Source organism: Eptesicus fuscus, chromosome 5 (assembly GCF_027574615.1).
Source record: "Eptesicus fuscus isolate TK198812 chromosome 5, DD_ASM_mEF_20220401, whole genome shotgun sequence".
In the NCBI taxonomy this organism is placed as follows: Eukaryota; Metazoa; Chordata; class Mammalia; order Chiroptera; family Vespertilionidae; genus Eptesicus; species Eptesicus fuscus.
This window is the reverse complement of record NC_072477.1, coordinates 32,103,969-32,248,147: the sequence shown is the minus strand read 5'-3', so window position 1 is coordinate 32,248,147 and position 144,179 is coordinate 32,103,969. Positions and strand designations below refer to the sequence as shown.

General features: G+C 40.0%; 2 protein-coding genes across 3 annotated transcripts; both read left to right on the top strand.

Moving 5' to 3' along the window:
- Nucleotides 1-55,689: 55,689 nt before the first annotated feature.
- Nucleotides 55,690-104,804, top strand: HIF1A (hypoxia inducible factor 1 subunit alpha). Its single transcript, XM_054716008.1, has 15 exons — nucleotides 55,690-56,014; nucleotides 74,530-74,720; nucleotides 75,373-75,518; nucleotides 75,603-75,687; nucleotides 79,866-79,978; nucleotides 80,581-80,783; nucleotides 87,170-87,276; nucleotides 88,342-88,489; nucleotides 92,284-92,504; nucleotides 93,171-93,457; nucleotides 97,751-97,873; nucleotides 98,003-98,427; nucleotides 101,977-102,085; nucleotides 102,676-102,802; nucleotides 103,500-104,804. The coding sequence occupies exons 1-15, from the start codon at nucleotides 55,980-55,982 to the stop codon at nucleotides 103,649-103,651; spliced, it is 2,472 nt and encodes an 823-aa protein (XP_054571983.1). The 5' UTR covers nucleotides 55,690-55,979; the 3' UTR covers nucleotides 103,652-104,804.
- Nucleotides 104,805-112,686: 7,882 nt separating this feature from the next.
- Nucleotides 112,687-142,910, top strand: SNAPC1 (small nuclear RNA activating complex polypeptide 1). Of its 2 annotated transcripts, XM_008138971.3 has the most exons (10): nucleotides 112,687-112,872; nucleotides 114,999-115,158; nucleotides 115,323-115,463; nucleotides 116,129-116,233; nucleotides 119,173-119,331; nucleotides 121,244-121,312; nucleotides 121,959-122,021; nucleotides 130,493-130,643; nucleotides 139,540-139,638; nucleotides 142,164-142,910. In XM_008138971.3, the coding sequence occupies exons 1-10, from the start codon at nucleotides 112,745-112,747 to the stop codon at nucleotides 142,214-142,216; spliced, it is 1,128 nt and encodes a 375-aa protein (XP_008137193.2). In that variant the 5' UTR covers nucleotides 112,687-112,744; the 3' UTR covers nucleotides 142,217-142,910. The 2 variants fall into 2 exon arrangements, with proteins under 2 accessions (XP_008137193.2, XP_054571982.1); XM_054716007.1 differs by lacking the exon at nucleotides 119,173-119,331.
- The last annotated feature ends 1,269 nt before the right edge of the window (nucleotides 142,911-144,179 follow it).

The following is a 144,179-nucleotide window of genomic DNA, read 5'->3' as shown; positions in this document are numbered from 1 at the left end:
AGCTGATTGATATGAAGAGGCGGCTACCTACCATTCTATTTACTGATGGAGAGACCGAGGAAAAGATGCATTTTAAGGCTGAACAGGTACCCACAAACTATTCCTTAGTGCCAGAGGAAAAAAACACAGTTAGTAGAAAATCTATGCTCTTATTCAATTAGTTGTATCACTCCATCCTCTGCCTTCTTCCTATTTTTTAATGAAATATATAATCTCTCTATTAGAAATCTTGGAAGGAGTTCAAAATTGAATCTCCTCCTAACTAATTTAATTTCAGCGCTTTGTAGAAGCCTTTTAATCACATTCCCCCCTAACTCCCCAATTGTACACAGCTGTGGAATAGTAAGGCTCTATGCAGAGTTCCAAACAACCTCCCTTCCTTGTTGCTGACTCAGATTTGTAAAACTTAGTCTGTGGCTGAGCCTAGCCATGAGGAGAAATTCAAATTTGGAGAAAATCATCTTCCTTGCCAAAGAGAGGTCCTTCTTCAATGATAAATTGGGTAATGTTTATCTTCTATGTTCCAACTTCTTTCTTAGTTTCTTTTTCCCTGAACCAATAGATAACTCTTGTCATCTCTCCATTCATCAAGATATGTTTTCAGAAAAGGATTAGACATATTTAGTTGAAAAGTAACTCAGGGCCGACTTCAATACACACTTCAACACATTGTCATCCGGCTCCAGTGCTAATCCCTAATCTACCCTCATGAAAACAACTCTCACTAAAGCCACCAACACCCTCCTAATTGCCAAATCTGAGAGACACACCTCAGTCCTATTGTTACTACACTTTTGTAGGAGAATCACATTGAAAATTGCTTTTTTCCCATTCTTCTAACAGAATTTTTTTTTATTTTTTATTTTTTGCCTAGCCCTCTGGGATGAGTCATGATTTTTTGCCTAAGCCAGTCACGGCAACCGCATTCACTTTACCAATGATTAATCTAGGAGTGGGCATGAGCCTTGGTTAATGAGACATAAGGGGAAATCTGATGGATCTCCTGAGAAGGTTTTCCTCCTTGAAAGCAAATGAAGTACACAAAGAGAAAGCCTGATCGTCTCCACCCTCCCAACTTTCTGCTTGCAATGCTCTCAGTTGCTTAGCATGGCCAACCTGTGGTCCCAAGGGAAGCCTTTGACACACTGAAGGTGGCAGAGCAGAGGATGGAGAGTGCTTGGGTCTCCCATAACATTGCTGGGTCACAAAACCCATTGAGAGACTACCTACCTTAGACTTCTTGATAAGTCATTTGAAATGATGTAAGTCACTTTTATTCTGTTACTTGCAGCCAAAGGCATCCTAATTAATACACCCTCTCTCTGTAGCATTTGATATTATAGATCACGTTTCCCTTAAAAATCTCTTCTCTCCATGACCCCAGTTAGCTCTGGTTCTCGTCTATGCATTCCTCTTTCTTCACATTTCCCTCAGATTAAGTGCTTCCCATTGATTAATGTTTAAACCTCTTCTCTGCTTACCCTATGGAGGAGAGGTCCTATGGGCCCACTGCTATAATTACTGCCCATACTGTGACACCCTCAGACCCCTCTTCCAGGCTTTATCTCAAGATATTTAAAATCAAACTCAATCATTTTCCTTTGCAGACGTGCAAAGCCTCTGCTAGTAGTTGATGCTACAGGCTCTACCCAGTCACATAAGACAAAAACATGGGTGTCATTCTAATCTTTCTTCCTCAATCATTCACACTCTCTCTTATCTTCACCACAGTGAATTTGTTACAAAGTCATGCTCAGTTTAGCTCATCTACTAAATATTTTGAGAATGCCTCCATCATCTCTACTTTCACTGCCACCTCATTGGTTCACACTTTCTCATGTCTTGCCCAAACTATTACAAAGCCCTCTTAACTGATTCATTCTCTAGTCTTGCCTCCATCCAATCCTCTGCACTGTCTCAAGGATGATCTTTCTGTAGGTCATTACAGGAGCATGCCTCCACTTAACCCTTCATTGACTCCTTGCAATGGCATTCAAGGAGTAGTCTTCCAGTTTAATCCTCTGAATATGATCTGAAGGGCTCATTTTTTTCCTGCAAATTCTAATTTCTACACTCACCTCTATCCACCTGGTTCAGTCTCAGTCCATTTTAATTATTTTAGTTGTGAAGAGTCTTTTTCCATCCTCACCACTCTCCTTCCTTTCTTCTATCCTCTAAGAAAGAGTTAGACATTCCCCCATAGTATCTTGTGATACCTCTACCATAGCATGTACCAACCAATTCTGGAGTTTCTAACTACTTTGTCCAATCTCCATTAGATTCTGAGCACCTTGAGGACAAGGACTGTCTTGTTCATGTTTGTTATTGCAATGTTTAATAAGTACTAAGAGATAATAAACCAGCAAATGTTTAATGACAGAATTAAGTAAATGAATGATGTTCTAACTCTTGGGACATTTACATTCTATAAGGAAAAAAAAGAAGAAACAACAAAGCACTAAGCCATCTATACTAATAAAAGCCTAGGTGGCCCTCGCATGTGACGTCATCACAAGATAGCCGCTACAAGATGGCTGCCACAAGATAGCCGCATGCACACCGGAGGTGGGGCCCAGTGGCCGCTCCACACGGTGAGACCTGGGGGTCCTGCGGCTCTGCGGAGCATGGAGAAGGCATGTCCTGGCATCTCCGCCGCCTTGCGAGGAGGAGGCGAATCCCAGCAGAGGAGGTGGGTCGTGGCAAGGGAGGGCAGTTGTGGGCGATCAGGCTGGCAGGCAGAAATGGTTAGGGGCAATCAGGCAGGCAGGCAGGTGAGCTGTTAGGAGCCAGTGGTCCCGGATTGTGAGAGGGATGTCCAACTGCCAGATTGGAGAGGGTGCAGGCCGGGCTGAGGGACACCCCCCACCCCATGTATGAATGTTGTGCACCGGGCCACTAGTATAAAGAAATTTCTAATTATCTGATATACCATCTCAAGGTACAGTGAGGAGGCATTTTCCTGATGCTGGTCAATCACACTACAGGGACACCTATTAAGCAACAATAACATCCCTGTGTTGCCTGTTGGGTACATTTCCTTCCAGAAAATGTCAGAAAGTTTGGCTTTTCAACAAGGCATTTCAAAGTCTGTAAGTTGTCAAAAATTAATTAGAGCCTTTTGTGAACATGCAGTCCTTTCCCCATGTAGCTAGGACTTTATCCCCTTAAGGAATTGATATCACAATATGTCAACTGAATGAGATGTCAAATTATTAACCTGTCTGGGGTGCCCATATGGGTGCTTTCTTCCCTGATCCTGACACCTCTTCCTCTCCAGCATTGACTTGCCCTTTTTGACCCTAATTTTTGACCCCAGTTATGGTGATGTCTTACCAAGACGTGTTGGCCTCTACATGTGGAGGTGTGGCAAATGCTCTCCACCCTTGTGATATAAGTTCACAAAACAGACCTGTCTTGGGGTCCCAATTTTTAACAAGGGCTTTTGTAATGTAACTTGTCACTGTTCTTCTTCTTCTTAACTTGAATTCTTATTGCTACCCTCTTTCTAGGATTTAACCAAACATTTAAGACGCTGAATAGAGAACCAGTTTTATTAAATTGAAATCCATGTCTCCATCCCTTGTCCTTGGGACATGACCCATTGTCCTGGAACCAGGCATCTTGATTCCTTTACCTTAAGGTAAGGTAGCAAGTATCTTGATTCTCTTACTTTAAGGCTAATTTCTTTTCCATACATTTTAAATATAAGTATGTCCTATGCAATATTTTGGATATATTTGCAGTAAAAAAAGGGGTGGGGGTGGGTATTTGTTGTTTACCTGAAAGTCAGATTTAACAGGATGCCCATGAATTATTTGAGACATACATTGCTTGTCTGAAAGTCAAATTTAATTTCTACTCTACTTTAGCTGGTAACCTTAGCTACATGGTGCTTTAGTCAACAGTACATTTATTGCTGTTTATATTTAACTGTTTTAAAACCTGGAACGGTAAGCACATGCCAGACAATTACTCTAAGCAATATCCTGTTTGGCCCAGCTACAAGTGAATAGGTATAAAAGGTTTATTAAGGAAGTATCAGTTGCCATGTTTGTCGAACATTTCTTATGCATTCCTCATATCCTCTTGACCTCACCTCTCTCCAGGGCCTATGGACACTGGTTCTGCTCCAGCCACTTCTGTGGTACCAGCTCTGTGTGGGTTTTAGTCAGTTTTGCACAGGAACAACCTGAAAATGCCTTGCCTCATGTCCATAATACATGTGTCTGACCATCTACCCTGGAGCTTTCTCACTGCTGCTGAAATGTGATTCTCTGAGGTCCACTTGCTACTTATGGAGGAAATTTTTCACCAGTGGGTGACAGGAGCTGGTGATTACAGTTTGTTCCCTTCCTTCTCTGATACTGGCTAAGATGCAGTAGTTCATATGACCTTTCATGAAACAGTCCTTGGGGATTAAGGAATCAGTTGTATTTAATATAAAGTGGTTGCTCATATTTTACCTGCGGTTCTGCTTCCTGGGAAACCCAGGTTAAGATGTCATATCATCGACACCCTAGCAATAAAGCAGTCTGTGTGATAGAAAGAGTAAGGGACTTGGGTTCTGGTCTCTGCCATTTGCTGACTGAGTGCCATAAAGAGATTGCTTAACCTCTGTGGCTTTCAGAGTCTTCATCTGTGAAATGAGGATAGAATGTGTACTTCATAGAGTACTGAAGACTCAGAGAGATAATATATATAAGAAGCACATTAATATCTATCACTGCTAATTTTCTATGTGTGAGCACTGTAGTAAGTGATTTATATTCTTTTCAATAAACCCAGGGATGGGATCCCATTACCAACTCCATTTTACCAACTGAGGCATTAAAACAGGGATGGGGAACGTCGGGCCTGCAGGCTATATAAGGCCCACAAAATCATTTGATCTGGCTCTGCCAAGGCAACCGCAGGTGGGACTCGAAATTCAGTAAATCTAGGCGCTCCAGCAATGATTGGCTGACGAAAAGGGTTGATTGCAGTTGTCAAGGAAGAGCTGAATCGTCTCAGTCTTGATCCAAGTGATTTAATTATATGCCACTGCATCACACACCAAGGAAGTCTCTGTGCACAGTCGTTGCAGCTCAACAGTGTGATGTCAACAGTAGCGTCATGCATACATTTTGTCAAAAGCAGAGGGTTTAACAGCCGCCAGTTTAAGGAGTTACTGAATGATCTTGACTCTGAGTACAGTGAACCTGTTTATCGCTGTGAAGGGCGGTGGCTAAGTCTCGGGAACATGCTCATAAGGTTTTACGAACTGCAGCATAAAGTCAAGCAGTTCATGGAGATGAAGGGAAAGCCTGTCCGGGAACTCCGTGAGAGCAGGTGGCTGTGTGATCTAGCGTTCATGGTGGACATTGCCAAGTACCTCTCAGAGCTGAACATCAAGCTGGCCCCAACCAGCTTCTCAGCTCCCTGCTTTCAAACGTGAAATCATTTGACGCTAAATTAAGGCTGTGGAAAGTGCAACTCGAAAGGAGTAACACGGTGCGTTTCCCCACTCTGGAAGGACAAAAGCCTTCTAGGACACTTGAATAGGCTGATGAATGTGCAAAACTAATTGAGGCGTTTAACGAAAGATTCAAGGACGCGTAAAGTAAACAAGTGGAATTGAACATCTTTGCTACACCGTTCAATGAGGAACCAGCTGCTGTGCCTGATAACCTACAACACGAAATCATTCAGCTGCAAAGCGATGAGGAGCTGAAAGCTAGGTACAACAACCTCCCACTGCTTGAGTTCTATAAACTCGACATAAGCAATGATGAATTTCCCACGCTGAGGAGACATGCATTGAAATGCACATCCATGTTTGGAACAACTTACTGCTGCGAGCGGTTCTTTTCAAAACTTACTATCACAAAGACTTGACTGCACTCCAGACTGACTGTCACAAACCTGGAAAAGCAGTTGGGAATAGTAACATCATCGATACCAGCTAACATCACCCACCTCACCAAAGAGAAGCAGTTCCAGCCATCACATTAGGGGTGAGTTAATTAAATGTTTGAGCAAATATAGCAGGCTAACTTTTAAGTTGATCATTTTGTATGGCCTGCAAATGATGTTATAAATATCCAAATGGCCTTTGGCAGAAAAAGGTTTCCCCACCCCTGCATTAAAAGGTTATGTTACTTGATTAAGGATACAAAGCTAGTATGGGTGGAGCCAGAATCTGAAACTAGGCATCCTGACCCCAAGCCTATACCCTTAACCATTACATGATACTCTTCATCCAGTGAACAAAGCGGTGCCTGGCACAATATCCATTCCCTCTCTCCTCCTTAGTTACAGAATCCTGCGCTTATTGGGGCAGCAATGTACCCAGTTAAATGACTATAGCTCCCAGCCTTTCTTGCAGTGAGGTATGATCATGTGACTAAATTCTGACCAATGTGTATAAGTGGAACTGCTATGTAGTAATTTTGGGGGGTTTCCTTAGCATGGAGGGAAGCAGGTCCTACTCTTGCTTCTCCTTTCTTCTGACTAGAATTCAGACACAAAGGCTGGAGTGCAAGTAGCTAGTATGGACCATGAAGTGGTATAATAAGCTTGAGATAGCAGCAAGATTTTCTGGAACGAGTACATGCACCACAAACATCCTATTTCAGATCTTCTTTTAGGTTAAGAGAGAATTACCCTCCTACTTACTTTAACCAGTGTGTGTGTGTGTGTGTGTGTGTGTGTGTGTGTGTGTGTGTGTGTGTCTTCTTTTATTGTTATTGTCTGTGTAGCCAAATTTAATCCTAACTGATGTAAAAGTTGACAAAATTTTTGGCTGCCTGCCTATCCATTTATATTGTAAACCATAAAGTCATATACATTTTTTAGTTAGAGTTATTACATTTATTATTGAAGATGTGTGCTCCCTGTGGAACTATAGTCCCTGCCTAAGCATGAGTTTGGTTGGAAGACAGGAAGAAATATGAGTATACTTATTCCAAGAATCAAAATCAGTTAATATTGCTACACATATTGCAGAACAGCTGCTGTCACATAGAACGAATTCCATCTTTTCAGTCAAGACTCATCTCTCCCCAGGCAATATGCTACTTACTTCATGCAAATATATTCCTTTTTCCATAAAGACGTGGTAAAGGAAAGCACGCATTAATTTACCAAGGTGAACTTTAAAGTATTGAACAAAATCCCATACCCATAATTATTTTTAAGGCCAATAATGTCTGGAAGATCACAAAGACCTGAAAATAAACACTTTAACAAAGCAACTAATATTTATTCTTGACCATTAGCAGATTTGGCAAAGGATTGGAAGTTATTTTTATTATCACTTCTGATAATGCTGCCAGAAAAAAAAATATTTTTTTTCAACAAACTTTCTATGTATAATGATACCCGTTTACACTATCAGATAAGTTATATTTCAGCCTTATAAGTAGTGCCCATCTTGTCAAAAACAAAATAAAACATTATAACTCATGGATAATGAGAATTTTGTAAAGAGCAATTAAAAACAGAATTTATAATTGTCACTGCCTACTCTGATCTATTTTACATTTATACCTTTTTTTTATTTCAATGTGGCTAATATAAATCATCATATTTAAAAATATATGGTCAACTTTTAGAATAAGAGTCACCAGATACTTGAATTAAATGACTTGCTACAGATGAGCAATGAATTTAATTTGAAGATTTTTAGTAGCTTTGACAAAAATAGAAACATATTGGGCTATATTGTACCTTTGTCTAAGAAAATAACGTTTCAGGTAAATATAAAAATATTTAACCTGAATTTGAGGATTAATTATTATGTGGTCCTCAGACAATGGGACACAATATCTCCAACTACTATTTTATAAAATTAGAAAAATGTTTTAGAAAACTTTCATATAGTGATCCCATATAAAGCCTGAAGATATAAAATGAAATTGTAACTCAGTGATGGCATTTTATTGAAAAGATTATGTGAAATTATATAATGATTTAATTCTGTGATTCCATCAAAACAGAAGTACATATATGCTTATAAGTACAACACATTGCCATGAAACTTCCAGTTATGGATAATTAATGCCTTCTGCATTCCTGTCCTCTGTTTCTCTCCCATTCAAGAGAGCACATTTAGGTGCAACTTAGGGGGACAATATCGTGGGTATAATCTTAATACTTCTTTTTTTCATTTTTTCCATCACCATTTATCCCCTCTGTGCCCTCTTCCATTTCCATCTTAATCTGTTTGAATTTAGAAAATAAAGTAAATCATTGGCAAAAGTCAGCTCTAACTGTATTAATACCAAATTACTTGCAACATGAGCTCTTTTCCAAAATGGTCCTTCTCGCCCTGGCTGGGTGACTCTGTTGGTTAGAGCATTGTCCCGTACACCAAAATGGTCCTTCTCCCTTCTTCCATTCCCATGATCCCTCTCAACTTAACTATTGAATTGTTTAAAGAGTCTATGTTTAATTTTTAAGTGATGAACATGTACTAAATAGGATTATTTATTATCAATTCATGATGATCAAAATGTATTGACAATTTGATTTCTTAGTATAACCCTTATGTTTTCTCATAAAAGAGAATAGAAAGAATTACCTCCAAGAAACTCCATATCTTGATTGTGGTCTTGCCTTGAACTTACTAAACTTTACTCAATCCTCTACTTGTAGTAGAGTTAATAACAAATGACAACTTTGCAAAATACTCTACTTGGATTTTGTAGGATTTAAGACACAAAGAGTAGTCCAACAATAGCCCCTGCTTTCCCAAAACTAGGAGTGGAGAGAATGACTCAGGGAAAACTACAATTTACCTATGAAGTCTCACAAATTAAAAAATCCTAAATCTGGCTTCTCCATGATTTCCTCCTTTTGATATTTTCCCAGTGGTATCAAATATGAAACAGCCTGACTTCAACTTAGACTTGAAGGATTAGGAGGGAGTAATACCCTTTTCTTAAGTAGAAAAGTAAATGACAAAAAACTGATTCCTTTTATTTCATAGAGGATATACAATGATATATAACTATAATTTGGTATTTAAACATTAAATTTCTTTGTTATGCAGCATGTTTCATTAAATAAGGTCATTAATAATGAGGTCCTGGAATGCCTCCCAGCTGATGTAATGCTGAGAGTTCCCACAGGTCCCGTAGATGTGTAGACACTGGCTGAGAAGCTGCTCTAGCCCAACACAGAGAGAGAAAACTGGAAGGAGAACCACGTAATCTCCTTTGGATTGTCCCTTTTAAATATGAGATGCCACAAGGGAAACCTTGGAAAATGTCAAAGAGCATTTTCTGACAGTGGAAAGTGTGGAAACCCTATTTTTAAATGCAGGGAGATTTAGCCAGGCACCTGAGAAAGCAGGAATGAGGGAAGAAGAGTTGTCATTCAAAGCTGGCCAAAAAGTCATTCCTCTTCAATGCTGGCAACACTATGAGGGTGCCTAGCATCTAGGTTAATGTTTCTCCAAAAGAAAAACCTTAAAATCTAACCATGATTACATGGCAGGGACGTGGTTGACACTGCAGAGTTCTGGACCAACGTGGAAAATATGATTTTGACAGGAAAAAGTATTAAAAGTGGGGTTAACAATTGATTGCCTTGATGATGATGGGACTTCACTCAGTCTTCTGGAAAATATCTAATTTTTCACATTATTTTGTTTTGGTAGTTTAGGCAGATAGATTAAAAGAAAAATATACCAAAAATTAACATGATAAATTAATCTAGCACAGGGTCAGGCCAAAGGAACTCAAGGTTACTGATGGAAAGAAAGAACAAATGGCAGAATGAATTATCTATTTGATGGAGTGGTTTTCTATTTCAACTAATTGAGGAAGATTAACAATGGAGAGGTTTTAGTTTTGGTATTCTTCAGCCATATTGCTCTTTCTGGAAATTATTAGTCAGTAGCTTCTGTTTTGAAAAAATAAAACCAGCCCTCAACAGAAATTTGATTTCCTTTTTGCTCTATCTGGAAGACATAGATCCTATTCATTTGCATAATGGTAACAAGTTAATTTAAATATATATTAGAAAAAAAGAGACAAAGGACTTAGAACACAGCCCTATTTGCTATAATTTAGGGTTGGAGTTCAATGGGCGCAAGACTTGGACAATGATGCCATGACACAGACATAGAAGAAGCATTAATGGCCAGTAACCTGGAGACAAATTAAATAGTTTAGTCCCCTGTTTACGACAAAGTGTGATAAATGAGAAAATTGATCTGCACTATAAAAGGACTTCCATTATTTGTGGCTATTTTTTTTTCTGAAATAAAAGGGAACAGAGCAAAATCATTAGTGGAATTGATGCCATAGCCTCTTTGTTCCTCATACAAGGTACTAGACTGAAAAACTTAACCCCATAATTTGAGAAGACATGAGTGCTTCTGAGAGCCATCCAACAGTCGAGTGGTCTGTAATTTGAGAGAGAAATGGCTCCCCATTCCCATAAAAGAGAACAGTAAACCCCCAATTACATAAAGAATCTCAGCCCAAGGCTTTGTGTTTTAAATGAGTCCATCTTCTAGATTTCAGTAACCAGAGGCTCAGAACATTGGCAAACGTTGCTGACAAAGACCACGTCTCATAGGCGCCTATTCTTCTGGCCTCTCTGGGTTTATGCAGTAACATAAAGTTTCCTCTTCTCGGCTTCTCTGCCGTGACCTCTTATTTAGAGAGACATTCTCAGATTATGCCTGATGTTCTGGCCCTCTTATGAGCAGCTCTCATTTTCACTCTCAAAATGGTCCCAGTTGGGACAGTAAATTATATGGATGCTCCCATGCCTTATCAACCCCGTGTGGAAGTCACTCTTACAAGCGTGTTCCATAAACACTGAAATCTGCCTCTCTACTGACAATCCTAGATCTGAAAATGCCTCCAGTACTATAGGTAATCAATTGAAGAAGAGCAATTGGGACAGTATACATCAACTCTCTATATGACTACGACTATGAGTAGGTCATTTAAATTTCCTGGGCCTTGATTTCCTCATGGAAAATAAGGACATTAAAACAAAAGATTTTTTTTTAGCAATAAATGGCATCTTGGCTGAAAGCAACCCAGTTTTGGCCCTCTACTCATTTCTCTAATTCACCCCTAGGGCCTGGGCACACCAGAAGGAAGGGTCAGGTGTCCCATCATAGACTACTCAAAGTCTCTCTTGAAGTCTAATAAACTCAACCATTATGAAATGGCTGTGGATTCTTCATCACCGTTTTAAGGTTCAGACAAACATATCCTGAGTTCCCAGAGACATTCAGACCAGCTTGAGGGAGGCAGAGCCACCAGACTTCTATGTACAGAACACTCCATCCTCGCACTCCATGTTGTCCCTAAAGTGTCGTGACTGAGAGCAATGTTCTCTTCAACTGCCTGGAAGACTCGACTCTCATTTCTGAGAAACCCGGGACATAGTAGACAGGGGTCACCATTTATGACTCTAGAAATAGTTAGGTGGCAATTTTATCAACCCAACTTCCCATTATTTGCAAAACATTCATTGTACTACCTCTTCCAAAAAAAGATTTCAGTTTGCTTTCTTCTCATCATTGGGATAACTACAATCTTGTTAGTTTTCTTATTGATTTGCTTTATGATCCAATAATTTCTACTTAGTTTCTAAGGGCAACTGCCAGGTCAGATGTGAAAAATTAAGTCAGTCTCTTTACAAGCCAAAATCATGCACAGGATGAAGTTATGGGATAGGATGTGAAGGAAGAATCAAGACAAGGGAAGATGCTCTATAGAGAAAATGTAAGAGATGATAGAAACAAGAAACTGAGAAGCAAGATCTGAGATCAATAAAAGGAATCTTTCTAGTTCCCCTACGGGGTGACTTGCCCTTGTTGTACTAGTATTTCATTTGTTTTTCAATTCCCTGTATCCTTTCAATCAATCCTCTTTTCATTCGAAGTCTCAGTGAGTCTCTGTTCCTTGAAACCAAATAATCCCTTAAAACCAAAAAGATCCCTTTTAGTGTAACTCCAGTCTAGGTAAATATATCAGTAAGAGCTCCAACGGCACATTCAACTTGAAGGTTTACAAAGGTTGGGTGGGGGGGGGGGGGGGTAGGGAGCGGGGATTAGTAGAGCCACACAGGATGGTACTGAAACCCAAGGTTAGTAACTGCAGAGCACTTAGCACACCTACGCCCAAAAGAACAAAGGGAATGACCAGTTACTGGAATCAAGAGAGAAACACCTTGAGAGGAGCAGTGACTTAGGTCAAGAAACATACCTAGCCTGAGGTGACTTCACAGGGAGAGAGTCATGGGACATAAGCCCTGGCCTCACTTCCCTGCCCCGTGTACTTCTGTGGCTCCCATTGGCTGCACCCCACAGGAAGCCAGAGTGCAAGAAAACTTCTAGGCTCAGTGTCCCAGGGTGGAGGAGTCTACTTTGTTTGCATTTACCTGGATACATGTCTGGCTATAGCTTCCTAAGAAAGTGGTTAAATCTCCTGCATTCACAGCTGAAGGGGAGAATGCATTTTTTCCCCCTGAAATGTGAGGTGCAGAGCCTACCTAGTTAAAATCAAATACCCCAGACTGCCAATAGCATCTACCTGGCCCAGAAAGGCAGGTCGGCCTGCCGGGGAGGAGAAGCCTTACTGAGAGAGGAAGCAGTGGGCAATAATAAGAAGTGGCAGCCGAGTGTGAAATCCTGCCACTGGCCAGCGGCAACTGGCAATAAGGCCGAAAATAGCTCAGGCAGAACCCCCGCTTCAGGACAGGGATAGAAACAGTGCTTTTACCCAGAGGCTTCCTTTTGAGCCGTGGTAGAGAACTTGTGGAAATGGTATTGTTATGTTGTTTTTATTCCCAGCATCCATTCCCAAAGGAAGCCTGAGCCACAATGCCCTTCAGTGTCTCTGTGGGAAGCGGGGCTATTCTGGGAGGGCCGAGAAAGCTACGTGAAGGGACACAGGCAAGTGACAGTTTACAGAGGCTGGGATCCAGGACAAATCTGCATGTGAAACATGAGGAGAAAACGCTGTCTCACTCTCAAAACTACATTTGTGTGTGTGTGTGTGTGTGTGTGTGTGTGTGTGTGTGTGTGTGTGTGTGTGTTGTGTGTGTTTTTTTTTTTTGTGGGGGGATGGGGAATAAAAGTATCTATTTTTTCATTTTATTACCAGGTCTTTGTAGAATAGATGATCATGTTATCAGTTCTTATATTGATTCTAAGAAACCCAGGTCAGCTGCCTAATAAATAAGAGTACTAAAGAATAAATGTGTTTTCTTCTCCATCTCTACCAGCCTCTCACAGCTGCTGCCTGGAAATTATTAAAAATGTCATTAAATATTGATATTTGTGCTATTTTCTTCACAAAAGAAGTATTACAAGCCTCAAATATGATTACTGATTCCAGAGCATGAATTCTGAATCAATATAATTCAATAGACTAGTACTGAGTTTCTTCTATGTGCTGGACACTCAGAATACTAAGACGAGTTTTAAATGGCCTGGTCTTCAAGGAAAGGGACACATAAACAAAGAATTATAGTATAGCACAATAAGTAAAATGAGATTTATATTTTATAGAAAGTAAGCTCACTGCATATACGAGAAGGAATGATCAAAACTTTTGTGGGCATACCAAGGCTTTCTAGAGTAAACGGCTTTTGAACTTGGCTTTAAAAGATGAATAGGAGTTAGGAGGTGGTGGCTAAGTGTGGAAGGGCATTCCAAGCAAAGGGAAGAGTGTGTGCAAAGGCAAAGAGGCCTAGACGAGCAAGTTGTGTCCCAGGACGTGGAAGCAAGTTGGCACTCTGAAGCATAACACACTCTCGAAGGAGAATTCTGAAGAAGGAGGTGGACACCAGGCAATGCCAGGCAGTCAGCAAAGCGTGATCAGCAGGCGTGCATTCCAGGTAACCTACTGGCCTGCAGTCGTTTGAAAATCGTTTCTTTTCTGCTTTTGTTTTCATAATTAAATTAGAGCGTCTGTCCCCATAAAAGTTTCATCTCACTCAGTTCCATTCTGATAGGAATTCTTGAATGAGAGGGTAAGTGGCATTAACTCCATTGAGCATCACCTGTGTACCCCTAGGGAGTGTGTCACTCAAGTGAACACTGGAAAGGAAGTGCGGCTACAGGCTGCAAAGAGACATCAAAGGGTTGACGCAGGAGTGTGAGACAGTTACATTTGCATTTAACAAGATCCCCCTGACAGCTTTGTGAAGAGGTGTTTGTGTTGGATGGTGGGAGGCATAATGCATTCGTTTCCTAGGACTGCTGTTAACAAATACCACCAACTGGGTGGCTTAAAACAACAGAAATTTATTTTGTCCAAGTTCTGGAAGCCGGAAGTCCAAAATCAAAGTGTCAGGAGGAAGCATTCCTTACTCTTCCAGCCTCCTGTGGCTGTCAGCCGGCCCTGTCTCCCTTGGCTTGTGGCCATAGCACTTCAGAGTCTGCCTTGGGTTTCAGTCAACTTCTCTTCTGTATGTTTTCCTCTTTTGTCTCCTGTAAGGACACTTGTCATTACATTGAGAGCCCACCTGGGGAATCCAGGATGATCTGATCTCAAAATTCATAACTCAATTATGTCTGCAAGGTCTTTTTCCAAATAAGGTAGCATTCATATGTTCCAGGGATTTGGGTGTGGACATATCTTTTGGGGAGCCATCATTCAGCCCACTACACAAAAGAATCTTGTTTCTCAACCTGTGACAAGCAGACCAGCTGCATCAGGACTACCTGGAATGTATTTTATCATTAAAATAAAATTATATGTTCTGTAAATATAATTGCAAGGGAATATAATTGCACTGTCATTTGTACATTGCTGGACTAGAGATGTGAACCCATTTGGGGGTGTCAGCAGCCATGGGGATGACCTTGTGATATGGGTGTGGAAACTAGACTTAAAATGGTAAAGACCCAGTGGTGACTTAAAGTGGAGGTGAGGGGAATGAAGATGGGAATTCAGGGAGAAAATGTAGAACCCCAGGAATCCCTACCTTGGGTTTTTGTACTTACATGTGATACAGAATTTCCCTTTTTGCTATCCTTAACAAATGAACAGGCAGTTTCTGTTTAAGCAATTCACTTTGCAGTATGTGATTTCATTTTTGTCTGTTTCCTTCACTAGCTTATAAATTAAAGGAAGGAAGAGGTCATGTTTCTTGGGTTCACCCTTGTTTCCCCAGCATCTAATAGAGTGCCTGGTATATCGAAAGTGCTCAATATGTATTTTTGAATGAGTAGATGAATGAATGAGCAACTCCAGGGACAAGAAGATGGGGCAACTAATTAAGAATTAGGATGGTCGAGAGTTATCAATAGTTATTACAGTGGTTACTCTTCCAATTGGGGCAGCTGTAACTCTAAATTCTTCTTTATACAGTCACTTCTTTTGTTCCCTAGATTGAATCTAAAAGTCTTCTTCTACATGAAAATTTCTTTCAAATACTTTGAAGAGAACTACTATGTCCACTGAGTCTCCTCCTCCCTGGCTGAATATCTTCATTCCTTTAACCACATGACCCGTTTTAGAAACCAAAGTTCTAGGTGCTCTCCTCTCATTCACTCAAGTATTTCTGAGTGTCCACTGAGTGCTCTGCACCGGGTCTGTGATTCAGGGGGGAATCATGCTCTCACCCTAGCTTGTCAGCATCTCTCTTAAGTTATTAAAGACTAGAGGCCCAGTGCATGAATTCATGCATTGGGTGGGATCAGGCTGCCCGCCCCAATCAGAGCTGATAGGGACGGGTCAGCCAGGGGAAGGGGCCATGGGCAGTTGGCCGGCCAGCCCCGCCCCCTGGTCAAACTCCAGGGCAAGGGGACAATTTGCATATTAGCCTTTTATTATATTGGATAACAATCCCCAGAACTAAGAGGAGCAGATGCACCTTCCATTGTATTGGATATAATCTTTTCACAGTATCTAAGTAAGAGTTTATTATTGCCTTTCACTCACTTGTTGGTGCTTCTGGACACAATGTTTGTACAACCATGGGCCATAAATTAAGTGTGACTTTTCTTTTTGGTACAAGAATGTCTTAGTCTGCTTGGGTTACTATAACAAAATACCATAGACTGGGTGACTTAAACAGAAATTTATTTCTCATCCCTTTGGAGGAAGTTTGAGATCAGGGTGCCAGCATGGCTGGCTTCTGGTGAGGGCCTACTTCTTGCTATACAGATGGCCGCATTCTTGCTGTATCCTCACATGGCAGAGACAGAGATCTTCTCTCCCCTGTCTATTCTTATAATGGCACTAATCCCCTTCATGAGGGCTACACCCTCATGACCTAATTACCTCCCAAAGGCCCCACCTCCAAATATCATCATATGGGAGATTAGGACTTCGATATATGAATTTGAGGGAACCCAAACATTCAGTCCATAGCATTGAGCATACATTGAATTTGAAGTCTATTCAGCCCGATCACCAACAGCCTTCCATCTCTTACATAGAGAATATGTGTAATCACAATAGTGCAATGAGCAGAAATGGACCTCAGCCATCCAGAGAGGCTGGGCATCCTTTCAGACATCTGTGAGAAACAGATGCTCTGTCAAGCCAGGGAGAGAAATCACTTTCTTGGGGACTTGGGTTATATCTTGTGTTCAGTGAAGCACATCAGAATCCTTTACATAGTGGAGCCTGTTTAGCTATTTTTTCTTATTCTTCTATCATTTTATGTGTTTGTTCCTATTTTTATAATGATGAAATAATCCTGCAATAAACCAAAAAGAATTCAACCAAGCCAATGGGAATTTCCTTTCATTGCAAATGTATGTTTAACTGATTTGTTGACTAATAGAAGTTCCCAAGCTTCAGAAATGATATTCTCCTTTAAGGGGACACAGATGTTTAACTTAAAACTTCATATTTATGACATTTCAATATTGGTATTCTCATTTTTTTTTACTAATGAAATTGTAAGAAAACAAAATCTGCTTGTCCTACAGCAATTTGGCTGCAGTTCAAAAATGTTTTCATTAAAATAAAATGATATGTTCTGCAAATATAATTGCAAGAGAATGAAATACACTTACCAAATAGTTGTCTGTGATACAGAAGAAGAAATGCATTATAGGAAAACAGTGCCAAGAAATGGACAGTAGAAAGAGGTTCTAAGGAACGTTTAGCCACCTCTGTGAGAGTCATTTTGGGGTCCATTTTGTGTTTTTTAAGTGAAAATTTAAAACCTCATGCCCGATTTTATGGTATGAAATGGCACATTTGTGTGACTCTCGTTGCACTTAGAGAAGTTGATGTGAATAGATTAAAGGTTGTTTGCAGTTACAAGTCACTAAGTTTTTCAACTATAGCCAATAGACTTGTTAGAGTTACAGCCAATAGCCAATGGTTAGAAAGCAGGCAAGAGAGATTTAGTGGAAGATGGCTGTGGTCATATGGGGTGTACACGGGTAAAACTGGTCAAAACTTTTGGCCATTTAAATTCACCTAAGTCTTCAACTTCACATAAAAACATTTAGTCAATCAAATCACTTGGCTCTATAACTGTTTCAATTCCCCAAACACTATTGGATTATCTGTTCCCTAGTGTGAAGTCCAATGCCAGGTACATAGTAAGTGTTGAATATTTGTAGAATGATGAGGTAAGTGAATTAATGAACAAAAATTCCACACCTTCTGCTTTCCTGATAAAAATATATAGGTCAGTAAATACTTCTGAATTCTGATACCAATATTCAAGGTGCAAACATTTGATGCCCCCCAATGGAGAGTTATCCTTCACATTATCATTGTAAACAGAACACTGGATGATCTGATCAGAATTCTTCTCAGATAAAGAATTAGGATGTAATTAGCATTTAACGGAAAAAATAATATCTTTATAAATACATCTGCATAATTAAATTTTTCTGTTGTGTCTAGAATTTTTATCTATAAATGGTTTCCAAACTAGATTGTGTCTCTGATTAATTGGATAATTTAAGCATTTTTAACTGATATAAATTATTGCAAGTGATTTGGAAACCCAGTGATCCTTTTTGATAGTTCCAGTCACGTGCTACACATACATCTAGTCCAAGCCACACAGATTGCAACAAAGATATGCTTGTGCATGCATGTGTGTATACATGTATATGCATATATGTGTGCAAGTGTGTATATGTGTGAAAGCATTTGTGAATTTTTTGTTTGCTTATTTTGATTACATAATATTAATCTCTGCATTTCAGTCCTTGAGAATTTTTGCACATTCACCTTTTACATAAGCAACTAAATAATCATAGGAAGTCAACTTGACCATATAGGGGAAACGCTAGTGTATCTTGAAATAACATACTTATTAAATTTTTCTTAGTAACTGCCAGCATACTCAGTCACAACCTTTGTACTATGCACTTGAAAATACAGAAGCAGCCTTGGCCCAGTGGCTCAATTGGTTGGAGCATCATCCCATATACTATATGGTTTCAAGGTCAATTCCTGGTCAGGGCATATAAATTGGTTATGGATTCGATCCCCAGTCGGGGCGAGTACAGAAGGCAGTGGATCGATGTTTCTATGTCTCTCTCCCTCCCTCACTCTCTCTCTCTCTCTTTATCTTTCTTCCTCTCTCTAAAAATCATTAAAAACATACCCTTTGGTGAGATTTAAAAAATACAGGAGCAAAGAAATGACATCACAGGAACAAAAACTCTGCAGGTAAAAACTAGCATAAAACAGATAAGCATTCTCTGGTTGGAATACAGAGCTCTCAAACCTCTTAAAATAATTAAACCTTACTCTGAAAACACTACATACCAGATGTGAACTGTCCAAACTTGTTTCTAAACAGATCCATTTGTGTCCATAGAGTTTAATGCACAATTCATGTTCATACAGTTTAATTCATGGATCATTAAACTACTTCAGTGCTTAGCCCATTCATTGATCTGAGTGACTATATCTTAAAATGAAGTCTATTGTTCTTTCCCTTCCATTTAAAGATGAGAAAAGACTATTTCTACCAATGACTTTGATTCTACTATCTAACTAAAAACAGGCCCGTTGCCTACCATACCTATACACAAAAATTACCATAGGCTTTCCTAAATTGAATAGTTACATCAATTGCTTTGGTGTCATTGAAGTCTACATATTGGCAAGGTAGCAAGAAAATAACATTGTGCGTTATCACCCAGCCCATCTGGCTCAGTGTTTGAGAGTGGACCAATGAAACAAGAGGTCACCAGTTCCATTCCCTGTCAGGGCACATGCCCCGGTTGCAGGCTCAATCCCCAGTAGGGAGTGTGCAGGAGGCAGATGTTTCTCTCTCTACAATGTTTCCATCTCTCTATCCCACTCCCTTCCTCTATCTCTAAAGATCAATAAGAATAAATAAATAAAAAGTATGTAAAGTTGGGTGTTATCTCCTCTCTATAGTGGAAGAAGCACAGGAATAGGAGAGAACAGATTTGCATTCTAATCTCGGCTGAGCCTACAAACAGCAGTGTGGCTTTGTGAAAGAAGGGCACTGCTCTAAGCACATTAAATCCTCACAACACACTGAGCAAGGTTTAGATAGGTGCTATTAGTATCCTCCCCCCCCCCCCCGTTGTGTTTTTTTTTTGTGTGTTGTTGTTGTTGTTGTTATTAATCCTCACCTAGGGATATTTTTTCATTGATTTTTTTAGAGAGCGTCGAAGAGAGAGGGAGAGACAGAGAGAAACATCAATGTGAGAGGGACACATCAATTAGTTGCCTCCCTCACACGCCTCTACTGGGGCCAGCCAGGGACTGAGCCTGCAACTGACGGACATGCCCTTGACTGGAATCGAACTGAACCTGTGACTCTTTAGTCCATGGGCTGACAATCAATCCACTGAGCCAAACCGGCTAGACTAGGGCTGCAGCCCCTTTCACAGGTGAAAGGACTTAGATACTTCGCCAGGGTCAGGGCATAGTTTGAGGGCAGAGTCAGGGTTCTCCCTTGAACAGATCGACTACTAGACTGCTGCTGTGATCGTGTATGTTAAAGGACTTTAAGAAGTATAACGAATGGTTATTCTGACACAGGAAGGAAGCTCAGTAACAATATTCATGTGCTGAAAATTGGAATGGGGGTAGAAGAATGAGATAACTAAAGGTGATGGCTGTCGATGGTTATAGGGGTGATTTTGAGTAGTGGCAAAAGTTAGTTACATGGGTAGTTATTTAAACATAGTCTTAGCATGTAAATCAGTGATTGCACTCCTAGGTATTACCCAACTGATCTAAGAATTTATGTCCACACAAAAACCTGCACATGAATGTTCATAGCAGCTTTCTTTTAATAATCACCAAAAATTGGAAACAATCAAAATGTCCTTCAATAGGTGAATGAATAAACTTTGGCACATCCACACATCTCGTGGGATATTATTCAGAGGTAAAAATAAATAATCTATCAAGGCACAAGAAGGCATGGCTGGATCTTAAATGCATAGTGCTAAATGAAAGAAGCCAGTCTGAAAAAGCTATATACTGTTGGTTTCAATTATATGACATTTTGGAGAGACAGTAAAAAGATCAGTAATTTCCAGGGGTGGAAGAGTTAAATAGATTAAGCACAGGCAATTTCTCCAGGTGGTGAAACTATTGTGTATGATACTGTAATTATGGATACGTGACACTATGCATGTGTCAAAACCCACAGAACTTTACAGCACAAAGAGTGAACTTTAATGTATGCAAACTTGAGATTGAGGGATTCCAGAATAGAATGCAGGAAGTAACAGATACAATCTAACTTTTAAAAAAATATATAAACAACTTCACTGGAGGAGGTAGGCGGAAAAGGTGCTGATCTAAGTGATTTTGGAAATAGGTGGAATCTATATGGCTAAAGGCAAAAGAAAATGTCCATCAAACTGTATTATGGTTGAGTAAAGTTGTTTCCCATGGAACTGAGTGTTGAATGCAAACTATAATCAAAAAATAAAATAGTAATAAATAATTTTTTAAAATGTCAAAGAGAGAATGGAGGCATTGGAAGCAGTGAACAAATACCATATGATATCACTTATATGCAGAATCTAAAGAACAAAGGAAACGAACAAAGTCAAAACAGACTTATAGATACAGAGAACAAACTGACGAAGGCCAGAGTGAAGCGGGTATTGGGGAACAGGGTGAAATAAGGCGACGGGATTAAGAAGTACTAAATGGTAGGTATAAAATAGCCATGAGGATGTAAGGTAAAGCATAGAGAATATAGTTAACAATATTGTATTAATACTCTATGGTGCCAGGTGGGCACTTGAATTATCAGAGGGAATACTTTGTAACCTATATGAATGTCTACCTCTGTGCTGTACACCTGAAACTAATACAAACTAGTGTTAAATCCATTCTCTCTTGAATCCACTCCAGAAAGGCATTTGCCCTAAACTCCATATAGCTGCTGTTATGAAGATCAATGATAACTTGTATATGGCTAAATCTAATCATCAACTTATTTTAGTTAGCAGCAGCATTCTATACAGATAGATGGTCACTCTCATCATGGCTGGTGTTGCTCAGTGGTTAGAGTGTCAACCTAACTACCAAAGGGTCACAAGTTTGATTCCCAGTCAAAGGCATGTACCTAGGTTGCAGGTTTGATCCTGGGCCCCTGTACGGATGCGTGCAAGAGGCAACCAATCAATGTGTCTCTCACATCAATGTTTCTCTTTCTCTCTCTCCCTCACTCCCTGTTTTCCACTCTCTCTAAAAAATCAATGGAAAAATATCCTCAGGTGAGGATTAACAAAACCCAAAACAAAAAAGAAACATTCATTCTCTCCACACTCACTTATTCTCACTCTCTCTAGGTGAACTCATTAAGCCTTGTGGCTTTAAATACCGTGTATATCCCTATGACTTCCAAATGTTTTTCTTTAACCCAAATCTCTCCTTGGCACATCAGACTTGTACATCCCACTGCTCACTCAACATCTCTACTTGGATGTCTAATAGACATCTCAAACAATATCTCCCAAACTGAACTACTAATATCCTCCAAACCTATTCCTCCCTCCCACATTCTTCTCCTTTTCATTAAGCTTCTCAGATCTACTCCATCTTCCAGTCACACAGCCCAAAACATTGGCATGATCCTAGACTCCTCTCCTTATCTTACACCCTGCTGCACCTAATCCATTAACCAGAACTGCTGGCTCTACTTTCAAAATATAGCCAGGCTTTTCCCACTTCCCACCACCTCTACTGCTGCCTCAAACCACCGCTGTCTCTTACCTCATTCTCTCTCAATAACCTCCTACATGCCTCTTCTGTCCCTCACTTTCTCACCCTTTAGCTCTGTCCTTACTACCCTATAGTGTATTTCCTACATAGAGTGATCCTGTTAAATAATAATTCAGACCATATGTTTTGTCTGCTCAAACCATCCTCGTGGTTTCCATAACACTGAGACTAAAAGATAGATTCCAAACTATAATCTTTAAAACTCCATATGATCTGACCTCACATTATCTCTCAGATCTCATCTTGCTCGACACTCCCCTGGTGCACTGTGCTGCAACCACATTGGACTTTTTGTGGTTCCTCGGACACTCAGGGTCTCCCCTGACTCCAGGCATTTGCACTTGCCCTTCCCTCTCTCTAGAATGCTTTCCCCCATGCACAAGATTTGCACTCTCATTCCCTTCAGATCTTTACTCCAGTGTCATCTTTTTAAAAGAGGACTTCGGTGGCCACCCTATTTAAATTTCCTACAAACCTCTTCTTATGCCTTTTCTCTGGATTATTCTTTTCCTTGACATTTATCACTGTCGCGTGTTTGTTTGTTCATTTGTTGTTTGATTGCTTGTCTTTCTTCCCCACTAAATTGCAAGCTCTGTGAAGATGGGGATTTTTAGCCATTTTGCCCCTTTGTGCTTCAAGCCCAAGGCACAATTAGAACACAGTCAGTTCAATGTCCATTTGCCTGTGACATTTCAACTATTACCAAACCGAAATCTCTCTTCTGGTATAACGTTCCCTGAGAGACTTTGCTCCCACAGGAGAGATTCGTTTATTTTTACGATTCAACCAAATTTACCACTAGTTTGTCCAGGACTATTTGTACCTGTTTCACAAGCCTGAGGAATTTGCTCCTGGGTCGTGAACATGGGAAGCTGAGCCAGAGTGCATTTAATGTTATCCCACGCGTGTCTGCTTGCTCACGGGATCTGCCTGCTTGTTCACTGCACGGCTCCAGACCCGGCTCCTCAGTATGTCTTGTGACTGCAGCCTGACATGTCAAAGCCATGCGTATGCCATCTGTTCAGGTTACATAACTTGAGATCTGGAACAATTTTCAATGTAGGATTTGCTGCCCAAATAGAATCATTTTCAGAAAGGCGATTAAGGTTTCTTTCCTGGGAAAAGGAGAAACGACCAAAAAAGCTTTTATTTCACTGAGTATAAATAAACCTCGCTCCAATATACATAAATGAAGAAGACAAATTTGCTTCACTGGAATTTTCCTGCATTAAAAATAAACATGAGGCTATAGTTCAATTTCATAAGTGCAAAACAAATTCTTAATTGGGGAGAATGGAATTACTAATTTAACAGATCTTAACTTTGAAGCATTAGCCTGCCTTGTAATGTTCCACATAGAATTGGCCTGGGGTGGGTGAGTCTGAAGACTTGACAAGCTTATTGGCATCATAGGGCAGCCTTTCTTCCTGGGAGAGAAAGATAACTAATCACCACCAGTGCCACTGAAGCCCTGATTTGTTTTTCTAACATCACCTCATGTGACCCACGGTCACCTTTTATGACCAAAGAAACCCATTATGAAATGGCTGCCTGGAGTTAAGGATTTAAATTGCAGCTCTGTGGAATAGATTGTCACTCAATTTATTCACCTAAATGAAGCTTGATTTTGTGCTGGCTCCCTAGTTGAATGCTCTGTGGACTTAACGTTTAACATCCTTCCTTTTTCCACATGGAACTAGCACTATTGTTTTTTTCTGATTGCAAAACCAGAAATTGTGTCATCTCTGATTGATTTTTACTGGGAATCCAATCAGTCAATGAATAAAAGTATAACTAAGGAACCGAAAGTCGCTATAACTTGCATTATCTGGAGATTAAACGCCGAAGAGGTTTTGCACACTCTGGCACTCTTTGCATTTGCATATTTCTTATTTATAAAATTAATCCTACTGTACATGACATACAATATTATTTAGCTAACAAGAGGAGAATAAATTACTTTTTTTCCCCGGTTGGTGTGTATTAAAGAGAACCCAGCCATTCCGGGAGGAACAGAGTCAGATAGGAAAGGAAGCAGGATAGATGGACTGCAATGGAAGTTAACTCAGACTGAATGAATGAATGAATGAATGATTGAAAGAATGGCAGGATAGATAGCTGGGTAATAAATGTGTAGTCAGTCAGGGAAGACCTCTCTGGAAACAGAGTTGAGGCCAGTTAGAGAGGGAGCTGGTAAGGATGTAGGGAGAATCCATCCAGTGGGAGGAACAGCGTGTGAAGGGGCTGAGGCCAGCGCGAGCCCTTGGCCGAATAGCAGGGAGGCCGTGGGAACTGGTGTGGGTGCTCAGGAGAGAGAGTGGCAGGAAAGTACATTGCAAAGGCAGGCTTTCCCCTTTCTGATTTTCTTGCAGTTCTTCTGATTGTCTCAAGAGAAAGGTCTCAGTTTGAAGTTATAGCGACTTTCGGTTCCTTAGTTATACTTTTATTCATGAACAGTCTTCTGATGTTCGCTCCTCTACCTTTTAACAAAAGGATGGCAGATTTGGGGATCACAGCCTTTGGAGGAGACAGTAGTTAAAATATAACATCATTGTTTGGTTTTCATTTTATTTTCACAGTTATTATCCGTTATGACTAGTAATGCTGGTTTCCCATTTATAGGAGGGATAAAGTTTATTTTTAAATAAACATTTAACTTTTAAATTAAATAAACTTAAAGAAAATTATAATAGGCCCTGGCTGGGTAACTCAGTTGGTTAGAGTGTCATCCTGATATGCCAAGGTTTCAGGTTCAATCTCTAGTCAGGACACAGATAAAAATCAACCAGTGAATGCATCAATAAGTGGAACAACAAATTAATGTTTCTCTCTCTCTGATTATGTAAGTGGTAAAAAAAATCACAAGTGGCAAACATTATGAAGGTGATTGGCAAGTGACTAAAGGTTGGAGATCATGGTTTTCACCCATCCCACCTGCACCTGAACTCCCTAAAAATGGATCCAAATGCAGAAAAGTGCCATTTCTGCTTCTGAGATGATTACTATTTAGTGAACGTCGGTATAAATTAATCCACATGCATTAGTCAGTGATACTCCCAACCTAAATAAAGAGCCTTCATTAATTCTCTTTGGAAGAAATATCAGGCACCATGGCTAGTACAAAGGTTAGGCAGAAGGTTCTGTTCAGAACCAAATAGGTTAGGAAAGTGATTTTCCATTTACATTATCTAGATTTTGTTTATTGTTTCCCCTAGTTGTTTCTGGATTTGTATGCTAGTTTGGTGTTAGATGTGAGACTAGTTTACAAAAGGTCTTTCATAAATGGAGTACTTCTGCTCTGTGAGATGTTTTCATTGGGCCATCCATCAGCCCTGAGAAGTGGGCAGGGGGATTCTGGCCTGTGCCGCAGGTGAGGGAACCAAGTTCCCAGGAGGTTAGCAGGCTTCACCCAGAGAGTCCGGTGGCCAGGGAAGGGCAGGGCTGGAAGCGTGGCCCCTGGTCCTTTCTGGTACCCATGGGGTCCACCTGGATGAAGGGCTGAGAGCAGGAGTGGGGCTGGGGTGGGGATCCTGAGATCCCTTCGTTACATTCAGCCCTCAGCCTGTGAAGATGAGCGAGTGAAGCCGATTTCAATCCGTCCTTTATGATCCTGCATCCCTCCTGCATGCTGTCCAAATAGGATCGTGCAGCCAGGTGTACAGGAGGTTTGCATGGCCAAACCTCAAGGGGGCTCCAGGCACCCAACGCTAACTGTGTGACCTGGCACAGACCCACTGCCCAGGCCCACCCTGGAACCCCAACGGCTTTTGCAGCTGTTCCCTTATTTTGGTCTCATCCCTTTGCTTTCTGGTGCTGCTCTTCCCTGGTGCTTTCTAACTGGAATATCATCCCGGATGACCATGGTGCCACCTCCCCTGTCACGTTTTAAGATCTTTGCTACATGCATGATGTCACCTCCAAGAAAGGGGCTGGGCTTCGGGGCCTTGGGTGTGTGTTTTTATAGCACGGCCTTTTGAGAGGAAGCCGAGGGAGCCTGAGAATGTGATTGAGGATGTATTCCCACCACAGACCATGTCTCCCCATAGGGTTCCGGTTGGGGACAGCTCAGGAGCAGGGCCCCCAGGGTGATTTGGGGGTGATTTTAAAGGCCTGTGCAGGTAGATGGGAGTGGCTTTGTATTCTTGGCACTCTCTGGAAGGACAAAGTAAAATGTGAACAAAGCTATTCCAAGTATGGGTCCAGACGGATTACTTGCAAGTTGAATGGTGCAACACTATATACATCCAAGTGTAAATATTTTGCTTATTTTTCAGTAGCCCCCCAGAAGAGGGAGTCTGGAAAATGCTGTCCTTACTTTCAAGTGAGAGAAAGCCCCACTTGCCTAAATTTTAAATCATTTAAGAACTATTGATATAATCTTAATAATCAGAAAAAAATTAGCCATTCATTTAAACAATCAGTAGGATTTTTGAAATCCCTATGGTAAAATACATTAGGTGATAAACCCCACCACACTCACCCACAAAAAAAGAAGCTCTGGACTAGAAATCAAGAGGCTCTAGTACAGTGATGGGCAACCTTTTGAGCTTGGTGTGTCAAACTTCGCCAAAAAAACTGAGCATAGCTCGGGTAGTGTGTCACTTTGAGGAAAAAACATTATTTCGCAAATGTTTCATCCTCAGGAGCAGTAAATGTTTCATCCTCGGCATGCGGCCCCCTCAGCGGCCACGTGTCATCAGAAATGGCTATGCGTGTCAGTGCTGACACGCATGTCATAGGTTCGCCATCACTAGGTTCTAGTATCAACTCTGTCAACTACCCCCGAGTCTGTTAACTTTAGAGAGTTCACTTAGTTTCTTCGGGCTCAGTTTTTTCAACCCTGAAATGAGAGGAATCGATTAAATAGATTCCCTTTAGGATAAAAAAAAAAATCAATGCTTTTTATGACAACAAAAGCAAATATTGCCCTCGCCGGTTTGCCTCAGTGGGTAGAGCTTTGGCCTGTGGACTGATTCCAGTCAAGGGCATATGCCTGGGTTGGGGGCCCAATCCCCAGTAGAGGGCGTGCAGGAGGCAGCCAATCAGTGATTCTCATCATTGATGTTTCTCTCTCTTCTCTCCCTCTCCCTTTTTCTCTGAAATCAATAAAACTATATTAAAAAAAACAAACAAACATTGCCAAAGTGAATAAATTGGCCCGAAATAAATAGGATTCTGGGTTAAAAGTGAAAAGGATTTTCTTTGAATGACCAAGCAAACACATTATAGAAAACAACAAGCACAGAAAGTCTGATTGGCGGCATGCTAAATCTCATCTGGACATTGAAAGGTGGCGGAAGGCTTCAAGCATGCAGAAAGAAACTGCACGAGATAAGCACACAGCGTTGGGAGATAGCCATAGATAGGCCTGCCCAACTTGTTGGACCAGAGAAGGAACAAATTTGCTATATATTAAGTGACCTGTCTTTTCCATTCCTAAAACATGCCTAGCACCTGGGTCATTTTGACATGGATCAAATGTCAGGTCACTCCTCAACTGCAATCAACACCCAGCTGTTAGAAGGAAGTAGTGAAAGATCCCTTTCTGATCCAATGGGGACGGCACAGCCAGGCTATTAGAACCGTTCGGAAGTAGTTTTAGGGCCACACTTAGAGCATTTCACAATAATGTGCATGTCCTTGTCTGCTTGTTTCGTGTGCGGTCTGCGACCAATTTCCAAATTAAAATATGGTGTTTGCTCTCGTTAAGTTTGTCCTGGCAAATTTTTCTCTTTTCCACTCTTTTAGGTGGGACCTATCATTGGCCAAATACTCCGAACCAGATATATTCAACTGAGAGAGGAAAAACACAACCCACAAATAAAGCAAAATGGTAAAGGCCCTGAGGAGCTTTGGCAGTATTTGTGGAAGACTAACATAATGCTAGCTGGTCTGTCTGGGAATGGATTAAATTACTTTCTGAGGCTCGTTTTAGATCAACAGGCCATTGAAAAGTTTAGTAATTGACACATTTAAGGGGAGAAAAGGCTGAGTTTACTTATTTTTCAATACTATGTCTTTGTGCTAGGTGAGTACTTGTGAGTATCTTTTAAATTAGATTCTGTGTAACAATTTTCAGAGCTATCATTTACTTAGAAGACAACTGGGTAATATCATGAACTGCCGTGGGTGGAGGTGAACTGTCATAACTTACAGGAAGTAATTTATCTTCCTGGCGAGTTATCGGGATATGATGACTAAACTTGTTAGTCAAATTATTTCCTAGCAACAACCTCAAAGGAAATGATGTTGAATTTGAAACCAGCTAGCATTTGAAAGCCTGCATGGGTTTTAACTCAACTTCTCAAAGACCACATTTTCCAAGTGGTCAGAAAGCAACATATACATACATAGAATTTCAGATATTACCTACCACCAGGGCTAGACTCTGAGGTCTAAACATGTCACAGGACAAGCTGCTGGGCAGTTTGTTTAAGGAAAATCAAGTGGGAGAGGGTAGGAAGAAAAAAAAATCTCTCAGCTACAGAGGAGAATGAATTTGTGTAGAAGACTTTCCAAAACATACATCAAGTTTTTGGGGGGGGATGTGAGAGGGGAAGGCAGAAATATAAATGTAGAGTCCGGGGGATACCTAAAGCCCAAGGGAGCAGATATTCGAGATTTTTGAGCTGAATACAAAAATTCCAAGAAGCAAAAGGGGGCAAAATTTACCAAGTGGCAAAATCCTTCCCACATCCAAACCCACAAATGCAGATGAGTAATATCATGCACATTATAAATCTCCTACAGAAAACCAACAAACACCTCATACTCCAGAAATGCTGGAGCAGTTACAGATGTGTTTGTTTGTTTGCTTGTGTTTAACGAGTTTATAACATCTCTGAAACACCAAGTTGAGTCATAAAAAGTACAAATTGACCGCATATGTTCGTTTTCTTGAATACTCTATCAGAATCGGCCCATTTTCAGACTTTTGAAGTGAGTGAAGAGACTATGCATCATTCAGACACAAAATGTCCTTCCACCCTGTGCTGTAGCAATTAAATAATATAACATGTTTTCTTAAAAACATGCAAATATAAAAACAAAAAGTAAACAAGATGCAGTATCCACCGACACGGTGTTAAAGTATTTCATCAGCAGCCTCTGTGTTAGACTGGAACGAAGCAACAGCTTACGTGTGTGTGTGTGTGTGTGTGTGTGTGTGTGTGTGTGTGTGTGTGTGTTATTTCATTTTCCTTTTCCCCCAGAAGAACTCAGAAGTACGTTTTTCACAGTAATTAAATTGGCATTGCACCCACTAAACAAACAGGATGTGTGAACAGTGCATAAAAGATTTCAGAATGACAAGGCAAGCAAATCACACATATGGTGCTTACACTTTCAGAGGGAAAATGCTAGGTAAGTACTAAATTACGTAGTTACTATCCAAAATTGATGAGGTAGTAAGTGTAGTTGACGAAGGTGGGGTGTGGAGCTTTTTTTTCACTTAAAATACTTTGGACTCATTTGTCCTTCATGGAACAGAGAAAAGCCACAAATACGAACAGAATAAAAGTCCTTTCCAAATGGAAGATACAAATCAGAATTTTTGTCTGAGGAGGTGTGCCTCAGCCCCCCTGTGCAGCTGGTTGGCACACACTCGGTTAGACACAAGGTAACATAATACAGAGATATTGTGACGAGGGTCCACAGTGGTCTATGCCACCCTCAGCCTGCACTATTCCTCAGATTGTGGCTCAGGAACACGGCTGATTTGAAGAAGCGGTTCAGCTAACTCAGTCTGATTTGGTATCCCTGTTCTCTAAGGTCATGTGATTGGCCATGCTTTGTATACTCCTGGGGTGGGATGACATAAGTGACTAACCTTGCTGGGTCATGCTAAACTTGTTGGGCATGTAGCATTAGTGCTTTAATTAAAGTGTCCTTAGGAGCTTTTGGAAGCAACGACCCCACCCTCTTTCTTTTTGGCTCAGTGTATGTCAGTGACACAGGACAGAGTTCTACTCTGAATGTAGTTAATCTGAGCCAATCTTGAGTAGATTTACTTTTCTAATAGAAGAAGAGAAATCTGACCAAAAATTAGGCACTTTCCTAATTTTTCTATCCATGTAAAAGATCACATTGGGAGAGAGCAAAGGGCAAGGTTATTTGTGAACAGATTTCCCCATCCCAGCCCCTAGGTGTGAGAAAGTAGCAAAACTTTCTGGGTTTGATAAGATTTTGCCAATGCCAGGGTATAATGAGGTCCAATCATTAAAAAGACATCGCACTTGTACTGACTTTTAGAGTTTGCAAAAACACTTCCACCTAAATAATTTCATGAGTGCCTCACAGCTTCCTATGAGATGTCAGAATTGTTCTCTTTACATAAGTTAACTTTTTTAAAACTTTGAATGCCCTGGAACATGTGTATAAGCGATGTTCATTGTATAAGTGCTTGTCTTTGTTCCTTATGAGAGTATACAGTATAGGAAGTTTGGTAATAGAGGCCTTTTGCCAGCCCCCACATGTACACACCCAAAATATACAGAAGAATGGTTTTCAAGAGAAAGTGGCTGCTCACACCTAATTTTAATTTCTCTAAAACAGGAAGCACTATACCACAGTAGGGGGAAGGGGAAGCTAACTCCTTCTTCTTTTGTTTTCTCTGGTGCAATGATGCAAAAATATGTTCACCTCAATCAAACACCGTAAGAGAAAATATAATTAACAGTATCCGAGACAAGAGTTTAAAAAGCTATGTTTTTGAATGACAACACTCAACATATGGTATGCATATATGTGTACGTGTGTGAATTAAGTGAAGTAGAATGAGATTTCCTAATTATTATTTTTCTTTTGTTTCAGAGTTTTAAAATGTTTACTCTGTATCTACACTGATAACCAAAAAGTTCCCCTCAGATTTGATGTAATTTGTCCCCCATATTATTCATTCAATGATATATCAGCACTTGAATGTCCAAAACTGTTTTATTTGGCAATCATCACAAATCCTCTTTTTCTTTTTTTTAGCAGACTTAATAATAAGTTGATTCTTTTTGTGTTCAGGAGTTTCAGTTTTATATCCCACATGAGTGAAATCATATAGTTCTTAGCTTTTCTGACTGACTTATTTCACTTAGCATAATGTTCTCAAGGTCCATGCAAATGGCACTATTTCATCCTTTCTTATGGCTGAGTAGTATCCCATTGAGAATATGTACCACGTCCTCTTTATCCAGTCTTCTATCACAGGACACTTTGGTTGTTTCCATGTACCAGGCCCAATTTCAACATGGGGTGGGGAACAGGAGTGCTGTGGGTGGAGGTGGAGTATCCTTTTCCCCTCTGAGTGCTGGGAGTGGAGTCCTTATGATATCTTGAGAGAAAGAATTTTCTGAGACTCGCATGGGAGGATGAGTGATTTTTATTTGCATGGAATTACATCCCTGGGTTTCCCAAGTCCCATTTCCCTTAATCCAGTCTTGGATGAAGTATAGTTCAGGCTTCAGTAGGACTAGAAGCAAAGCCAGTGTCCAGAGTTTCTGTTCCATGTTTCAGCTGGGTCCAGTTCAGCATCAGGCTAAGCATTAATCCATTGTGTGTGGGATCCATATGGCCGTGGTGGGCCATGTGGATGAATGCAGGAGAGCCAAGAGAGTGCACGCCCTGTAACAAGAGTCCCAAGGGCCACCAAGAGGAACCAAGAGAGACCAAGAAAGGGAACTTCTTTTTTAGGGGAGTAAATATCTCAAATCTTCCCACACCTATTCTGAACAATGACCTCTATTCCCAGGTATGACTGACAGCAAGCACCTTTGCTGGTCCCCTGAACTCTACTGGGCATGCCTAATATTTGGCCTTCCCTTTGCTCCTTTCCTACTATTAATAACTTGGTTAACTACAACAGTATCAGGGGGATTCCCCCATACCAACAAACAATGCTCAGACACCTGCAGTGTATCTGAGAATTTAACTCAATTCTGACACTGTCTACGCAGAGATAGCATCCAAATCCACAGGTTAAGGGTTCAGTCCTACAAAACTGAACCCCCACCACTGCCACACACCAGATGCCAGGCACAAGCCCAGGCTACCTGTGCTTCTGACTGACTGGCCACATTTTTGGAGGTTGCAACCATTCCTTCCAACTCCAAATGCCAATTGCAAGTCCACGTTGTCACCTGCACTTCTGACCAAGCAAAGCCTCCCACAACCCCCTCATTGGTTTTGATTAATTTGCTGGAATGGCTCACAGAACTCAGAGTAACGTGTTACTTATTAGATCACTGGCTTATTGAAAAAGGATATAACTCAGGAACAGCCAGATGGAAGAACACACAGGGCAAGATATGGAGAAAGGCTGTAAAACTTTCATGCCACTTCCAGGAACATCCCTCTCTCCACATCTCCACGTGTTCACCAACCTGGAAGCTCTCCAAACCCTGTCCTTTTATGGAGATTGCATTACATAGGCATGATTGCTTAAATCACTTGCCATTGGCGATTTATTCAATCTCCAGCCCCTCTGCCCTTTCCAGAAATGAAAGAGCAGGCCTGAACATTCCAACCCTCTATTCCAAGGTTGGTTCCCTTGGCAAACAATTCCCACTCTTAGGTGCCTTCCAAGTCACTTCATTAACATAGCAAAAGACACTTAAAAAAAAAAAAAAAAACAACCCCTCAACACTTAGGAAATTCCAAGAGTTCTGGGAACTATGAGCTAGGAATTATGGACAAAGACCAAATATATATATAAAATCTGAGTGACCAAATATATATATCTTATCAATCATAATATCACAATGTAGGTAGCAAGAAAAAATATTTCTGATGGGTTCTCAACCACCAGGAGACAGAGGCCACACTGAAGCTGTCACTGGCCTCGTTCCTTCACCACCACGCCCCCTCAAACGACAAATCTAGAAGCATGCAAGTATGCACAGCCCCTAGAGCCTAGCATGGACCCTCCCACTGGGGACAGAAGCAAAGATCCATAGCTCTCTGGGACTGACCTGAATTTTTTGGGCCAAAGTCAACACCTACATTTTGTAATGCCCTGTTTGTAATATCCGGTTTACTCAGCTACAACTCAGAGTTGGTAATGTGGAACCTGGCTAAGGTTACTCCTGCAGATCATTTCCAGGGAAATTGATTATGTTCCGAAGATTAAAGGATTCAGGGGGATGTTTAACCCACTTAAACAACTTGCTATCTTCAGTGTACACATAACTGCAATGATTTCTAATTATTCTTATCTGTTCAGTAGATGATTTAACACCTGCTCATTTATTTGTATCATGGCAATCCTGAGGGCAGTCAAACTGCATATGCTAACAAATATTCAGTGATTCCTATTTCTTTTTTTTAAATATATTTTTTATTGATTTCAGAGGAAGGGAGAGGGAGAGATAGAAACATCAATGATAAGAGAGAACCATTGATTAGCTGCCTCCTGCACTCCCCACACAGGGGAGCCCGAAACCTAGGCACATGCCCTGTTCGGAAATCCAACCGAGACCTCCTGGTTCATAGGTCAATACTCAACCATTGAGCCATGCTGGCCAGGCCGATTCCAATTCCTTAATTCAGATTATTATAAAAATGTTATTATAAAAATGCATTATTATAAAAATGTATCCACCAATTAATATCACCTAAAAGTAATGCATAGGATTTGTGCCTTCTCTTCTTCATTCAATAAACAAACATTATTGAATCCCTATTCTGTGTCAGGTGTTGAGTTGGCCCTGGGAACATGGACAGAGATAAGATAGTCTTTCTGCAGTTAAGGATCTTTCAGGCTGGTGCCAGACAGTCAAGTAAGGAGACTCTTAGCCCCTAGGGAAGTAAGTGATATGATAGAAACTCATTATCTACGTGTTGATGACTCTTGGCCCATTCTCCTATCCACATGCTCATCTGCTTTCTGGGATATCTTCATTAGGATGTCCTTAGAAAAACAGAACTCACCCTGAGTATTTAAAACAGAGTTTAATGCTACACAGGTGAGAGAAAAGCTGAGAGGACCAACAGGAGGCTCTGAGGGAACCCTGAGTCTGGCAACAACAGGGAGCCACTACCACCCCTAGACTGGAGGGACAAAGGAAGGTGATTGGGTCACCCCAGAATTCTGGGCATGGGGCTACTAGAGGAGACTGGGACAAGCCTGTCAGCAGGGAACGGGGCCACAGAGCAGACACAGCTGCTACAGGAGACACTGCCGAGATAGAAAGGAAAGGGGAACCATAACCTGGCTTTTCCCTCCTCTTGTTTTCTAATCCCTTGCAAGTCAGCGCCTCCTTTTGCTCAAAACAAGCCAGAAGTCAGGTGACATGGGAGCCTGGGACTCATAGCCAGCAAGTCAGCTCCTGGTGACACACAACAAACAGGGACTGATCTAGGAAAATGATATGTGGGCAAACAGGCCCAGGACCAACCTATGTCCCAGACTCACTCAAAATGTCCAAAACTAAGCTCTTCCTCTTTCTCGAAGCTCAACATTATCCCTAGAAACCTCATCACCCTCCTCTGTTCCCTACCTTAATGATTGCTGCCAACAATTGCCCCAGCCAAAAACTTGAATATTATCCTTGATTGCTTTCTCATCCTCATTCTGACAATCACCATGTTGTTTGATCTCTGTCCCCTTAATCTCTCAAAACAGTTGTTTTCCATCCCAACTGCACATCCTTCATCAGGTCACCATTATCTCTCACATCAATGACCACACTAGCCTCCTCAATGATCTCCTACTGATAGATTTGCCTCTTGCTCTCCTTCCAATTTATTTAATAAAGTACAAATCTGATTATGGCAACCTCTTGCTTAAAATCTTTCTTCTAGAACCTATGGTGTGTCCTCAGAATAAAATCTAAATTCTTTCATATGTGGTCCTTCTAATCTGACCCCTTGTTCTTCAGCCTTATTCATTCACTCATTCATTCATTCATGCATTTATTCGTTTAGTGTGTGTTCGTTGAGTGCCTGCTGTGTCAAGCACTGGGGAATGCACTGGGGATACTCCCTTCCCTGAACGAGCCAGGCTCTCACTAACCAGCACCCTGAACCACGTTTCCTCTCTCCTTCCTCTTCCCCAGCCACACACCCCTCCCTCTTCCCTTTCCCAAGCTTATTCCCATTCTTCCTTCATACCTTAGTTAAATCTTCCTCCAAGAAGCTGTAACTCATTCTCTATGTCTGGACTTGTGTCCCTTCTAAGCATCCCTAGAGTGTCTTTCATTAACTTCTTAGATCTACTTCATCAAAAGATCTTTTACAGATCTAAACCTTCAGACAGTGTGTAAATCCCTTTAAAGTGGGAGCTCTATTTCATTCACTGCTTTATTCCCATTACCTACACAGTGTTCAGTATACTGTAGGACTTCAAATCTTTATTAAATTATTCAATTAATTAACTAATCAATACAAAATGCTGTAAGAAGGTCTTCTATCCGAAGCATCTCACTTAGACCTGGGGGTGGTAGAATGGTAGGAAGGGACAATTGAGGAAGTATTATCTTGGGGAAGGTAGTATAGAAACTGTATTTTGAAGGACAACTTGGAAAAGTTGCTAGAAGTCAGGAGGACAAAAATTAGGTAAAAACAAATAAGAAAAAGCATGTCATTGAGGAAAGTTAGCATGGTATGAATACAGAGGCTTATTCCAGAATTTAAGGTAGCTTTATAAAGCCTGATTCATAAGTTTGAAAGGAAAGATAGTGAACTATGAGGCTAACTAGGTATAATCACCATGCTAGAGGGTTAAGAGCTTAAACTGAAATTCCTGAAAGATGTTAAACAAGGAAATCATGTGATCACACTTACATTTACAAATGACACTCTGGCCACTGTGAGGTGAATAAATTAAAGATGAGCAAGGCTGGTTGCAAGAAGCACAGTTGAGACAAGAAATGATTAAGGCCTGAGCTTGGTAGGGTGAATAGATATAAAAGAATTGACCGAACTTGGTGACTGACTTATAAGGTAAAGGGAAAAATAAAGAGTGAATCTAGAATTATGAGTTCAATTTCACTATGTTGGGTTTGAGATACCTCTTGGCCACCAAGGGAGAAATCTCCATTTGGATTGGATATGTCTGATCTCAGAAATGGTTTGAACTGGATATATGGGATAGGAGTGTCTAATGGAGTAAGAAAGGGATGGGTATATGGATATTCACTGAACAATTCTTCCCACTTTTCTCTAACTCAAATTTTTTTGTAATAAATTGTCGAGGTGGAAAAGTGACAAGAGGATGAAGAAAATAATGAAAAATAGAACAGAATAAAAATAATAAAATAAAATAAAGAAGATGCCACTCAAGAGGAAGATGGGAAAACAACAAAAGGTAGTATTCTAGAAACCAAGGGAAGTGTTTCAAGAAGGAGGAAGCAATTAACAGTGTCAAATTCTGCAGACCAATAAAGTGAGATGAGAATGCTATATCATGTGAGCTAAGCAACTTAAAACCTAGGTAAAACAGTTCCTGGATTAGTGAGAATAGAAGACAGTGGGAATAAGCAGTGAGCAGGAAGTGAAAAGTGGAGACAATGAGTGTTGACTAATCTTTTAAGAAAATTTGGATGTGAAGAGAAAGCAATATCAGGTGACAGCTAGAAGGGCTATTGAAAGAATCTCTTTTAGTTGGGAGGCATCTGAGCCTATTTGTACTCAGTGGGAAAGAATGAGAGTAGAGATTGCAGGTGAGAGAGGAGATAAATGGCATTTCCATATTCCTGAAGAAAGGGCAGGTGATGAAGAGCAGAGATTAGCTGCTGGAAGCAGGAGAGAGATCTCTTCCTAGAGACAAAGAGGTAAGGGTAGGAGTAAAGTTTAAACGGTTGTAAGAAGTAGAGTGAATTCCTGTCCATCTACCTCTAGTTTCTCTGTGAAATGTTGACAAGGATGTTTGCCGACAGGGATGGGAGGAAACAACCCAAAGAGCAAGGTGATAGAACAGAACCATCTGCTTAATAGAGCTTCCATGCACCTGTGCGTCTTTACCAATTTTCATGGAATTAGAGAACTGTTGGGTAGAATGCAATCAATACTATACTAAACTATCCATAGATGATTTAATGTTTCCTTGAGGTTTTCATTGCCTGGAGGATTATTTGTACAAATATCAATCATAATTACAGTACAATCTGCTTAAAGAAGTGCTGGTTGAAATGATCTCCCTGTGGCTCACAGTGCTCTGTAAACCAGAGCGCTAGGCCACCATCAATTCTTATGGTTAATACATGTGAGGAGGGTTCAGTGTGCCTATGCAATGTGCTGGATACTTTAGTCTCAGGGCAGTATTTTTGATGATGTTTTCTTGGGAAGTATTTTTAAAAAAAAGTCTTAACGGCTTCCACTTAGCATAAAATTGCTCTGGGCTAAGAATCCATTTCAGTGCAAGTTACCTCAGTATTCTCCCTCCTAAACAGCACAGAATATAATTGAAGTCAGACTGGGTTTAGGTCAATCCTTCTCTAAATGCATTTTTTTAAAATGATGGATAATTATCAGGTGGAAAGTTGAAAAGCTCATTTTTAAAAGAATAAATACTAAACCAAAAAGCCTTATATTTAAAACTTAGCAGAAGTGTTTAATGACAAGACACTGTCTTAAGACTACTGTGAGTCTAGGGGAAATCCCCCCCCCCCTTTTTTTTAAATGTGACTTAAACAAGGAGCACTTTTTCCTTAGCCATTAGTAACGAAAGTCATTATTTTAAAAACAACATTCATGAAATAAGTACAGGAAAGAACAGGTCCTTTCTGCCCTTTATCTCTACCACCTCACTGTATTTCCCCCTGAACATCAATCAACTTTCTACTTAGTGATAAACGCAGTCATGCCGCATAACAAGTTTTTTTTTTTTTATCAACAATGAATAGCATATATGACAATGACGGTGGTCCCATAAGATTACAATGGAGCTGAAAATTTCCTACTGCCTAGTGATGTCGTAGCTGTGGTACAATCACAGCCATCGTAATGTTATAGCCATCGAAGCATCATAGCTGTCGCAGCATTGCAGTGCAATGCGTTACTCACAGGTATTAATATAGAATAAGGATATAAAAAGGAAATATTTTTGTACAGCTGGACAACGTGTTCGTGTTTTAAACTGAGTGTTATTATAAAAATGTCAAAAAGTTTTTGAAAATTAAGTTTATAAAGTAAAAACGTTTTAGTAGGCTAAGGTTAATTTATTATTGAAGGAAGAAAATTTTTCTTATAGATCTCGTGTGGCCTAAGCATACAGTGTTGATAAAGTCCATGATAGTGTACATTAACTTCCTACACCTTCACATTCACTCACTGACTCACCCAGAGCAACTTCCAGTCCTGCAAGCTTCATTCATGGAAATCACCCTATACTATTTTTAAATCTTTTGTGTTGTATTTGTATTGTACCTTTTCTATGTTTAGGTATGTTTAGATACACAAACACCACAAATCCTGTACAGTATTTAATACAATAACATGCTGTACAGGTTTAGAGCCTAAGAGGAATAGATGATACCGTATAGCCTAGGAGTGTAGGCTGTACCACCTGGGTTTGTGTAAGTGCACTCTATGATGTTCGCACAATGATAAAATTGCACAACCCTACATTTCTTAGAATGTATCCCCATTGTTAAATGATATGTAACTGTATACTTTTCCACAAAGCTCTGCTACTGTTCTACCAACATTTGTTGTGCTTGTTCAGGTAAACTATATATATATATATGAAAGGTTTCTTAAAATGTGAATGAGCCAATAAACATTTACTTTATCTGAAGTCAACATCAATAATAATCATGTCATAAGCAAAGTTTGCTAAGGAGATATACATAGAAAGAAGAGAGGAAAGTAGAACAGGGTCGAGGAAGAAGCCAGGCCACAGTGCGTTTGCAATTGAGACTTCAACTAATCCAACAGCGAGCTGAGATGAACTTTCAGAGTTGACTTGAATGGGGCACTTGGGCTAGGCCTTTGTACCCCCACACCAGCCAGGCATTGGTTACAGGACATCCCATAGGGGAGCATACAGCATGTGGCAAGGCCATTCTCTGTAGCTGAAGGCAAGACCTGTGAGAGACACAGGTGCAATCTGTTAGTTGATATTCCCAGCAGTTGGGATTAAATGAGCCAGTCCTGAGGAGGGGATCTGAGTGGAGCACCATGGAATCCACTAAAGCCCACCAGCACACAGCATAGTCCACTTGTTTCTTACATATTTGCTCCATCGAGGAGTAGTTTCTCCTTGCCCAAACCACGCCAGAAGCCAGCTGACATGGGAGCCTGGGAATCAGAGCCAGCAGGTCATGCACTAAATGAATGAATGCATGCATAAATGAGTGAGTGAGTGAATGAATGAGGCTGAAGCAAAAAAATGTTAGTGCAGTTCTTTATCTCACTATTATAATCAGAACCATGAATAAAACAAAGTCACATAGCAAATATGACCACCTTTTCAGAAAATTTAACATTGATAAAGAACAGGAAGGCAGGCAGGCGAGCAGTTGGGAGCCAGCAGTGAGGTTTCTTCTACAAACAAGTTAGATTGCTCTCTGAAGGAAACTGTCTAGCAAGATTTATAAACCTTTTTGACATGATAATTCATTTTTTCCAGAAAGCAAAGGAGACAGATTTAGTAAAGGAGATCAGCAAACACAAAAAACAGCTTGTACATCATTATTTGAATTTTTTCAGACTTAATGAAGTATCATTTGAACTTCAAGTAAAATTACAATAAACACATAAATTTAGCAACTTTCACTGAAAAATTTAAAATATTTTCAATCAATTTAATGAGAAAATGATTTCATGGTATGCAGGAGGTAACTGAAATCAATGGATTACTCACTGAAAATAAGCTTAAGAATTTTTCAGCCCTGACCAGTTTGGCTCAGTGGATAGAGCATCGGCTTGGGGACTGAAGGTTCCTGGTTTTGATTCTGGTCAAGGGCATGTACCCTGGTTGTGGGCTCCATCCCCAGTAGGGGGCATGCAGGAGGCAGCTGATCAATGTTTCTCTCTCTCATCAATGTTTCTAATTATCCCTCTCCCTTCCTCTGTAAAATCAATAAAATAAAATTTTTAAAAAGAATTTTTCGGATAGTTTACGAAGTCAAACTTCTAACCACAAAGCAACCTAGAGCAGCATGGTGTAAGAGCCAAAATCCAGGGACAAAAAAATTCATAGTCTTGTAATCCTACATGGCATTTTGTTAGTAGAAGTCTCCACCTGTTTAGGTAGGAACTCCAGTTCCCCAAAGTATTTCTGAGAGTTGCAGGGGCATATCCATATGCATTAAGTAAGTAATTCAGGTCATTCACTTTCCTTACTATGGCTGGCCTCTGCCTTGCTGGGGCTTCTGCTGTGATTAAATGCCAGTTGAAGATCTGCTTCAATGCTGTTGTACACTTCTGCCTGTTGATGTTCTACACAAGGTTCAGATCCTTGCCAGCCACTCCAGTTACCAGGGCTCTCAGCCCTTGCTGAGGGAAATAGTACAACAGCAGTGAGCTGCAAAGTGAGAAGGGAAACAGTGTTTCCCTCTCTATATTGCACTGTTAGATGGTCTCACAGCAGGATTCTTAACTTCTAGTATGTAAAAAAAAAAAAAAAAATCTATATATATAAAAGCCTAATATGCAAGTGTCCCCTCAGGAGTTTGATCACTCGCTATGATGTGTGCTGACCACCAGGGGGCAGCGCAGAATGAAGAAAGGCCCCAGCCAGCAGCTGGCAGCCAGGGAAGGGAGGCCCTGGTCGGCAGCTGGCAGCCACTAGGAACCCTACCCATGCACAAACTTTGTGCACTGGGCCTCTAGTAAATAAATAAAAATCCATAACTGCTCCCTTCAATCCTTTAGCTTACGTTGCTAAATCGAATCCACATCAGATTTTCTCTCTGTAGGATAAATTATATTTAAAGATTCAGCTCTCTTTTTATTGCAATTTGCTTCCATTGAGTTCTTTACATTCTACTGGAGGCCCAGTGCATGAAATTTGTGCACAGGTAGAGTTCCTAGGCCTGGCCAGCGATCAGGGCCGATCTGCAGGGTGACCTGCAGGGCGATCGGGGAGAGGGGGGGGCGGGGCGGGCGCTGGCACCCGCCTTCACTGGCCTGGGGCCTGCGGGCTGGGGGCAGCTCCTGTGTTGAGCATCTGCCCCCTGGTGGTAAGTGTGCATCATAGCAACCCGTTGTTCCACCGATCGTTCCACCATTCAGTTGATTTGCATATTAGGCTTTTATTATATAGGATAGATGCTTATATATGCTTAAAATCCAGTAATTGACACTCTCCCAATTATTTCCCCAAAAGGCTTATCAACATCTATAGAAATCAAATAAAAAAGAATAGGTACAGGTAGAAAGGAAGTTACCTGCCTCTGCCTATAGCTATATTAGAATCTTAGTTTTGGCCAAGCTAGGATGCCCCATTACATTCTCAAAAATAAAAACAAAAAGTAAAAGATTTTGCTGGGTGACTTAAAATATATACATGAAAAGGATTAAAACTAAAATTCTGGCAATTTGGATTCTAGTCTTATCTCTGTCAATGGTTGTCTGTGTAATCTCATGCCATGAACCTATTTCTTAGTGCATTATATTAAACTAGAGGCCTGGCACACGAAATTCATGCTCAGGTATGGTCCCTAGACCTGGCCTGTGATCAGGGCCATCTTCCCCAGTTGCCGGCAGCTGGCCACCCCCCACCACCACCATCCAGTTCCCCATTCGCCATCAGGCAATCGGAGCCTGCCAGCTTGGGGGGGAGGGATCCAGAAGTTGGCCATTCTCACCTGCTTGCTGGCTCCACCCCCCACCACCTGTCACCTTCTATGTGTGGAGTGACCAGCGGGACAGGGGCCTTGGCCTGGCACCGCCCACGTCTGCCATCACCCAACCCCAGTTCCCCTTTCCCCATCAGGCAATTGGGGCCTGTGGTCTGGGGGCAGCTCCTGCATTGAGCATCTTCCCCCTGGTGGTCAGTGTGCATCATAGCCACTGGCCGTTCCGCTGTTCGGTCTATTTGCATATTACCCTTTTATTATATAGGACTAGAGGCCTGATGCACGAAATTCATGCATGGGTGTGGCCCCTAGGCCTGGCTGGCGATCGAAGCATGAGTGTCTGGCATGGAAGGACGGGTCCCAGCTGAACTCTGGGCCCTGGGCAGCACCTGGGCCCCCATGCCCCCACCCAAGTCATGGTGCCTGAGTCCCCACACGGAGATGCAGTGAACATGGCCGGACACCGTGGGCCAGAGTGCAGTGTGGGCCTCTGGGCTGCCCAGCAGCGCCACATGGAAGCCAGGCGGGCAGCGTGCTCTCTCCCGGCTGGCCTCACAGACCGGCTCCTGCACGAACCCACAGGGAGCCCAACCGGCCCGTGTGGTCCCAGCAGCTGCGGCCCGGCTCACCTGGAAAAGGCCGCGTGGGCTCCTCATGGGTGCCCTGCATCTGAGTGCAGGGGCTTCCCCAGCGCGTGAGCCCTGGTGTCCCAAGGGAGGGTAGAAGGGGGAGTGAGAGCAAGCTCGGCGGACACGCTGCATTCCCACCTCACCTCCATCCCCGTCACCCCCACCCCCAGGTAGCTGAAGAGAGGTTGCAGCCCCCCACCTGGGTGCCATGGGAGGTTGGTCACTGCCACCCCCCAGTTCCTGTCCTAGCCCAGGGCCCGACCCCAATTGGGCAATCAGGGCCTGCCAGCTGCTGGACACCATCTGTGGGGTGATCAGTTGGGGCTGGGCCCCCTGCCTGACTCCCTCAGTGCCTGGCAGCGGGGCGGTGGCCCCGTCCCCCACCGCCACTGCTGGTCACCATCTGCAGGGCGATCAGTGGGGTGATCTGGCCCCCACTGGCACCTGCCTTGGCGTTGCCCGCTCACCTGCTACACCATCCTGCCACGGTCCTGCTCTCATTGGGGTCCATCGGGGCCGGCAGCGCCTCCACTGCCGCTGCCAGCACCACATCACCAACGCCCATCATGTTCCACACCACCCCCTGGTGGTCAGCGCATGTCATAGTGAGTGGTCGAACTCCCAGTCAAGGGGACAATTTGCATATTAGGCTTTTATTATATAGGACACTTTCCCAAGGTGGCTTTGCATATCAAATGGGGTGGTAGGTGTGAAAGTGCTTTGAAATATTAAATGTACTATTCAAATGTGAAGGATTGTTATTTTTACAATGTTTCATTAAAATTTTGCTTTTTGGCTTTAATTGTTCACCTACTAAGTTCCGACATTCATTCTGTTTCTCAGTCTTATTCCTTTAAAGGCTATGTGTGATAAGTTATTTTAAAGTTTTTGTCATTAAATTTCAGAGCTAGAAGGGACTTTGGAGATTATATATTTCAAATCCCTCATTTTTTCCAGATGAGGAAATTGAGTCCCAAAGAAGGGTAGGTTATCAAGATTGTGGATGGTGTAACTGTAAAAGGTCAGCAACCCAAGATCTTGGTCCATACATAGAACTCACCATGGAAGAGTTCTCTCAAGGATGTTACACCGTCCCTTTTAGAGATTATTCACCAGGAACAGTGGCCCACCATGCTTAGTCCCTGGGCCTCCAAGAAAGTTATGTGACATTTATTCACACCATTCCTTATTTCCAGAGCTTTTATACACTAGTGCTCATAGAACCCAGTTTTTAGGAGACCAACAAAATTGTATTTATTGAGTTGCTTGTCTGTGCTGGGCACTATTCAAGGCACTGAAGATACAGCATTTAACAAGGCAGCTGCATCACTGCCATAATAGGGGTTATACTCTACTGAATATTAGGCATAAAAGCAATATATGTGTTAAAAGGAAAGTAACCTCTCATAGGGAAGGCAGCTGGGTGGAGGGGGGGAGAAAGGAAGAGATTAACCACAGAATTTATATGCATGGACACAGACAATAGGGTGGTGAAGGCCTGGGGCGGAGCAGGAATCTGGCGAAGGGGGGCAATGGGGGGAAATGGGGAGGGGACATCTCTAATACTCTCAATCATAAAGATAAATTAAAAAAATAAAAGGAAAGTTACCTGTTCTCTTGTAGGACACACAGCTAATGCTCTCCTTGGCAGTGGATTTCTTTAGTTGGGAGGCTCTATTGGAACATTTCTTCTCTACATTAGACCCTTGCTCAAGTTTCAGTCTTCTTTGAGGTGGTTTCCAAGTTCTTAGGCCATTTAAGAATATACCTATGGAAGCCCACATGCAATATGGGAACTACCTTGTGTCTCATACATCTGCCTTGTCGTCAGTAATACACATGTTTTGCTAATACCCTGGGTTGCTTTCTTTTGCTAAACATGAAGCACCTCTTGATTGAGCAGGAAGGAGCAAAGAGCCAGCTTTTAACATCTGTGTCTAGCCACTATACTGCCCCTCCACATTTTGGAGCAGATGGAATTCATTCAGCTATCCTATCCTCCTGAATTATTCTCCTTTACGCCAGCTGACAATTAGCTGCTGTACATATTCTTCTCATTGAAGTACTGAGAATGGTGTGTGTAAAGCTCTGAAAAATGAAGCTGGGATCCAGGATCCAACGGGCCAGAGACAACCAAAGGCTAGGCTGTTGACTACATAGATGGTTGAAATGTAGCCTGGTGGGGATGATACCAAAGAAAAGGTCAGAAATGAGAAGGTGGTCAGCCTCCTTATGAGAGTGTCATTTCTAATGAACTTTTTTGAAGTATAATTTATATACAATAAAATAAACCCATTTTATGTGAGTTTAATGTGTACTTTTTGAAATATATATATCTACCACCACACCAATATCAAAGTGTTTTGGATTGAATCCTGTTTTCCCACCACATAATCATCTCAGCTATTTCCTTCTGCAAGTTCTAGGATAGCCAAGCTCTGGCATTTGTCTTTGCTCCAACAGAAAGTATCAGTGAAATGTGAGTAGCAATAAGACCTTGAGGTAAACTCTTGTCCCTGAACCTAATTGCCACAGATCTTACTAACAGGATCTGCAAAGGACAGACCATCCATGTAGCAAGGATCACAGATGTTCTGCTGCCTGGCCACAGGGGGAGCGTAGAGGGAACAGTTTGTAGATCCAGACACCTATCCACACGCAAAACTTTTTAAATATATTTTTTAAAATATATTTTTGTTGATATCAGGAAGGATGGGAGAAGGAAAGAGAGATAGAAACATCAATGAGAGAGAATCATTGATCTGTTGCCTCCTGCACGCCCCCTTTTGTGGATCCAGCCTGCAACCGGGGCATGTGCCCTGACCAGGAATCAAACCATGACCTGGTTCATAGGCGACACTCAACCACTGAGCCACACTGGCCAGGCCACACACAAAAACTTCCAACAATTCACTGAATTGTCTTTCTTTTACCCCTCACAATTCCAGAAGAGGGGACAGGAAGTGGGGAGTGGAGGTGAGGGTCAAGACTAGAAGGTGTTGGTTGAAGTAATGATAGACAATGTCTGTAATTCCCAAGATTCACCCTAACCCTTGGCACCTAGTAGATGTTTAATATCACAAGTCCTGATAATAAGATAATGCAGTGAAACTTTGGCTTGCTTGGCATTGCCTTGTAATTTACACTCACACAGGAGAGTAGCTAACTTGTCCTTGCAAGTCCAGGTATAAATTAATCAACTTCTTGTGACTGCCTCTGGTTCTTCGTAGACAAGTTCTGACATACTGAACCAAAAGAGCCTTTATAAGTTTTCCAATAGAAGAGCCAAGCAGCTAATGTTTTTGCATTGCCCACACAAAAAATCAAAGGGAAAACATTATCCACCCAAAATTTGGAAATTGTGAGTTGCCAGTGGCTTGGTGCACATGGAAAGAAAACCAGGCTAGGATAAATGTTAAGCATTATAAGAGGCTTCTTTTCTTTCTGCTTTAATTTTTCTTTCACAGATTTTCATTTAAAATAGTTATTTTAAAGTCCCTGAGTAAAAAAAGGTACAACTTGTAGTGAAAATTAACATCTGGAGGAAGGTAACTTTTAAATACCAGGTTCCCTGGCACTTTTAATATTCTGATAGTGTGTTTTTTTTACTGATAGAAACCACAGTTGTTTTGGAGAGAATGACTGTATCACACAAACAGTTTATAGAAATAAGCACTTCCATCCTCAGATTTACTTTGAGATTCTCTCACCTACCCTCCTGTATTATTAAAAGGAAAAAAAAAATGTTTTCCCTGTAACAGAGAAACACAGTTGGATGGAGATGCGCAGAAATTCTGGAAGAGCAAGAGTTTATCCTTTAGCAGGGTTTTGGCGGAACGTCAGCAGATCGTATGTAAAACTTGAAGATGTTTCTCCTCTACAGATATATGAACAACTCTGAATTTTGGCCCTAAATAAAGACTAATTACATAACATCAACTCATCTAGCCAGAGAAGTCTTAAAACTCCTACTATCAAATTCTTAGATTCATACTGTACTTTTCACTCTTCACTTTCATAAGAATCAGATGAAGCTAAGCTGGTTGAACTACATTTTGCAAGTGTTATTTACAACTAAGAGGTTTTGTGTCCTTGCAGCCAAAAAAAAAAAGTGATGTATGCTATGCAAAATTAGAATAGTTGTTCTAAAGGTAGTAAGGACATAGGAAAGAAAAAAATAAATTTTAACTGGTTATAATAGTGAATACAGGTAGAAAGCAATACTCTCTACTTGTAATTCATTTAATGTTGGTAGCTTTCACAAAGAGATAAGGTATATAACATGGTAGGGTTTCCCCCAAGCAAACTCTAATATAAAAGTTTGTCTTTCTAGATGTTAAATGTCACTAATAATCTGCCTACAGAAACATAATTTTACATGTAATCAAATTTAAAAGATCTTTGTTCATAGATATTCACATTAATTTCATTTTAAAATTCTATGATTGTGCATTCTACTTCATTGTGCATCTATTTATTATAAATATTAAAATATTAGACATATATGAACTGATAAGAGATAATCTCCAAACAACATTGTTGCATCAAATAAATTCAGCAGCTAGACAAAGTAAAGTGTGTACTACTCTATCATTTGTACAAAATGGAAAAAACACAAAACAGATCTTTTGGTATACTAATTGAATATCTCTGGACAGACATGAAAATTGGTACCAGTGGGTTCCTTTATGTAGAAGGAAGAGGCAAAGGAGGTCAGGAGAGTTTTTTCGTATTTGCTCATGTGCTATATTGAAATTTTTTCTAGCCAAATGCATAACATACCCATAAACACACATGTAGTTATATATTATTCAACTTTTCCCCATTCTAAAAGTGACACTCTAGGGAAGATGAACTATGTTTTTTTCCTCTCCCCACACAGCTTCCATTGCTTTGGGCATTTCCTGACACACGAGTATCACAGTTTGAGTCCTATAAAGGAGTGGCATGGTTTGTAATTCTGGTTCCACTGATTCCTAGTTTTGTGACTTGGTATTTTTACCTATTTGACCATTAATTTACTAATCCATAATATGCTCACCACAAGTCCTACCTCACAGGGCTGTCAGAGTGCTTAAATAAACAATGCTTATTATAGTGCTTAGAATGTGGCCAGTGCTCAAAAGATGATTGTACCTTGTGTGCTGGGCACCGTCCTAGGTTCTGGGGCTGCCAAGATAAGTGTCCCAATCCATAAGGAACTCACACTCTACAATGGCACGAAAACCTGCAGATTAAACAAAAGGCATATGTCTGGCCCCTAATAGAATGGACACAATACATGTTGAATGAATGAATGATACAATGAGATACTCATGAAATATACAATGATATAGTAGCACATTTTATATTTGTGGTGCATTGGTGTGGTCTGGGGTGGGGGATACAAAGTGAGCAAGGTAGATTCTGTTTTCTAAATCCTCACCCGAGGATATGTCTTTCATTGATGAGAGAGAGAGAGAGAGAGAGAGAGAGAGAGAGAGAGAGAGAGAGAGAGAAAGGGAGACATGAGACATGGATTGGTTGCCTCTCATACACCCTGACCAGGGATTGAACCTGAAAGCCCGGTATGTGCCCTGACCAGGAATTGAATCCGAGACCCTTTGGTTCACCAGACGAGGCTCCAACCAAGCCAGGGCACAGGGAAGATTCTTTTTTAAATATATTTTTATTGATTTTTAGAGAGAGAGGAAGAGAGAGGGAGAAGGAAGAGAGATAGAAACACCATGGATGGGTTGCCTCCTGCATGCCCCCTTCTAGGGATGGAGCAAGCAACCCAAGCATGTGTGTTGACCAGGAATAGAACCAGAGACCTCTTAGTGTATGGGTCAATATTCAACCACTGAGTCACACCAACTGGGTACAAGGCAAATTCTTAATAAACATCTTTCTTTGATGTATTGATATACCAATTTACATATAGGTGGAATAAAAAACTTGTTGAAATCCCTTAATGTTTGGAACAGGAGGTCGTACTGCCATTAATTTTCAAAGATAAGAGAGTTCCCACATAACCCTCTTCCCCTACAGTTTCTCCTATTATTGACATCTGGTATTGGTTTGGTACATTTGTTACAACTGATGAATCTATATTGATACATTATTATTAAATAAAGTCCATGGTTTACAGTAGGATTCACACTTTGTGTTGTAGAGTTTTGCCTAATACATTATGTCATGTTTCCACCATTAGAGTACCAAACAGAATACTTTCATTGCCTTAAAAACCCCTTGTGCCTCACCTATGTATCTCTCCCTTCCTCTCCCTAATCTTTGGCAACCACTGATCTTTTTACTGTCCCCACCGTTTTGCCTTTTCTAGAATGTCATATAGTTAGACTCATACAATACAAAGCCTTTAAAAATTTTTAAATTGATTTTACCTTCATGTATTCTTCTTTAGCACTCTTCCTTTTATTGTGTAGGTTCAAGATTCTATAGTATTCTATATTCCATATTTAACCTATAGTATTTTTCTTCTCTCTGAAAAACTTCTTTTAACATTTCACAAGCCAACAAATTTCTTGAATTTTAGTTCTCTTTCACGTTTGAAGAATAATTTTGCTGCTTGATACAGAATTGTAAGTTGGTTTGCTATTTTTTCTTTCAACACTTTAAATAGTTCGCTCTTCTTGCTTGCGCGGTCCCTGAAGAGGAGTTCAGTGTAATTCTTGTTTTTCCTCCTCTCTAGGTAAGGTGTTTTCACCACCCCCCTCACCCCCCACCCCAATCAGGCCTCTTTCAAGATTTTATTTTTGTCTCTTATTTTCTGCAGTTTGAATATGATATTCCTATGAATCATTTTTTGGTATTTATCCTGCTTGATGTTCTCTGAGCTTCCTGGATCTGTGGTTTGGTGTCTGTCGTTAATTTTGGAAAACTGTCAGCTATCATTTCTTTAAGTATTTCTTATGTTCCTCTTTCTCTCTTCCCTTTCTGGTATTCCCATTACAGTTATTATAATTGTCCCACAGTTCTTGGGTATTCTGTTGCATCTTTTTCATTAAAATTTTTTCCCCTTGCACTTCAGTTCTGGAAGTTGGTATTGACATAGCTTCAGGATCATTCATTCTTTCCTCGGCTCTGTCTAGTCTACTGATGAGCCCATCAAAAGCATTCTTCATTTCCGTCACATTGATTTTCATTTCTAGCATTTAGCAAGTGGCTCTTTATATTCCCAACTGTTCTTACATATCGTTCACTTTTTCCATTAGAGCCTTTAGCATATTAATCATTATTTTAAATTCCTGCTCTGATAATTCCAAAATCTTTGCCATATCTGAGTCTGGTTCTGATGTTTGGTTTCTCTCTCTCTCTCTCTAATTTATCTTTATTGTTAAGTATTATATATCCTCCCCACCACCCCCACCCCACCCCCTAGGCCTACTGCACTATTGTCAGTGTCCATGGGTTATGCATATATGCATATACCATAAGTTCTTTGGTTAATCTCTTCCTGTCTCCCTACCCCCACCCCTTTCTCTCTGAGTCATGGAAATCTGTTCCATGCTTCTATGTCTCTGGATCTGTTTTGTTCATCAGTTTATTTTCTTCATTATATTCCACACATAAGTAAGATCATGTGATAATTGTCTTTTTCCAATTGGCTTATTTCACTTAGTATAATACCTTCCAGGTCCCTCCATGCTGTCTCAAAGGGTAAGATATCCTTCTTTTTTACAGCTGCATAGTATTCCATTGTATAAATGTATCACAGTTGTTTTTTTATCCATTCATCTACTGATGGGCACTTGGGCTGTTTCCAGATCTTATTATACATAATGATGCTATGAACATAGAGAGGTATATATTCTTTCTGATTTGTTTTTGGGATTCTTAGGATATATTCAGATGGCAGGTCTATTTTTAATTTTTTGAGGAAATTCCCTACTGTTTTCCATAGTGGTTGTACCATCTGCATTCCCACCAGCAGTGTACTAGGGTTCATTTTCTCCACATTCTCACCAGCACTTGTTTGTTGATTTATTGATGCTAGCCATTCTGGCAGGTGTCAGGTGGCACCTCATTGTTGTTTTAATTTGCATGTCTCTGATGATTAGTGATGTTGAGCATTTTTTCATATGTCTCTTGGCCATTAGTATGTCCTCTTTGGAGAAGTGTCACTTTATGTCCTCTACCCATTTATCTCTTCACACTGTGATTTTTTTTTCTTTTTAGCAAGTCATGTAATTTTTTTGTTGAAAGGCAAACATATTGTATCAGGTAAAAGAAACTTAGGACAATAGGCCTTTACTGTCAAGTTTTATGTGGATCTGGCTAGGAGTTAGGCTGTGTTTTTGTTTGCTGTAGCTGTGGTGTCTGGGGCTAAAATTTGCTCTGGTGTTCTTGTTTTTGTGTCTCTTGTTGTCGTTGGATGTCCCTATTGACTCTTTAAATAGGGTCTGAGGCTTGCAGTTCTTTTAGCTAGAATCCCGTTATTACACAAAAACCCTGCTGTTGTGATATGGTAAGGTGCGGGAGGAGGGAAAGCATCCTACATAGTCCTATGATTAGGTCTCAGTCTTCCAGTGAGCCGGAGTTGTGTATTCCCCTCCTCCCACGTTGGAAGCTAGAGAGGGCTGGAATTGGGTGATTCCATCCCCAACATTGGTTAGGCTCTGATAAAATAGTTTCCCTTGAGAGCAATAGGAGGTTATCTCTGATTTTCACAGTGAGAATCTGTTAAGAGTTCCTGGAGGTAAAACTCAGAAAACCTGGGCAGGGGGGCCTCTAAGGTTGAGCCCCCTTGGAGTTTTTAACTCAAACTGGTCCACACAAAGTCTCCAGCAATTCCTCAGTTACAGTTTAAACTTGCAGGGGTGGGGAACGTCTGGCCCCACAGCCGTATAAGGCCCAGGAAATCATTTGGTCTGGCTCTGCCAAGGTATCAGGGGTGAATGAATGAAATGTTTGACCAAATATAACAAGCTAATTTTTAAGTTAATAATTTTGTATGGCCAGCGAATAGTGTTACAAATATCCTTGGCAGAAAGAAGGTTCCCCACCCAGGTTTAAAGTGTTCCTACTGATATTGGCTCCAACCGTGATGTTGGCTTCAGCTGCTGACTTCTGTTCCTAGTCAATTGTGATCCTCTGGTAAGCTGTGATTCTTCATATCCCTCTGTCTCCCCAGTTTTCAGAGCAGCAGTTTTCCCTGTCACCTCAATATTCCCTGTTAGATCTAAGAAGAGTTGTAGGTTTCCAGTTTGTTCAGCATTTTTTTCTTATTGTGAGGATGGGAGGTTCCAAACTCTTTACGTGTTGGATCAAAAAACAAAAGCCCCATGGGCTTCCTTTGTAAGTTTATGCTTAAAATGTCTATCATAATTGAAAAGTGCTAGTGTCAAATTTTCAGTCTATTCTTATTCTCCATAAATGCAAAGATGCACATTTATTTTGTGTTGATCCTTGAAAGGAAAAAAAAAAGGTCTTTGTATGACTGTTATCTTCTAAGCACTTCCCTTCCAAATGTTATACACTGTGTTGTTCTTGTAATAGAATAGGGCAAAGGGAGGGCAGTGAAAACTAAGGGCAATAATAAGCCAAGAACTGCTTATTAACCACTAGGTTTTCTTACATAGTCTAACATCCTAAAATATCTGAATCTGATGTGTTTCACTCTTTAAAAGGCTCAGTGTTCTGTATCACTTAGTAGTAATCCAAATTTCAAATTTAACTTGCCTCTTCCTGAATCACTGTCCAACTTCCTACTAAATATGGGTTAAGGGTCAATTGAGTCATCTGCAAGTAATCTTTCGGTCTACTTAGAAAGTTCAGCAAAGTGATTGGGAATAAAATTTGAACACTTACAAAGATTAGAAAGTGATTGAATAAGGCTGTTAAGTTTTATTTACATTGTAATAAGCTAAATGCATTTATTAATAGTTGACTTAAAGAGGATGTTTTAAAAACTTTCCCATAGAAAATTTTGCCTTTTAGATTTAAAAAAACAACAAACAGAATTGATTAAATTTGGGAATACTGCTTGGCTCCTTTGTAAATATGTGAAAACAAGTTGGTTCAATATTACTGCTTTTTATGTTCATATATGTATCTGTGTGTATATACATACATGTGTATACATATACACATAAAATACCACATTTTATACATTTTTGAAAAGGGAAAAAATGAACTTTGGGGAAAATTCAATGAATGTTCAAAAATATCTTTTGCTGATTGAACTATTCTGCTTTAAAATTTTGAAATGCTCAAACAATTTTAAATGATTTAGACTTGCTATTACAAAATGCTCAGTTTTTTGGTGTGGTTTTTTTTTTTTTTTTTGGAAGTACCAAGTATTATACACTTTAGGTATACTCAGTGACCAGAGATCATTTCTTACAAGTATAATGAGAAAGGAAATGATTAAATATCTCTGCAACCATGCTTATATATGAGGGAGGAATACTGTGGGCAGTTCCAAAGTTGAAAATAGAGAATATATGTGGATTTATAGTATCATAATTGGAATTCTTGATAGTTGGCTGAACTCTGGCAAAAGTCCAAGTGACTATTGCTAGTAGAGGCACAAATTTGGAGTAATAGTAATGATAATATAAAAAAAGACCACTAACAATACTAATGGTTAACATTTAGTGATTGCTTACTATGTTCCAGGTATTGCTCTAAGTGCTTTACATATATTATCTCATTTAATCATCCCATAATTCTGTGGTATAGATATAATGAGTAAACCGAGGCATAGAGAACTTAAATGACTTGTTAGTGTCAGAGCCTGTATTCATGCTTACTCTTAACTCTGACACCAGAGTTCTTAACACCAAGTTTTCAGAATGTTAAAAAGTTTGTAATTTACTGTTCTTTCTTTCTAACTTAATTAATTTTAAAAATCTTTATTGTTGAAAGTATTACATATATTCCTTTTTTTCCCATTGACCCCCTCTAGCCCACTCCAGTCCCCAAACCCAGGCCTTCACCACCCTATTGTCTGTGTTCATGGGTTACGCATACATGCATATAAGTTCTTTGGTTGATCTCTTTCCACCCACTTATCCAACCCCAGCTTTCCTCTGAGATTTGACAGTCTGTTCCATGCTTCTCTGTCTCTGGATCTATTTTGTTCATTAGATTCCACATATGAGTGAAATCATGTAATACTTGTTTTTCTCTGGCTTATTTTGCTAAGCATAATAGTCTCCAGGTCCCAGGTACTGTTGTTCCTTCCAAAATTAAAACCGAAAAATGTCTAGTTGTTTTTGGTCCTTTTCTCTTTTCTCTTTTCAGGCATTTCCCACAGTATTTTTGAAAAGGACATCATTTATATTGTAGATCTGAAGAACAAAGTACATTAAGATCAATATTTAACCATTATCCTTATGGGTCTATTGATCAGTTAAAAAGAGGTGCTATGTGAACGGACTGTTGTTTTACCAGAATTTAATGCTTTGTTATATAGGCCATTGCTTTTACACACCAATATAATTGAAATCCATTTCAGATATCCACATTAATTCATAACCCAAAGCTAGACTGTAACAATCCTATATAATAAAAGGTTAATATGCAAATCAACCAAACGGTGGAACAACCGATCACTATGACCGCACTAACCACCAGGGGGCAGACGCTCAACACAGGAGCTGCCCCCTTGTGGTCAGTGCACTCCCACAGGGGGAGCGCTGCTCAGTCAGAAGCTTGGCTCATGGCTGGTGAGCACAGCGGTGGTGATGGGAGCCTCTCCCACCTCTGTGGCAGCGCTAAGGAGCAGCGAGCAGGCAGGCAGTAAGGAGTGAGGAGTCCCAGACTGCGAGAGGGTGCAGGCCAGGTTGAGGGACCTCCCCCCACAGTGCATAAATTTTGTGCACTGGGCCTCTAGTATTACTAATAAGGCAAAGGGGAGAAGTAAAATAATCTAGTGTTAAGTGGAGATATATGTACAATGCTTCTTTACTGAGCTCAGAATACATTCTTTTTTTCGTTTAGAAGACTGACAGACTTGAAATGTGTGCTTCCAAAGTCAAAAAATGATTAAGTCTTATTCAGTAATTTGCAAAGTCATGTTAAGCAAACAGGTAATACTGGCCGCCAGCTTATCCAGTTAACTCTGGTTCAGAGGTCCCCTGCCAGGATTTGATGGGGATGTGGAGAATCCTTCCTCTTCCTAGTCCACAGTTAACTCAATTCCAGGTGTTAAGTCTCAAACTAAGGGTCTTCTCTCTCTCTCTCTTTTTTTTTTTCTCTCCAATTCATCTACGATTATCTTTTGGCTCGTTTTAAAGCAACAAGAAAGTAGAAGTCTACCTAAAGCCATTTTTCCTACTCTGATATTCAGGTTTATGCTCTTTAATTAAAGCTATACATACATACACACATACATACATATATTATTGTAAATTATTATTACAATAATTTCAGATTTCCCTACCACCTTAACCTACTTCCCTCGAGAGGTTTGCAGCAAAAAGAATTTGTTTTATATTTTTGTTTGCCATTTACTCGGTAATGAAACTTCATCACAAAAACTTGGTGGACAAGGAGAGTAGTTACCCGTGTGTTCTCTGGCAAAGAGCGTGTGGTCAGTGGCATGGCCCGTGGTTAGGTAACCTGACAAGAAAGACCTCATTGTAACACATCTGAGCAAAGGGACCAAAGGGTTTGCTTCTACGAGTTGAAAATTCTGCTTTTTGAACTGGGACTCAGTAGAGCTGGCGGCAAACCTGCAGAGCACAGCCGCCGAGGAGAAAGGGAGCGGGAGACTTTGCTGTACCGAGAGCAGGAAACGTGCTGCAGACTTGAAACCCACGTATCGAAATCCCTTTTCAGCAGCGCCTCCCAAAGTCAGCCACTGTCTCCCCTGGTTTTGAAAAAGCGCAGGTTCCCAGACAGGGCTGGCCGCAGCCCAGACCCCTTTCTCTTTCCTCCGCAGCTGCACACAGACGAGCACGTGAGCGCGGCCCAGCTGTGCCTCAGCTGACCGGCTCCCGATTGGCTGAAACGAACGTGGGCTGGGGTGGGGCCTGGCCGCCTGCGTCGCTCGCCATTGGCTCTCAGGGAACCCGCCTCCCCCTCAGGTGAGGCGGGTTTGCGGGAGCGCGCGCCGGGCTCCGCGGGCAGCCGCGTCCCCGACTCTGCTGCCCGGCCCCCCCGCCCCGCGCGCGCCTCCGCCCCTGCCCGCCCCCTGCCGCTGCCTCAGCGCCACAGAGCACAGTGCAGCCTCGTCGGAGGGGACGCGCGGATCGCCCTCGTCGCCGCTGCAGTCGGTCGGCCGGCCGGGCCTTGACAAGCTGCCGGAGGGGAGGCGCCTCCGAGCCCATCCCGGAGTCCTGCGACTGCCGCCGGTTCCTCCCGCGTCTGAGCTCACGAGGGGCTGCGCGCTCCTCGGGACGTGCCTCTGCTTCTCTCCCCGCGTGCGGAGAGAGCGAGCTTAGGCCGGAGCGAGCCTGGGGGGGCGCTGGCCGTGAAGGCATCGCGGCGACCGATTCGCCATGGAGGGCGCCGGCGGCGCGAACGACAAGAAAAAGTAAGCCCCTGCCCTCCGCCTGCCGCGTCCGCCGCCGGCGCCCCCGCCCGCCCACCGCCGCCGGGGCTCGCGGGCCGGCCTCGGCGTTCGGGGCGGCGCGGGGGGTGGGGGTCGCCTTTTTGTTTCTGCCTTCCCTCCCCTCCCCTCGCTCCCCCAGCCTCGCGGGCCGGGCTCCCCCTCTGTCCACGTCGCCATCTTGGCGAGGGGGGCGGGAGGCGCCCGAAAGTGCTTCCCGGGGTCGGGGGCCGGGCCCAGCTCGCCCGCCCTCCCCGGCCGCCGGGGCCTCGCACCGCCCTCCTTGCCCGCCTCGAAGAGCCAAGCTTGCCCGTGCCCCGATTCGGGGGGACGCCCCCTCGCCTGGAAACACGGGTGAGGGAGCCGCGGCTCGGTCGCCGCCGTTTGTACCCGAGCTTCCGCTCCTTCCCGCCCCCCCATCCTCTCGGTTTCCATTGAAAAACTCGGCCCCCCGGCGGACCCTGCTCGCGGCTCCCGGCTCCCGAGGGGGCTCGCGGACCGGGTCCCCGCCGAGGGGCTCGCGGGGGCCGGCCGCGCTCCCGTCCGGGCGGTCCCGCGGCGGCGGGGGGCTCTGCCTTTGTGCCCGGAGGGGTTTGCCGCCGCGGCCTCGAGACGCCAACTTTCTCCGGTGGCACGTGCGGGTTTTGTTTTGTGTGAACCGCCTTGGAAAAGTTGCCGGGACTGAGGTTCGGGGTAACGGTGATGGAGAGAAAGAGCAGCATTTTGAAGAGAACCTCAGGACTGGACACTTGTTCCCCTCTCCTGTCAAGAGCGCCCAGACATTGCGAATGAATACGTGCCTCATTAATTCTTGAAGTATTTTAGTGAAACGGTAGCGGCTGTCTGTATTTAGGCAAACATTTTTTAATGAGATTAAAGAAAAAAAAGTAATGTGATTAGAGCAAATGAAAGGCATCACTAAAAATTGTAGACCTGTCCCGTTTTCCTGAATGAAGTATATGAAAGGAAAAATCTTCGAAAATATCCGAAGTAAATAATCATTCTGTTAGAACTTCATGCAAGTTTGAGTCTCTAAGTGGTATATGTTACAGGATTAAGAATTGTTAGGTGAACTGGTGGGATTCAGAGTGACACCCTCTGACCCCCAGCCCCCGCGCTCGCGCACACACACACACACACACACACACACACACACACACACACACACACACAGTTTGATCCAGTTTGTTATTTTAGCCTTTGAGAAAATCATTTTAAGGAATTGGAGATTTATAGTAAGAGTTATGGTTAGTAGATTGGCTTTACTGTTAAGTCCTTCCACTCTTCAAGGAGAGATTAATTTCCCTTTTCAATATTAACAGAAGATAAACTTGTTTATGTTCTTGCTATTTTGTAGGTGCCTTTTTTGTTCCTTATTCAATAAGACCAAAATTGAAGAAAAATTATTTACCTAATTCAAGATAAATTCTAAGTTTGTATACATCAGAGAAAGCACTTGTAACATTTAAAAAGTGACTAAACAGGTCTAGACTGACTTCCAAGAGTTGCCAAAAATAAATTGCAATTAATTTTGCAGAAGTGATCACAGTGCTTTTGATGAAATGATGCGGCTGTTACACTGTAAACCTAAGGCAGATTACCTTTGTGTAGTGCCAATTTTCTGTCCGTTTTATATGCTGAATCATACTTAATACTGTGCAGCAAGTTATGCACCAGTCACTTCCTTTTCATAGGCAATATTGTACTTATTTGTCCTTTGTAATTCATCAGTTGAGAATATCCTAAGTGGCTTTAATATAAATGAATTAATTAGCTATTATGCATCACCCCAACTCTAACTTAGTTCTTAGATTTTCCTCAGTCCCATCTGTTATTTCAAACTTTTTCTCATTTGAAAATTCAGCAAAAATTGGGATCAGATTGAATCACATTTCTTAATACAGATGTTCTTAAAACTTAGAAATTGAGTTCAATGCCTAATAAATGGTGGCTACTTAACAATTTTAGATGATGTTTGTTATAGATGTCTTGTTTTTGTCCTTTTCTAACTAATAATTTTTAGACTTTTGAAAAGATAACTGAGAGATTGAGGAGCAGGGGCTTTCTCCTTACCATTTTTCCATTTTAAATGAGCAGCCAGTATCTGGGTGAGGGAGACAAATTTGTCTTTTTAAAAGAAGGTCTAGGAAACGCATAGTTGAAGAATTAGAAGAACTCAGAACAGAGGATGGGTATGGTTATAATAGATTTAACATAGGGCCTTTGATGTTGCTTCCTTAGGGGTAGGGACTGGCTTTATTTAATAGCACATTGATAAAGATTTTTAGATTTCAAAGGAATGTCAAAAGGCTCATTGTTAGGTTTCAGGTTTCAGACCAGACTCCTTCGAAGTTTTTCAAAAACAGTTATTGAATCATTAAAGTAAAATCTCTGAGAATGAACATTCCTTAACTTCCTCTTTAATTTAGGTCATTAAAAAATCAAGAACCTCTCTAGTTTATTAATAACTTTTTTCTTGTTACAATTTTACTTTGATTTCCACTTGTTTGAAGACTTGTCTGGTGGTAAGGAGCATAGAATCTTGAGCCAAACACCTCTGAGTTAGAGTCCATCCTTTTCACTTTGTTTGCTTTGTGAGCTTGGGCAAATTACTGAATGCTTCTGAGCCTATGTCCTCCTTTTGAAATGATGGCAGTAATGGCTAAATTAGCAGTTATTGTGAAGATTAAATGAGATAATGCCCAGTGCCTGGTTTAGGAGTCTTGGTAACACTGAGTACTTGAAAAAAAAGCATTTAAACTAGAACCTTTACACTTCCATGCACTTAAAAACTCTTGCAAGTTCTTCCAAATATCTGTTTTAGTTCCTCTTCTCATCACCTCATACATCTTTTCTATGCCTCCTAAAATGAAAAGACAAACATTGGATTCAATGCTTTAAAAGGGGTTCTTTCTGGTTAAAACAGTACATTCCTAAGTTATGTTGGCATCTAGCATCAATTATTTTTTGAGCATCTGATTTGTCTATTCTAGTTCCCCTTCACAATTTCTTACCCATTGTTTTCTCCCCAAATAGGTTATTTTTAATTTACTCTGGACTTTAGAAACTAGAGTCATGAACACATTCTAGTCACACAGATCTTTTCAACAAGGTATTGTGTAAGGCAATGCTGTGTTAGGACTGGCAGTAACTTAAAACACTTTTGTTTTTATGTTACAGTTTAGATTATTTTATAAATAGTTAATTTTTGCTAAACATGAATTGATAACGTTTCCAGTAAAGCATATGAACCTACCTGGTAGAAAAACTGACCTTTGCTTATGAATTTTTGTAGGGTTAAGACCATTGGCTTCCATCTCAAGGCAAAGCTTCAAGCATGTATTATTAGTCTAATTTTTGTGGCTCATTTTATATGAAATCAATATTAGTGCACTCTTCCACATGTATGTGTTACTGATGTATGTTGTTTTAGTCTGATAAAGTGTGGTAGTTCATGTGTTCCACTGTAAAGCATTTTGTGCAGTTTGAAGAATGCCCACTCTTCTAATCTTTCTACATGCTGACTTACATCATCTTTGCAGTTCATTGGTATTTAGGCTCAAGGTTAAGATTTTTGTGGTACATTTTGTTGTTGTATATTAAGAAGAGTATGTAAGAAAGTGCAGGAGGATTACTCTCTTATTTATTTTTTAAAGAATTTGCAATAATGTGTTTGGTGGTGAAATTAAAAACTGTTATGCATGCATGTTAAAGAGTTGGGTTTGCCGGGGCAGTGTAGCTCAGTGGTTGAGCATCGACCTATGAATCAGGAGATCACCCTTTGATTCCCCCCGGTAAGGGCACATGCCCTGATTGCTGGCTGGATCCCCAGTGTGGGGCGTACAGGAGGCAGCTGAACCATGACTCTCTCATTATTGGTTTCTATCTTTCTCTCATTCTCCCTTCCTCTCTGAAATCAATAAAAAAATATTTTTTTAAAAAGAGTTGGGTTAGATTACTGTGCATGTTCATAGATTTGTCTTAAAATACAATTTTTAAAATTGTAGGTATTTCTTTAGGAAGATTAAAATCTTATCTAAGACTGTTAACATGCCTGTTTCTCAACTAGAAGAAATAATCTAATTTAAATGTGTTGTTGGATTCGTTTTCTATTAAGAAACTGATCTTAATTAATAAAAAGAACATTTTCTTTTTTTTTCTTTTTATTTTTTTTAGTGTTGGAACTAATTATCCAGTTGATGGATTTTACTTAGCCTTCTGCTACTTGTGTATGTGCTGTGTATGTTTTCTGCTTAACTAGAGGATTAGAAAAATAATCTGAAACTAAGATAAGCCAATCTTCTTGTTGCTCAGTATTTTTGGTAAAAGTATGATGAGACTTTTAAGTTAACTATAGGTCTTGGAATTTTAAAAATAATTGTATCTTTCTGTGTCTCCTAGAGCATGAAGAATTAACTATTTTTGTATGTCCATTGAGTTTTATATAGAAATTTGTGGTTTTTTGCACTAAAAATAAACCCATATGAGTTTGCCAGACATGACCTTTTTTAGAAAAATATAACATGTAAAATCTACAATTGTGGTTTTTTAAAAAGACCCATAAAATTTCCCATCTAACTAGTGTACAATTCAGTAGTGTTGAAGTGTAACCAATCTACAGAGTTCTTTCATCTCGTAAAATTGAAATTCTATAACCACTGAACAACTACTATCAATTTCCCCCTCCTCCTCGTCCCTGGCAACCATCATTCTGCTTTCCTATGGATTTGATAACTAAATACTGCCAATAAGTGGAATCATACAGTTGACTGGTTTATTTCATTTAACATAATGTCCTCAAGGTTAATCTTTGTTGTAGCAAGTGTGAGAATTTCCTTCCTTTTTAAGACTGAATAATATCCTGTTGTATATCACATTTTGTTTATCCATTCATCTTTCCATGAACACTTCGGATGCTCCCACCTGTTGGTAATTGTGAATAGTGCTACTATGAGCATGAGTTTATAAACATTTCTTCAAGATCTTAATTTCAGTTGTGATTCAATTTCCAGAAGTGGGATTGCTGGATCATGTGATAACTCTATTTTTTAATTTTGGAAGGAACCACCATACTGTTTCTTTCCAGTAGTGGCTGCACCATTTTATTTTTCCACCAACAATGCACATGGGTTTTGTCCACTTTCTCCTCAACACTTGTTATTGTTATTTTCTGAGAGTTTTTTTTTTTTTTTCATTGTAGCCATTCTAATGGATGTGTTGAAGTGATTGTATTTTTAAGGGTTTGTTAACCAACTTAAAGCTGACAACAGAGAACAGTTGCCAGTGGAAGCTTTATCAGAAGTAAGGTTAAGCACCTCTAAAATAATAATTAAGTTTTCCTAGTGACTTAGAAAAATTTGGTTTGCCAGGGGGTTTCTTTGTTTTTTGTGGGTCTTTTTCCTGGAAAAATGCTTACTGTTTAAAATATTCTATACCTATTCTATTGTCAGTAAGTCCCATTTAACTAACTATAACTTTTTTTTAAAAGATTTATGCAGTACTTGAAATGACTTGTTTTTATAAGAAAACTGTCCCTAGGATGTAACCTTTTAGTTGTTCAGCTGATCTCAAATGTCATGTTAGAACCAGGCTAGTAAACATTTTGTTAATAAATACTGCTGAGTAACATATACTTGCCCTTGAAAGTAACTCAGTACCCTACTTTAAGGTATGTTAAAAGTTAGTGGCTGTCACTGTGGAAAACAGTATGGAGTTTCCTCAAAAAATTAAAAATGGAACCCATTTGACCCTGTGAACCCACTTGTAGGAATATATCCCAAGAAATCGGAAACACCAATCAGAAAGGATATATGCACCCCTATGTTCATAGCAGCACAATTTATAATAGCCAAGATCTGGAAACAGCCTAAGTGCCCATCAGCAGATGAGTGGATTAGAAAACTGTGGTACATCTACGCAATGGAATACTAGGCTGCTGTAAAAAAGAAAGAACTCTTACATTTGCAACAACATGGATGGACATAGCATTATGCTAAGCGAAATAAGCCAGTCGGAGAAAGATAAATATCACACAATCGCATTCATTTGTGGGATATAATGAACAACATAAACTGATGGTCAGAAATAGATCCAGAGTCCTAGCTGGTCTGGCTCAGTGGATAGAGCGTCGTCCTGCGGACTGAAGGGTCCCAGGTTCGATTCTGGTCAAGGGCTTGTACTTTGATTGTGGGCACATCCCGAGTAGGGGGTGTGCAGGAGGCAGCTGATCAATGTTTCTCTCTCATTGATGTTTCTAACTCTCCCTCTCCCTTCCTCTCTGTAAAAAAATCCAATAAAATATATTTTTTTAAAAAGAGAAAGAAATAGATCCAGAGACAGAGAAGCATCAAATAGACCCTCAAACTTCAGAGGGAAGGCAGGGAATTGGGGGTGGGGTGGGTAAGAGATCAACCAAAGGATTTGTATGCATGCATATAAGCATAACCAATGGGGACAAACACTAGGGGGGTGAGGGCATATGCTGGGGGGTGGGGGTGGCCTGAGAGAGGTCAATGGGGGGGGAAAAGGAGACATGTAATACTATATGTAATACTTTAACAATAAAGAATAAAAAATATATAGCTCTTACAATTTGAATCTCATTTCTATGTCCTTTCCAACAAAATAAATTATTGTTATCTGTCTATTCAGAAAAAAAAAAAAGTGGCTGCCAATCTATATATCATAACACTGAGTAAAAAAGTTTGCTAAAAGAGGTATATGACTATGCAGAAAATCAGCTTGGTAAATGTGTGGGAAGTATCTTTACCCTTATTTTATCTTTAGCAAATATTTCTTAAGTCTACTGTAAACTTCCAGAAAGTTTGGACCAGTTTATACTCTAGCAGTATATGAGAATGCCATTTTCTTGTACTTTATCATCATTAAAGTTTGCTTTTTTAATTTGAAACATTAGCAGTTTGATAAGTGTATTAGTATTCTTGTTATTTCAAGTGGTGAAACACAACTCAAACCAGTTTAAGGGGGAAATAAGGCAGTTGTTGGCTCACAACCTAGCTTTGGTTTAAGGGACAATTAGATATTGAGTCTCAGGTGCTGTCCTCAGAGTATCATCCCTGACTTCCTCTTGAGTATTACTTGATTTATATGCCTTTGCTCTGTTTGCATGTTGGCCTCATTCTGTCACTAATAGGCTATCTATATGATATGAAAGATGGCCACTAGCCTTCTGTGCCTGTATCCATAGTTTGTGATAGTAAAAATCAAAAGAAATTTTCACTTCTAGTATCCATGTATCAGTTTTCTAGATGAATGCCAGTTTGCCCTGCGTGGGCTATTTATTTTTGACCATGCCAGTGGGGTTCCCTGATTACATGAGTCAAGTGTCTTATTGTAGATTATTTGATTATCTTGATGTAGATGAATTATTTCCTTATACAGTACTTGGGATCAGTACTGGCATTGTAATGAATTGGCTATAGGTTTTTGTTGCAAATCACTTGAATTCATATCCTATAGCGTTTTCTACCAAGCATAGTCATTCAGTGCCCTTGCTTTGCCTTTTGGGAAGCTTAAGTCTCTTCTACCATGGATGATTAGGGTTTTCATTTCAGTTCCTTAAGAAAGAGGTAGTAATGACTAATGTTTAAAAGATTAGGCTCTAGAGATTGGCTGCGTAGTTTGCCATATACTAACTGATTTTGCACCAGTTGCTTTTTCCTCTTTCTACATCTCACTTTCTTCATTTGTAAATTACAGTAAGAATAATTGCCTTATAAGCATTGTCATGAGGATAAAAGAGACATTAACCCATATGAAACAGAATATTTCTTGGCACAAAGTAAGGGCTTAATTAGGAACTGTTATTACATTCATATTATTGTAATTATTAAGTTGTTTTCAGAAGAGTTTCACTTCCTTGAAATCTCTAGATATTGCTCAGTCAGACTCATTCAAGCCTTCTTTGGGACAATCTGACAAAGGCTGATGTAGTCCCTTTGGTTCAAACTATTGTGAACTTATAATAATGTGGTAGAATAGTTAGTACTGCTTTTCCTCCATGTTGATACTTTTTCCCATGAATATCTGGTCTTTGCAAATTAAATGAAGGGGTTATTTGTTTTGGTTTTTTGTTTTTGTATATACATGTTATCCTAAAATAATCATTTTTCCATATTGTAATAGTAAAGGAAATATATTCTCAAGGTTGTTTAATTGGCTGTCAAAGGTTGGGAAATTAAGAAAGCCTACTTTTCTTTTGGTATCAATTCATTAAATGTCTTTTATTTAACCTGTTAGCAGAAAAGAGTTGGAAATTGCTTGCCTTTGCAGAGAATGTAGCTAAAATGTTTAAATATGTCAAACCAATAGTCAAAGCATTCACTGTGAATGGAAGAAGGGGTATTTCTTGGATAATGTAAATAAGGTAATTTATTTCAATGGTACAAAATTTTTGTTTCAACCCTTGACCACTACTCTAGCACCTAACCACTCTAATCTATAACAGATTGTTGTACATTCATTTATTTTGTGCATCTAACTTGTCAAGCAAAGCATTGAATTGTTGATGGCTCAGGCCACAGTTGAATATTCAGTTTTGAGTGTTGACTGATTCATCTATAACATGTACCTTTTTTAAAAAAAGAATATGCTTTTTCTTCTTAGATGGACAACAAAATAAGTTTTAAAATTCTGATTGAGTTTACCTTTAACACTGCTTTAACTCTGTTTAGCAAAGCCCTGCCATGTTGTAATTCCCACTTACTAATCGCTGAATCTGTCTTCCATATAACATCCTTTTGAAATATCTGAAGGTAGTTATCATGTCTCTTCTGTTCCTAAGTAAAAGCAATTTACTTTAATTTTAAAATTTAATAATTATATATATGATTTGTGGAACAGCATGGGTTATATTAAATACTAGAGGCCCGGTGTATGAAAATTTGTGCACGGGGGGCGGGGGGGGGATGTCCCTCAGCCCGGCCTGCCCCCTCTCACAGTCCGGGAGCCCTCAGGGGATGTCCTACTGCAGGCTTACCTAAGCCACAGTCTGGCCTCCCTCTGCAGGAGGCAACCAGCCCAATCAGGGGAAGGTGCCACCCCCATCACCCCACTTCTGCTGCCACTGCCGGCCTTTGCTTCTTAGCGCTGGCCCTGCCCACTGGTGGGTGGGGGGCGATCTGGGGCCAGGCTGGCTGGGGGAGGGGCTGTGAGAGATTGAGGCACAGCAGGTCACACCCTGTCCAGCCTCTGCGGAGGCACGGCACCCGGACGGACGGGGCTCACGCCGCTGCCTCTGTGGCTGCCTCTGCGGAAGGGGTGGCACTGGGCTCAGGACTGCACAGCCCCCTCTCCAGCTGCCTCTGCAAAAGGGGCGGCGGCGCTGGACCAGTCCGTGCTGCCGCCTCTCCCGCATCGCCACCTCTCCCATGCCGCTGGCCCTCAGCCCTCGCAGCCACCATGGCTGCTGGCCCTTGACCCTCACAGCCGCTGCGGCTTTGTCCGGAAGACGTCTGGTCTATCCAGTCTAATTAGCATATTATCCTTTTATTAGTATAGACTGGAGGCCCGGTGCACAAAATTTGTACATGGGGGGGGGGGGCGTCCCTCAGCCTGGCCTGCACCCTCTCCAATTCAGAACCCCTTGGGGGATGTCCGTCTGCCAGTTTAGACCCAATCCCTCTCAGAATCTGTGACCGCTGGCTCCTAACCGCTCACCTGCCTGCCTGATGTTCCTAACTGCTCCCCTGCCTGCCTGATTGCCCCTAACCGCCTCTGCCTCGGCCCCTGCCACCATAGCTTTGTCCTGAAGGATGTCTGGAAGACGTCAGGTCTAATTAGCATATTACCCTTTTATTAGTATACTAGTAGATGTGGACTTCAGTCTCAGGTGGACTCTGAGAGCTGCCACTTACTAACGGTGCTACTTAACCCCTTTTTATAGACAAGTAAGCAGGATCAGAGGGGTTTTTGGGGAAATTTATTTGGTAGCCTTGGATAGGATGAATTAGTATAGAAAACCAAGCCATTTGCTTTAGAACTTTTCCTTTGTCATTGTTTCCAGAATCTTTATCATGCTCAGGGTTTTAAACTAAATAGGAACAACATTCTGGGTATGATTTCTATGTGTTTACCTTTATTCTGATACATGTGAATTTTTTTGTTATATAAATACATGATTATTAAAATTTATATATCTTCTCTTATATTAAGTAATTAAAGACACATTCTTCTCAATACACAAATACACACATTAAGTTTAGTGCCACTGACTTCTTAAGTTCCAGTCTCAGGTCTGTTACTGTCAGAAACTATATAATAAGGGAAATGGAAAGAAAAACATTTACCAGCTGAGAGAGGGAGGTAATGGAAAGAAAGAAGAGTGGTAGAGTAGGTGATATGATTTTGGGAAAGCAATTAATACAGCTGTTATTCAAAGGTTACTTTGTAAAAATTATTTCAAAGAATTGAGAAAACCATTCCACAGTACCACATTTTTCATTTGGTCATCTATGAAGCCTGATCATGATCTAATATTTTTGAAGCCAAGTTATTAGATTTTATTAAGTACACACTTTATTACTGGCCTGTCCTTAAATTGTACCTTTAGCTTCTTATTCCCAGCAATTGTACCTTGCTCTGTGTGGTATTGCCCAAACCACTCCACTCAGTGTTCTTCCTGACAAACATAATTGTCATATTATGCATATGTAGTTACAGCTAAAAATAAATTTTTCTTATTTTCTCAGAATTTGCTAGTTAACCTGTTAAATCTCTGCTATAAGACCTGCTAATGGTTCTCAAACCTGTGTTGCTTAAGAATCACCTGGGTGTTTAGTTAATATGAGGAATCCCAGGTACCAACCTTCAGAGATTCTGATTTGGTAATCCAGGAATCTAAATTTTACAAGTGCCAATAGACGAAACATACACCTTGAACAGATAAGAGTGCTCCTCAGAATCACCTGTGAAACTGTGTTTTTAAACAGACATGCCAAGCCTACAATTTGAATTTCCAAGGTTGGGGTCTAGCATGTATATATCTGGGGACTAAAAATTCTGTTGGTGGAAGGGAGAGAGGGAGTGAGGGAGAGAAACAGATGAACATCCATACGAATGAGAGAGAGACAGAGACAGAGACATTGATTGGTTGCCTTCCACATGTGCCCCAACCTGGATCTGGGCCAGGGATAGAAACTGCAATGAAGGTACTGCCCTTTACCAGGGAAACCAAAAAAACCTTTGGTGCAAGGGCCTATGCCAGTGGTCGGCAAACCGCGGCTCGCAAGCCACATGTGGTTCTTTGGCCCCTTGAGTGTGGATCTTCCACAAAATACCACGTGCGGGCGCGCACGTACAGCGCGATTGAAACTTCATGGCCCATGCGCAGAAGTTGGTTTTCGGCTCTCAAAAGAAATTTCAGTTGTTGTACTGTTGATATTTGGCTCTGTTGACTAATGAGTTTGCCGATCACTGGCCTATGCTCTAACCATTTAATACACTGGCCAGAACCAAAAGCATTTTTTTTAAAAAGCTGATTTCAGAGAGGTAGGGAGAGGGAGAGAGAGATAGAAACATCAATAATGAGAGAGAATCATTGATCGGTTGCCTCCTGCATGCTCCTTACTGGGGATCGAGCCTGCAACTCTGGCATGTGCCCTTGACAGGAATCGAACCCGGGACCCGTCAGTCTGCAGGTCAATGCTCTATCCATTGAGCCAAAGTGGCTAGGGCAAGCATATTTTTTAAAATAAATAGAACATAAACATACATTAATATAAATAGTTATAAGTCTATTAGCTAATTAATGTATAAATAGATGTGACAAAGATTTCATTTTCAGAATATACCCTCTAATTTAAAATAGTGATTCTTTTTCCCTATTTATTTTACTGCAACATTAGAATATCAAGTATTTAAGCATTTTTGTGAGGTTATTGGAAGGTGAATGATCCATCTTTTCTCTAATTGTGGGTATTTAAGAGATATTTCCATGCTAGTAAGATAATGATCACCTAAAGCAAGAAATTTAAGTTGCTTTCAAAATAAAATAACTATATATATGTTCTGAATATTTTCCTTTAGAAACAAACCATTTCACCCGTATTTTTGGAATTTCAAATTATGAAATGTTGAATTTTCAAAACCTGAAAATTAGATTAGAAGCAAAGTTGAAAATATTAAATTATACTGCTTACTCGTTCTTAATTTTCCTCTTCTTGGAAAATAAGTTTAAAAGTTAGTTTATACTAAAAGTGTTTCTGATTTTTCTAACAAATGCAGGTACATTGATGGTGTCAGTTTATTAGTGAATTTTAAAGTACAAAATCTATAATTCTGTCATCTTGAAAATCTGTTGCTAATATTTTGTAAACTTTGCTAACATATATCATTGTATCTTTCTGGTTTTATCTGCATTTATAGATGATATGTCCATATGTATGTGTGTATACATATGTACACATTTATTTCTCTATGTACTAGTATACATGCATTACATACCCGTACAGAGAAATGGATTCATGCTCAAATTTCATTGTATAACTTGATCTTTTTACATAGTACTATATTACAGTAACATCTACTGTAAGCACAGATTAATTTTTGTAGACGTTTCCTTGTCTCCTAAAATATTACGTTACTTTATTTTATAAAAAGATTATTGCTGTAACTAATGTTTTGTCAGTTAGGGATTAACCCTGGCAACTACTATTGAATGAAGGCAAGAAACAAAAAGGTAACTAGAATATATGCTCCATGAGGGTAGCAACTTGATCTCTTTTGTTTATTGAACTATGCCCCATGCTGAGAACAGGGTTTGGCTCATAGGAGATGATTAAGAAATATTTATTGACTAAATGAATGACATTCTCTAACATGATTATACTAAAATTTCATTTTTAAGTTTATTGATAATGATTAGAACTCAAGACATCTTTCTGGAGAAAATAATTATGAATAATAGTTAGATGTCCTAAAAATGTAATTTATATTTAATTTGAAGTGTCAGATTTTTGCTATTTTTTTCACTAAGTATGGATTTTTTAAAAGTAAACATCTGTTTGAAGTGTTCTGGTTTTGTAGCAATTATCAGATGGAACGTATAACAACTAATAAATATAAAAATATAAAATACTTGTCTAAGAGTAACCAGGCTTGGAGAAAAAGCCACTAGGATTAGAAATCAACTTAAAGAAACTTTCATGTCTTAATGATGAAAATTCCAACACTTTCTTGAAAAAGACTGTAGAAAACAAAATGAGTCAACTCTTGTGTTTCCAGCTGGGCTAGAAAGACATTTATAAAAGTGATAAAGGTGTTGATTGTAAATTGGTTAACAACATTAACTACCACTGATGTATTGTCCTGACCACATACTAGTAAGCTTAGGACAAAACAATAAAAGACATTGTAGGTCGTAGTGATGAAGAAAATAATCTTTAAACCTTGAACCTCTTTTCAGCAAATTTGTATCCTACATTCTCAGCTCTCTTCTCCCTGTGCCTCTAAATCTCTTCTCTCGAAAGATCACTTACTCTCCTTGGTGATATTTGTGCTGTTCACTTTATGCTGCTTGGTTGATATTTCCCCCCCACTTACATCTAATCAGAATCTCTGTATTTGTAAGTGCTTATCCAGATAATCACAGTAAATCCAAATAGTATGCCTTATTCATAGTTCTGACATTATTATGCTGTTTAATTAAGATTGTAATCTGTAGGATCACAGGAGCACTGATAAAGCACAAATTCAGGGATCCCAAAAAGAATATTCAAAGGACAGTCAACCTTCCATGAACTGAAGTCAAGGTCAAATAGCAGATTTGAGCCAGTACTAAAGCCAAGTAAAACTTAACACACATCCCTACTAATAGTACAAAGATAAATAAGTCTGTTTCCTGTCTTCAAGAAGCTTTTAAGGATTGTTGAGGAAGTTAAAATACAGCAAAATAACCAAAGTGGTCAGATCTAGGAGAGAGGAGCAGTTTTAGAAGACAGAACAGAAACAAAGGGATGCTAGAGTTAAAAATGGAAAGTTTCTCACATAAACTTACCAGGTCACATATTCAAGAGTACTCCAGGCAGAGAGAGTGGGGTGAGTGAACCAGAAGGAATAGAATACAGTAGGTCCTCGGGTTACGTCAGAGATCCGTTCCTATGGCATGACGTAATGCGATTTTCGCCCTAAATCGGAACCCACCTACATAAGCACCTACGTCACTCACATGGAGCACATACACAGCAGTAATGAAGTGAAACAGTAAAAAAAAATAAAATAAAAGATAACAATTCCTGACCTTTACTTGTGGTAAATAAATAATAAAAAACATAAAGCACATGTACATACATCGAGATGACGGAACTTTTTTTTATATAAATAAATGAGATGACAACGAAACGATGTTCTTCGAGTCCAGCGTAACCCGAGGACTGTCTATATTATGCTTTTGATTTAACTGCAGTGTGTCTGAAGAACGTGGGAAATGATGAGGGTGAAGAGATGGGCAGGGAGCTAGATAAGGATGGGTTTTGTTGGAAATAATTATACTTTGCCCTGTGTACATCTGATGGAATTGTAAGGACATAATATCAGGTTTCTTATTTTGGAAGGATCATTGTGATAGTAATTTGAGGGAGAAATTAAGGTGAAGTAAGGGAAGGATGAGTTCAGTCAGTGGTTCCCAAATTTCACTGTGTATCTGCACCTTTGGAGTTTTTAAAAATCCAGATTTGTGGGCCCTGCTTCATATCTACTGAATCAGAATTTACAAAGATAGAGCCCAGAAGTTTGAAATGTTGTTTAATGTCCCTTAAGTGATTATCATGCAACTAGACCTGCATTTGGGGATATAGCTATTTCAGTAGACTTAAGTGGGAGGCTGTTTAAACCTTATCAGGGCTGTTTTGCTTATCAATATAGTCCTAGTACCCAACACAGTCCATGGTACTTGATAGATGCTCAATAAATACTTATCGAATGACTGTGTCTTGAGTGGAGGAGGTTATTCTGAGTTTCAGGAAGGCTACTTCCCCTCTTGTGTTTTGGTTCTCTAGAGTTATGATCATTAAATTAGCTAATACATGAAAGCACTTAACACAGTGCCTGGTGCATAGTAAGTGCTCAATAAATGTTAGAAGGGGAAAATTCTCTTCATCTTTTCTCTCCTGATACTTTGTGTGATTTAGGTATCTTGGCAATTGCTTATGCCTAGCCAGATATCTTGAAGTGAGTATTCAGATTGCTTTTATTGTAGGGATCCAGATATTGAGCAAATACAACACCAACATTAGTGAGCTAAGATGTTCAAATAGTTTCTCTGTACAAATTAAAAATAAAGTATATTGGGAATATATGAGGTAATGTGCTCTGATTCTCTCCCCTTTGTGGTTGGCAGTACCAGTTAAAGGTTGCCTTGCTTTGAAGAAATGGTGGACAGTGAAGCAGAGAGCATTGCCATTGTAGATGCCTTTCAATTAGGATTTTGGATTACGAGCAGACTCCAGGAAAGAGCCTGGCCATGAGTCCCTCCAAATAGCTTAGGGTCAAGTCCTAAATTTAAAGCCAACCCCTGTACCTCCTTTATGTCTTTGGAGATGTGAAGAAAACACATTTTGAACTTTATAATAATGACTTAAGAATACTTATCTTGGTAATTAGAATAAGTTTCTGAGAGGCAGCATAGACTATTGTTAATAGCATAGTTTTTAGAGCCAGATGGCTTGTATTTGATTATAGGCTCTACCATTTATTAACTCTCTAATCTATTTAACCAGGTTCCTATTTATAACATGGTTATGATAATAATGATTAAATAAGTTCGTAGATGAAAAATATTTAGAATACCTCTGTGTAATATTATGTACCATGTAGAAATGTTTGAATTTAAAGCTGGAGGCTAAAATGCCAACTAAGGAACATGAAAATTTTCCTTTGGCATGAGACTTAAGAAGTACACGCAGTTAAAGCAATGAGATAACAATTTTCACCTATCAGCTTGGCAAAAATTAAAAAAATATAAAGGGTCCATAATATATATTACTGTAGAGTGCTTGGGGAAATGGATACACATGTTCATGGACTGGCAGAAACAAAAATGGGTATAAACCTTTTTGTAAAGGAATATTTAAATGCCACATCCTTTAGATCATGGAATTTCACTTCACAATGTCTGTCCTGAAGAAATACTGGTACAAAAGGGCAGTGCAGATGCTGAAACTCATAAGAACTTTGGAAGCTTTAAGCTTAGAAATGTTTTAAGAGCTCCCATAGTCACATATGAAGAACATCAGATAAATTTTATTAAATTTTTATTACAGGTCTCCTAATTATTTTATGTCTAGATTGATTATATAATTGAGGACATACTGATTTTCATTACCTTCATCTAATTTAGGTTTGTCAACCCTTGAAGTATCATGTTACTTATTTCAATTAGGGTTACTTTCCAAAATTTGGCACATGTTCAAATTCTTATCCTTACAGTCTTCACTAGCTTAAAATATTGTCTTTTAAATGCTTTATCCAAGCTCACATTTCTAATGGCTTTGTCTTATAAATTTAGTTGCCACATCTTGAGCAATCATAATCTTCAAAGTTCTGGACAGTACAAGTATTTCTAAAGGTATGGAGATAATCCATCACCATGTATGGTTAGCTTGATCAGACACAGTTAATGAAAAAGATTTAAATTTTCCACAGAGTTTTGTTTGGGTAGTCATTTTGGTAACTTAGATTTGGTTGAGTATTAAAAGAAAGGGCTACTAAGTCTGAAAGTTGCTGATAAAATTCGGATCATCTAGTAATTGTGGCATTTGAACTAATATTCATGTTTATCATGAGATCATTGATTGGCACTCTTTTTGGTGGTTTTACTTGAACCAGATAGGATTCTGTTTTCCTCTGCCATCGCTGCCTCTCAGCTTGCCAATTTAAGAGGGGAAAGCAATGAGGGAAACAGTATCCCAGATGCTAGGGGACAGACACACTGGATCTCTCCTCCATTCCCCCCCTCCCGCCCCCAGAACTCTAGTATATGTATAAAATATATTTTTAATACTTTTATTATTGTACACTTTATTTTTAAGTTCAAATTTAAAACATTTTCTTTAAGTCAATGAGGACAATGAGGCAGTTTTAAGGCACATAAATAATGTTTCGTGTTATTAACATTGTTACATTTTCATAGCCTCGTTGTCTACTTTAGTTTTTTAATTTAAATTGTATAGCATTGAGAAAATCCGGGTTCACATAGGTAAGTAGTTATAAGTAGTAATAGTTTTTAATAGCTCACCTTAAATCTAAAAATATTCAAGTAAAATTGATCTGGATGCTTGAATTGAAATTTTTATATCAAAGTTCAGTTCTAACAACAGTAAATGTTGATATTCCTTATTAAAGTATAAAAGTCAGAGAAGCATATGAACCTGAATAAGTTCTAAAAACTATTTTATCACTGTTGTCACAATACAACTTGTTATTCACATGTTATTACAACACCTGGGTTCAAATCCCATCCGCTACATACTGGCTATTTTTAAACAGCTGCATCCCCATTTCATCATCTGATAATATTTAACCAATTTATAGGTTTTTAGAGAGAACTAAGCACCTTGTAGAGGGCAGTGTTTGGCCCATTGTAGGTTTTAATAGCTAGCTATTAAAGAAGTTAAGGACAGAACCCAGTTTAGCTTTGTTGCTATGCAGTTAAGCAGAGAAACTCGACTCTGCATGATCTGATTTATGAAAATCTTTTTTACTGACTTTATTCTTGGAAGAGTTTCCCAAAGATACCTTATTAACACCTTTGTTAATCTTTATTAATACATTCCTTTAAATTCTTAGTATTGTGCCACATCTTTGTTTTTCATAACCCCACATTTAGTTAGTACCTGTTGTGCTAGTCATAGATAAGGGGCTGTTAAGGGAGTAAGCAACCTGAAAACAGTAGTTTATTATAGCTGCTAATATAAATTCCTATAGCTTATAGTCACTACTGCTCATATGGTAAAAGGGAGGGTGGGAGAGTATTGGAGTCAAAAGAAAACTTTAGTCAAAAATGTATTTGTAGCTATTACTGTTCTGTTTAAAAACACCTGCTTTCAAGTTACTATGCACAACTTCCATTTCTCTAGACTTAATCATGAATTCTCTATGAGACTTTTTGAATGGCTATGAAGGTACAGCCTTCATATACAGACTGTTTTTCAGATTTGGGCTAAAACAAAAACATCCTCTTCAATTTGACATGCCAGAGAGGAAACACCTGTTTCAGACAGGTTTAAAGCTTCATCTTGGACTTCTTGTTGAGAGTTTTTATGTCTGCAGTAATCCAAAAATTTCTATAACTCTCTATCCAAAAAATTCTATAGCTCTCTATTAAAAATACTTTCATGTAGTAGAAAAATCTCTATATAATTTAATTACATAGCATCTTCTAATCCTTCTATGGTAAGCAGGATGTAAATTTTTATTCAAGCAAAGGCAAACTAACAAATTTTCTGTCTCTTTTCTCCCCCATCCCATTCCTTTTTGTCACATAGGATAAGTTCTGAACGTCGAAAAGAAAAGTCTAGAGATGCAGCCAGATCTCGGCGAAGTAAAGAGTCTGAAGTTTTTTATGAGCTTGCTCATCAGTTGCCACTTCCCCATAACGTGAGTTCGCATCTTGATAAGGCTTCTGTTATGAGGCTTACCATCAGTTATCTGCGTGTGAGGAAACTTCTGGATGCCGGTGAGTTGTTTTATTAGGGCATACTAGGCCTAAAAATTAGAAATTAAAAGTAATTAGAAATTATATTTAGAGGATAGTCATATTCTCCATTCTTCCTTAATATGATTGCCTTTTTATTACATGCTTTTAAAGCTTCAGGCCTTTTGCCCCTCTTTATTTCCTGCCCCACCTACCTACCTATTTCCTCCCCAGTCTCCCCTCACTGAAGTATACGTTTACTTATTTGAGAGAGATCTATATGAAAGAGAAACATCAGGCACGTGCCCCAACCAGGAATCGAACCCTCAACCTTCTGGTGTATGGGACAACGCTCCCAACAAACTGATCCTCCTGGCCAGGGCCCTACCTACCTATTTTTTATTAACATGACCATTCTTTCTCTTTTCAGTTTGCCTTGCCTTGCTGTATTACTTTAAATAATCATTAAAAGTAGCTGACAAATCTAATTTTAGTCTTCCTGTTCTCTGACCTTGACTGTTCTGTGTTAAAAGGAGAGTGATGGGGGGTGAGGGGGAGAGAGAAAGAATTTAATATGCAGAAAAAAATATATGTTGTGTATCTTAAATAAGTGGAGAAAACTTTATTGAAACATCTAAGTATTCATTTAAGTATAACTTTTAAATTATTTTCCTTTTGTTTGTGCTCTTTTTAGGTGACTTGGATATTGAAGATGAAATGAAGGCGCAAATGAATTGCTTTTATTTGAAAGCCCTGGATGGTTTTGTTATGGTTCTCACAGATGATGGTGATATGATTTACATTTCTGATAATGTGAACAAATACATGGGGTTGACTCAGGTAAAATACCCTTATATTAAGAGACCTTCTTTATATATTTATGATTTTATGATGTAGATCTAATTTTTTAAAATGTGTTTACAGTTTGAACTAACTGGACACAGTGTGTTTGATTTTACTCATCCGTGTGACCATGAGGAAATGAGAGAAATGCTTACACACAGAAATGGTGAGAAGAAAAGTCTATTGTTTGATATAATGTGACAGGTGGTTTTACCTGATCAAATACTGTTACTAATTTTTAGATTTTGTTATTGTACTATCTAAGGCAAAACATCATTTCATGTTAATTAAATGTTACTCTATTCTTGGTTAAATCCATTCTATTTTTAAAGAATTTCATTAAAGTATATAAAAATGTTTTTAAAGCCCACCTAATTCCATAAATATATAGCTATAAGAATAGATAAAATAAAATGGAAAAATAAATAAAGATCAGGACCAAGGAAGTTATAAATTAAAATACAACTTTAAGACAAGAAGAAGTCAATACAAATGGCACATTATAGAATTTTACTAGACAATAAACTAAAGTTGAGGTGCCAGTTTGGATTTAAGCTTTCTAAAGGCTCAAGAAAAAGAAAAGAGGAGGTTCACCGGACTTTAAAGAACGTGATACTTGCTTATTTGACCTTTCATGAAGTTCACAATAACTTGAGAATATCCAATTAATTATAAAGTATTACATTATGGATGCCCCCACATTATCAACAACAAAAAAGACCTGCTAACACCTCTAACTCTTAAGAATGAATTGTTAAAAATAACCAAATGTTCTAAGATTTTGGGAAAGTTCCTCTTTTCCCCCTGAAATTCAAAACATGAATTATTTATTTCTGGAATTTTCCATTTACTATTTTTGGACCCGAGGTTGACTGTGGGTAAATGAAACCGAATAAAGCAAAACGCCAGATAAAGAGGTGACTGCTGTACTCTACAGCCTATCAGGAATCTGCACTTAAAAACTTAACAAGTAAAGAAAGTCTTTCATACCCGTGCCCTCTTAAATAGAGTATCCTGATCATAATTTGTAAATTTCATTGTATCTTTCATGACTGAAAGTTATAATGAAAATTTGTCATTATGCTCTGTAGTTGTTTTTTGCAGCTCTAATTTAAGTGTATAAGTTCGTTTGCTTTCTGTATTAAAATTATAGTGCTTTTGAATAGTTTTTTTAATGGTTTCTTTTTCATCTTATCTCATTTATGATAATAGTTAACCTCTATTCAGAGATTACGCTGTGCCAGGACACTGTTCTCTGAATTTATGTGCTTTCTAACTCCTTTATTCCTCACAACAGTCCTGTGAAGATACTGTTGTTATTTGTTGTTTTACTGAGGAAATTGGGGCACGGAGTTATTGACTAGTTTGCCCACGATTACTGGGTGGGTAAATGGTAGAGCATGGCTTAAATTCGGGTGGACTGGCTCTAGAGTTCACACTTTAGAGCTCTTTTCATATTTAGCAACTCTCACTACCTTCTGCCATTTGCCAAGGTACCTTGTCAGCAGGAGCCCTCTCCTGTTTTTGAATTTCATACTGTGTGTTTACTGTGAACTTGGAAAGCAAATGTATATTTTTTAGAATTCTGTATAAAGGAGGAGTAAATAAATTCTGAGCAAAGACCTAAGTAGATTGTCAATTAGTTTAGTATATGAGTTCAGGCGATTAGACTTGAGGATTTCTATTGGCAGCTCAGTGCTTCCATTAGACTAGACCAGTGGTCGGCAAACTCATTAGTCAACAGAGCCAAATATCAACAGTACAACGATTGAAATTTCTTTTGAGAGCCGAAAACCAACTCCTGCGCATGGGCCACGAAGTTTCAATCGCACTGTACGTGCACGCCCGCACATGGTATTTTGTGGAAGAGCCACACACAAGGGGCCAAAGAGCCGCATGTGGCTCTCGAACCGTGGTTTGCCGACCACTGGACTAGACTATAAGTGGATGGATATTAGGAAGTCTTGTTTTGATTTGGTAATGTGTTATTCTAAATCAGATATAGTCTGCTTAATATAGTTTAAATATATGTTTTTAACCAAGCACATAAACATTTTTAAAAATAATTCCTATTGCAGTTAATGAATTTTTGATGTTTCATTGAGAAACAAAAATGCAGATTTTCACTTTTAGAAAAGAGGGGCTGCTATAGTGCATCACATTTTAATGATACACTGAGAGCTGTTATTGGTGTATTTACACAATGTAGTCCTATTCTGTTTTTATTATTATTATTACTGATTTTGGGGAGAGAGAGGAAGAGAGAAACATCGATTTGTTGTTCCACGTATGTATGCATTCATTGGTTGATTCTTGTATGTGCCCTGACCAGGGATAGAACCCACAACCATGGCATATCAGGACAGTGCTGTAACCAACTGAGCTCCTAGCCAGGGCTAATCCTATTATTCTTTGTTAAAAAGATTCTTTAGATTTCATAAGATATTATAAAATACGATTTATTTTTAGAAGGCTGAAAATTTATTTCTTGAGAAATGTTTCTTCCATTAGGAAAATGCTAGTACTTTTCTACTAACTTGGTATTTAAATTTATCTTCATGTCCTAATTCAACGGCTTTGGGTTTCAAAGGTCAATCCAATTTAAGCTTAGATTATGAAGGACTGAAAATACCCCAAAGAGTTTACATGTGGATCATTGCTGCCACCATCAGTTCCCCCCCCCATACACACCCACACACATGCCCTTATACCATAATTAACTCCAGTATGGTGTGGGGCATCTTTTTAAAATCCATTCTCAAACACTTCTAAGGAGGGCAAATTAAGTCCTTATTTAAGTAAAACCAAATAACTTGTGTTAGCACCAAGACTGCCCCAACTTGCCTAGTTCCCTTATTATAAGTCTGAGCTATAACTCTTCTTTCTCAAGAGTCTTAACATTTCTGGCTAACTCGGCCAAAATTTAAATTTAACTTGTTTCTTTTCCACTTGACACTTTTCTTTCAATATACTAGCCTTAAAAATCTTCAAATCTTAAAATTTCTCTGTTGCCTTATTTCTATTAATTTTTAAGTTTTTATAGGTTCTACCTTTTTATTTATCTTTTGTCATCCTTTTTACTTCTGCTACTGTTCAGTTCCTTATTGCCATCATGTATTCTGATTCTTATACAGCCTATATGTTGCTGCTAAATTAATGTTATTTAAGTTCCTGGTTGTGTTTCCCACCTCAGAATTTTTTAGAAACTCCATGTTGTATATTTAAGGCTGAATTCATTGTAGCCCTCCATAGCTACAGCTCTAACCTTCTCTTCTAATTTTGTCTCATTACTCTTTATATTGTGGCCAAACTGAACTTTCTAGTACTGGTCCCCAAATTTGCTGTTTTTCCCCACCTATGTGCTTTTCCTTCTCTTCCTTCTATCTGGAATAATACCCTTCAACTCATCTCTACTTATCGAAATGCTAATGTTTCTTTCTAAGAAGAGCTTCCTGATTTCCCCTGGACTAGAAGTTACCTTCTAAGCTCTCTCTATACTTCTTTAAAGCGTTCTTATAAGTCTTGGGCACTTAACTCTGCATTGTATTGTTATCATTAACTTCCCCACATCTAAATGTTTAACTTCTTAGGACAGGCAGTGTGTCTTACTCATCTTTGTATTGCCTGCAATATCTAGTCCAGTTCCTGAATAATAAATACTCAATCAGACTGATCAATGAAGATAAGAAATCAAGTTGCTATTTGAGTGTTGTAATCTCATTTTTTAGTTATATGAGGTTTGGAATATGAGTAAATAGACCTGAATTTATTTAATTCCAATTTAGCTTTGAAAAGTCATTTACTTTTTCCCCCCTCGTAACAAGATAGAAATAGTTTCCTGCCTGCTTCATAGGAAGATTTAAGGAAAAATCAGATATATAAAAATCTTTATTTGCTATTGAAGAAATTTTCTATTTTAGAAGTTCTGTAAATAATGGAGTACTTATTATAAATTGAACTAACATATTTAGTAAATGTTTGGAAGAGTTTGCTGAAGTTCCTTTTTTGGGGGTTTGCTTATACACTGATAGCATAGTTTGCGGACAAATTCATACCATATTTATATTACTTTGCAATTTGACCAACATTACTGGCTTGAATGTGAAGTGATTACTATTACTCAACTATGGATTCTTCTACCAACTCAGGGAATCACTGCTGTTACAAACCCAGTACTGACTCAGGGTGTTAGGTTGCTGGATGTGTTGGAGTGGGCAAAGCGAGTGTGACTGTTTTTGTTCACGCTGGGATGTTTAATTGGGCAGCTCCCAGGTGTGCTACTCTTACTGTAACAAATTTGCATATTTAATTAAGTTTTTAAATTTTATTTCCTGCTTTCCTTAGGCCTTGTGAAAAAGGGTAAAGAGCAAAATACACAGCGAAGCTTTTTTCTCAGAATGAAGTGTACCCTAACTAGCCGGGGGAGAACTATGAACATCAAGTCTGCAACATGGAAGGTAAGTAAAAATGGTTTGTGAGTGGTGATGCACTTGATTTATAGAGAACTTCATGCATCTTGACATTGCTAGTATTAAGTAGCTTTAGCACTGAGAGGGAAAACTTAGATTTATTCCTTGGCATTTGCAGATTTAACATACAAATAGTATATTAATTTACCAGTTTGAGGCATAATGTGAATTGACACTGTCTTACTGAGCTAACTTAGTCAGTTGGCTTTGCCAACCATCCAGAGTTTGAATCTTTTAGAGCTTAATTTTTAATTCATTGTTGTATCATTTGTTTTGCTCAGTGTTAAAACAGTCATTATAGCAAGAACTAACCATCACACAGCTATGATGACCAGCTGAATGAAAAATCAGCCCAGATTTGTTGTATGAAGGAGATTTTTAAAAAGAGTAATTAATCTGTGATGCCTGAGGTGTAGGCCAGGGGTGGTGTAGGGAAAACATTTATTGATTTTCAGAAATATAGTTTACCTACTAATGACAGTAAATTTTTACCAATACTTACTTGCCATATCAGACTCAACTACTTATTGCTGTATTTTTTTTTTCTAGCATTGTATATTTTTAAAAAACTGCTTTTTCTTCATGCACAGGTACTTCACTGCACAGGACATATTCATGTGTACGATACCAACGGTAACCAATCTCAGTGTGGGTATAAGAAACCACCCATGACGTGCTTGGTGCTGATTTGTGAACCCATTCCTCATCCATCAAATATTGAAATTCCATTAGATAGCAAGACTTTTCTCAGTCGACACAGTCTGGATATGAAATTTTCTTATTGTGATGAAAGGTAAGTGAGATATAAAATATAATTTGAAAATTTTCATTAGTCCACAACTTTTAAAAAACTATTTACTTTTTATAGTAAAGACTCCCACTAAGCTGAATACTATGATACATCCTAGAACTCAGAAATACTAACTTTGTAGATTATTTCAGCCACATTGAATACTTATTTTGTACTATGAATACTCTACCACATGCTTTTCAGAAATTATTAAGATGAGGTTTTTTTTTCCTTTAGGGACTCATTAATTTATAGAGGAAATAAATATATTTAAAAAATACACAATATATAATTTGAGGAAGGATTGATTATTTTTGATTATGGAGTAGAAAGAAAAGTCTTTGGTCATCTCCTCAACCTGTGGATTTTTCATGAGCAGCTTAATCCCTGCCCACGGTTTTTATTGCCATTTCCAAATTTATATTCCTAAATATTTCTATTTAATTACCAATTTGATTTTTTTTCTGGATAGATCCTCTACCATATTGTAAACTACACTACCACTGCCCCAAATAATAACTTCAAAAACTGGCTTTCTTCCTATAATACCTATCATGGTTAAATATACCACTATAGGCACATAGCTCCAGCAAAAATTTGGAAGTCATCCTTTTCTTTTACCCTCTTTATACTTAACTAGAGGCCCGGTGCACAAATTCGTGCATGGGTGGGGTCCCTCTGCCTGGCTGGCGATCGGGGCTGATTGGGACTGGCGGGCAGTGAGGGGTGGCGGTGGGAGGGGGAGGAGGGACCACGGGAGGCTGGCCGGCCATGGGAGGTTGGCTGTGGGAGCACACTGACCACCAGGGGGGCAGCTCCTGCATTAAGCATCTGCCCCCTGGTGGTCAGTGTGTTGTCATAGTGACCTGTCGACCAGTTGTTCAGTCCACCGGTCATAACAGTCACTTAGGCTTTTATATATATAGACTAGTGGCCCAGTGCATGAAATTTGTGCACATTAAAAGGGAATTAATTAGAGGAAATATTTTAATATTGCTATTCATGTCCCCAGGCCTGGTGCTGGGCTGGGAGGCAGCCTCACATCCCAGGCCAACACAAGTCCCCACCCACCAACGCTGCAAGTCCCCATCCCCCACTGCACCCCTGCCTGCCTCGCACGCAGCCTCCTGCTGTTCAGTGCTTACGGTATCATGGCATGATGACCATTTGCATATTAGTCTTTTATTATGATGATGATATCTGGCCCAATTTTTTGATTATTATGTGTGATAAATTCCTGGAAATGTAATCACCCAGCCCAGGAGTCTGAATATTTGCTACATCCTGTCAAACTGTCTCCAGAAATGCTGTCCCCTGTACTCCGGAGCAGTGCTATCAGGTGTCTGTTTCATCACATCCTCTCCAATACTGAATATTGTGATTTTTTTAAAAGTTCCAGGTATCTTTCCTTTGCAATTACTTGATTACCTTTGAAGTTAACTTTTCTCATGTATATTAGTTAGTTTATTTCTTCTTTAGTTCAAGTCTTTGCTCAGACATATTCTTCTTTGAGTAATCCTATTCCTTTGAGTTCACGGGAAGCAATAGCAGCTTCCATAGAGGAAGGTGGGGGGCTTGAGGGGAAGAGTGGTGCTGGACCAGAGGTGGTTGGCAATGGCTCCTGTTAAAGGTTAGATTGGAGGTGACGGGGTTAAGGGAGGCGTTAGGTTCTGAGACTGAAATGTTAGGGTGAAGGTACGCAGTCAAAGGTCACCATTTGGGAGGTTGGGCCCCTGGGGTCTGGTGGGGACGATGAGGGTCAGACCCGGGTTTGGTGAGGGATGCAGGAGGGGAGTGGTCTAGCTGGGAAGGCCTGTGGGTCTGGGCGGCTCCCCAGATTCAGGTGCCCAGCACTCGCCGCCAGTGCCGGGGCCACCGCACTGTCCAGGCCCCGCGACAGCCAGACGGACCTGCAGCTTCAGCTCTGGCCGCGCTGCAGGGGCTGTGGGAGGTCGCATGGCCCCCAAGCCTGTACCTCCTTGCCTCTGAGCTGGGTGCGCGCCCCTCTTCAGGGAAACTGCCTGAGTAGCCCCTCTAGGTGACATGACCTTGTGATGCCATCAGCGGAGCGCGCCACACAGCGATGCTGCGTGGGCTGGGGGAGACTTTACGGGAGGAGGTCCTCTGTCCTCTAACCCCGCCACCGCAGGCCCGGAGCCCTCATCCCTGTGCACGTGGTCATCTGCTAACCGGCACCCAGAGGCTGGGGTGGGGGCAGGGGGTTCCCACAGAGTTGGAAACCACTCGTCTCAAGGTTCCCACGGTCTCAGAGTTACCACATGACTACATGGCCTCAGTGTTATGCCACTACTTTCTGATGCCAGTTTTGCACCTTAAACTCTTAAATTAACCACAAGAACAGCTTTCTTCTTTGCCCTCCCGGGACTCAGAGTTCTGCTGCATATGCTCCTTTCAAAGGGCAGTTTCTAGTTCTTGGCCATGTGTGGTGTTGCTGACTTTTCATTCTCGGTTTGCACGTGGGGCATCCTGAATTCTGTGAGGATGGTGACTGTTCTACAGCAAGCCTGTGAGCGAATAAATATGATCCCCATTTTACATCTACTCTCAGACTGTAGTAACATTTCCCCAAGTGGGACTGGATCCTTTAAACCAATTCCCACGCTCCACTACACTGAATAAGAATGAGGATCTGAGCTCACCTTTCACATGAAGAGCCAATGAGGCAGCCTCATGTCCCCAGCCGGGTGCCAGGCTGGGAGGCAGCCTCATGTCCCGGCGGCGCAAGTCCCCACCCCTTCCCCGCCCACCAGCTCCTGCTGCATGTGCAGCCTGTAGAATGCTTGTTACTGTGGCGGAATAACAACAATTTGCATATTACTTCTTTATTATATAGAAGATTGGTCTCTAAATCTTATAGGTATACTCTCTCCTTATATCTCTTAATCCATTCCCTCCTTTCCACTCTTGTTCCATTGAATTTTTTAGTTCATTACCACCTTTGGCTTGACTGTTGCCATAGTCTGTTAAGCTGTCTTTCTACCAACAGACTTGTGCTTGTGCCCTTTTACTCTCTCATCCAGGTTTCTAAAAAGTGGGCTTCCTAATGCAAAAATTGGATTATGTCATTCTCTTGTTGAAAATACCTCAATTGCTTTCTTTCGTCTTCACACAGACAAATTTGTTTATAAAAATATTAGAGGAGGGCAGGAGGGTTTTATTTATTAAAAGAAGACAAGCATTAAGAAAAATAGACCTACACAATAAAATCTAAACTCCTCAACATGCCAAGCAAGGATATTTATGATCTGCCTCTGCCCACTTCTCCAGATTAATCAGTTGGAGGGTGAACCCCTTCTGGTGTGTCTCCTAACACCTATAGCCAGAGTGCTTCCCATGTTTCCGTATATCTCTGTCATAGCATTTATCCTACTGTTGTGATTATTTGCCTGCTTGTCCCACTTTTTTTACTAGAAAATTCTATGGCTAACGGCATAGATTCTGTAGCCAGACTACTAAGTCCTGACTTTGCTGCCTTTTTTGGAAATGATCTTGGACTCATTAGTTCATTTTTTTCAACTTTAGTAACACCTACTTTATTTAGGTCATCGTGAAGATTATATGAGAAAGCCAATTTTAAGCATTTAGCCATAATGTAGATAAGAATGCCTCACCCCATTGGACAAGGAAATGTTAAGAGTGCTGGCTTTGGAATCACATAATCCCAGATTCAGTCCTGGCCTGCAGCTCTGGTACTTACAGTGTAGCCTTGGTCTTAGAACTGAACTGTTCTAAATCTCATTTCTTATCTAAAATGAGGGTGATATTTCAAAAGGCTGTTGCTAGGATCAAAAGAGTTTGTTGAGTGCTTAACGAATTCTGGTGTCAACTTTAAGAAAAATGAAGATAGAGCTAAGAAGTATTTTATGGCATTTATTGGCAGTATTCATGTGAATGTATGATAGAACAGAAATGCCCTCCTTTTTGAGAAATTATTTTTTCTTTTTTGAACTTAGTAACAAAGTGTTAGGGTAGGCTGGGAAAAAGGAAAGTGATGAAACTAGAAAGAGAAAGGTTATTTCAGAAAATTAACAAAATGATCATGACAGAGGAGTAAAGACAGCCAGTTTAGAGTTTGGCGAAGTAAGGTTTTGAGTTTGACTAGTTATTTTTCTGCTTAGAGTTCTTTGTAGGTACTTCTTCACATCTATAACCCTTAAGAACAAAGATAAAAAATTTTAAAATCTAACATATCAAACTTGTAACATCTAAAATATCCCATAAGTAGCTATTATTTACTATACCAATTTCCACTTACAATCATTCAACACGTTAATTTGAGCACCTGCTATGTGCATGACACTAACTGGCACTAAAGTAGAAATGAAGATTAACAGTTCTGCCCTCCAGACACTTACAATGAATAAGTGGTACACTGCATAGTTGTTTTAGATCACAGGTTTTCTAGTCCATTAAAAATACTTTTTATCAGATTTTCTGGATCACTCCTCTCCGTTTTGGTACAGAATATAAGGTTTGTAATTCCCTAAAGTTAACTTTTTACCTTTCTTCCTCGATATGAATAAAATTGGCCTTCTAGGGAATTATGTGCTATTTACATCTTTAGTAGTAACATATTTCAACTCAGATTGAGAAACACTGATTGACATCAGATTAAATCAGCGTTTATTAACGTAATATACAAGACCCTCATTAATCTGATCCCCCTACCTACTTTTCTGGCCTCGTCTCTTTCTGCTTGCCCCCTCTAACCATACCAGTCTTCGTTGGCTATACAATGCCAAGCATTTTCTCACCTCTGTCTTTGCTTTGGTGTACCTTCTTCCTGAAGTGGTTTTGTTCTCTCTTTGACTCTCTCTATACTCAACTCATAAATCTCCTACAAAAAACATCCTTTATCCCACCATTCCTTCTTGTGGGTCAGGGTGGTGTCTCTGATTCCTATGCTTACCACGTTATTTCTTAAGTAGATAGTAAGTGGACCAGAAGATTAGCCACATGTTGAGTTTTGTCTTTCCATTTCACACCTAGAACAGTGCCAGGCATACAGACATATCAAGGTATAAATAATGAAAAAATTAATTTCATGGGAATATTATTTAAACATATAACCTTCATAAAACCAATTAAAATTATTTTTAAAGCATAATTTAAAGAAGAAGGCTGTTGTGGTTTCCTTTGAAATGCTGCCACCTAGTGTAGATATGTTTAGGGAGGTTCCTTTGTAAAGAATTTTGGATTTTGGCTTAAGTTGGCTTAATTTTTGTTTTGTTTTGTTTTTACAAATCAGTTTTCTGTTTGTTTATTTTGGAATAAATTATAGCAGATCTTTCCTTAAAGTGTGACAACACAACAGTATTATTTTTACACATTTCTTAGGAGAATATCTTCCCTGTGTGCTTTCTGTCATTAATTGAGGTGTGATTTCATTTGGGGGGGGGCGGATTTTTGGACACAATAATATTGTTACGTAACCTTTGTTTACACCTCAGAAATTCCCTTGAAATCTAAACTCTGAGAAATAAAAAAGCTTAACTCATGTTTTGCTTTCAGAAAAGAAGAGAACATTTCTCTTCTAAGAAGTGCTAAGAAGAGCTTTCTCTTTCCCATAAACAGGTTTCCATTTCACACTGTGGTTACAGAGAATAGTAAGATTTCGTCTCTGTCCTAAAGGAACTGCCAGAAAATCAGAAGGATTTTGTTCTAGTCAATTTTCAGTTTGATAGCATTGTTTCATCTGAAAGGAATTTCTGTAATTTTATGTAATTAATTTCCAAAATGAAGTACAAGAGCATCTTCTAAAACCAACAGAATAGGTATTCCTTTATTCCCATTTAATGTAGATACTCGAGTTAATAATACTGAAATTTTGTAGTGGATATTGATCCCCCAAAATGAAGCCTTGCCTAGTGGACCTGTTTTATGAAGAATGTGATTTTGTGTACACACACACACACACACACACACACACACACAGGAATGTGATTTTATGGCAAGATAATGTTACGGATTTAATCTCTATATTTTAAATTAAGTGTTAGTAACTACCTTTATGACATTTACCATTTAATTTGCAGTACTTCATATCTATTTATTAATAACTTGTCTTGTTACCAAAAGTATATACAATACAATGTGATAAAAATGAGTAACATGTTTGAATGAAGGGGATTAAAGGGTTAGATAACAGGGTGAATCCAGAGAACTTAAAGAAACAGATGGTGCCATATTTAGTAACTGCAGAGTTATTAAAGGTGAGATGTAAATTTATTTTCAGCAAAGAAAAATGCTCTTTATTTTTTAAAATTCACTTGTTCGTAATATTAATGCATATTCATTACCGTAAAGAAGCAAAGTTTTTCATTATCAGTTAATTTCTCTTTTTTCTTATTACATTTTTTACTTAACAGAATTACTGAATTGATGGGATATGAACCAGAAGAACTTTTGGGCCGCTCAATTTATGAATATTATCATGCTTTGGACTCTGATCATCTGACCAAAACTCATCATGATAGTAAGCAGAATGGATGAACTCATTGATATTCTCTTTAACTCTTTTCAGTCTCTTTACTTTTTGGTCATACAGCTATGTACATTTAACTTTTTGGTTAATATTAACCATTCTTTCTAAACTATCTTAACAAAATTCTTCCTAAAGGATCTTGACCATTAAATCTATGTTTTATATTTGTTTAAGCAATACTAATTAAAGTAGAATCATTTGATATCTAAAACTTCCCAGGCATTTTAAATACAAAGGCTCAAAAAATACATTGCAGGATATTGTAGCATCATTTTCAGAATTCATACTTAAATATTAAAAACAGTGGTTGGAGTACAAAGCATTCAGAAAATATTTGTGCGATGAAGTGAATTGTTTAGTAAAGTGAAGGTGATTAACAGCATGTACTAGTGGTGATAAGTACCCTGGACATAAGATACGTTTCTCAATTTTACTCAAATGTTATTTAAATATCCCACGATAAGTAAAATATTAGAATTTTTCACTTGCCTGTTGAATCTGTACTTGAACATGACTTCCCAGTATGATTGGGGATGCCTCAGTGTCACTGAATGTGATTAGCCTTGAACTACCAAATGGCCACCAATATTCATGATAATATCATCTTTACTATTTCTCTAGTACTTGCTCCCAAGTCAGTAATTAAGATTGCCTAAAGTGCCAAAGACTTCAGCATAATCAATTGAGATTCAAATATGCTAGGATAGCTACTTGAAGCATCTTTGGTTATCTGGAAACTATAGCGGGAATTTAAGAAAATAAATTCCTTTACTGAATTTTAGGAATTTTAGTCATTGTTGTCCTTCATTCCTGGCTTTGATTTTATTTAAAGTGACAGTTTATTTGCGGGGGGGTGGTGGGTAGAAGAATAAAATTGGGTACATTTTCAGCTACTAGTATCCTGGGGCTTTTTCTCTTTCAATTTAAACAATTACAACTGATGCCATTAATGTAAGCATCTCTCCTTTTCTAAAACAATGATCAACATTTAGCATCCATTTGATTGACAGTTCAGTTGTTATTTTCTCCGCATGACTCTTTCCATTTTACTTCTAGTGTTTACTAAAGGACAGGTAACCACAGGACAGTACAGGATGCTTGCCAAAAGAGGTGGATATGTCTGGGTTGAAACTCAAGCAACTGTCATATATAACACTAAGAACTCTCAACCACAATGCATTGTCTGCGTAAATTTTGTTGTGAGGTAAGCTTGGGAAAGAAATATTTGGGGAAAATAAGTAATAACTATTTTTGGATACTCTACTTTTAAAGGGAGAAAATATTTTCAACATTAACTGAATTTTATTTTCTCATTTCTATCTAATTATGGTTTTTAGTATTCTAATCTGTGTTTGTAGGCCAGCTTTTCTACAGTGATTCTACTACTACCAATAGCTATCTATTCCCATTCTTTTCACTCCGATATTTTAAAAGACCCTAAAAAAAATACCAGATCTATGGATTAGTTTGTTCTAGTCATACAGCTGTCAGCTTGTATTACCTCACAGCAGCTATGTTATTTTTGTAGGAACAGTACTGGCCTTGGAATAGTTAGGTTTGTGTCGTAGCTCTGTCATTTCTCCATAAACTTGGGAAAGTCTCATTTCTCTCAATTTCATCCATATTCGAGAGATGATAATACATAATTCAAAAGGTTATATGAGAACTAAATGAAAATCTATGTGAGATTACTATAAGAGGCTGTATAATGTGATATGTGGTTCTTGAATATTCTTGAGTTCTTCCCTTAGCTGATGGACTTGTGAATGTTATAGATATCATAAACTAAACCTTCATTTGATCAATTTCAGTAGGCAAATGCCCCCTTTTAGTCCATCTTCCATATTACCACCAGGCTGGTTTTTCTTGCATATATATACCTGCTCATCTCATTTTCTTTAGAATTATTTTAAAGATCCCTTGGTCACCTCCATGATAAAGACTCACCTACTTGCAGAACATCACTTCTTGTCATTATCTTCTATACTCCCATGCATTCATAATTGTAGCCCTCTTTCTAACATCTATGGCTACCTCTCCTAGGAAGACTTTGGTCATTTGTTTTTATTTTGGCCAATTCTGACACCATCCTTTAATGTTTTAATATTAGTGCCAAAGAGTTGGTGACTTTCCCATTACATAAGAATCAATTACTTGGAATGCCTTTTACCCCCTCACTGCAGTCTACCTAACAAATACTATTTGAGGCCAAGTTTCAGCTTGTAGGCCTCTGAAGCAAGCTTTCTCCATTTTAGCAATCACTTTGTTTGCACATTTACTTTCACACTGGTCTATAAAACTTGAGGGAAAGGGTTGGGTGGTCTATAAACTTGAAGGAAAGGGTTGGATCAAGCATGTCAAACTTGCGGGCCGCGGGCTGTATGCGGCCCGCAATGAATATTTTTGCGGCCCAGCCAATATAACAGTATGTAAGAAATGTTTTAATAAAAATTTCGTAATCTAATTTTTACAATATCCTGTTATACATAACTAGAGGCCTGATGCACAAAATTTGCGCATGGGTAGAGTCCCTAGGCCTGGCTGGCGATCAGGACTGATCAGGGCATTCCGGCTGCTGGCCGGGGCCTTCGTTCCACAACACCCCCTGGTGGTCAGCATACATCATAGTGAGCGATTGAACTCCTGGTCTCCCAATCTAACTCCCAATCTAACTGCATGGGGTGGGGAGGGGTGTCCCTCAGCCCAGCCTGCACCCTCTCATAATCCAGGACTGTTGTTTCCCAACAGCTCGCCTGCCTGCCTTCCTGATTGCCCCTAACCGCTTCTGCCTGCCAGCCTGATCACCCCCTAACTACTCCCCTGCCAGCCTGATTGATGCCTAACTGCTCCCCTGTTTGCCCCTAACTGCCCTCCCCTGAAGGCCTGGTCACCCCTAACTACCCTCCCCTGCAGGCCTGATCCCCCCCAACTGCTCTCCCCTGCAGGCCTGGGTCCCTCCCAACTGCCCTTCCCTGCAGTCCTGGGTCCCCCCTAACCTCCCTCCTCTGCCAGCTTGGTCACCCCTAACTGCCCTCCCCTGCAGGCTTGATCACCCCCAACTGCCCTCCCTTGCAGGCCTGGTCCCTCCCAACTACCCTTCTCTGCTGGCCTGATCGCCCACAACTGCCCTCCCTTGCAGGCCTGGTTCCTCCCAACTGCCCTCCCCTGCTGGCCATCTTGTGGCGGCCATCTTGTGTCCACATAGGGGCAGCCATCTTGTGTGTGGAGTGATGGTCAATCTGCATATTGCTCTTTTATTAGATAGGATAGAGGCCTGTTGCACGAGTGGGGGCCAGCTGGTTTGCCCTGAAGGATGTCCCGGATCAGGGTGGGGGTTCCCTTGGGGTGTGGGGAGGCCTGGGCGAGGGGCTTGTGGTTGTTTGCAGGCTGGCCACGCCCCCTGGCGATCCAAGCGGAGGCCCTGGTATCTGGGGTTTATTTATCTTCTACAATTGAAACTCTGTAGCCTGGAGCGGAGCCAAGCCTTCTGCTTGCTCCGTGGCGGCAGCCATTTCTGTTGGGATTTATGTACCTTCTATAATTGAAACTTTGTAGCCTTAAGCGTAGGCCTGGGCCGGCCAGGGTGTGTGGAAAGCTTGGCTTCCTCCATCGCCGGGGGCAACCCTAGCCTCCCGCACTTTCCAGCTCCGTGGCTGCCGCCATTTCTGTTTGGATTTATGTATCTTCTCTCATTGAAACTTTGTAGCCTTGAGTGGAGGCCTAGGCCGGCAAGGGCAGGCAGAAAGCTTGGCTTCCTCCATTGCCTGGGAAATGCAAGCCTCCCTCCTGCTTTCTGTGGCCGTAGTCATTTTGGTTGGGTTTATTTGCATATTTGCTCCTGATTGGCTGGTGGGAGTGGCTTGTGGGTGTAGCGGAGTGATGGTTAATTTGCATATTACTCTTTTATTAGGGTTATTAAAAACGAACTACAACATTCAATAATGACTGATTACTAGAATTGTGTTGCATTCATTTCCCTTACGCGCAGGCGCACCATTTCTCTCCGCTAATACTAGCAGCAAATATTTTAGCAGCCGATTGCCACGTCATTAGTCTTGTACTGACTTGTTTGGCATGTGCAACAGGAAATATTTCACTTTCGGAGAAGAAGAAAAATAGGTTTATTTGTGTTACACTTGTTAATTTGTGCAGTTATTCACTGTCTGATAAGTTAATGTTCAAGAAAAAATATTAATTTTTATTTAAAATGTTCTATTATTTTATGTTAATGATTACTCATTTATATCTGCCCTTTGTACTCAGCATGTCGCTATAGAAATAAACTTACATTTCTATGAAAATTGAAGCTTTTGTTTTTTTGCAGCCTGCATAAACTTAAACCTTGTTTATTTGGCCTTTGTTAGCCTTTTGAGTTTGACATGTTTGGGTTGGATATTTTATTTTTGTATCAGTTTATTTCACATAGTAAATACTATCTGTTGATGAAAGGAGCAATGACATTTATATTTAAGCCAAATGAATATGGAGCTGTTTATTATCCCTTTTCAACTATACCCCCACAGGTGATATCACCATATCATTTTCCTACCACCATAGAAAATATGGCACTCCTCTTAGAAAGAAAGACCTGAGTCATTTACCTATATATCTTTATATTCTAGAACCATCCTTATTGCCAAAGAATTCTTCTGTGCCAATTTCATTATATGAGTCAGCATAAAAATTGGGAAGGTCTATTTATGTCTTTCATGTACTTCATGGTTACATTTCTTTGTCACCACCACTCTTCCCAAAAGGATAGCTGAAGTTTCTTAATTGAAACCAGTCAAATAATTTGAATTATCTTATACTGTGAATTTTGATAAGTCTTTTTCATACTGGTATTTTAAACCCTGAATGAATGAGAGATTAGGTCAAAAGATCTTAAAATGTTCCCTTTTCATAAAGGAGAATTTTTTAGGAGATAAGAGTCCCTTTTCCTCTACCCCCATTGTGTCAACTGCTCATTTAAGAATTACTGATCTCTCTTTTTGACAGTGGTATTATTCAGCACGATTTGATCTTCTCCCTTCAACAAACAGAATGTGTCCTCAAACCAGTTGAATCTTCAGATATGAAAATGACTCAGCTATTCACCAAAGTTGAATCAGAAGATACAAGTAGCCTCTTTGATAAACTTAAGAAGGAACCTGATGCTTTAACTTTGCTGGCCCCAGCTGCTGGAGACACAATCATATCTTTAGATTTTGGCAGCAATGGTGGGTCTTTAGTTAGTTTATTAATTGCCTAAATTGTGTCTGCTGATGCAAGCCCATTTTAACTGAACTTGATGCTAACATTTTTTTGTTGGTAATCATTTGGACGTCATGGTCTTATATATTTCATTTTTCATAGTCTTCTTAAAAGTATTTGCTTAAATATTTTGCCTCTGTAATTTCTCAGCATTCCTGTTTTTGTCACATTGTTGGAAATTGTGCTTCAAAGTGTCCTTAAGGTATTTCTTTCCCCACTTTAACTTTTCTCAACTACTCTGCTATTTCTATATCCTACAGTCATATTTTCTCCACAATTTAGCAAAATTATATTGCAATATGTATAGTTGCATTAAAGGATAAGTAAGCAGTCATACCAATATCAAACATTAAAAATGAAAATTGTAATTTCAAACTAGGTTAAATTTTAATGAAGAAACAGTTGGAATTACTGGGGTTTTTATGTCATGTCGATTAATAGGAGTTGTCAGTAGTGGGTTAGAAAGATAACTCAGACTTATACCATAGAATCTGTAAACGTTCTGATTAAGGAAAATTGGGTAACATTTTTGTTGTTTGAGTGAACTAGACAAACCTTTGGTAAAGGATATATTCTATATAAGTTAAAATCTAGATATTCTTTAAATTGACTGATTTTTTTTTCCCCTACAGACACAGAAACCGATGACCAACAACTTGAGGAAGTTCCATTATATAATGATGTAATGCTCCCCTCATCTAATGAAAAATTAGAGAGTATAAATTTGGCAATGTCTCCATTACCTGCCTCTGATACTCCAGAGCCACTTCGAAGTAGTGCCGACCCTGCACTCAATGAGGAAGTTGCATTAAAATTAGAACCAAATCCAGAGTCATTGGAACTTTCTTTTACCATGCCCCAGATTCAAGATCAGCCGGCTAGTCCTTCTGATGGAAGTACTAGACAAAGTTCGCCTGAGGTAGGTGTCATGATGTAATAAGAAAAGGATAAATTTCAGATTTTAATGTTCAGGAAAGAATGTATTTGTAGATTTTATTCAAACTTTAATTTGACCCACGTGTCATGGATTTTGTTTGTGTGCATTTTAGCACTCTAAAATTACTGCAATAATTGTTAAGAGCTTAACTTGGACCTCAGTGGAACATGGGAAAGAACAGGCTTAACAAAAATGTAAAGGAAAAACTTACGTTGCTCCTCTATATCAATAAGACAATAAAAGTCTTGAATTTAGACATCCACAGAGAAAAAACTGTGTGCCTATGATAGGTTTAAGCCCATACATATTACCCATTGAGTTGGAGAATTGTCCAGCAGCAAAAGGCTTAAAAGGGAAAGTACCCTAAGCTCTGCCCAATTTAGTATAGTTTCCATTACTATTTTTAAATTCTCGGTAAGTATAACATGAAAATACCAAATCTTACACAGAGTAAATACTTAATAGCTGTTTTTATACAAGTTCTGTCACAATAAAAGTTCTCTTTAAGGACAAGGTTGGGCTAAGACTGAAGGTATCACATAGGGCTCTATTTCTAAATCTAGAGTGCTTCAACTTCAGAGCTTCCTGTATCTAAAAATATGCTCTAGAGTTGGGTAACAGATCAGAATATGATGACTTGATAAATGAGGCACAAATAAGCTTTAATAGGTGGTAAATAATTTCATATTCAATATCTGTGGATCCAAACTGGCAAGCTAAAAGTAGGAGATTTGACATCTCATAGCCTTCTGGAGAACACTTTCTAATCTCTGGTTATTTAGTTTGCCTAGCACAAAATTTTTGTTTGTTTGTTTCTTTTTAATATATTTTATTGATTTTTTTACAGAGAGGAAGGGAGAGGGATAGAGAGTTAGAAACATTGATCAGCCGCCTTCTGCACACCACCCACTGGGGATGTGCCCACAACCAAGGTATATGCCCTTGACTGGAATCGAACCTGGGACTTTACAGTCCGCAGGTCGACGCTCTATCCACTGAGCCAAACCGGTTAGGCACAAAATGTTTTTGATTCGTTGTGTTTTTAATCTAACAAAAATGTTATAGTGAGGGAGGCAAAAGCTTATGCTTAGAATACATAGCTATAATTTTTTGGTTAGAGTTCTTGTTCACAACTTTAAAAAAAAATGTTTTTATTTTAGAAAGGAAGGAAGAAGAAGGGAGAGAGAGAAAGAAACCGATGTGAGAGAGAAACATTGATTGGTCGCCTCTTGCACACAGCCTGACTGGGAATTGAACCTGCAGCCTGGGCATGTGTCCTGACGGAATCAAACCAACAACCTTTCCGTGCACAGGACAACACTCAAGTGAGCTGAGCCACACCAGCCAGGGCTTCTTGCTCAGAATTTCTAAAAGAATAGTACATTCATTATGGTGAATGCAAGTAAAAGAACTTAAATCTCCACACCTACCCCTCAGAGTAGCTGTAAGATTTTTAAGTAGATCACTACAGGTATGTGCCCTCTTAGTACAAAAGTAGATTCCAGTAAGTATATCATCTTGTTGGTGGCCAGTTGGGTACCCTGTGGGAGATGAATTATTAGATGAGTTCTATTCTTTAGCATAAACAGAATAATGCATCGTTTATTCTTAATTTTATTAATGACTAGAGGCCCGGTACATGAAATTCATGCACGCAGGGGGCGGGGTTGTCCATCAGCCCGGACTGTGCCCTCTTGCAGTCTGGGAGCCCTCAGGGATGTCTGACTGATGGCTTAGGCCAGCCATGAGCCCGGCTTCTGGCTGAGCGGTGCTCCCCCTGTGGGAGCACACTGACCACCAGGGGACAATTCCTGCATTGAGCATCTGCCCCCTGGTGGTCAGTGCGTGTCATAGCAACTGGTGGTTCTGCTGTTTGGTCGATTTGCATAGTAGCCTTTTATTATCTAGGATGTTATTATTACATATAGTCAGAAATACATATATAGAATTCCCCTTATCCATGGGGGAACACTTTCCTAGGCCCCTAGTGGATGCCTGAAATCATGGATAGTAATGAACCTTAATCTACTTCCTGAGCTCTGCTAGAAATGTGGCAGCAGCTTATTCATTGGCAGATGCAGGGTACAGTAATTGTTATATTTTCATCCCTTACTTGCTTGCAGTAAATGGCTTATTCGTTTCAGGGGATCCCTTGCTGAAGCATTCATATGGGCTTGGTGCTTTCTGGCACAACACATTGCTGTCAGTTGGAACATGTTTTCTGTTCGTGTCTTCCACCCATAAATTTAATGCCTTTACCATCTTAACTAAGCATTTATGCACTGTGCCTGTAATTTGCAGTTTAAGATGTGACAGCAAAACTAGCATGCATTTCTTTTTCCTTCACAATTTCCTGGATATAAGATTTAGTATTACTGTAGATCTTAGCAACCTCAGTGTGTGTGTGTGTGTGTGTGTGTGTGTGTGTGTATACTAGAGGCCGGGTGCACGAAATTCGTGCACGGAGGGGGGTTGTCCCTCAGCCCAGCCTGTACCCTCTCCAATATGGGACCCCTCAAGGGATGTCCTACTCTCCGTTTAGGCCCAATCCCACCAGGGAGTCGGACATCCCTCTCACAATCCAGGACTGCTGGCTCCCAACTGCTTGCCTGCCTGCCTTCCTGATTGCCCTTAACCGCTTCTGCCTGCCAGCCTGATCACCCCCTAACCACTCTGCTGCCAGCCTGTTTGCCCCCAACTTCCCTCCTCTGCTGGCCTGGTCACCCCTAACTGCCTTCTCCTGCAGGGTTGATCACCTCCAACTGCCCTCCCTTGCAAGCCTACTCCCTTTCAACTGCCCTCCCTTGCAGGCCTGGTCCTTCTCAACTGCCCTCCCTTGCAGGCCGGGTGCCTCCCAACTGCCCTCTCCTGCTGGCTATCTTGTGGTGGCCATCTTGTGTCCACATGGGGGCAGGATCTTTGACCACATGGGGGCAGCTATATTGTGTGTTGCAGTGATGATCAATCTGCATATTACTCTTTTATTAGATAGGATAGAGGCCTGGTGCATGGGTGGGGGCCAGCTGGTTTGCCCTGAAGGGTGTCCTGGATCAGGGTGGGGTTCCCTTGGGGCATGGGGCGGCCTGAGCGAGGGGCCTGTGGTGGTTTGCAAGCCGGCCACACCCCCTGGCAACCCAAGTGGAGGCCCTGGTATTTGGAATTTATTTTCCTTCTACAATTGAAACTTTGTAGCCTGCAGCAGAGCCAAGCCTGGGGCTCCCTCCGAGGCCAGCAGCCATTTGTGTTGGGGTTTTAATTGAAACTTTGTTGCCTTAAGCGGGTGGGCCTGGCCAGGGTGTGCGGAAAGCTTTGCTTCCCCTGTTGCCAGGGCAACCCTGGCCTGCTCTCTCAAGCTCCATTCTGCCGCCATTTGTTTGAATTTGTTTACCTTCTATAATTGAAACTTTGTAGCTTGAGTGGAGGCTTAAGCCTGGCAAGGGCAGGCGGAAAGCTTGGCTTCCTCTGTAACCTAGGAAACCTTGCTCTCTGTGGCTGTAGCCATCTTGGTTTGGGTTAATTTGCATGCTCGCTCTGATTGGATGGTGGGCGTGGCTTGTGGGCGTGGTTTGTTGGTGTGTCAGATGTTTGGTCAATTTGCATATTTGTCTATTAGGTAGGATATATTTACTTATTGTGTGTGTGTGTGTGTGTGTGTGTGTGTGTGTGTGTATTATTAAGTCAAGAATTTATACATTTTCACTTAAAGGAAGCACTTTACAGCTGCTCCCTGGCATGTCCAGATTGCCAGCATCACCACTCTTGCACTTTAGACCTTATTAAGTAAAATAAAAGTTACTTTAAACATAAGCCCTACAACACTGTGACAATTGATCTGATAACCAAGATGGCTACTAAGTGACTAATGGGTAGTTAATGTATATAGTGTGGATATCCTGGACAAGGGATGATTGATGTCCGTGGCAGGACATAGTGGGACTGTGCAAGATTTCATTACACTACTCAGAACAATGCAAAATTTAAAACTACAAATTGCTTACTTTTGGGATTTCTTATTTGATGTTTTCAGACCTGAGTTGTCCACAGGTAACTGAGAAACTGCAGAAAGTGAAACCCCAGATAAGGGGAAGCTATTGTATTAGCAAGAATTGTTAAAAGTGTAAGCTCAAAAATTTAACTTTTCACTAGTTAGGTAAAATTTGATAGAACAAATGGACTTTGTTGTGTATTCTCTGAGATCTGGTTGGATTATTCTAACAACTAGCAAAACACAGAGGCTTATTCTGGGAAAGTGAATACATTTAATTCCTTTTACAGCCTACCAGTCCCAGTGAGTATTGTTTTGATGTTGATAGTGATATGGTCAATGAATTCAAGTTGGAATTGGTTGAGAAACTTTTTGCTGAAGACACGGAGGCAAAGAATCCATTTTCTACTCAGGTATATAAATTTGTTTATTATATTTTACATTAATCTTTATTAAATTTTTCATCTAATGACTGAGTTTAACTTGTTTTTCTTTTGTAAGATGTGGCCATTGTAAAAACTCATACATTTGTTGTTCTATAGGACACTGATTTAGACTTGGAGATGTTAGCTCCTTATATCCCAATGGATGATGACTTCCAGTTACGTTCCTTCGATCAGTTGTCACCATTGGAAAGCAGTTCTACAAGCCCTCAAAGTGCGAGCACAGTTACAGTATTCCAGCTGACTCAAACGGAAGAACCACCTGTTACCACCACCACTACCACTGCCATCACTGATGAATTAAAAACACTCACAAAAGATGGTATGGAAGACATTAAAATATTGATTGCATCTCCATCTCCTACCCACGTACCTAAAGAAACTTCTAGTACCACAACATCACCATATAGTGATAATCGAAGTCGGACAGCCTCACCAAACAGAGCAGGAAAAGGAGTTATAGAACAGACAGAAAAATCTCATCCAAGAAGCCCTAACGTGTTATCTATCACTTTGAGTCAAAGGTATTTATTTATATGTAACATTAAAGTTATAGTTCTTTTATTTTTTAGAAAATGTGTATGATGGTAAATTATTTCTAAACATAGCAAACTTTCTGATATATATTCTTTAAAGTACATAAAATTGATATACAAATTTTGAACTTAGAATAAGCACTCTAGGAACTATTTCTAAATTAGCTTATGTATTTATTTTCTCTAAAATAGTCATATCACCTATCTGAATGTAGGGTCTTCTAATACTTCCAAAAATAAAATCTAGCCAGTGAGTTCTGTAAATGTACAAAAACTGGCTTGGTTTCTTTCTTCTTTTTTTAAATATTTTTATTGATTTCAGAGAGGGAGAGAGATAGAAACATCAATGATGAGAGAGTATCATTGATTGGCTGCCTCCCGCATGCCCCCTACTGAGGATTGAGCCCACAACCTGAGCATGTGCCCTTGACTGGAATCAAACCCGGGACCTTCCAGTCCTCAGTCCAACGTTCTATCTACTGAGCCAAACCAGCTAGGGCTTGCTTGGTTTCTTATGGTTGGTTAAATCAGGCTAGTTTATCCTTACTGCTTCCGTTTCATGGAGCACTTTTTAAGCCTGAAAAAAAGTCCTCCCTACTTACGGGTATTTCCAATTCCACAGTGAGCCTGATGGTCTTTAGTCCTCAGTATTCAGTATAGATATTTATAAGACTTCTTTTTAAATTTTATGTATAGTTATGATATAATTGCTTTTACTGTTTTTTAAATGCATTTTCACTGATTTCCGAGATGAAGGGAGAGAGGAGAGAGAGAAAAAAAATAATGATGAGAAAGAATCATTGATTGGCTGCCTCCTGCAGGCCCATACTAGGGACTGAGCCTGCAACCGGGCATGTGCCCTGACCGGGAATCAAACCGTGATCTCCTAGTTCATAGGTCAATGCTCAACCACTGAGCCACACCAGCCAGGCATATTTTTCATTACTTATTTATAGAACATTATATTTTATAGGTTAAGTAGGGTTTTAAGAGCTACAGCAGGAATCTAAGCCTGATTTTATGACATTGCTTCTATGGAGTAAATTTGAGCAAATATCTGGACACCAGACACATTTTATTAAATTATACTTTCTGTATATAATTTGTAATGGGATTTAACATGTTTTAAATTTAAAGCTCTAGTTTATAGGAAATAAGTTTTAGCTAGTCAGTGGGGCAGTGTGTGTAGGAGAGAAATGATTCTTTTTCTACTGTGCCTAGACTGATCCAGATATCAGTAGCAATGGGAAAAGGCACTGCCATAGCCAGGGCTCATGGCATGTTGCTCTGCCTTGCATCATTGCTTTGACCTAGAGTGCTGGGAGAGGCCTTTTCCTAGACCTAAGAAAAGATCTTGGAGCTTTAGATTTAAAAAGGAGCATTTTATATTACTTTATAAATTACCATGTTACCAGCTAACTTTAAAATTTAAACTCTGAGTTCCTCTAGGGAAGCGGTCGCCAACCTTTTGGACCTCACGGACCACCAGTGGTCCCCAGACCACCGGTTGGCGACCACTGCTTTAGGGCAATGACAATGTCTTGTTGACATTTTAGTGGTATTAATAAATTCAGTACCTATCGTGTACTAGCTATTCAATAAATGGTTATTGTGTGGATAGATGAATAAATATCCTCTATAATAATAAAAGCATAATATGCTAATTAGACCGGACAGCCAAACATCCTTCTGGATAAAGCCGCAGCGGCTGCGAGGTTCCGAGGGCAGTCATCCACGGTGGCCGGCAGCGGCAGCAGCAGCGGGGTGATGGGGGCGGCACCTTCCCCTCATAGGCCCAGTCGCCTCCAGCACAGGGAGGCTGCTGGAGGCTGGAGGCAGCGATAGGAGGTGGTGGCAGTGGCAGGGTGATGGGGGCGCAGTGCCTTCCCCTGATCGGCCTGGTTGCCTCCCACAGAGGGAGGCCAGACTGCGGTTTAGACCCACTCTGGGCCTAAACCATCAGTAGGACATCCTCTGAGGGCTCCCAGACTGTGAAAGGGGGCAGGCCAGGCTGAGGGACACTCCTTCCCCCACCCCCGTGCACGAATGTTTGTGCACTGAGCCTCTAGTAGTAATATAATGGTGATGACAATAACCTGTTTACAGTTTACTATTAGCTACAGGAGACTATGGATATTCAGTTTTCTGAACAACTGTATACTTGTCAAAACCAAAGTCTTAGTATTATCACGTTAGCAAATTTTTTTTACATTAGTTCCACTATAGTATGCACTAAATACCTTACGAGATGAATTTTATGAACTATATGGAGGCTTTTTCATTACTAATTTTCTAGGTTATTATTCACAAAATCAAAGTACTGTACTAAGCCAGACAGCTTTACAGCAAAGATTAAAGATAACCATTAAAAGTACTGCTACTGCCCTGGCCGGTGTGGCTCAGTTGGTTGGAGCATTGTTCCGTACACCAAAAGGTGACGATGTTTCTTTTCTCAAAGGATGTTTCCCTTTCTCTCTCTTTCTCTCCCTCCATCCCTTCTTCTCTCTAAAGTCATTTTTTTTAAAAGTACTACTGAGGTGATATTTATACTATAAACTGAATTATACTTCATAAAGATAATATAGTTATGTAAGAATTTTAAAACCTGCCTGTCTGTATATTGGAGGTTTTACAAAACTGCATGTAGGAAGGAGTTAGAGTAATATATTACCTACCCATATAAATTCTCAACTATATGTGAAACAGAGCAAGGAGCCATTTATGATTAATGTATTGATGGAGTTCTTGAGAAGACAAAGTAGCTCTGATAAAATTGATGCATTTGACCCACCAAGTAGTTCTTCACTATTTAATATTAATTTTAGGTGCAGGTTTGATAACATACCAATAATGGAGGCAAATTGACTTAGTAGGAAGATCACTGGGGGGGGGAGGGCATGGGTCTAAAGAGATATAGAATGTACTTCCATATCCACAACTAATTAGCAGTGGGACTTTGAGATAGTTACCTAACAGGCCTCAGGTTTCTCATTTATAAAATGGTATTATATATGTATGTTACTATCTTTGGGATTGGAGTGAAATTAAAATAAACTAGTGAATATGAAATGTTTTATGAACTGAAAATGCTATGCAAGTGTGAAATTAATTTTGTATCACAGTAGTCCCAAGATTATCTGAATTATATTAGATGGAATGAAAGGCCAATATTTAAGTTTTTGACTTACAAAAATATCAATCTAGTTCACTTTGATTAATAGGGAAATGCAAATTTTAGGATATTTTGTTTCAAAAATTGAGCTTTGGTGTTAAGCTTCTGCCCCCTGGTGGTCATTGCTCTCCCACAGCCAACTTCCCGTTGCCAGCCAACCTCCCATGGTCCCTCCCCCAGCTGGCCAGCCCCTATTGACTCCAATTGGCCCCAATCACCAGCCAGGCCAAGGGACCCCACCAGTGCACGAATTTGTGCACCAGGCCTCTAGTATAAATATATTTTTTTGAGAAAAAGCTATTTGGATAGTTCTTAAAAATAATAATAAAACAACCATATTTTTATTAAAAAAATTTTTTTTTCAGAACTACTGTTCCTGAGGAAGAACTAAATCCAAAGATACTAGCTTTGCAGAATGCTCAAAGAAAACGAAAAATAGAACATGATGGTTCACTTTTTCAAGCAGTAGGAATTGTAAGTGTAAGAGTGTGTGTTTGCTTTTTCTAGTCTAGCTAATGTTCTATTTATAAGTTACATATATAGATAATTCCTTGTTCTAAATACTAAAGTTGTAGTTTTAGAATTAAACATTGATCTTTTTTTCACTTTGTACACTCTCTTAAAAACAAAAACAATGAATACATTCTCGGTGTAAAAATTTCAGATAATACAGATGTATTTTTAGTAAAAAGTGATGTTCTCCCCTTATTTCACCCAACATCACCACCAGTCTTGTTCTCTTCCCTTTAAGTTAATTTCCCCTTCTTATTCCCAAAACACAATAATTTTCTTAAGTCAATGTGCACAGTGTAACCCATACCGATATTTTAAATTAACCAGATTAACTGGAAAGAATTTACAGAGAAGTTGTGTTAGCCATAATGTATGGCAAATAAATGGCTTGATCATAGTAGTGGTAAAAGAAAAAATTAAAAACAATCAGGGGTAGTATTTGATTTAAGAAACCTTCCTTCTCCATGTTATTAAACTTTCATTGATATCAAAGTTTTTGATTTTTTAAAAAAAACAACATAGTAAAATTGAAGTAAGTTTCCTCTTTTTAGGGAACATTATTACAGCAGCCAGATGATCGTGCAACTACCACATCACTTTCTTGGAAACGCGTAAAAGGATGCAAATCTAATGAACAGAATGGAATGGAGCAAAAGACTATTATTTTAATACCCTCTGGTTAGTTTATTCTTTTTGTCCTGAATATCAATAGGAGAATTATATGGCTTTTTATTTAGGAGCTTTGTTCTAAGTGATAGTGGTTTTCATTCCTTAGCAAGATTAAAAAGTAAGGTAGCATTTTATCTAATGTCTGTAACAGCTATTTCAAGATGGAACTTTATATTTTTAATAATTATCTTTGATGTGTCTATATATTATTAATATTGAATAGAAGCTGAACCTTGTAAATGTTTATGCTTTTTTCTAAATTGATTTAGCACTCCTTTGTCCTTCCTTGTATCCTGTAAACATTTATGACATAGCACCAGTAACACTTGATTACACTTGTTTACATAGCGATGGTTTACACCAGTGATGGGCAACCTTTTGAGCTTAGTGTGTCAAACTTCGCCAAAAAACTGAGCGTAACTCGGGTAGTGTGTCACTTTGAGGAGAAAACTAACTCCAAGACTCTAGTCGCAAATGTTTCATACTCAGGAGCAGCAAATGTTTCATCCTTGGCATGCGGCCGCGTGTCATCAGAAATGGCTACGCGTGTCATAGGTTCGCCATCACTGGTTTACACCATAGACTAAAAACCCTTCCAGAAAGAGTTTATATTTGCCTTATGTTCCCAATGCCTAGTGCATAGTGGGTGTTTAATAATAATCATTGACTAGATGAATGAATACTTAGATATCTCTTTGTTTTCCAGACTTAGCATGTAGACTCCTTGGGCAATCAATGGATGAGAGTGGATTACCACAGCTGACCAGTTATGATTGTGAAGTTAATGCTCCTATACAAGGCAGCAGAAACCTACTGCAGGGTGAAGAATTACTCAGAGCGCTGGATCAAGTTAACTGAGCTTTTTCATAATCTCATTCCTTTATTTTGGACACTGGTGGCTCATTACCTAAAGCAGTCTATTTATATTTTCTATATCTAATTTTAGAAGCCTGGCTACAATACTGCACAAACTCTGTTAGTTCAGTTTTGATCCCCTTTTTACTTAATTTACATTAATGCCAGATCACAGACAGCACATTTTCACAGTTCTTTGGTATTTAAACCATTGCATTGCAGTAGCATAATTTTTAAAATGCACCTTTTTATTTATTTATTTTGGGCTAGGGACCTAGTTTGTCCCTTTTCGAATTATTTTTAATAAGATGCCAATATAATCTTTTAAGAAGGCAGTAACCTTTCATCATGATCAGGTTGAAAAATTTTTACTCAGTTTTTCACATTTACATTAACAATAGTGTTTTGCCAGCAGTACATGGTAGCCTCAATTGCACAATATATTTTCTTAAAAAATACCAGCAGTTACTCATGCAATATATACTGCATTTATAAAACTAGTTTTTAAGAAGAACTTGTTTTTGGCCTATGAAATTGTTAAACCTGGAACATGACATTGTTAATCATATAATGATTCTTAAATGCTTGTATGGTTTATTATTAAATGGGTAAAGCCATTTACATGATATAGAAAGATGCATATATCTAGAAGGTATGTGACATTTATTTGGATAAAATTCTCAATTCAGAGAAATGAATTTGATGTTTCTATAGTCACTTTGCCAGCTCAAAAACAAAAAAACAATACCCTATCTGTAGTTGTGGAAATTTATGCTAATATTGTGTAATTGATATTAAACCTAAATGTTCTGCCCACCCTGTTGTTATAAAGATGTTTTGAGCAGATTGTGTACAAACAAACAAATCATGCTTTGTTAGCAAAATTGCCTAGTATGTTAATTTGCTCAAAATTTGATGTTTGGTTTTATGCACTTTGTCGCGATTAACATCCTTCTGTTTTCATATAGATTTCAATAATTGAGTGATTTTAGAGGTATTATTTTAGAAATATATAGTTGTCACAGTAAATATCTTGTTTTTCTATGTGCATTGTACAAAATTTTCATTCCTTTTGCTCTTTGTGGTTGGATCTAACACTAACTGTATTGTTTTGTTACTTCAAATAAACATCTTCTGTGGACCAGGCCCTCCTTGATCAGCTTTTATGTTAATGTTTATTTCAATACCTCCGACTCCTAAAATTGTTTGCCAACAATTTAAGTATTTTATGAAGATTACATTGGCATGGATTAGTTATTTCAAGTAAAATCTATAATACCGCATTTTCTGGCGTATAAGACGACTTTTTAACCCAGGAAAATCTTCTATACGCCCAGTCATCTTATACGCCAGAAAATACGGTAATCTACAATAATAAAAGCATAATATGCTAATTAGAATGGATGACCTTCCGGACAAAGCCAGGGCTCTGAGGGAAGCCCAGGTCCTGGGTGCCAGAGGGAAGCCGGGGGAAGGAAGGCCTACTCTTGCACGAATTTCGTGCATCGGGCCTCTAGTAATTTTAATATTTTAATATGAATGGGATGGGTGAAACAATCCTAAACATTATAGTAACATAGTGTTGTAAGGGCTAGAATGTCCTCTAAAGATTTCTACCCTTGGCCGGATAACTCAGTTGGTTAGAGCATCTTCCCAAAACGCCAAGATTGTGGGTTCAATCCCAGGTCAGCACACATATAAGAATCAATCAATGAATGCATAAATAAGTGGAACAGCAAATCAATTTCCATTCCTCTCTAAAATCAATTAATTAAAAAAACTTTTTTTTAAATAATAAAGATTTCTAATCTACTTTACAGATGAAGAAATTCAGACCTCAAATGGTAAACGATTTGTCTAAGCCCTAAAGGTAATAAATGCCAGACCAGAGATTTAAACTTGGGTCTTCTGACTCTAATATGAAACAGAACTAACCTTGTTTTTGTTTTGATGATACTGTATATTTAAATTTTTAAAAATAGCTTTGATTTTCTTCCATATATATTTATGAAATTGCTATTATTCTCTGACTATAAAAGTAATACATTCTCAATTTTTAAAAAGCATAAAAAGACCCAAACCAGTTTGGCTTAGTGGATAGAGCGTCGACCTGCAGACTGAAAGGTCCCAGGTTCGATTCCAGTCAAGGGCATGTACCTTGGTTGCAGGCACATCCCCAGTAGGAGGTGTGCAGGAGGCAGCTGATCTATGTTTCTCTCTCATTGGTGTTTCTAACTTTCTATCCCTCTCCCTTCCTCTCTGTAAAAAATCAATAAAATATATATATTGAAAAAGCATAAAAAGGTATTTAAAAGAAGCAGAAAAATCATTGTGAATCCCTGTACCAAGAAGTAACTGCAAATTACTTTTATGGGCAAATTATATAGGTAATGCCAGATCTTAGATACCATCTATAGCCTGAGGTTATAGGAACAAAATATCCTGAACAAAATAAACTAAGCCACATATCTTAGGGGGGCTGTTTTTATCTTAAAAATGAAGAAAATGTGATTTCAGTTACATGAAATTTTGGGAACAAAAGTTTACAATACTAAAAGTCCAGTATTTTGGGGCACATGTATACTTCACTATAAATATTATGATCCAAGTTCTTGTGTATTTAACTAATTACAGATTGTACTAGAGGTGGTATTTCAGAATAAAGTAGTTGTTTAATATCCCCAGGTCGAAATAAAAAATTATTTTTCTGATAGCAAGTTATCTTGAGTTGAAAACTAGAAGTTGATGTAGTTTTCAAATATTAGTAAATGGTCAGATTATGTAATGACCGGGTCTGAGAAAATTACTTGTGACAGCAATGATTTAGAAGAGAAAGCCACTTCTAAAGGACAGTAGAGCTGGAAGAAACAACCTCTGGTCACCCCAAAAACAAACCCCATGGAGGGCTTGAGGCTGAAATAGCAGAAACAGCCCTTCCTTCCCAGCATTCATTGTTTTCTCTCTCTCTCCCTCTCTCTCAATCACAGACTTTTAAATATCTTTATCTATGAAGTATAACCATACCCTAACAATTATAATTCTATAATAGCTCTTCTCCCCTTAATGTTCCTGTCCCCTCCCTATGCGTGCCTACTTCCCGTTCTCTGGTACTGCTATGAATGAATGACCATTGTATGATTTTCACACTTGAAGAAAGTATGGTAAAGAATTTGGTGTGCCGAAACCGGTTTGGCTCGGTGGACAGAGCGTCGGCCTGCGGACTCAAGGGTCCCAGATTCGATTCTGGTCAAGGGCATGTACCTTGGTTGCGGGCACATCCCCAGTAGCGGGTGTGCAAGAGACAGCTGATCGATGTTTCTCTCTCATCGATGTTTCTAACTCTATCCCTCTCTCTTCCTCTCTGTAAAAAAAATCAATAAAATATATTTAAAAAAAAAAAGAATTTGGTGTACTTTGTTCATGTGTTCTAAAGCCTCATTATTAACCTTGGAACTGGAAATAGTTCCCCAGACAGCCTAGCACTGCTTGGTGAAATGACACAAAGATTAGGAATTAAAATGAAGCTAACATCTCATAAGTATTATATGCTAGACTTTGTGCTAAGCGTTCTGCATGTTATCACACAATCTTAAAAAAAGGAACCTAATGAATTAGTACTTGCATCTCGTTCTGTAGATGAGAAAATAGTCTTGGAGAGGTGGCCATCAGTAGTAGCTCCATAGCAGCTGGTGCTAACCACCTTGCAGTGTTAGTCCAGAACATACCCTTTTCCTCATTAACTTTAAATAGCAAACAGGAAAAAACAATGGGGTGTAGGGAACTGAAGGTACGTGTCTCTTGAAGGTAATGAAACCATACAGAACTTGGAGGGGATGTCCTAAGAGGAATGGCAAGACAAATGGAAATTAATAAAAGTGGTATTTTGATATGCTATTTAGCTGGGCTTTAGTTTGAACTACAGGTTCAAAAAATAGTCTGAATTATGTCTCCATGACGTCTGGTTATGGAGACATTATCAGGTAAATGAGATAATGTATGAAAAGAACAACAGCAAACTAACCTGCCATAGGAATGTATGGTATGGTTCTCCCAGAACCGTTCGACTTATTTTCTAATAAGTTTGTATAACCTCACAATTATTGCAAATATTTCCCCTTTTTTGTTTGTTTCATTGCAAATCTTGATTTCCCCTAAAACCTCTAAAACACAAAAAGGATGGACTTAAAAGTTACTGGCTTCACAGAATCTAAAAAATTATAGAAGTTCAAATTTCCATTGTAGCAACATCAAAAACAAGTTGCAAAGAAAATGGATTTTTTTTTTTTTTAACAATTGGGTTTGGTTAAATAAAACCTTCGCAAACATACTGCTAGCTGGAACCAACAAAAATGTGAAGAAAATTTTTACTCGGGTGTTTTTTTAAGTCTGCCACTTACCACTTTGCTCCTGTTTCATCCCTTTACATAGCGCTGAACCCGTCGTCCCCAAAGCATTTTACAGAGAATTAGTTCAATCGGTAGAACTGATACGAAATAGTCTACCTATAAGATAAACGCTACACCTCACCACAAATCTGAATGCCTTCTGGAGCTCTGTTGTGTTCACACCTTTCAGAGGTTTGGGCATAATTTTTATTCTTACCTGTAACGGACGGTTTTACCCAAGACGCTGCTCAGACACCCGATCTCCTTGTATTATTTTATTTCCTTTATTCCCTTGTCTTGGCTCCATTCCTGCACGGAGAGGAAAGGCAGGTGCCTGAGAGCGGCAGTGATCAGACCCTCGGCAGGAAAGCACCAAGGATGCGGAAGGGACCTGGCATCCCTTTGGTTCCCGGTGCCCCTGGTACTTCTTAAGGATGCGAAACTCGAGCCGCGGGGCGAAACTTCCCCCCCGCCCCGCCCACCGCACTGCAGGCCACGCCCCGGTACGTGCTGGGCCGCAGCACCGCAGCCAGGCCCCCGCCCTCAGCTCCGCGCCCCCTGGGTTTGCGGCCGGCGCGGGTCCCCCGCGTCTACTCCCGGCTGCTGCCTACGTGTGTGAGCGCATGTGGGGAGGCCGGCGGGTACAGGAGGGGTCAGCACTGCCCTTTGTCTTCGGCGGCTTGTCCAGTTCTGGTGCCTAGCTCTTCCCCAAACCTGTTTTTTGGATGGGTGGTCGGTCGGGGCGGAACAGGTGTTGCCATGGAACTGTCTCCGAAATTGCCAATCTAATGCTTTGGGGTGTGAAGCTGTGCTTTGTAGAATAGAAAATTATCTGAGGTCTCCTAACAGGTTGGACCTTGGTTACCTATGTAACAGTTTGTTTTTTAATGTCATCTACTAATTGGATCAAAAATAGAGGCGTTAAATATATTCCCCTTAAGGCACCCAAAGAGAGTATATTTTAAATAAAGCACTTTGAGGTGTCTCAGATGAAGGAAATGGAAACTTTAGCTGCCCCAGGTGTGTGTTTGTTGTTGTTGTTGATTTGCTTGTCCTGTTTTTTGTTTTTTTTCTTCGTTTGTTGTGTGCCTGCACCGTATTGAGGCCAGATATTGAAAGTTCTCTGGGAGAAGATAATCTTGATGGACAGAAAGGAGGTGAGTTTATGGATACAGAAAAGCTTGGGGCTCTAAATTCAATCGGCTGTATTTAGTGTTAGGATTTCGCAGTTTGTTGTAAAGTACAAAGGCAGGTATTGTTTAGAATAAATAACCTCACCTCTGCATAGTCACGGGTGACTACAATATACATTTTATTGTAAATTATTTTCTAAAGGGAAATTTATTGTTTATGGGTTTTCAAATAGAATTTACCAGAAAGTAATGGTCTATTTTTTAAAAAGTAGTCAATGTGTTTTAATTACATATTTTACTAATAAAAACTGATCGGTAGCCTCAATCATGGTGTGTTTGATTGCAAAGGTGCCATGTAAGGAGAGTGATAAACTCTTTTGGCTTTATGAATACTTAATAAATCATTATAAAATGGTGATTCTCCACAGAGAAGAACAAGCTGGGGTGTGTGGGGGGATGGGGGGTGAAGGATTGTGCAGTGTTTAATCACAATGGGTAATGCCTTTTAAAACATTGAGAAAGCATATAGGCTAGCAAGTAAACTAGAGTCTGTTAAGTCAAATCTATTTTTTAGAGATTTTGAAATAGTAAAACATTAAAGAAACATTATTTTAGGTACAGACCCCTTTCCAAATATTTCTGCATAATATTTGGTCTTAGAAATAGATTTCAGTGTTTCTACACACAACTGCAGTGACAAACTTTAATAGGAGCACTAAACTAGCTGCAGGGTGAGCCATTATAAACTTTTGCCTCACTGCCTGGTCTGCTGGTAGAATATTTAAAGCAAAAAAACTAACCAACGTGACCTGCTAACACTGCAAATCAGTGAGGAGCCAGCTCAGCCAATATGTCTCTGGGCAAATTCAACTGCCAATATTTGCTACCCCTGCGAACCTCAGCTTTCTTACTTTACTGCTCATTTTTTTACCTTCTCTGATCATTTATGTATCTTACTTCCCCTACTAAACTCATAGTTCCATCAGAGCATGCTTCCCATCTGATTCATCTTTGTTACAAAGCCTCCTCTGTTTGCAAGGACAACTCACACATGACTGAGGTGGGAGAGGAATTCATGTGAATGGGGATCAGAGTTGCAGAAGAGGGAATACAGGATCATGTTAAACAAAAACCTTCACCGCCCGAAACTTTTGTGAAAGAGTTTATTGAGCCATATGCCAGCCATATGGCCAGGTCCTGGGACATACAGTCTAAACCAGTGACAGCAGGGCCAGATGGAAAATACGCACACGTCTGCCATTCTGGAGCCGATGGAACCCTTTTATACAATGAGTTTAGGGAAGAGAGATGTAAATTGTTTTTGAAAATATTGACATTGACTGTAGATGAAGGGGTGGGGTGAAGACAAGATGAAGCAGAGGCAGTTCTAGGATAGGTGCCTAGTCCATAAGGAAGAAATATTTACTAGTATTTTTTTTATTAGTTGTGCGCAAGAGTCCGAAAGTTCATGCATAAAGAAGGACTTGGTGGTCTCTGGTTGGTTCGGTTTCAACAAACATTCAGGAATGTGAATCGTTTTTCTTAGTTTTAGCACACATATTAGCTGAGTGCTTCCGTTGTCTCCCACTCTCCAATCCACTGTAATTTAATTTAGGACAGTGGTCGGCAAACTCATCAGTCAACAGAGCCAAATATCAACAGTACAACGATTGAAATTTCTTTTGAGAGCCACATTTTTTTTTAACTTAAACTTCTTCTAACGCCACTTCTTCAAAATAGATTCGCCCAGGCCGTGGTATTTTGTGGAAGAGCCACACTCAAGGGGCCAAAGAGCCGCATGTGGCTCGCGAGCTGCAGTTTGACTACCACGGATTTAGGACATTGCAGAATTTATCTCTTGCCAACCATTTTCTAGCTCTCCCAATGAAATCCATTCATTGAACAATTACTGAGGGTTGAGTGAGTCCAAGATGTTTGCTTTTGCTCTGAATGTTTGTGTCCCCTCAAATTCATATGTTGAAACGTAACCTCCAAGATGGTTAGTATTAGGAGGTGGGGGGCCTTTGGGAGGTGATTAGATCATGAGGATGGAGCCCTCATGAAGGGGATTCAAAGCCTTATAAAAGAGGCTCCAGAAATTTCCATTGCCCCTTTGGCCATGTGAGGACGCAATGAGAGAGAATCTTTGATCGGCTGCCTCCTGCATGCCCCACACTGGGGATCGAGCCCACATGTGCCCTGACCAGAATCCAACCGTGACCTCTTGTTTGATGGGTCCACACTCAACCACTGAGCCACTTTGGCTGGGTCCTAGGCTTTTCTATCATACTAGAGGCCCAGCGCACACATGAAATCGTGCACGTTAGGGTCCCTAGGCCTAGCCTGGCTTCCATTGCATGGCCTCTGCCACCCTGCCACGCTAGGTGAAGCTCCCTGCCCCTGGATGCTCCACGATGCTCGTGGCCCCTCCACTGCTCCACAAAACTCCCCCCGCCCCGCTCCGTGAGGCTCTCCTAGCCCCCCACCCCGAAAATGCTCTGTGAAACTCACCCGCCCCACCACTTCGAAACTCGCTGCCGCCTGGGTGACTGCTCCGCTAAGCTCACAGCCACCCTGCTCAACAGTCCCCAGTCCTGCCCCGCCTCCAGCCCCCCTCATGGTGAGCGGCTTGGGGGCTGGAGGAGAGGGGGGACTGAGAGGTGCTCCATGTACTTCATGGTGACCAGTCACCCGTTGGGTCGTGATGCCACCTAGCTCTTTATATATATTAGGATAAGATTGTCCTAAAGAATAAAAACAGCATGCCCTGCAATCAGAGAAATGGTGAAAAGTACAAAATATTACTCCATATCTAGCTCTAGGGCTAAGCCAATTTAGCCACATAATCAGTAAGTATCTATACTGTAATTTTTTTTTGTTAAGCACTGTGCTAGATGCAGCACAGGGGTGGGTGGGTGGTGGGGAGATATTTACAAAACAATTTCTCACGAGTGCTTGCAGAAGACTGCTAGGGCTCCAAGGAGGGAGCCACACAGCTCCCTGTTGTGTGGTTATAGACGGTAAGAGCACGAGTCCAGTTCATTTTCCTAGTAAACCCTCTTTAGATCCTCTGGCCACGAGCGGGTGGGCTGAGGCTCTGAACTGTTCTTCCCTAGCTATAAAAGTTGACTTTTGTCCCTCTGCCGCTTTAAGGGAGAGTGATAGTAGGGGTAAAGCCAATTTTCATAAGCTAGCCCAGTGGTCAGCAAACTGCGGCTCGCGAGCCGCTGTTTGCCGCTCTGTTGATTAATGAGTTTGCCGACCACTGAGTTAGCCTAATGTAGACCTAATTTCTTCTTGGGATCACAAGACACTTGAGATGTACACATCTTCAAAGAAATGAAAAGGACCGATCTTAATCCCGTGTTAACGGAGAGTTGAACGCTACACGCCCGCGCACGCGCAGTAAGCATCGGGGACCTGCGCTTGGTCCGGCTGGAGGTGGAGCAAAAGGAGCCGGATATGACGTCGCGGAGCGCGTGCGGGTGTCACGTCGTAGGAGGCGGGGTGTCCGGGCTGGGTTTCCTCGGCGACCGCCGCGGGCTGGACCGCTCGCGGGGTGCGCAGGGTTTGCAGGCATGGGGGCCCCTCCGGGCCTGCAGGCCGACTACGAGGAGCTGCTCAGCCGCTTCCAGGACACGGACAGCGTGCGCTTCGAGGACTTCTCGGAGCTCTGGAGGAGCATGAAGTTTGGGACCATCTTCTGGTGGGTGTTCCTCGTCCGCTACCCGCCTCTCCCCCACGCCCGCTCTGAGGCGGCGTAGGTAGTTGCAGACCTCTCTCCGCCTCCCTCCCGCCTCCCGCCGCCGCCCCTGAGAAGAGAAGGGCTTGGAGAAGCGGCAGCCTCTGAAACCCACCTCCGCTTCTCCCGGGTCTCCTTCGGTGCTCCGGTGGCGCGCTTTCCTTGGGCGATTTCATTGGCTTCGGTTGCATCCTCTTCCCGAACTAAACGCTCCTCTCCTCTCCCCTGCCCCAGCCTGGCCGAGGTCCCCATCGCTTGCCCTTCTCCAGTCTGGTTCTTCTAGAGCCCCCATATTTCAAAACAAAAGAAGCACCTAAGCAAAGACAAAAACCACGATTGGATTCATTTTACCTGTAACAACCTGAGTTCTCTTTCTAACGTGCACATTTGATCAGGGCACTCCCTGGCTTACTACCCTCCCGTGGTTGCTATGGCCTTGGGGTACAGCTCAAATTCCCTAACCTGGTTGGCTGGACCCTCTGTGATTGGCCTCTGCCCTTCTCTGCAGCTTCCTCGACCAACCCCCTCCCCGCACCCTCTCGGCGTTTGCTCAGCCTGGAGCTTTCCCCAACGCCCTTTGCCTGGCCGCTGGATTCCTCCCTCAGATTTAAGTTCAAATGACAGTTCCTCAGGGAAGCCTTCCTTCGCCCTTCTAGGCTAAGTAAGGGGTACTGCTCTTTTTTTCCTGTAGCATTCTGCTTATTTTATCTCTCAACTACATTTTATTATAAGTGTGTCGTTAAAATGACAGTATTAGTGTTTAAGAGCCCAGATTATGGAGCCCACCTGCCTGATTTGAATCAGAGTCCACCTACTGTGACTTTTGGTAAGTTACTGGCCTGAGCTTCCTTACCTGTAAAAGAGGGACAACGGTAATACCTCATAGTGTAGTTCTGAGGATTAAATGAGCTAATTAATATATGTTAAGTGGCCCTCATTATTGCTATTATTTTTTTAAAATTTCCCTCCATTACACAGAGCTCTGTGAGGACAGTAACTGGATGCGTCTGGTATCCTTTAGCATAATACATATAATACTGAAAAGGCTATGTAATTGAATGAATGAATTCAGGAGATGGAGGGTGGAGAGCTGCTTGTTGTACAATTAATGATAGGAGAGAAACTTTTTTAATAGCTACTACATGTAATGCATTTATAGCTTAATGTATTTAATCCATAGAACAACTGTGAAAAGCTGGTATAATGGATGTTTTATAGATGAGGAAAATGAGGTTTAAGGAGGTAAAGTAATTCTCCCTGATCACACACCTAGTAAGTAGATGATAGAGCAGATATGGAAACCTATATGTTTGCCTGTTTGCAAAACCCATGATCTTTTACTGTAACCCCTCTTGGGAAATGTGGTAGTTCAGGAACATTTTGCTGGGGTTACCTCATTTTTTAGCTAATGAGAAAAAAAACTAAAATGAGGGGAAAAATAGAGACCACTTGAGGAGTAGGGGATTTTCTTTAGAAGTTGCTTTGGTTGCCTGCACTTAAAGTAGGTATTTCGCATTCTTGTGTTGTATTTATTATTTGAAGAGCCCAGGCTTTGGAAGTAAAGTGGAATCTACTTTCCTCTCCTGCTCCTGTTCCTTGTTTACTTTGGTGAGCTTCGCCCTGAAGAACTGAAAGGAGGGGGTGGAATGGATTTGTGGTCTCTAACGTTTTTTTATCTAGGTGTCCCAAGGACAAAGGAGGTTTAGTGTGAATCCCTGAGTGTACTGGGGAAAAATATCTATTATATACTAAAATACATGTAGCTTGTGTATTTTATTCTGTAACATAATCATGCTTATTTTGATATATAAATTCTTAACCAGGAATAATATGCGTCCCCCACCCCCTTTGCTCCCTAATTCAGCAAGTCAAATTGATGCTTTATGAAGCTGCATCATGTTTACCTAGAGTACGCCTGTGCCTCAGTGGAGGAAATACAACCAAAGATTAGGTCTTTGTGCTTGAATCAGGAAGGGATTAGATGTGGAACGCCCACCCAATTTCTAGCAGCTGCTAGAATATACCTCTTGTAATTTTTGTTCATTACTTATTTACTTAAGGTCATAACATATTTTCTCTTTGTTTTCTAGTGGCAAGATGAGAAATTTAGAAAAGAACACATTTACAAAAGAAGCTTTAGCTTTGGCTTGGCAATATTTTTTACCTCCATACGCCTTCCAGATCAGAGTTGGTGCTTTGTATCTGTTGTATGGATTATATAACACCCAACTGTGTCAACCAAAACAAAAGGTAATACTTGATGAGTTGTTTTCCACTAGCAGAAACACTAAACGGGTACAATATTTTTACAACAAACTTGATGTATACAGAAATGCCAGTGTTTCAAAATATAAAACATCTGTGAAAGAAGATTTACATTTAGTAACTGCTTTTTTTGCTTCTCTTGTTTGCAGATTAGAGTTGCCCTGAGAGACTGGGATGAAATTTTAAAATTTCAACAAGATTTGATAAATTCGGAACATTTTGATGTAGCCTATATTTTTAGGAAGCTACGACTAGACAAAGCATTTCATTTTACAGCAATGCCCAAATTGGTATGTTACCTAAAATAAATTGTTTCTTCAAAATGAGAAATTATACTTCATTGTCCATAAAGTACCTCAGTCTCCATAACGTGGAAAGATTATTATATAGTTTCCAATACTTGTAGAAAGGCTTCCTAAAATAGGAGAAAGTGCTTTCTGTTACTTTTTGTTGCAATCAAAATCCAGGCTCTGCTTTTAAATGCTGTGTATTTCCGAATGCCATCTGTTAGGCAGATTGTTAGGAGAGGACATTAAATTCAGTATCTGCATTTGTTCATTCTTTATTCGAACATCAGAGAGGATAAGGCTGAAAGAGGACCAAAGAATTTTAATGTTAGTTGGTGAAAAGTTGAAACTTCCACTAATAAAATATATTTCTTTGATCTTATGACAATTGAGAAACTAGATTAGAAGAGCACTAGGTTCTAGTTCTGGCTCTGTCATCATCTGGCAAATATGGAACGTCTTTGAATATCTGAATCTGTAAGTACTTGGCATGGCATCTTAAGGATTATCTCAAAAGTCTAACAGTCTTTAAAAAATGGATTATTTAATAAATATGTACTTAGTGCTGCTTTTGTTTCATCCATGTTTACTGATAGACAACTTTTGCTGCTGTCTAACTTATTTCCATACTTAAAAATATACTTTAAAAGACATTCATTATCAAATAGCTGTCATTTAGAATGAAGAAAAAAGTTCATCGAACTCAAGTTACGGAAGAATTTAAGGAACCAAATGATCGTGTAATGAAACTTATCACTTCTGATGTATTAGAGGTAAATTTCTTTTATTTCTTGAAATTTAAAAATAAATTGTTTTATTGTTAACTATATATTGAGGTTATACCTTTATCTACTGGATACTGAAAAATTTTGAATGATTTTAGCCATAGAATGAATATTATTTTCTCTAAAGTATCAGAAATAATACACCCTAAATATATCAAAGTTTATGGAATAAATCACAAAATACAGTAAGAAACAAAGATGTAGAAGACTGGATTTTGACTCAGGATATTTAGATTCAGATACTGAAACCACCATTTGTATTTGACTTTTTAGGTAGATGATAAAACAAGAATTTAAAGTGACTTTATTTTTTTTAACAATGTGTATTTATTTCCTAAGTTCCTTTTTACAATGCTTATTTGAAAGCCCACTATTGAAAACTAGGAAGATTTAAGAGAATATAGGCACAAAGGCCTGTCTTTTAGGGTGATTGGAGAAGAGGGTCTGAGGGCCAGGCTACGAGATGCCTACTCTTAGAAGCTTCTAGGAATGGAGTAGTGTGAAGGCATCCTGACTTTATCTCACAACTTTGGCTTGTCACAGATCTGCTTTGGGAGCCTTTTCTCTCAGTACCTCTGTTAATTCTATTTGTCATGTCCTTGACTAGCCTTTGACCCATACTCATTGATAATCCTTAAATTTAATAATTTTCTACTTGCAAATGCTTTTATGTCTCCATGTCAGCAGACCTGAATTCTGGTCATGATTCTGCCACTCAATTAGTTTTAGTTTTGTGGTTAAGGAGGCATAATAAAATGAAAAGGATAGGATATTGAATCAAACATCTGATTTTTAAAAATATATATTTTATTGATTTTTTACAGAGAGGAAGGAAGAGGGATAGAGAGTTAGAAATATCGATCAGCTGCCTCCTGCACACTCCCTGCTGGGTATGTGCCCGCAACCAAGGTACATGCCCTTGATCGGAATCGAACCTGGGACCCTTGAGTCCGCAGGCCGACGCTTTATCCTCTGAGCCAAACCGGTTAGGGCAAACATCTGATTTTTAATTCGAACTCTGCTACTTAAATATGACCTTCAGCTAATTATTTTATTTCTAAGTCTTTTTGTTTTTCATTTATACAATTAAAATAATGGCCATTATGTGCTGAATTTTCAACATGTACCAGGAACTATGTTAAATATTTATGTTATCTCCCTAATCATCATAGTAACCTTGCAGAGGAGGTGGTATTTTCCTGATTTTAAAAACAAGGAAACTGAGGCTCAGAGAAGTTATGTAATTTGCAAAAAAGTAAGGTGCAGCCTGGCTGGTGTGGCTCAGTGGTTGAGCGTCAACCCATGAACCAAGAGGTCACCAGCTCGATTCCCAGTAAGGGCACATGTCCAGGTTGCTGGCTCCATCCCCAGTAGGGGATGTGCAGGGGACAGCTGATGGATGTTTCTCTCTCATCGATGTTTCTATCTCTCTATCCCTCTCACTTCTCTCTCTAAAAATCAATAAAAACATATTTAAAAGTAAATAAAGAAATTAAGGTGTAGACACTGGATTTGAATGTCCAAGTCTATAAGGCTCCAAAGTCCAAGCACTTTATTTTGTGTCTTAACACTTTAATTTTGTATAATGATTTACCAGTACATTATACAGAGCACTCTCACTTTTATAAAATCAGTGGGTTAGGTGGCATTACTTAATATTTTTACAGTGGGTTAGGTGGCATTACTTAATTTTGTACAAATGTGGAACATGATTCTCAGATTGAGGGATTTGCTCAAGGTCACAGTCCAGCAAGTGACAGAACTCAGGCCAAAACCAGGTCCAACTAATGGTCTTTCCCCTGTATTGTATTGCATGTGGTAAAATGATGGGAGTACAGCACATTGTAAACTGTAAAATGTTATGGGCTCCCCATGTCTGGACATTGTTCCCCTTTGAAAATCTTGCATATATGAGCACTCACCACGACTGAGCAGTTTCTGATCCCTTGAACAGGTGTCTGTTATTCTATCAAAATTTAGAAATGAATTGAGTAGCCCAACTTAGGGATGACTCAGATGTCACTAGTTCCCTGCTGAACTTTGAGCCAAGTCCCAATACCGGTTTTATTTGATTTCTTAAGTATGCTGTCTTTCTCCTTACCCCATAGATCTGCCAATTTAGCTGAAGGTTTCTGGGGGAGAAAGGTCTAATTAATGATCAGTGCCTCAAATGGTGTCATAAATCCCCTCTATTTATTTTAATCCTAAATTTTAATACTGAAGTAATGATGAAGTTTTGGGTACAGGCACATAGGCTGTGAGACGTGTGAAAGCCAGCACATCTCTGTGGGGATTAGGTGAATCATACAGGAACTTCCAACTGAGCATAAAGAACTATGTGCAGCCCTAACCAGTTTGGCTCAGTGGATAGAGCATTGGCCTGCAGACTGAAGGGTCTCAGGTTCGGTTCCCGTCAAGGGCATGTACCTTGGTTGCGGGCACACCCCCAGTAGGGGGTGTGTAGGAGGCAGCTGATCGATATTTCTCTTTCACCGATGTTTCTAACTCTGTATCCTTCTCCCTTCCTCTCTGTAAAAAATCAATAAAATATATTTTTTAAAAAAAGAACTATATGCATATCCTTGGTATGATAATATAAAATAAAAATGGGATTTTAGTTATTATCAGTAGTGATATTTAATGATATGTTATACTACAAATAATTTTTGTTAGATCTAGGAATGCAATCATTTATTAACCATTAGTCTTTCCCCATGCAGCGCATGTAACTTAATGTTTGTTGAGTTGAATTGAATGAATCCATACCTCTGGAAAGCAGCCTCTTCATTAAATACTATTTTCAGTATACTATGGCATGTTATTCCTTATAAACACAGGCACTTTGTAATGCCATTTTATTTTGTGTTGGTTTTGCCTGTAAGTTTTTCCTATAAAACGGAATAAAAGACTCATGTTTTCACCTTTAGGAAATGCTGAATGTTCATGATCTTTATCAGAACATGAAACATGTAATTTCAGCTGATAAGTCCAATCCAAACAAAACCCTCAGCTTGGTAAAGGATGATTTCTTTGATAATATTAAGACCATAATTTTGGAGCATCAGCAGTGGCACAAAGACAGGAAGGTATGTGACTGCTTGTTTGATACCTCGCCTTTGCAATTGCAGTAAACACTGAAGGCTGGACAAGGGTGATAATGTTGAGAGGCAGCTAGCTGAGTGGCTGCATTCCTGTGGAGCTAAGATTTGGAGGGCTTTGCTTTTTTTAGCCACTTATTAGCTATGTGATGTTATTTAACCTTACAGACAGATTCTATATAGATCACATCTATAACTAAATAATAATAATCAATAACAATTATATATGTATAATTAAGTAATATATATCTAACTATATACTTATAGAGGAATGAGTTGTCCTGGCGTACCACAGATTTATTGCATTCTTTAAAATTTAGCATCTTCTGGACGTTGTGCTCTGTGGGCCAAATCCTGCACACAGATGTGTTTTGTTTGGCACAGCATTGTTCCTAACATTGTTTTAAAAATGTGAGTTAATTACTAACATGTAAATATTTGTAGACTTCATGCAAAATTCCAGACACCCAGCTTCTGTTAAAAGTCAGAGCTTTGGCACCCCTGGTCCTGTTTTGCTGCATGGCAGCAGATAGCTAGACCTGAGTGGTGGCTGCCTCCACTGTGCTCTGCCAGCCTTGGTTTATTCATTTACAAGTCTCATCAACTCATCTGCACTTTAATTTTCTCATCCAAATACTGAGGCTAGAGCTACTCATATTCCACATTAACCTTTTCAGCTGGAGAAACTTTTTTACTCTGGAAACCTAAAGGCCAGCCTTTGAAACCACTACTCCATCTTATTTATTAAATACTTCTTAAGAAAAAAAAAAGTAAAAAGCAATTTCGGATTACTTACTGTGAATGTGATAATGTGTTATGTGTTCTCAAATGCTAGATAAGTTTTCAGAAATATTTGTTGCTTCTTTGGCTTTCCATTATATAAAAGGAGCTGGCTCAAATTCATTTTAGCAAAAAAATACAAGAAAAGTAATGAGGAGGTGACAGTCTTGGGGAGAAGGAAATACTTTGTTTTCACATTTATTTTAATGAGGTAGAACATTTTAGAATGTTTGAATAGTACACCCTTTTAATAAACTATCTTTAATGATTACTGAGACCTCTGAAAATCTGAAGGAAAGAAGAATAAACCAATTTCCCCCCCCCACATAAATTCCTCCTTCATTAGGAGGATTAAGGCATTTTTTTGATGAATTTTAGAACTATTCTGAAACCTAACCATGATCTTAATTGTCAGGTGGTGAACCATCCTATATAATAAAAGGCTAATATGCAAATTGTCCCTTGACTTGGAGTTTGACTGGGAGTTTGACTAGTGGGCGGGGCCGGCCAGCCAACCACCCGTGTCCCCTCCGCCTGGCCGCCCCTGCCCTTCCCTGCCCCTGATCAAGGTGGGCTGGACCCCACCCATGTACAGATTGGTACACCAGGCCTCTAGTCTATAACAGTAAAGGCGTAATATGCAAATCGAGCACGCTATGACATGCACTGGTGCCAGGCCAGCCAAGGAGGGTGCGATGCACTTGGTCAGGGGCCCCTGCCATTGCCCCACACTTGCCCCGCAGAGGGGGGCACAGGCCACTGGTTGGTGGGGGGTGAACAATTGGGGTGGGTGGGCTCTGTGATCACCACAAAGAGGGAGGCCCAGGCTACCTGGCTGGTGGCACTGCAGTGGGTGGGCTGGGTCTCCCTCTGTGGGGTGATCTGTTGTGGGGCTCCCAGACTGCGAGAGGGTGCAGGCTGGTCTGAGGGACCCTCCCCCCCCCCCCCCCCAGTGCATGAATTTCATGCACCGGACCACTAGTAATTCAATAATGTGAAATGATCTTTTAGCTTTTCAGTAATTAAGAAAATGATTCTCATTTTTCTGAAATTGACTTGCAATTAATGTTTTGATCATTTGAATTGTTAATGTGTCTATATAAATTTTTTGCTCTTTCAGAATTCATCCTTAAAATTGAAAGATAAAGATGGAGAAGAAAAGAGGAAAGGAAATTCACAAGAAGCAGAGGTCAGGAAAATTCAGGGTGATTGCTGATAGGGCAGTATTTGATTGGCTTTTTATTTTATGTGTGGCTATGCTTCTGTATACTAAGCATCATGATTTTTGGTCAGTGTTAATAAATATCTTAGAAAATTCTGAAACCTGGGTTCTGTGACAAGATAGTCTGGTTTTACTGGAAACTTTGTGTAAGACCACATCAGGTGTCGGTTGGGAGTGAGAATGTTGACAGTTTTAAGCAGAGGAAGGGAAAGATGATGCTGGAGTGCCAAGGGCAGAATTAGGGTTTTGTATTGTGTCTTTTCTCACTTCCTGTCAGCCTTTCAGCTGGTGTGGAGCTCAGGCTACTCCGTACTGCTTCCTGCCTCTAGAGGTCTCATCCATCTTAGTGGATGAGACAAGAGCTGTCTTTGGGCATAGGCCAGTGAGGTGGGAATGGCTTCATCACCAAGGCTTTTGCTCATGTTATCCTCCTTAAATCCTGAGTGGAAACCATCAGTAGCAATGGCACCTGCTGTGAAAATGTGGTGTGTGTTTCTGTATCTTTACTTCCTTGTACCCTGCATCTGTCTAAAATCTTACTTCTGTGGGTATTCATAATTTCACTTAATGTTTATGTGTTTTAACTTTTCCCCTTCCTTTGTATTTTTTCCAGTCGTGTGAAAGGGCAGCATCATTAGCAAAAATAAAATCAAAGGCCTTTGCAGTTGTTGCTCAGGTAAGTTACTTCTTTATTAAGGTAATTTAGAAATTGACTTGATGCTTTTTTAAAATTTACTTTATTTTATTGTTTAAAGAATTACACATAGTAGTACATATATCTCCTTTTTTCCCCATTGACCTTCCCACAGCCTCCCCTACGCCCTGTCGCATGCCCTCATCCCACGCCTCCAGTGTCTTGTATCCATTGGTTGCGCTTATATGCATGCATACAAGTCCTTTGGTTGATCTCTTCCCCTCCCTCCCCAACACTCCCCAGCCTTACCGCTATAATTTGACAGTCTCTTCTAGGCTTTACTGCCTCTGTATCTATCTTTTTGTTCATGAGGTTATAATGTTCTTTATTTTCCATAAATGAGTGAGATCATGTGGTATTTTTCTTTCATTGCTTGGCTTATTTCACTTAGCATAATGCTCTCCAGTTCCATCCGTGCTGCTGCAAATGGTAAGAATGCCTTCTTTTTTTTTTTTTTTAAATATATTTTATTGATTTTTTACAGAGAGGAAGGAAGAGGGATAGAGAGTTAGAAACATCGATGAGAGAGAAACATCGATCAGCTGCCTCTTGCACACCTCCTACTGGGGATGTGCCCGCAAACAAGGTACATGCCCTTGACCACAATCGAACCTGGGACCTTTCAGTTTGCAGGCCGACACTCTGTCCACTGAGCCAAACCGGTTAAGAATTTCTTTTTTATAGCAGCGTAGTATTCCATTGTGTAGATGTACCATAGTTTTCTAATCCACTCATTTGATGGGCATTTAGGCTGTTTCCAAAACTTAGCTACGGTGAATTGTGCTGCTATGAACATAGAGGTGCATATATCCTTTCTGATTGGCATTTCTAGTTTCTTGGGATATATTCCTAGAAGTGGGATTACTGGATCAAATGGGAGTTCCATTTTTAGTTTTTTGAGGAAACTTCATAATGTTCTCCACAGTGGCTGCACCAGTCTGCATTCCCACCAACAGTGCACCAGGGTTCCTTTTTCTCCACATCCTCGCCAGCACTTGTCTTTTGTTGATTTGTTAATGATTGCCATTCTGACAGGTGTGAGATGGTACCGCATTGTCGTTTTGATTTGCATCTCTCGGATAATTAGTGACTTTGAGCATGTTTTCATGTCTCTTGGCCTTCCTTCTGTCTTATTTCAAAAAGTATTTAAGTCCGTTGCCCATTTTTTTATTGGATCATTTATCTTCCTTTCATTAAGTTGTATGAGTTCCCTGTAAATGTTGGAGATTAAACCTTTATCGGTGATAACATTGGCAAATATGTTCTACCATACAGTGGGCTTTCTTGTTGTTTTGTTGATGGTTTCTTTTGCTGTGCAAAAGCTTTTTATTTTGATGTAGTTACATTTGTTTATTTTCTCTTTAGTTTCCATTGTCCTAGGGTGAAGAAATTGCTTTGGCATATGTCTGAGATTTCTCTGCCTGTGGATTCTTTTAGTATTTTTATGGTTTCCCGTCTTATGTTTAAGTCCTTTATCCATTTTGAGTTTATTTTTGTGTATGGTGTAAGTTGGAGGTCTAGTTTCACTTTTTTGCATGTATCTGTCCAATTTTCCCAACACCATTTATTGAAGAGACTGTCTTGACTCCATTGTATGTTCATGCCTACTTTGTCAAATATTAATTGAGCATAGTGGTTTGGGTCGATATCTAGGTTCTCTATTCTATTCCATTGGCCTATATGTCTGTTCTTGTGCCAGTACCAGGCTGTTTTGAGAACAGTGGCTTTGTAATACAGCTTGAAATCTGGTATTGAGATCCCACCTACTTTGTTCTTCTTTCTCAGGATTGCTGTGGCTCTTCGGGGTCTTTTTCTATTCCAGATGAATTTTTGGATAGTTCTTTCTAGGTCTTTGAAATATGCCGTTGGTATTTTAATGGGAAGTGCATTGAATCTATAAATTGCTTTGGGTAGTATGGACATTTTGATGATGTTGAGTCTACCAATCCATGAACATGCTATGTTCTTCCATCTGTTTACGTCTTCCTCTATCTATTTTTTCAGTGTCCTGTAGTTTTCCAGGTATAGGTCTTTTACCTCCTTAGTTAAGTTTATTCCTAGGTATCTTAATTTTTTTGGTGCGATGGTAAATAGGATTGGTTTTTTAGTCTCTCTTTCTGTAAGTTGACTATTGGTGTATACAAATGCCATAGATTTCTTGGTGTTAATTTTGTATCCTGCTACATTGCTGAATTAATTTATTAAGTCTAATAGTTTTTTGATGGAGTCTTTCGGGTTTTTTATGTACAATATGATGTCCTCTGCAAATAAGGACAGCTTGACTTCTTTTCCAATTTGGAAGCCTTTTATTTCTTCTTCTTTTCTAATTGCAATGGCTAATACTTCCAGTACTATGTCGAACAGGAGTGGTGAGAGTGGGCATCCCTGTCTTGTTCCTGTTCTTAGGGGAAATGGTTTTAGTTTTTGCCCATTGAGTATGATGTTGGCTGTGGGTTTGTCATATATGGCTTTTATTATGTTGAGGTATGATACTTCTATTCCCACCTTGCAGAGAGTTTTTATCAAGAAAGGGTATTGGATTTTGTCAAATGCTTTTTGTTCATCAATTGATATGACTATGTGGTTTTTATTTCTCAATTTGTTTATGTGATGTATCACGTTTATTGATTTGCGGATATTGTATCACCCTTGCATCCCTGGGATAAATCCTACTTGGTCATGGTGTATGATCTTTCTGATGTACTGCTGGAGCCGATATGCTAGAATTTTGTTGAGGATTTTGGCATCTATGTTCATGGGGGATATTGGCCTGTAATTCTCTTCCATTGTGTTGTCTTTATCTGGTTTTGGTATTAGAGTAATGCTGGCTTCATAGAATGAGCTTGGAAGTGTTCCTTCCTCTTGAATTTTTTGGAATAGTCTGAGGGGATAGGTTTTAGTTCTTCCTTGAATGTTTGGTATAACTCCCCTGTGAAGCCGTCAGGCCCCGGGCTTTTTTTTGCTGGAAGCTTTTTGATGACTGCTTCAATTTCTTCAATAGTTATTGGCCTATTGAGATGTTAAGATTCTTCCTGATTGAGTTTTGGAAGGTTGTGTTTTTCTAGGAATATGTCCATTTCCTCCAGGTTGTTCAATTTGTTGGAATAGAGTTGTTCATAGTATTTTTTAACAATCCTTTGTATTTCTGAGGGTTCTGTTGTTATTTCTCCTCTTTCATTTCTGATTTTGTTTATTTGGGTCCTCTCTCTTTGCTTCTTGGTGAGCCTGGCTAGAGGTTCATCAATCTTGTTTATCCTTTCAAAGAACCAGCTCTTGGTTTTGTTGATCTTTTGTATTGTTGTTTGTTTGTTTTTTTTTTTTTGGTCTCTATGTTGTTTATATCCACTCTGATTTTTATTATTTCCTTCCTTCTGCTTACACTGGGCTTTTCTTGTCGCTCTCTTTCTAACTCTTTGAGTGTAGGGTTAGGTAACTTATTACCATTGTTTCTTTTTTTTTTTTTTGCAGAAGGCTTATAGAGCTATGAACTTCCCTCTCAAGACTGCTTTTGCTGTGTCCCATAGATTTTGGATTGTTTGTTTTCATTGTCATTTGTTGCCATGATGTTTTTTATTTCTTCTTTGATCTCTCTGGTAACCCAGTCATTGTTTAATAGCATGCTATTTAGTCTCCATCTGTTTGATTTTTTTGGATTGTTTTTATTGTAGTTGATTCCCAGTTTTATGCCATTGTGATCTGAGAAGACGCTTGTTATGATTTCTGTCTTCTTGAATTTGAAGAGACTTTGCCTGTGACCCAATATATGGTCTGTCTTTGAAAATGACCCATGTGCACTTGAGAAGAATGTATATTCTGTGGCTTTGGAGTGAAATTTTCTGAAGATGTCAATTAATTCCATCTGATGTAGTGAGTCATTTAGGATTGATGTTTCTTTGCTGATTTTTTTGTTTAGAGCATGTGTCCAATGGTGATAGTGGGGTATTAAAGTCCCTACTATGATTGTATTGCTGTCAATCTCTCCCTTGATATCCTCCAGAAGTTTTTTTAATGTATTTGGGTGCTCCTGTATTGGGTGCGTATATGTTTACCAGAGTTATTTCTTCTTGTTGGATTGCTCCCTTTAGTATAATGAAGTGGCCTTCCTTATCTCTTTTTATGTCCTTCACTTTGAGATCTAATTTGTCAGATATAAGTATTGCTACCCCAGCTTTTTTTCTATTTCCATTTGCCCTCAAAACCTTTTTCCATCCCTTCACCATCAGGCTGTGTGCGTCTTTTTTTCTGAGGTGGGTTTCCTGTAGACAGCAGATATATGGGTCATGTTTTCTTATCCACTCAGTTACCCTACTTCTTTAGATTGGGGCATTTAATCCATTTGCATTTAAAGTTATTATTATTAGGTACTTGTTCGTCACCATTTTTATTCTTTACCCCTGTTTTCCATCTTAGCTTCCTATTTCTTCTTTTTACAGCAGACCCTTTAGCATTTCTTGCATTGCTGGTTTGGTGGTAATAAACACCCTTAGACCTTTTTTGTCTGTGCAGCTCCTGATTTCAACCTCAATTTTGATTGATAGCCTTGTTGGGTATAGTATTCTTGGACTCAGACCCTTCCTTTGCATGGCTTTGTATATTTCATTCCATTCCCTTCTTGCCTGATGTGTTTCTGTTGAGAAATCATTTGCTAGTCTGATGAGGGATCCTTTGTAGGTAACTTTCTGTCTCTCTCTGGCCGCTTTTAAGATTCTTACTTTGTCGTTGGTGTTTGCCAATTTAATTATAATGTGCTTGGCGTCAATCTTTTGGGGTTCATTTTGTTTGGGACTCTGTGAGCTTCTTAGATTTGTGTGGGTTTTTTCTTCCCTATATCGGGGAAGTTTTCTGTCATTATTTCTTCAAACAGGTTTTCTATTCCTTGCTCAGTTTCCTGTCCTTCTGGCTCCCCTATTATGCGGATGTTGTTTCATTTTGTGTTGTCCTAAAGTTCCCTTAGGCCAGTGGTCAGCAGACTCATTTGTCAACAAAGCCAAATATCAACAGTACAACGATTGAAATTTCTTTTGAGAGCCAAATTTTTTAAACTTCTTCTAATGCCACTTCTTCAAAATAGACTCGCCCAGGCATTTTGTGGAAGAGCCACACTTAAGGGGCTAAAGGGCCGCATGTGGCTCGTGGGCCGCAGTTTGCTGACCACGGCCTTAGGCTCTCCTCCTGTTTTTTAATTTTTTTTTTCTAGAAGCTGCTCTGCTTGGATATTTTTTCCTACCTTGTTTTCTAGCTCACTGATGTGGTCCTCTGCTTCTTCTAGTCTACTGTTGATGCTTTCTATTGAGTTCTTTATAGCAGTGATGTCGTTTTTCATTTCTTCTTGGTTCTTACACATATTGTTGAATTTGTCGTCCATTCTTTTCATTCACCTTATGACCATTTCTCTGAATTCTTTCTCTGACAGGTTGCTTTTCGTTTACTTCCTTTTCTGGTTATGCCTGCTTTTCTTTCATATGCGGGCTGTTTCTTTGTCTCCCCATGGTCTCTCTTCTCTGGGTGTCTGGTTATGTAGTTCTCTCTCTCCTGATTCTAGTTTTTTTTTCTCCAGGCTGGCAGTTCTGTTTCCAAGTGATGCAAGCTTGGCAGAGGCACAACACAATTCATCTGAATCATGGGAGGCTACATTCAGATAGCCTACAGGTGTCAAGTCTGCCTCTGGTCTTCTATTTCTGTTAGGCAACTGTATAAAATACTAGTCCCTCCTCTTCCCTGGGCACACAGCCTCAGGTCAGCAGTCAGCAGGTCAGGTCCTCTTGACTTGATGCTGTTTTAATTACATTTTTATTTTTCATCTGAGTTATACATGTACATAGTTTTAAAAGGCTGATACTACTGTATGGTTTATATAACCCATCCGTTTCCTGCTCTCCACTTCCCACCCCTGTATTCCTAATCTCAAGAGGCAACTGTCTTCAACTTTTTCTGTTTTATTTGTTTATTTTTATTATTATTTTTAAAGATACCATTTTTTAAAATATATTTTTATTGGTTTCAGAGAGGAAGGAACAGGGGGAGAGAGATAGAAATATCAATGATGAGAGAGACTCATTGATCGGCTACCTCCTGCATGGTTCTTGCTGAGGATCAAGCCTGCAACCCTGGCATGTGCCCTTGACCGGAAATGAACCCAGGATCCTTTAGTCCACAGGCCAGCATTCTATCCACTGAACCAAATCGGCTGAAGCTATTTTTATTTATTTTTTAAAACTTTTTCTCTTTTAATTACTTCTGGTATTTACTTGGAATTTTGATGCCATTGTTCCTTTTTTTTTAATCCTCACCTGAGGATATTTTTCATTGATTTTTAAAAATTTATTCATTTTTAATATATTTTGTTGATTCTTTACAGACAGGAAGGGAAAGGGAGAGAGAGTTAGAAAAATTGATGAGAGAGAAACATAAATCAGCTGCCTCCTGCACATGCCCTACTGGGGATGTGCCCACAACCAAGGTATATGCCCTTGACTGGAATCGAACCTGGGACCCTTGAGTCTGCAGGCTGTCGCTCTGTCCACTGAGCCAAACTGGTTAGGGTTCCATTGATTTTTAGAAAGGGAAGGGAAGGGAAGAGGATCATGGATGTGAGAGAAACACATCGGTTGATTGCCTTTTGCACTCACCCTGACCAAGGCCAGGGATGAGCCTGTAACTGAGGTCTGTGCCCTTGACTGGAATCAAACCCAGGACCCTTCAACCCATTGGCCGATGCTCTATCTACTGAGTAAAACTGGCTAGGGCAATGCCGTTGTTCTTAATTGTCTTCCAGCTTTTGTTTTTTTGTTCTTTGAAGGTTTTAGGATTTTCTCTTAATCCCTGGAGATCTGGAAGTTCATGATAATGTAACTTGATGTAGGTAATTTTCCCTCAGTGTCTTTGGCTCTAATGGGTGAGCATCCTTTGATCTGATAGCTTTCAGTTTGGAGGAATTTTTTTGTATTGTTTCTTTGATAGAGTTCTTTGCTTAATGTCTGTATTCAGAGAGATTCTTAAATTTTGTGTTCTGAACATTACATTGAATTATTTTATTTCTGCTGACCTTATTTCATTACTGATTTTTTTTTCCTTTGAATCTTTTTCTACTTAAAAGTATTCTTTTTTTCTGGATGCATTATCTTATCTCTGTGGATGTTAATTATAGTTTTTTTTGAAGTTTCCTCCTTTTCTCTTGGAGTTCCTATTTTGCTGGCTTTTTCAAATGTTTGAAGATTCTTGGATCATTTTTAAGAGTGGTCATGTGGAGATACAGCATTTTAATCTCAATATTTCTTTTTCAGTTAGTCAGTACTCGGCTTAAGCATTGACTGGTCTAACTAAAATGTCCTTGGACTGTCCCCCCGTTTCTCACCTTTGATGTTGCCTTTACTGTCTTCAAGTGCTATTCACGACTGCTCCAGCCTTGTATATCCTAGATTCAGGAAAGGAAGAATTTATTTCCTAACAGTTCAACAGAATTCTAAAATTGACTTGTGTCAGTTATGATACAGATCATATGCCCACCCCTGAACAAAACCCCAGTGACCACTGGGTTGCAAAATTCATATTTTACTAGATCAGGGCCACATGGTCAGACCTGGAGCCAGGCATAAAATAGTTCCACTCAAAGCACATGATGGAAATTAAGGAAAATAGAATATTAGAAGAAAAGAGAATAGGTTATCAGGCAGTAAAACATAGTACTTGTCCTTTATGCCTCCATTTCCCAACCATGCAGCTACAACTACATCTTAACCCAGTTTGAGTAGATGGTGATGACAACTGTAGGAACTTTTCCTATCCTATATAATAAAAGGGTAATATGCAAATTGACCCTAACAGTGGAACGACCGGGAATGACTGGTTGCTATGATGTGCACTAACCACCAGGGGGCAGACACTCAAAGTAGGAGCTGCCCCCTCGTGGTCAGTGCACTCCCACAGCGGGAGCTCTGCTCAGCCACAAGCCGGGCTGATGGCTGTGAGCACAGAAGCGGTGGTGGAAGCCTCTCCTGCCTCCTTGGCAGCGGGCCTAAGCCATCAACTAGACATCCCCCGAGGGCTCCTGGGCTGCCAGAGGGATGTCTGACTCCCAGGGGATTGGGCCTAAGCTGGCAGGTGGACATCCCCTGAGGGCTCCCAGACTGGGCACAGGCTGGGCTGAGGGACTCCCCCACTCCCGAGTGTACGGATTTTGTGCACCAGGCCTCTAGTTGTAAAGATAAAAGTGTATTTACATGTGACAAGTATCAAGCAAGCCAGTGTAATGGTAAACTACTTATGACAAATATTGTTGTAAATCTTTCCTTGTCTTTGTGTATTTTGTCTTTACCTAACAGGCAGTTGGATATCCCCTGAGGGGTCTAGGATTGGAGAGGGTGCAGGCCAGGCTTAGGGACCCCTCTCCCCCCGTCCCCCATCTGTATTCATTTTGTAATTCATTATGGTTAATTGGATTTCTTACTATTAAGGCTTCCAAGTCAAGAAGGCATCGCCAAGTCAAACTTGACTCTTCTGACTCTGATTCTGCCTCTGGTCAAGGACCAATTAAAGCAACCAGGGGAAAAAGAAACAAAGAAACATTGAATTCCCCGGGAAGGAAGAAGTCTTCCAACAAAAGAGGTAACTTTTTAAAGTATTTTTGAGACTCTACAAGTGAGAATGGATTTTATTTATAATCTCCCCTCACTGATTTTTTATCATTAAAAAGGATTAAATACTTGCTTGACTGAGAACCTTATGAGATTTAACATTAAAAATAAATTAATTATCTGAGATTCTTAGAATCTTACTGCTGAAAGAGACCCTAGAAGAGTCATAAAATCCATTATTTCATAGATGATGAAATTTTGGACCATATCTATACTAATAAAAGGGTAATATGCTAATTAGACCAGGTTGACTGGACATCTTCTGGACATCCAACTTCCTTCCAGACAGAGGCGGCCAGGCTGGGATGGGGGGCAGTTAGTGGGTGGCCAGGATGGCAGGGGGGCAACTAGGGGGTGACCAGGCCGGCAGAGGGGCAGTTAGGGGGTGACCAGACGGGCAGGGGGGCAGTTAGGGGGCGATCAGGCTGGCAAGCAGAGGCAGTTAGGGGCAATGAGGCAGGCAGGTAGAGGTGGTTAGGAGCAATCAGGCATGCAGGTAAAGTGGTTAGGGGCGATCAGGCTGGCCAGCAGGGGAGCAGTTAGGGGGTATTTAGGGGGTGACCAGGATGGCAGGGGACCAGTTAGGGGGTGATCAGGCAGGCAGGTAGAGTGGTTAGGGGCAATCTGGCAGGCAGGCGAGCAGTTAGGAGCTAGCGGTTAGGTCCCTGTGGGATGGGGCCTAAACAGGCAGTTGGACATCCCCTGAGGGGTCTAGGATTGGAGAGGGTGCAGGCCAGGCTTAGGGACCCCCCTCCCCCCGTCACCCATGCACGAATTTCGTGCACCGGGCCTCTAGTAGATTTATAATATAGCTAGACAGTTATAGAATCAGTCTAGAACTTTCCAGATCATACTTCATTATTAGTTCTTGTGTGTGAAACAAATGTGTAGAATAAGGTATAAGCAATAACATTCTATAAACCATATTTCCCTCTGGGCTGCACTAATTAAGCTATACCTGTTTTTCTTTTGAATTAGTGTATCTATAAAATCACCTTTGGTATTTGTTTCTTAAAGAAATGACTATGTATTTTAATAGTTTAAATTTTTAAAATTATACAGATAACATGTAATCATCATACATAAAGTTGGGGTTTGATTAGCAGGCTCAGGGAAAAAAGGAGCACTAGAAACATTAAATATTTAATGACTAATATAAAACACATTCCTAACTACTACTGGGAGTAGCATGGTAGGTAGGTGGGAACAAACTAAAAATAGGAACACTAAGTAAAAGGCTTGTATTGGAGTAATGAGTATCTGACCAGGTAGTTGTAGGAATTAGATGAGCAGATTAACAGATATGACAGCCAATGTATATCTATAGGTAACCATATGTAGAGAGTGATGGAGAGGGATTAGACAAGGATTCTTAATGCTTAAACAGCTGAGGGAATATTGGTGCCTTTAACAGAAATAAGAATCACAGGATGAAGTTTTTATTTTGGGGGTGGGGTGGATGGATATATACCAATCTGCCTTTTCAAGCTCACTTCCTACAATAGCTCTGTAACACATAAATAGGTGCTCAGTATATTGATTGGATTTACTAGGTTTGTTTTACTTAAGCTTTGGCTGTACTTGCTCACCATTCTTAGAATTTAACATGCACATTTCTGGAAGGACATTAGTAATAGTAATGATGATGAGATTATACAGAGGATCTTATGTAACCTTATTATCTGCCCACTTCTTTCACAAGTCTAAGTCACCTAGCTACTAAATAGAGCTGAGGCTTGAAGGAGTGGCAGTCTGTCTGAATCCAAGCCTGAATCTTTAATGGCTATCTTTGCTGTCTCTCGGATAATTGGAAATGTGGATCTGGAACTCAAATTAGACATGCACTTAAGTAAGTTGTATTTGAGCTGCATGGCTAGTAATCATTAGTTTTGAGATTGAGCAATAGTCTATTATTTTTAATTGCATCCCACATGGTTTGCTTTGAGCATCATAAAACTATCTATCAGACATCCTTTGGGGAATTAGTTTTGTGGATAATTGAGATTAATTATTTAAATGTCAAAATTTACTTTTTAAAAGTTTAATTATTCTGGTTGATATCGTTCTAAAACATATTCTTCGCTATATGTTTCTTGTTTTCTGTAATGTGCATTTATCATTTTTATAATTAGAAAAATACTAAAATTATTTTTTCTTGTTCTCCTATTTTTTAAAATGTATCCTGAACATAATTTATTTATTTTTAAATTTCTTTATTGATTAAGGTATCACATATTTGTCCTCATCCCCCCATTCCCATCCTACACTCCTCCCCACGCATGCCCCCACCACCCTGTTGTCCTTAACCACTGGTTAGGCTCATATGCATGCACACAAGTCCTTTGGTTGATCTCTCCCCTATATCCCTACCCTCCCCTACCCTCCCTCTGAGGCCCGACAGTCTGATCCATTCCTCCTTGTTTCTGGGTCTGTTCTTGTTCATCAGTCCATGTTGTTCATCATTTCCCCTAGATGAGTGAGATCATGTGCTACTAGAAATACACTTATAAGAACCAAAAATGAGACAAGCAATAATGGTTATGCTGAAAGGCAAATGAATCAGTCTGTAGTGAGTTTCTTTCTGGGCCAACAGTTCTTTTGTGACCCAATTTCAATGTCAAACAGTTCCTTATGTGCACATGTCAGCAATGATATTTCAGTTCTGGACAAATGGTGGTAATGCAGGTCCGACCCTCTCTGGTTTGGTCCTGGGCAACCTGCAGTGATGCACAGCTGTTGACTGCTAGTATGGCAAGGCGACGTCAGTGTCTTCCATCTCTGGACTGCTTCTTTTCTGTCTCCATGGCTGGAGTAGTCCTGTCGATTCCTCTCTGTTGCCGGAATCCACATGGTCTTGGAGTTGTTTTCTGAAAATATACAAACATATTCTTGACCAAAAGTTAATAAAGGAGTATTTCCTATAAATTTGACTTGGGATCCTTTTTCATTTTTTGCCCAAATGATTTTCCTCTGGCTTGTTTTGACACCATGTGTGTTTTTCATGGGTGTCTTGCTTTTAGCATTACAATTATTTTTCTAAAGTACAAATTTTCTAGATGTAATTTACTTACAGGATATTTTTCCTTACATGATATTCTACTACTATCCCCCCTTTTTTTGATTTAAATATTAGGAGGCTTTTGAAAATTTTTTTAATATAGTCTTGATAGCTTTTAAATTTTATTTTTTGCACTATAATATGACTGCTTTAGGTTCATTACCTGTTATGCAATTTTATCATGAGATGAACTATCAATAAAAATTTTAGTTAACACTTTAGGAACTGTTTTTTGTCCAGTACTATTAATTTTTCTAGAATATTCGCTTGCTTCAATTAGCCAATTTAAATTAGCCTGAAAACTTGACTACTATTTCACTGTCAAATTTATTACTCTAATAACAATCTTATTTTACCCTGTAAATATTAGTGGAAAGGATTATTTGCCTTCTTGAGTAGGTCCTGAGCATTCCTGGTGGTAGGCTGGATTTAGATATCAAAAATCCACTTCCCCTCACCATGGGTTCAAGACAACTCAAACAATTCTTGTTGCAGTGAGAGGGCAGCTGCTGTCGGCCAAGTTTCTGTCTGTTACCCGGGTCCCGATTTGAGCTGGGCATGGGACGTTAAGCAGCCATTGTGGCAGGAGACTTCCTTCAGAAGGGGTGAGGGTTCAGGCCCCTGCTAAGTTAGGGGGGTGAGGGTCTGTGCCCCACCTCTGTTGACCCCCAAGTTCTCTTATCCTGAACATAATTTAATTTTCTCTATGACTCAGGGTTAGCATAATGAGCATATTATTTTACTGGGTTTTATAATACAATGATCCTATTAAGTGGGGCATTTTATCTTTAAACTCATGGCTTCATGTTGCAGTTCTGTGTCAGCTCTGTGTTCTATTCTTTAAATATAGTTTTTCTGTCATACTCGTTGTGGGTGTCTTCTCTCTGTTCTCAGTGTGCAGGCTGGTAGCAAATTTTTGTTCTTTTGCTACTTCTTAATTGTAATGGTTTAAGAAACTGCCCATTCTTTTTAGTTTTCTGTAAAATAAATGTAATTAGGTTCTGGATAAAGGCTGAGGATCATACCTGTGACTGAAGTTCATGTACTTTATTTTATTTTATTTTTTGGTTACTCTTTACCAGAGGATATTTTTCCTGTTGCTTTTCATAGAGAGTGGAAGGGAGGGAGGAAGAGAGTGAGGGGAAAAGAAAGAGAGAGAAACATCAATGGGAGATATTTCTCCTATACCTGCCCCAACCGGGTATGGGGATTGAATCTGAAACCCAGGTACATGTCCTTGACTGGAAATTGAACTTGTGGCCCTTTGGTGCAAGGGCCGACACTCTAACCATTGAGAAACACTTGCCGGGGCTCATGTGCTTTAATTAACCCTTTGTACTCGCTTGCTTTTTTCTCGAGCTGCTACCGATGCTAACCGTGTCGAGTCACACTCGACATCTGAGTGCAAAAGGTTAATACCAGGGGCTTGGTGCACAAATTCGTGAACAGGTGGGGTCCCTCAGCCTGGCCAGTGATTGGGGCTGATGTGGGGGGTGGCCTGTTAAGGGGAAGGACCGAGGGAGGTTGGCCAGCTGGCTGGAGGGTGGAAGGGGGTGGGACCTCGGGAGGTTAGCCTGCTGGGAGTTGGGGGGATGGGAGGTTGGCTGTGGGAACGCACTGACCACCAGGGGGCAGCTCCTGTGTCAAGCGTCTGCCCCATGGTGGTCAGTGCACATCATAGCAACCGGTCATTTGATTGCTTAGGATTTTGTATATATAGACTAGAGGCCTGATGCACAAAATTTGTGCAAGAATAAGCCTTCCTTCTTGCAGCTGCTGGCACCGACTTCCCTCTGGCACCCGGGCCCCATGCTTCGCTCTGGCTGCTGGCAGGCACCCGGGACCTGGGCTTCCCTTGCATCCCTGGCTTCATCCAGAAGGTCATCCGGAAGGATGTCCAGTCTAATTAGCATATTATAGATGTAGGCTTTGAGATAAATATCCTGAAGTTTTGTGTGCTCACTTCTTGGTTCCTGACTGCATTATTGGAAGGTGTGTGTGTGTGTGTGTGTGTGTGTGTGTGTGTGTGTGTGTGAAGCCTGGTGTTTTTTTAAGAACTTTTAGAGAATATTGCTTTTTACTTTTTAAACATTCATTTAATGTAAAAATAGTAGATCTCTAAATTGCAGTCAGTCATCATGTGACTAGACAAAGGTTTGTTTCTCAGTTTTGAATTCAGAAATTCTGCCTTTGTCATTGTTGGATATATTCTGTTAGGTTGTAAATGTGGATTAAAAAAATCATTAATAATTGATATGGATGGACATGACTAAACGATTGTGAAGAACAATATTAATAATTGTAGGTAGAGCAAACTAATTATAATTTTGTTAACAATTGAAAAATTTGTAGGTTCTAAGTGTAAAAAATATGATTAGAAATGGAAAGAGATTTTCTAAAAGATTATCATCTTTAAAATCATGTAAAAATTATAGTAGTTAATATGTAGGACTTGAAAGTAAGGGTAAAATTCTATTTTAATGACTCAATAGAAATTGATATTAAGTTTGAATTGTGTTCAAAATGGAAACTTATTGCTTCAGTTTACTCAACTCCATCTTAGAACAATCTCTTCATTCCATAAAATCTGTACCCCAATAAGATCTCAGTATATGTTGTTCAGAGCAGAAGTCTTAAACTCATTTTCACTTAATGTCTTGCCTTCTGTGCTAACAGGTACTTATTAACATACTAGAGGCCTGGTGCATGAAATTTGTGCACTCGGGGGTGGGGGGTGGTCCCTCAGCCTGGATTGCAAGAGGGCACAGGCCAGGCCAAGGACCCCACCAGTGCACGATCGGGGCTGGGGAGAGACATGGGAGGTTGGCCAGCCGGGGAGGGACCATGGGAGGGCTCCAGAGCATGCCTGACTTGCCTTGCTCAGTTCCAATCAGCTGGACCCCAGCAGCAAGCTAACCTACTGGTCGGAGCGTCTGCCTCCTGGTGGTCAGTGCACATCATAGCGACTGGTTGATCAGTCAACTGTCTGCCCCCTGGTGGACAGTGCATGTCATAGTGAGTGGTTGAGCTGCATTAGCATATCATTAGCATACTAGGGGCCCAGTGCACGAATTCGTGCACCTTGAAAGGAACTGTGGGTCGCGAGGCTGCAGTGGGCACAGGGGCAGGTTTTGGCCCATTCTCTGCGCCCCTGCCCAGCCCCTCCCACTGCGGCCCCCGATCCCCTGTCTGCTGGCAGCCCCGCTCCCGCTGCTGCTGCTCCCATGTGCTGACAGTGCCAGCCCTGCTCACACACGATGATGGCGCAGAGCAATTGGGGCTGTCGCTGGCAGCAAGTGTGAGAGGTGGCTGCTGGCCCTGATTGGCCCTCAGGAGCAGGGGAGGTGGAGAAGCCCGCAGAGGCAGTCAGGACCGGCAGCCGCCGCTTGCACCCGCTGACGGTGCTGAGCGATCAGGATTGGCGCCAGGTGCTGGCAACAGGTGCAAGCGGTAGTTCCGGTGCTGGCTGCGGGTGCAAGCAGGGCCAGTGCCAGCAGCAGGTGCAAGCGTCAGCTCTGGTGCCGGCAGCGGCAGCAGGTGCGAGCGCCTGGCAGGACCATGGCACATGGGAGCAAATAATTTTCAGTAACCACCAGAGGCTTGCCCCGATGACAGAGACCAGAGCCCTGCCTTCTTCTGGCACCCCCACTCACCTGCTCCACCATCCTGTCGCGGCCGATGCCTGCCACGTTCTGTGTGCGCCTCCTGGTGGTCAGCGCATGTCATAGCGACTGGTTTTTCGGTTGTTTGGTGGTTCTGCCATTTGATCTATTTGCATATTACTATTTTATATGTATAGATTACGCTTGGATTGGTTGAATGGCTGACAGGATGACCGGACACTTAGCATATTAGGCTTTTATTATATAGGATACTAGAGGCCCAGTGCATGAAATTCATGCATGGGGGAGTGTCCCTCAGCCCGGCCTGCAATCTGGGACCCTTTGGGAGATGTCTGACTGCCAGTTTAGGCCCAATCCCGCAGGGGGTGATCAGGCCGGCAGGGGGTGATCAGGCCGGCAGGGGAGCATTGAGGCGTCAATCAGGCTGGCAGGGGAGCGGTTAGGGGGCAATCAGGCTGGCAGGCAGAAGCAGTTAGGGGCAGGCAGGCGAGCGGTTAGGAACCAGTGGTCCCGGATTGTGAGAGGGATGTCCGACTGCCGGTTTAACTCTGCGGGCCAGCAGGGGATCGGGCCTAAATCGGCAGTCAGACATCCCTCTCACAATCCAGAACCGCTGGATCTTAACCGCTCGCCTGCCTGCCTGCCTGCCTGCCTGATCGCCCCCTAACTGCTCCCCTGCCAGCCTGATTGATGCCTAACTGCTCCCATGCCGGCCTGATCGCCCACAACTTCCCTCCCCTGCCACGACCCACCTCCTCCGCCGGGACCCGCCTCCTCCATGTGAGGCGGCGAAGACACCGGGACCAGCCTCCTCCATGTCGCGCGGAGACACGGGACCCCCAGGCCTCACTGCGCAGATCTGCCATGGGGCCCCGTCTCCGCTGTGCGTGCAGCCATCTTGTTACAGCCAATTTGTAACGGCCATCTTGTGACAACGTGAGGGTGTGACGACCACCTAGGCTATTATTAGTATAGATGTTTGTATGAAATATTGTATTATAAAATAGTTGAATCATATGTAATCATTTAACAAATACTTACTGAAGCTCTGCTATATGCCAGGCACTTTTCTAAGTGCTGGAGTACATCAACTTAAACCAAAACCTATCCTCATGAGGCTTACATCCTAGTGGGAGAGGCAGACTGTAAAGAAACAAATAATTATACAGTATGTCAGGCAGTAGAAGTGTTACAGAGAAGAATGAGGAAGCATCTATACTAATAAAAGGGTAATATGCTAATTAGATGTCTTTGGACATCATTCGGATGTCCTTTCTGATGAAGCTGGGGCCCAGGCGAAGCCAGCCAGGGTCCCGGGTGCCTGTGGGCGGCCCAGTGAAGCCAATTGGGGTCCCAAGTGCCTGCAGGCGGCCTGGGCAAAGCCAGCCAGGGTCCCGGGTGCCTGCGGGCGACCTGAGTGAAGCCAGCCGGGTCCCATGTGCCTGCTGGCAGCGGGAGGAGTGAAGCCTGGGTCCCAGGTGCCAGAGGGAAGCCAGTGCTGGCAGCCAGGGGAAGGAAGGCCTACTCTTGCACGAATTTTCGTGCATCGGGCCTCTAGTAAGGAATAAATAGTGACTCTTGGGAGGGGGTTGCTCTTGGGACATGGGTGTTAATGCGCTAAATGAGTCTTGATCTGACAATGGTATCTGATAAATTTGAATAAATTTTTTTAGACAACAGAAGGTTGATGTAGAAAACCTCCAATGTTTTGGAAAATGCAAAGTCAATGGCAAATTATAACTAGAGAAATATGTCTTGTAGAGCATATGTGGTGATAAAAGGAAGTGTGTCTTTATTCAAAAACAAGGCTATTAAGTTTAAAATTACATTTGTGATTAATTAATATAGTCAAAGTAACACATGTGATTATCCCCTGATAGCAGCAGATAACATACTATGCTATGTATGAAAAGGATTAAATAAGATATCTGTATTTGGCTAATTTTGTTTCTTCTTCTTTCCTCCATTTTCTTTAATGGAAGAATTAGAGACTGTTTCAAAGCATAGATACAAATGTATTAATACTTAAAGATACATATTTTAACATGCAATTTCTGTTTATCATTACAGTTTTAGCTTTTAGTTTAAACATCTATTTTTTAATAATAGTGACATTACTTGTATAAATATTTTTCTTAAATATTAACATTCTTTTTGATATAAAACCATTTTTTGTTTATTTCCAGATGACAAACAGAATGTACATAAGGAAGATAGATGTTTGAGTCTGAGTATGCCTGTAATTACAGAGGATGATGAGGAGAATGGAAGTCAGAGTGAAACAGGTACAGATGTGGTTTTGTCAAACGGAAAGAAAGCTATGCTCAGAGCATTAAGGTTTAGAACCCTTGAAGATTATGATGGATCTATGTTCTTGTTTTTATCTTTGGCACATTGGAGAATTTTAGTATTGATCATACTGTTAATGAAAACACTTAAAAGTAGTAATTGGTAATCCATATAGGATAATTCCTAATGACTTCCTTTTTTTAAGTTTCTTTAAAATTTTTTGTTTTGAATTGATCTCAGAGAGGAATGGACAGGGAAAGAGAGATAGACACATCAGTGATGAGAGAGAATCATTGATCAGCTGCCTCCTTCATGCCCCACACTTGGGATTGAGCCTGCAACCTGGGCATATGCCCTGACTGGAAATCAAACTGTGACCTCCTAGTTCATAGGTCGACACTCAGCCACTGTGCTTATCACTGATTTACCCCTAGACCGCTATTTCTAGATGGACTGAGCCACACCAGCTGGTCAATGAGTATTTTCGTTTGGGCTATGTATTTATTCAGCAAGCATTTATTGGGTGCCTCTTGTTTTTCAAGTACTTAGCTAAATTTTTATAGTATATACAGATATATACTATAATAATTTAAGAACCATATTATGTTAATCACTGTGATTGTAGATCTGAGTGGATCTGAGCACAGTGACTGGCCCATGGTCGACCTAAGTAAATATTTGTTGAATGGTTTATATCAGTCTGTGTCCCCAAGGACCTTAAAGTTTAGTGTGGGAGGAAAATAAGCCAGTACACTATGGTAAAGAGAAGCAGGGTGCTATAGAAGCATATGGAAGACAAAGAATAGACAATTAAAAGGGATTATTTGTTCACTCAGAAATCTGAGCATTTCTGTGGTTTGCTTATGTCAGCATAAAACAGTCCTTTACAATCCTGTGGTGAATTTCAGATCTTAGCTTCTCTCCAGTCTTGCTTGCGGGCTTTTACTGTGTGTAAACTATTAATCACACACATACCTTATGGCCATCTGACAAGTCCTGTTTGAAAATCTATCAGCTTGTTATTGTTAAAAATTTGGTTTTTATTAATCATTATTACATATGCACGTAATTTATTTTACAGTTCAAATAATTTTATAGTACTCATAAGAAACCAGTCTTCTAACTCTGACTCCCATTTATTAATCCCCAGAGACAACCACTTTTAACACTATTAGTAATTACCTTTGTGTCTCTAAATAACATGTTTATATTGCCATTTCTTCATATTTCAATTCTGTGGATTATTTATTGGCTTCCCACTGAGGAAGGCGAGGATTTAATTCTCTCATATTCTTCACCTCTCACCCCAAACACATGAATGCTTCCCAGCCCCACCCTCCCAATATAATTATTATTTTAGTTGTATTGGTATTCAACATTTATAAAACACTATTGGCAGTAGGGCCATGGAATAGACTATAATTTTTTCTTAATTTATGCGTTTATTATTTTCCCTAGAGAGTTAATAACCTTTTTGCCTGATTTTTTTTTCATGTGCTTATCACTGATTTACCCCTAGACCACTCTTTGAATGTATAAATATCCTCTTGATGTACTCAAACACATTAGGCATTTTATCATTTTTATCTTTTTTTTTTAAGATTTTAAAATTGATTTTTAGAGAGAGGGAGAGAGAGAAACATCGATGTGACAGCAAAACATTGATCAGCTGCCTCCTGCACACCCCTATTGGGGATCGAGCCCACAACCAGGGTATGTGCCCTGACCAGGAATTGAGCTACCAACCTTTCTGTGCATGGGACAAATAACCACCTGAGCCACATAGGCCAGGGCAATTTCATCTTTTTAACGAAGTCTCTTCCAGACCTGTGACCGGCTCTACTCCGGACAGTTTGTTCACGTGGCCTGCTGCACTCTGTCCTGACTGCTGCTCTCTTCTAGCAGTCTCTTTCCTTTCTCTTAATCTTTTCTTTGTCTTTCTTTATTCCTTTTCTTATTACTCCCCTTTTGTTTTGCATTGGAGGGGAATATTTCTTTTCATTTTTTATGTTTTTTTATATCCTATTGTTTTGTTTTTAATTACCAGTAACTGTGAGGTTTACAGCTATTTCTAGATGAACACCTATTTTCGTGTTGGATCTGGTGTCTGCTGTGGTAGCCAAAAAGATGTATGGTACTAGTATCCTGGGTTACATTTTCAGGTTTAAGTGAAGTGAAACTGAAATCTTAGGCTCTTCATCTCTCTCAGCACTGGCCTGGATACCTTTCAGATTGGCACACTGGATCCATGCTAACTATACGGAGGGCATACCCATACGAAACATCTTCAGAGTAGCTTATTGTTAAGTAGGATTTAGGATGACTAGAGTCTACATTAGTAAGTTTTCAACTACAATATCATTTTGAGGGGAAAAATCATGTATATGTCAGGTTTAAGATTTCTTGTTGGAGTTTTGCTGTGATGGCGTTCTTATTTAATAACAATTAAACATCTATATAGTTTTAATGTATGTTATTATTTTTTTTAGACCTGACAGACTTCTTAATTTTATATTTTTAGAGGTTGCGTCACTCAAGAGGAAAAGAAAACCCAGAACGAAGAGGCTGGTGTAGTTTAATTTTGAGCTTTCCAACAGAGTTACATTTTGTGTATTTAATAGGAAGACTGCCGCTATTAAAAACAATCCTTCTGGGAAATGTAGGTGATATCTTTGAAATGACAATACTTTAATATAGTTCTAGAACCAAAATACAAGTACTTAGAGTAAGAACTTACTCAAGTTTATTTTCAATATATTCTTTTATGAAATCTGTGTAAGTGGAGAGAAAATTTTGATTTATAATATAGAGTAATCCTATTGTTTGCAGATTTTTAATATTTCCTACAGCTTTTGTGTTATTATACTATGTTAGTACAGTTTTGGTAATATTATTATACTTAAAATCTTTTTTTCTTGAATTATTAATGTTAATTGCATGTAAATGGCTAATTGTTTTGTATCTACACTCTGGTAATGGATTTATTTTGTATATTGTATGGTTAAGTGCACTAAAGTTTTTGCCTTATTTGCTTTAGTTTTTAATATATGAAACTTATGTGGTCGTTATGTGATTGACATCTTAGGGAGCTCAGTTTCTACTTCTGTGATCAATGAAATATTTTTTGGTGCTTGTTTCAAAGCTCCCTTTGGCCTAACATTTATGTATGTATGCATTCTGTTTATATATATATAGATATATGTATGCATCTCTATATCTCTCACTCTATATATGTATACACATATTATAACATGACTAGTACCTCAGCTCAGCCTGCACCCTTCCCAATCTGGGACCCCTTGGAGGATGTCTGACTGCCGGTGGGATCGGGCCTAAACTAGCAGTCGGACATCTGTCTCACAAGCTGGGACTGCTGGCTCCCAACCGCTCGCCTGCCTGCCTGCCTGCCTGATTGCCCCTAACCACTTCTACCTGCCCGCCTGATCACCCTCTAACCATTCCCCTGCCAGCCTGATCGACGCCTAACTGCTCCCCTGCCGGCCGGTCACCCCCAACTGCCCTCCCCTACAGGCCTGGTTGCCCCCAACTGCCATCCCCTGCAGGCCTGGTCCCCCCCCCCAACTGTCCTCCCCTGCCAGCCTGATCACCCACAACTACCCTCCCTTGCTGGCCATCTTGTGGCAGCCATCTTTGATCACATGGGGGCGGCCATCTTGTGTGAGAGCATCTGGGTCAATTTGCATATTACCTCTTTATTATATAGGATTAGTAAATACATTAAGTACATTTAAATATTGATTATTTCTGATAAAAACTTTAAGAGTGGTAATGCAAATTTCATAATTTGTCTGTGGTACAGAATAGTTAGTACTCAGAAAAATATTCTATAGCTTCCTGAATGTGCCTCCCTGTTAATTTCTCATTTGAGACATTTAAATGGAGATTGCTTGAGCCATGTTAAGTTGTTGCCAGTAGCAGGTCACTTCCACATCATGTGTGCTGAGCCTGTCTTACAGTTGATTCTATTCATGCATTTTTCCAGCATTGCATATTCAGGAATTCTATAAGTGTGTAGTGAGTGACAGTGTGTGATATCTGTAATCTTTTAAAATCAAAATGCTAACACTAGCCCAAATAAGACTTTTATTTATTAGAATCTAGTCATCATGTTAGCTACTAAACAAAATTATTTCCCATGACTGACTTAAGATGTTTCCAGTAATAGATGGGGCAGGTTTCATAATGTGGACATTGGGCAGAGCTTCTGAGATTTAAATATTCTAGGGTTAGGACACTTGGAGATATGGAGCCATTATTGGCCACTTATATACCAAGTTATTTGAATAAACTTGTCTGATCATTAAAGTTTACAAACGTTGTACAGCTAACATAGTGATTAGCCCTCTATTTTTTTTATAACAGTGCTAATAAAATACAAGGTATCATTTCACATGAACAATGAAGAAAGTACCTCAGGATGCCTTCCCCACATTCACAAAGTTAGTAAGTGGTACATCTAGAGATACAAAAACAGACTCTGGCCTATAGTTGTCATCCTATATAATAAAAGGCTAAT

Excerpts from the sequence above, each read along its gene's own strand:
- SNAPC1 (XM_008138971.3), top strand. The coding sequence starts at position 112,745 with ATGGGGGCCCCTCCGGGCCTGCAGGCCGACTACGAGGAGCTGCTCAGC. Across the intron at positions 116,234-119,172 it reads TCACTTCTGATGTATTAGAG|GAAATGCTGAATGTTCATGA; the intron begins GTAAATTTCTTT and ends TTTCACCTTTAG. Across the intron at positions 122,022-130,492 it reads CCTTTGCAGTTGTTGCTCAG|GCTTCCAAGTCAAGAAGGCA; the intron begins GTAAGTTACTTC and ends CTTACTATTAAG.
- HIF1A (XM_054716008.1), top strand. The coding sequence starts at position 55,980 with ATGGAGGGCGCCGGCGGCGCGAACGACAAGAAAAA. Across the intron at positions 75,519-75,602 it reads AATACATGGGGTTGACTCAG|TTTGAACTAACTGGACACAG; the intron begins GTAAAATACCCT and ends ATGTGTTTACAG. Across the intron at positions 102,803-103,499 it reads TATTATTTTAATACCCTCTG|ACTTAGCATGTAGACTCCTT; the intron begins GTTAGTTTATTC and ends TTTGTTTTCCAG.